Below are 104236 nucleotides of genomic sequence, written 5' to 3' on the forward strand. Positions count from 1 at the left end.
TCTTTTGTTGTGGCGTTCAGGCTTAGTTGCCACATGGTATGTGAGATCTTAGTTCCCTGACCAGGCATCAAACCCATGTCCCCTGTTTTGGAAGGCAGAGTCTTAACTACTGGACCACAAGGGAGGCTGCCTTTATTGATTTTAGCTTATGTGGATTTGAAATAGTTTTGCTTTTTCTATTGCTCTCCTTTTATTTTTTAAAATCATTTTCGATTTCCGAACCAGTTCAGATTCTAGATGCTGGTCCTGAGCCTTCTAACGATATCACTCCCGTCTCCACCAAGGTCTGACAATTGATGCTGTTTCCCTCCCAGATCTGGCTTTTACTATCCAACTACCTCCTTTCTCTGTTACTTCTTTAGGTCTCTCATGCTTCAATCAACTCGAATTCCCGCCTTGCTCCTCTTGTATATGTCATTCTTTCTTTCTGTGGAATATGATTACTTCATGGCATTCCCACAACATTTACATCCATTAGGGTTTCCCAGGTAGCACAGTGGTAAAGAATCTACCTGCCAAGAGACACAGGTTTGATCCCTGAGTTGGGAAGAATCTACCTGCAGGAGACACAGGTTTGATCCCTGAGTTGGGAAGATCCTCTAGAGAAGGAAATGGCAACCTTCTCCAGTATTCTTGCCTTGAAAATCTCATGGACAGAGGAGCTGGGTGGGCTACAGTCCATAGTGTTGCAAAGTGTTGGACACGACTGAGTGACTGAGCACTATCAAATCTATAGAACTTAAGGACGGTGGTGGTAATGATGATGACGATAATTGCAGACACTTGGTGAGCACTTACTGTGTGTCAGACATTGTACTAAAGTGTTTACAGGCATCATATCATTTTATCCTCACAACATACAAGGGAGACACTTTTACTGTCCCTATTGTACCAACAAGGTATACTCTGTCGAGATCCCCTCAGCCCTCTTTCCAGCTCGTGTGCTTACCTTCCAGCTTCTGCAGGCTTTGAACTAATGCTTGCCCTGATGCCTTCTGAAGATTGCCCTTCACCATCCCATAGAGTCCAAAGGCTCTGAGAGTTTAATGGCTCCTTTGCCCCATAACCAAAGACAAAGGGAATACCAGCACGCAGATCCTTAGCCTCCAGGTGGGAGAAACTCAGAAGTACGATCCATGCTCCAGGGCACTTCAAGGGACCCAGCTGAGTTGGCTTTTTCTTCCCCATCTTGCTTCCCTACCTCCCTTACCTTTTATCCTGGGAAATAACTGCTATACAGAAAGTACTTATAATGTAAGTGTTCCTTAGTTATTACTGAGTATCTGGACCTTGTACATTAGTGTTTTCAAAGTATCAATAATAGGTTGAGGATCACTGGCAATAGGATTACTTGGGACAACTGATAAAAGGCAGATTCCTAGACCTATCCACAGCTGGTTTGTATGCAAATGAAATTTAAGGACTGCAGTGCTTGTGCATGCCATTCATTGTGAGAGATTTAGGACTAATAACTGCATTAAACTACATTTAATTCCTATGAAGTGAAAAGTATTATTACTTCCCTTCTTACAAATTAGAAAAGTGGGACACAAAAATGCTAAAAGTGCTAACTTACCACATTGCCCGCTTCTCCTCCTGCCCTCAATCTTTCCCAGCATCGGGGTCTTTTCCAATGAGTCACCTCTTCATATCAGGTGGCCAAAGTTTTGGAGCTTCAGTTGCAGCATCAGTCCTTCCAATGAATATTTAGGACTGATTTCCTTTAGGATCGACTGGTTTGAACTTCTTGCTGTCCAAAGGACTCTCAAGAGTCTTCTCCAGCACCACAATTTGAAAGCATCAATTCTTCAGTGATCAGCCTTTATTATGGTCTAACACTTCTATCCATACATTACTACAGGAAAATCCATAGCTTTGACTATATAGACCTTTGTCGGCAGAGTAATCTCTCTGCTTTTTAATATGCTATCTAGGTTGGTCATAGCTTTTCTTCCAAGGAGCAAGTGTCTTTTAATTTCATGACTGCAGTCACTGCCCGCTGTGTAGCCCAAGAAAATAAAATCTGCCATTGTTTCCACTTTTCTCCCATCTATTTGCCATGAAGTGATGGGACTAGATGCTATGGTCTTAGTTTTTGAATGCTGAATTTTAAGCAAGCTTTTTCACTCTCTTCTTTCACCCTCATAAAGAGGCTCTTTAGTTCCTCTTTGCTTTCTGCCATAGGGTGGTGTCATCTGCATATCTGAGGTTATTGATATTTCTCCTGGCAATCTTGATTCCAGCTTGTGCTTCGTCCAGGCTGGCATTTTGCATAATGTACTCTGCATAGAAGTTAAATAAGCAGGGTGACAATATACAGCCTTGACGTACTCCTTTCCCAATTTTGAACCAGTCTGTTATTCCATGTCTGGTTCTAACTGTTGCTTCTAGACCTGCATACAGGTTTCTCAGGAGGCAGGTAAGGTCTTCTGGTATTCCCATCTCTTTAAGAATTTTCCATAGTTTGTTGTGATCTACACAGTCAAAGGATTTAGCGTAGTCAATGAAGCAGAAGTAGATGTTTTTCTGGGATTCTCTTGCTTTTTCTATGATCCTATGGATGTTGGTAATTTGATCTCTGGTTCCTCTGCCTTTTCTAAATCCTGCTTGTATATCTAGAATTTCTCAGTTCACGTGCTGCTGAAGTCTAGCTTGAAGGATTTTGAGCATTACCTTGTTAGCATGTGAAATGAATGCAATTGTATGGTAGTTTGAACATTCTTGGCGTTGCCTTTCTTTGGGATTGGAATGAAAATTGATCTTCTCCAGTCCTGCATATTGAGTGCAGCACTTAAATAGCACCATCTTTTAGGATTTGAAATGGCTCAGCTGGAATTCCATTATCTCCACTAGCTTTGTTCGTAGAAATGCTTCCTAGGGCCCCCTTGACTTCACACACCAGGATGTAAGTGTTTGGACCCAGACATTCTTTCCAGACCCTGTCCTCTTAACTGCTAGCTATGCTTTCTGTTGATACGTGTAAGAAAAGTCACATTATTCCTAGCTTTTATTTTGCTGAGTCCACCCAAAGAGTCTGAAAGGAAAAGAAGGCTACGTAACTGCAGGAAACACACAGGAAATATTTTATTAGCTTCCAGATAGAGAAAAAGGTAGAATAAAAATATTTCAATAGAAATCCACAGCCCTCCTCAAGGAGCCCACTCGGGCATCCACGGCCCCCCATTCGTGGTAGCGCCTGTAATCCCCCGGCCGTAGCAGGTACTGCCGCCCCCGGTAGTTGGGCATCTCATAGAGGACCCACCAGCCCTCCAGCACATTGAAGGAGTGGATCTCACTGAAGTGGAAGCGCTCATGGAGCGAGGAGCAGTCCTCTGTGATCTCCACCATCTGGCCTCGGTAGTCCTCTCGCTCGTAGATCCTCAGCCGGTGGGAGCTGGTCTGTGGGTTCAGCAATCAGTAGATGGGAAAAGTCAGAAAGCCTAGTCTTTAGCCACCAATCACTCACACCCCTGGGGGAATGGGCATTTAAAAAAATTTTCTATATCAAAGATGACAAAAAGACAGCCAACACCAGGGTCAACTGTATACAGTTGGGTAGACGGCACACTGTAAAATTGAAGAGAGTACCATTCATATAGATCAAGATATGCAGGACTTCCCTGGTGGTCCAGTGGTTAAGACTCCGCCCTTCCAATGAAGTGGGTGTGGGTTTGGTCCCTGCTTGGGGAATTAATATCCCACATGCTGAGGGGTGTGGCCAAAATAAAAAGGATATGCATGGTGCTCCCTAGAGTTTTCTAGGACCACAACCTACATGAACCATATTTAGCACCTACTTAGTACCATTCTTAAGTAGCAATTTTATATATAATTTTTGTTCTCTCCTTTACAAAGACCATTGACTTACAGTGGTCTGGAGCTCTCCTTGGACGATACAAAAATAATTAGATTTTAAAATTAAAATGCAAATATATCCCTGGCAAAAGGCATTAGTTTGGATCTCAGTAGCTTTAGAAGAGGCTGGGGAGAGAGGAAGCAGAATTGCTTTTTCCAGAGTAAGGCACAGATTGGTAGCAGTTCAGACCAGACATCTCCTAATCCCTTCCTTTCTGCTTTGACTCCTGCTATTCTGAAGTCCTAAAAAGCAAGAGCCATCGTAATGGTTAGGTTTCAGTCCTCAGCTCTAACATATGATCTGGGAAAACACTTTAAGGTTATTAATAAAAACAGAAGCTCAAAATCATGTGGGAGGCCTGTCTAGATCAACAGATTATAAGACATTTAGGAAAACGGAAGGGAGGCTGTTAGTCTTGGGTGAATCCTGTCTGTCTCTTCTGAGCACTTGGCTTTTATCTGCTTGTTTCTTCCCGGAAGGTACATATTCAGTCTTCCTTCTTCCACCATCAAACCCTCCTTAGCAAAAGTTCTCAAAAGCAATTCATTCTGAGGCATAAAAAAACTGCTAATAAGGCATCTTCCATGGCTTGCAAAGGGTTCACATGTCCGTTATCTAATTTTGATCTTCACAACAGCCTGACACACGTGGAACAACCATTTTGTCTTCTTTAATGAGAAACTAATGACTAGAGCTCTCAGGCTGTAATCGGAAGAGTCAGGGCTGGAAGGCGGAAGCTGAGATTTTCAGGCTCCTAATGCCAGTCAGGGTTCAATCAAGGCATTAAATCCTCTGAGGGGCTTTCAAACTTACCCAAAGTGGTACATTTTCCACAGGACTAGGTCACAGTCAAATTACAGCATCCCTAACCGTGGAATTCCCAGCTGCTCAGGCTTTATTTGGATAGCAGTGGCTTTGCAGGGGCTACTGGGGTCACATTGCTGGTTAGCTGTTTTGCTGAATCAAAAAGCAGGATTTAAGAGACCCTGGATGTTCAAAGTAGTCAATATATGGCGGGGAAGGGTGGCTTGCCAGGTACCAGGCAATCTCCTTCCCACCTCATCACAGCTCTATGAATTAGCCGCCCTAGTAGCCCCATTTTACAGGTGAGGAAAGAGACAAATAGCCCAGGGACTAGCCTAAGCCCACCGGAGTGTGAGGAGTTCATGGCCTGTGGCATAGACACTCTGAACAAATACCATGCCACTTTCCCCAGTAGAGGTGAGTTTAATTTTAGCAAAGGAAAATACAATCTCAATTAAGAGATATTTGAAAGGAAAAGAGAACCTGGTTACAACCAACAAAGGAAGGCCACCATCCTACAGTCTGAACAGCTCTGGGGCATCGGTGTGACCGGAGGCCACGGCAGGCCCAGGGGGACCGGACTCACGTGGGGGATGAGGCGGCAGGAGCGGACCGAGTCGCTGAGGCCCATCCACTGCTGGTAGTCGGGGTAGTCGCCGCGCCGCAGGAAGTACTGGGGGCCCTGGAAGTTGGGCTGCTCATAGATCATCCAGCAGCCACTGTCCACGCGGATGGAGTTGCAGCGGCCCAGGTAAGGCTGCAGGTTGGAGTGGTCGCTGCTGCACTCATAGTGGCGGCCCTGGAAGCCCCGGTCCTCATAGAAGGTGATCTGCAAGGAAGGGAAGGAGAGCCTCAGAGGCCTGGCCTCCAGCCGGGCTGCGGGCCCCTCCCGGCGGCGCGGGGCTCACCTTCCCCATGGCTGCTGGACGCGGGGATGGAGTTCAGTGTGGTGGGGCCGGGCGCGGTCTATATAGCGGGAGGGCTGCTGCGTTGGCAGGAACAACACAAAAGGGGCCCCCGGGTGAGGAGGATTTCCTTTCTGTCTCTTTTCTATATAATGACGGCGGGGGTGGGGTGGGGGACTTACTGTATGTTTTCTCTTAGACTCTCCAGAGCTTTCGAACTGATGACCCGCGTAAAACTGTCACTTGGTGCCTCTGGGGCCTTTAAATGAAGCCTATTCAGGAGACGGGAAGCGAGCAAAAGCGCTTAACCGGGTCAACACTTGTAGTGAAATATTTTATTTATCTTTTAAATATTCTAAGTGATCTCTTTTTGAGGAACAACACGGGGTGGTGACCGGGTCAGAGGTCAGGATGGGCCCCAGCGGGAGGCGTCTAGATGAGAGAGCTTTTCCTTGGTGTGAGGATGTGGGACACGGAGGCACCTGCCTTCTCCACAGGACGGTTGAAGGAGGATGGGGTTTTCCCGAGAGAACCTTCTCCCATCCTCCCAGCTCAGGAGCGGATGCAGTAGTCATTACACCGGAGGAAGAAAGGTGGTGGGCACTGGACCCCAGGAAGCCCTGTTCATGCACCTGGCTCGGCTCTGCTCCCTGGAGACTGAGTGGGCCAGGGTCACCTCCAGATGCAGCCGGCGTCTCCCAGGAAGCCCCCAACTCTGGAGCTCATGAGGCAACTCATGGTGGTTATTAGTCACACACTAACTTTTTATTTAAACAATAAGTTTGCAATTAGGGACTAAGCCTAATTAGTTCTGCTGTTGTTGTTCAGTCCCCAAGTCATGTCTGACTCTTTGCCACCCCATTAACTGCAGCATGCCAGGCTTCCCTGTCCCTCCTCATCTCCCAGAGTTTGCCCAAGTTTGTGTCCATTAAATCAGTGATGCCATCCAACCATCCAACCTTCTCCTCCTGCCCTCAATCTTTCCCAGCATCAGGATTTTTCTAATGAGTGGGCTCTTTGCATCAGGTGGCCAAAGTATTGGAGCTTCAGCTTCAACATCAGTCCTTCTGATGAGTATTCAGGATTGATTTTCTTTAGGATTGACTGGTTTGATCTCCTTGCTGTCCAAGGGACTCAAGAGTCTTCTCCAGCACCACAGTTCAAAAGCATCTATTCTTCAGTGCTCTGACTTCTTTATGGTCCAACTCTCACATCTGTACAAGACTACTGGAAAGACCATAGCCTTGACTAATTAGTTCTAGCTGCATGCAAATTCTAGGTTATATGCAAATATAACAGATTTATAATCCTACAATCTTGCAAAGATTCTCCCTTTTCTACCTCCCCCGGCTCCTGTTCAAGCCTGGTTGCTCTCTGGTTAATACTCTGGTTCCACAGGCTGGAGTCTTCTTTCCTTCCCTTAAACCCCTCCCACCCCATCTCCACCAGCTTCTTCTGGTGCTCCACTCTTTAGAACAGATTTTCTCAACCTCATACTATTGTGACAGTTTGGGTCAAAAAAATCTCAATTGTTCAGGTCTATCGGCTGTATTTGAGGATGTTGAACAGCATCCCTGGTCTCAATCCTCTAGATGCTATTAGCATTACCCTCATGGTTATGGCAACCAAAAAATGCCTCCAGATATTGTCATATGTCCCCTGGGGAAGCAAAATCAACCCTGGATGCAAACCACTGCTTTAGACGGATCTTGTCCTCAACTATATGCAACTGTGATACATCCTGTTTCATTCTTCAGTTTGGATTCTTGTTACCTAAACCTAAGGCCAAAAAATTGTTTGCCTTGAAAAATTTTATTTGAAACACATAAGTTTATTGAGACTTTTTCACATTGTTTCTTTCAAAAATTCTAATTTTATCGAAATGTAAAACTATAGAGAAAAAGAAAGGAGGAAAAAATTAAAATCATAGGACCATATTTTAAAAATCACTGTCAGGACTTCCCTGGAGGTCCAGTGGTCAAGACTCAGTACGTCCAATGCAGGGTTCAATCCCTGGTTGGAGAACTAAGATCCCACATGCCTCATGTTGTGACCAAAATCAAAAAACAAAATCACCATGGACAAGTATTTTAAAATCTCCTATCTGTTCGACAAAATGAAAAAGTTCTAGAGATCTTTGCACAACAACATCCAAATAGTTAGCAACAGTTGCTCCCTGGGTTGGGAAGATCCCCTGGAGAAGGGAAAGGCTACTCACTCCAGTATTCTGGCCTGAAGAATTCCATGGACTGTATAATCCATGGAGTTGCAAAGAGTTGGGTTTCCCTGATGGCTCAGTTGATAAAGAATCTGCTTTCAATGCAGGAGACTCTGGTTTGATTCCTGTGTTGGGAAGATCCACTGGAGAAGGGATAGGCTACCCACTCCAGTATTCTTGGACTTCCCTTGTGGTTCAGTTGGTAAAGAATCTGCCTGCAATGCGGGAGACCTGGGTTCAATTCCTGGATTGGGAATATGCCCTGGAGAAGGGAAATACTACCCACTCCAGTATTCTGGCCTGGAGAATTCTACAGACTGTATAGTCCCTGGGGTCGCAAAGAATTGGACACTACTGAGCGACTTTCACTTTCACTGTACTATGTGTTTAAAAAATGGTTAAAATGGGAAATTTCATGTTATGTGGGGTTTTTTTTACAAAAATAAAAAAGACCCCCCCATTCCTCCCCCACAAAAAAAGCTCTCTTAATTTTCACTTCTTTGATCTAATACTTTCATCTGTAAGAACTTGTCTAAAGGAAATAGCTAAAGGTACATGAAAATGTTATGCACAGTGGCATTTTATCAGAACATTCTTTATAATGTGAAAAATTAGATTCAAATGAAATATCCAAAATAGTGCATTAACTAGGTAAATTATAAAGCATCTCTCTAATGAGATGCTACACAGCTACCAAAAATCATATTCACAAAGAATTTATTTAAGGATATGGAAAATACTCAACATATGTTAAAATTTTAACATGAGTATATTATACACTGAAAACTACAAAACATTGCTGAAGAAAAGAAGATATAAATAAATGGAAGAATGTCTTATGTTCATGGATTGGAAGACTTAATATTGTTCAGATATGAATATTTCCCAAAGTGGTCTACAGATACAATGTAATCCTGTAAAATTCTAATTCTTTTTTGTGGCAGTAGAAAAACCCATCCTAAAATTTAGTTAGAATCTCAAGGGATCCCAAATACGCAAAACTTTGTGTGTGTGTGTGAAGCAATTTTTAATTTTTATTTATTTGTTTAATTTTGGCCTTACCACATAGTTTGCAGGATCTCAGTTCCCTGGTGGCTCAGACAGTAAAGAATCTGCCTGCAATGCGGGAGACCTGGGTTCAATCCCTGGGTTGGGAAGATCCCCTGAAGGAGGGCATGGCAACACACTCCAATATTCTTACCTGGAGAACCCCCACGGACAGAGGAGCCTTTCGGGCTACAGTCCATGGGTCGCAAAGAGTCAGACATGACTGAATGACTAAGCACACACAGTTCCCAGAACCTGGAGCACTGCAAGAGAAAGTGCCAAATCCTAACCACCATACACCCGGGAACTCCCCAGAAACAATCTTGAAGAAGAAGGACAAAGCTGACATTCTCACACTTTCTGATTTCAAAATTACTACAAAATTACACTAATCAAAACAGTGTGGTACTGGCATAAAAATAGACATAGGCAAATGGAAGAGTAGAGAACACAGACGCAAACCCTTACACATATGGTCAAGTGAATTTTGACAGGGTTCCCAAGGCCATTCAATGAAGAAAAGACAGTCTTTTCAACAATGGTACTGGGAAAACTAGATATCCACATGCAAAAGAATGTAGTTGGACCCTTACCTTACAATATGTATTATACAAAAACTAACTCAAAGTGAATTATAGACCTAAATATAAGAACTAAAACTGAAGAAGGAAAGGAGCAGGTTGCCCTGACTGGACTGACTCCATTTTTAAAAGAAAAGGAGCTCCATCTTACACTTTGGCGAACTTTGGACTGCATACCAGGGAGGCCATAGAGATAAAATACTAACAGCCAAACAGTCTTCCCAGACAGATAAAAACCAAAACAGGCAGACCCTGTACCTAGATCTCCCAGAGCCAGAAGGAAAGCAATGTCCACTATGTAATCTTAACAATGCTTATTGATGTAGACTAAACTGTACGTCAAGATAGCTTTAGAATGTAAATCTATGGCTGTAACCTGATTGTATCTCTTACTAACATTGCCCCAGGTGGACTTTAGAGAATTTGGGGATGTGGGCTTGGGCACGTATACTTTGGGTATAAAAAGTCATCACAAAAATCGGTCGGGGTCCCTGGCTAAAGAGGAAACTCTGCCTCGGACCCGCTGGTGTAATAAACAGCACTCCACTATTCACGCTGTCCTTCTAAGTGAGTTTGCTTCACAAAACTACAAAACTCTTAGGTGAAAACATAGAGAAAAATCTTCATGAGATTAGGCTGGGCAATGATTTCTTGGATATAACACTAAAGGATAGGCAATAGATATATTGGAGTCCGTCAAAATAAAAACTTTTGTGCATCAGAGGAAACTATCAACAGAGTGAAGAGGCCACCCAGGGAATGTGAGAAGCTATTTGTGAATCATGTATGATAAAGGACTGATATTCAAAATGTATAGAGAACAGACACAACTCAGCAAAAACAATAGCAATGCCCCCCTGAAAAAAAACAATTTAAAAAAAGGCTTGCCCTTTCTCTTCAATGAGGTGGCCAAGCAGCAGACTCAGAGATGCAGATCTTTGTGAAGATCCTGATGGGCAAGACCATTACCCTTGAGGTCGAGCCCAGTGACACCACTGAGAATGTCAAAGCCAAAATCCAAGACAAGGAGGGCATTCCGCCTGACCGACAGCGTCTGATTTTCACAGGCATGCAGCTGGAGAATGGCTGCACTCCGTCAGACTACAATATCCAGAAAGAGTCCACCCTGCACACCGTGCTTCGTCTGCGAGGTGGCATCATTGAGCCTTCCCTCCGCCAGCTCGCTCAGAAATACAACTGCGACAAGACGATCTGCCGCAAGTGTTATGCTCGCCTGCACCCCCTGTGCTGTCAACTGCTGCAAGAAGAAGTGAGGCCAAACCAACAACCTGCACCCCAAGAAGAAGGTTAAATAAAGCCCCTCCACCGGCTTCTCCTTTGACTACAGGGTGGCCTCGTGCCCAAGCCCCAAGGCCCTGGGGCCTCAATAAAGTTTCCTTTTCATTGACTGGAGCAGTTAAAAAAAAAGTCTTGATTAGAAGCTTCTCCAAATAAGATAATACAATGGCCAATAAGCACATGAAAAGATGCTCAACATTGCTAATCATTAGGGATATGCAATTAAACCTACAATGAGATACTTCATACACATTAGAATGACTATTATAAAAAACAGAACAGAAAATAAGTGTTAGTGAGGATGTCAGAGAAATCGGAAAACTTGTGCATTGTTGATGGGACTGTAAAATGGTAGAGCCACTGTGGAAGATTGTATGGTAGTTCCTCAAAAATTAAACACCTAATTACCACACGATTCAGCATTTCGATTTCTAGGCATACTCAAAAGAATTGAAAGCAGTGACTTAAACAGCTATTTGTATTCCAATGATCATCGCAGCATTCTTTGTTATAACAAAAAGGAAGAAACAACACAGGTGCCCTTTTAGGAAGGGATGTATGGATACACAAAATGTGGTATATGTAAAGACTGGAATATTATTCAGCATTAAAAAGGAATAAAATTTTGATAAATTTCACAACTTGGACAAACCTTGAAAACACTATCCTAATTGAAATAAGTGAGACACAGGACAAACATTGTATGATTCAATGCATTTGAGATACCTGGAAAAGATTTATAAAGAAAGAAAGTAAAATGGTGGTTACCAGGGGCTGGGGGAAGGTGGGAATGGGGAGTTATTGTGTAATGAGTACAGCAGCTTGGGATGATGATAAAGTTCTTAAGGTGAATAGTGTTGATGGTTGCACAATGATGTGAATGTGCTTTATGCCACTGAATTGTACACTTAAAAATGGCTATAATGGTAAATTTTATGTATATTTTACTATGATTTAAAAAGTCTTCCATTAGCAACAAGGAAAAAAGGGAATCAATATTAATTTTTCAAAATTAATTTCTTGATTTCGATAATTCTACTGTGGGTTAGAACTCCATGCTCTCACTGCCAAGGGCTCTCTCCTTGGCTGGGGAACTAAGATCCCACAAGCTGCATGATGTGGCAAAAAAAAAATTTTTTACAGTAGTTATAAGAAAACATTAAAATGGGATAAATCCTAGTGACTTAAATGGAATTAAAAAGCATTTGAAACAGTTTATTTTAATTTACAGTCCTCTTACTTTATAATAAGAGAATAATTAATACAATTAATATCTTAAGATTTGTTTTTATTAGTACCTTTCCCTCCTTGGTTTTTCCTCCTCTTTCCCCATTTACTCATTTCATTCTATCTTACACCTCCAAATCTTACATTTAAGAACTGGTCATATTTCAAGGTCTTTTTTAATGCTGGGAATTAGTGCTCTGGACACAATTGTGCTGTAGGCAAAACTTGTTAGGTTCTTTCCTTCACTCAACCTTCCTTGTATATTTCCCCATTTGCAGCTAGCAGCTATGGTTACCAGGGACACCAGCTTCAGGATGATACACATGCTAAATATTGCGGGAGATGGACAAAACTTCGCACCCTGACGATAGTGTTGAGCTGCTGAATCAACCATCCCTAAATCCTGGGCTACCCTAGGACTTCCTATCATGTGAGTAGATTTCCATATTGCTTACCCATTTGGTGTGGTGTTTTGGCTACTTTCAGTCTAATGTATATAACTGATTCAGATCCATTTTTGGCCAAGGGAATAGGGTACATTCTAATTTGAGGAAACTCTAGGAGATGGTGAAGGATAGGGAAGCCTGGTGTGCTATAGTCCATCGGGTCACAAAGAGTTGGACACAACTGAGTGACTGAACAACAACAACAACTAATCAAGCTTTGGAGGATGAGTAGTTCACCAGGAAGAAGGTGGGGAAGAGTAATCTGGGTGAGGAAAAGATGTGAGCAAACTCAAAGAGATGTGAAAATGCTTCATGTGCTTGGAAAAGATGGAGTAAAGGCTGACTGGAGTCTGGTAATTGGAGAGGAAGTGGATAGGCTGTAGCCAGATTCTTGAAAAGGTAGAATTTTTCTCTGTGGGCAGTGGAACAATATCAGAAGTTTTTAATCAGGGAAATGACTTGATCAGATCAGTCTTTGAGTACAAACATTATCATCGCTCCTCCTTTGTACGATTCTAGCGATGAAATGCAAGTAAGACAATAAGCAGCAGGAGAATGTAAATGATAACAATGTTATACTTCCCTATAACCTTATACAGGCACTATAGTAATACATATATATACATATGGAGAATATACATATACAGCTATAAATGTATATAACTGTGTGGATATTATATTTGCATATATGTAGACAGAATACTGGGCTTCCCCAACGGCTCAAGTGGTAAAGAATCTGCCTCCAATGCAGGAGGCACAGGAGATGCCGTTAGATCCCTGGGTTAGGAAGATCCCCTGGAGGAGGAAATGGCCACCCACTGCAGTATTTTTGCCTGGAAAATCCCATGGACAGAGGAGCCTGGCGGGCTACAGTCCATGAGGTCCCAAAAAGTCGGATGTGACTGAGCACGCACATGCATGCATGCAGGGGACGCAGCTGTGGATTATCCTACATATCTAATTCAATTCCTGGTTAGCTGCTTGCAATGACTTAATGCTAAGAATCTGTATGCTAGTGCTGTCATTATTTTGACAAGAATCTTCCTGATTCCATAATAGAAAATCTCTGATTTTCTGAGCTGGGAGTTCTGAATTCTAATGTACTTCTATTATTAACTGTTTGAAATTAAAACCGGACCTTAGTTTACTTTACATAAAATGAGTGGTCTAGGTTAGATAATCTCCAAGTCTGAAATACATTAAATATCACATGAGCTCATTGCTTTATAATGACTTGCCTTCTACCCCCCTACTCCCTCCTTTGCTTTCTCCCTCTCTTCTTCTTTTTGAGGTGGGGGGAGGGTAGAGATTTTCCATTAGGAATTTCCTTGAGTCTCTGAATAAAGTTCTAAGCAGTTACCTTGGAAAAAGGTACATATGCTCTGTGTCAACCAGAAATGTCTCTTGAACTACAAATAACAGAACACCCATGACAGTGGCATAAAAAAAAATGTGGGTTTATTTTACTCCCATTAGAAGAAGTTTCAGAGTAAAGGATTGCTGGCCTCGTGTGATGGCTCATTTTATGTCAACTTAACTGGAATAAGGGATGCCTGGATAGCTGGCAAAACATTATTTTTGGGTGTGTCTGTGAGGATATTTCTGGGAGAGATTAGGATTTGAATTGGCAGTCTGAGTAGAAAAAGGATCACCTCTACCCATGCCTTATCCAGTCTGTTGAGGGCCTGCATAGATCAAAAAGGTGGTGGAGAGAGTAACTCTCTCTACCTGCAGGAGCTGAAACATCAGTCTTCTGTTCTCAGACATCAGCACTCCTTGTTCTCAGGCCTTTGGACTCAAGACTGAATTATTCCACCAGCTTTCCTGATTCTGCAGCTTGCAGACCACGGGACTTCTCAGCCTCTATAATCACATGAGCCAATTCCTAGAATAAATCTCCTCATCTGAGCTTCCCTGGTGGCTCAGATGGTAAAGAATCTGCCTGCAATGCAGGAGACTAGGGTTTGATTCCTGGGTTGGGAAGATCCCCTGGAGAAGGGAATGGCTACCCACTCCAGTACTCCTGCCTGGAGAATCCCTTGGACAGTGGAGCCTGGTGAACTACAGTCCATGGACTTGCAAGGAGTCAGACACGACTAAGAGGCTAACACTTCCACTTTCTTTCATATCTATAGAGATCCTGTTGGTTCTGTTACTCTTGAGGGCCCTGACTAACAGCTAGCATTGGTTCAGGGGCTTGTCCACATGCAGGCCAGCATTTCTGAAACTGTGGCTTCTCCCTCATGCTTGTCACCTCTTGAATGTAAAATGCCTGAAATAAGAGGGAACCTGGGGCAGCTATTCCCTTTCATCAGGAAGATAAAAATTTTTCCAGAACCATCTCCTCTCTCTTCTCATCAGCATTTGTCCACTTATGTTTCAATGTCCAGAAAGTGTCATGAGATCAGCTCAGAATCAATATCAAGCACTTAAAAAAAAAAGCAAACTAATGAAAGGAGAAAAATAGAGAGAGTCTGCCAGAGATGTGTGAACTCAACTTTTGCATACAACTTAGGGAATTTAAAAATCTTCTGAAGCCCATTGTGGTAACTAGCTTCAGAATCCTTGATTTGAAAAGTGGGTCACACCATCTCTGAACCTCAATTTTCAGATCTTCACACTTCAAAGAAAAACTGGAGAGATTTCTAGCAAACTCGTCTGAAGCAGCAACATGTTTAAAGGCCAGAGAATCAAATAAGATATGTATTATGAAAGTGTTTCGCAAGCTGTAAAGTTCTGCTTCATATGAAAGCATAGTTCTAGTGAGAGAATTTTGTTATCTGAAGATCATACACCTTGATTTCCACTTGTGTCTTGTGTGTGTGTGTGAGTGTATAAATAAAATAATAAATAAAAGTAAGACAAAAGGGAAAGCACAAGCAAACCAGTGCCAGGAAAGCAGAAAATACTTTATTAGTTTCCAGATTGAGAAATGATGCATTTATTTCAATAGATATCTATGACTCTTCTCAAGGAGCCCACTCTGGCATTCATGGCCCCCCAGTCACGGTAGCACCTGTATTCCCCTGGCCTCAGCAGATACTGCCGCCCCTGGTAGTTGGGCAACTCATAGAGGACCCAGGAGCCCTCCAGCACATTGAGAGAGTGGATCTCACTGAAGTGGAAGCGGTCTTGAAGAGAGGAGCAGTCCTCAGTGATCTCTCTCATCTGGCCTCTGTAATCTTCCCTCTCATAAAGTCTGAGCCTATGAGAGCCAGCCTGGCCCATCCAGAGGTGGAAAGAGGAGAAAAGCAAACCATGAAATGATTCTAACACATTCATGCCATTCAGTTTGGTGAGGACTAGCTCAAGCCATTTTCAAATATAAGGTAAAAATGAATTACTTCTAAATCTTTATATACTCCTCACTTTCGAAGGTGAAAATTCAGTACCTTTTCAAGACCGTAAAGTGTGACTAAAAATTAAGAAGGAACTCTTGTACTTTAATATATTCATATGTTTCCCAGGACACTGTACCATAGAGAAACCAAACCTTTAACAGCTTATTACTATTTTTGACATTTTGAAGATTTTTTTTAGTTTTTCAGGCATGTGTGTTTGAACAGGAAAATCAGTTTATGAAATGAATGACCCTACATTGAGTTTAAAATAAATCTTGGAAAAATCACCAAGGACTTAGATGCTTCTGAAGTCTCTCAGTTAAATGCTTGATTTTCATTTACTAATTTATGAGTGGGGAAAAATGAGAAAGAAAAATCAGTCAGCCCAAGGACTAACTTTTCAAAAACCTTAGTGTTTTAACACACATGTGAACTCTGTGTAGCCCACATGTAAAATCTCTGTGTCACTCTCCCTTGACAAAAAGCACTTTTATTTGTACAGGTAGGAAAAACTAAACCATACAAGTGGGGAGCAAAAACGTGAAAGGGTGTTACAAAAACTAACCCTTGTAAAAGTATCCTTTTCCACTCCTATCTGCTCAGAAAGTAGCACCTAATTATTTTTCTTTGAAATATTAGTGATATTAGTGGTTTTTCTACAACTCCATTGTAAATAATTCCAGATCAGGACCTCTATCTTATAGATGCTCAGGGCTGCAAATGCATTCTTACTCAATACATATTTGTTGATTAACTGGTACCTGGGCAACAATTTGCTTTTGTTCCAGGCAAATTATATTGAACTAATATACAACAATATATAATAGCTTACTTTCTCTCTCAAATTCTCAGTTATTCTGAATGATCACTAGAGCAAATGTTGAACCTTTGCCTGAAACTATCCCTTCTGAGTCCACAGGGCCCGGATCTGCTACGGAAGTGGACTCACTTGGGGGATGAGGCGGCAGGAGCGGACCGAGTCGCTGAGGCCCATCCACTGCTGGTAGTCAGGGTAGTCGCCGCGCCGCAGGAAGTACTGAGGGCCCAGGTAGTTGGGCTGCTCGTAGATCATCCAGCAGCCACTGTCCACACGCACCGAATTGCAGCGGCCCAGGTAAGGCTGCAGGTTGGAGTGGTCGCTGCTGCACTCATAGTGGCGGCCCTGGAAGCCCCGGTCCTCATAGAAGGTGATCTGCAAGGAAGGGAAGGAGAGCCTCAGAGGCCTGGCCTCCAGCCGGGCTGCGGGCCCCTCCCGGCGGCGCGGGGCTCACCTTCCCCATGGCTGCTGGATGCGGGGATGGAGTTCAGTGCGGTGGGGCCGGCGCGCGGTCTATATAGCGGGAGGGCTGCTGCGTTGGCAGGAACAACACAAAAGGGGCGCCGGGGTGAGGAGGGGATGTTTGTGTTCTCTTTTTACTCTTTGCTGTCAGAGTCCATGGGGCTCATCGTGGGGTTCGGTCCCATTCTGGAGTTTCTATCACTGGCTGATGCTAGATGAGACAATTTGAAAAAAAAAAAAAAAAAAGGCCATCTGGGACGTTGTCTATTTAATAATAGAAGTAGAGCTTCAGCCATTTCATATATATTCCAATCGTTTATTTCTATGAGTTGGGGGAAAACAAGAAAATGTAATTGGCCGAACAAAAAAAGCAGAGTCTTAATATGGCAAATAGAAATTAAGCTCTAAGAAATATGTGCCATAATATTGAATGCTAATTGTTAATCAGACAGAAATGACATTTACTGAATATTGAAAATTTCAAATTAGTCCTTTAAGAGAGCTTCTTCATTAAAAGGTGTAAGAAGTTATAATGTTTCACCAAGAGGATTCCCAAAATTTCAAACTTTCTGTATGGTAAAAAACCAAAAACAACACATACAGATCTTTAGCATTTGGTCTAGTTTTGTTGCCATCATGCATGGAAGTCGACTGTAAGATTAGGTGTTTCATCTTGGCTACTTATAATTCAAAAGAGAGAATAGCTTTAAGATGCTTAATCTCAGAAAGAAGAAATTAAAGGAAACTTTCTATGATACAAATGAAGTTATTTATAAAACAAAACAGACTCACAGACTTAAAGAGCAAACTTATGGTTACCAGGCGGGGAAAGGGGGAGAGATGGGATAGTTAGGGAGTTTGGGATGGACATGTACACACTGCTATATTTAAAATGGATAACGGACAGGGACGTAATGCACAGGGATCTCTGCTCAATGTTATGTGGCAACCTGGATGGGAGAGGAGTTTGGGGGAGAATGGATACATGTGTATGTGTGGCTGAGTCCCTTTGCCTTCCATCTGAAACTGTCACAATGTTGTTAATTGGCTATACTCCAATATGAAATAAAAAGTTAAATACAATAAAAGGGAAAAGTCTGAAAGTTCAAGGAAATAAGAAAAAGTAATGCATTTAAAACACAAAACCAGATTACCCCTTAGGTTATTGTAAAAGAAAATCAAATTCCTAAGAAGCCTGTTTCTGGTGGGCTCTAGATACACCTTTGTTCGATGGGGAACAAGATTATACAAAGCTTTTGACTTAGAGGAAATTAATTGCATGAACACAAAGAGGAAATATCGCTGGAATGGTGTGGGTAGAATGAGGAATAAATATCTAGAAGCTGGGACTCTAACAAGTCTTTAGAGCATTTATCAGTCTGGAAGAGGATAATCTGATGAACTGGAAAGAGCACTGGAATGGAAGATGACCTGTGCCTGTAGCCTCTTCCATGTTCAAAGAATTAGTCACAGTTCTATGTTGACTCACTGAAATATTTGTCTTTACTTTGGGTCTTAAATCTTTGTAAGTTGATATTTATGGATTAGACACCAGTTATGCACAATATGATGTTTCAGTTCTTGTTATCCAGTATGAAAGTCATGTGTTTGCAGAGTTACTTCTGTTAGCCTAGTGCAGTATACTCAGCCAGAATCTAAAGAATGAAAATCATCATGATAATTAAAATTTTTAAAAATAAGAATGAAAAATAAAAATCCATTTAAAAAAATCATCATTTTGCTCGGAGTTGTTTCTGTGGGGAGAGTGTAGATAGGTGAAAACAGTAAAATACGAGAAACAACCAGAATGCAGAGTTCCAGAGATTACCTAGAGAAGCAGTAAGGGGATGTCAGTGGGGACCATTGACTCAGCTGACATGCAGCTACAGCTGAAATTTAGGATACAACTGAAGGCCCAAGGGGCTTCCCTGGTGGCTCAGACAGTAAAGAATCTGCCTACAATGCTGGAGACCTGGGAGGTCCATGGGGTCACAAAGAGTCAGACACGACTGAGCAACTAACACTTCCACTTCCAGTTGAAGGACCAAAATGAGGACATTTTGGGTTTGGTTTTTTTCATTAACTGGGAAGAGGAAAGGCTTTATTTCAGCCTGGGGGAAGAAATAGGGAAACCCCCCTACACTTCTCATACAATTGAAATGTAAATGTCTTGTGCCAAAATGTGGCTTAATTTCAATGCTCTACAGAAAATTCTGGGGCTTCCATGGTGGCTCAGATAGTAAAGAATCTGCCTGCAATGCAGGAGATCCAGGTACTGTCCCTGGGTCGGGAAGATCACTTGGAAAAGGGAACGACTACCCCCTCCAGTATTCTTGCCTGGAAAATCCATGGACAGAGGAGCCTGGAGGGGCTACAGTCCATGGGGTCGCAAAGAGATGGACATGACTAAGCAACTATCACTTTCACAGAAAATTGTAGGAGTGACAAATGTACATAATACGGTAGTGAGCTAAGTGAACATAGGTTAAGACCTGACACTCCTTGCACCTGTCGCCTGAAGCAGAGCTCTGCACCAGTTGCCTGGGAATTGTCTTTGGAGGGAGAGCAAGAAAGAAGAAACATCCTGTTATCCTGAGCTCTGGTCCAGGAAGTAACCCTTAGTGACTCTATAAGTATTCACATGGTTTCAAACAAAAGTGAAGAAAAAAGGGACTAGTTCAGGTTCGGATTTTGTTGCACTCAGGGTTAATGATTTGTATAGCTAGTGTAAGTGTAAGTGAGGAAGGCACGTTGAAAGCTGAGATAGAAAGCTAAGCCTCTTGCTCCAAACAGTTAGCCAAAGTGTGGTTGTAGAGGGAAAGTTTTTGACAGAAATTAAAAGTGCTACTCCGTGAACAGTCTTCCCAGGTGGCTCAGTGTAGGAGACATGGATTTGATCCCTGAGTGGGGATGATCCCCTGAAGGAGGAAATGGCCCCAGCATTATTCTTGCCTGGAAAATTCCATGCACAGAGGAGCCTGGCAGGCTACAGTCCACAGGATCTCAAAGAGTTGGACATGACTGAGCAACTGAGCATGCATGCACACACTCATTCCAGTGAACACTCTAATAAAGAAAGTGAAACAGCCTTATTGCCCATATGTATAAAGCTTGAGTAGTCTGGATAGACAGTCAAACCAGCCACTACATTCTCTTAAGCTAAAACCTAAACGAGAGTATAAGAGAACCTAACTCTTTTCAATTCTATGAAGATTGAGAGAGGCGAAGAAACTGCAGAAATAAAGTTTGAACTTGGCAAAAGTTGTTCTTGAGGTTTAAGGAAAGAAGCCATCTCTATAACATAAAAGTTCAAAGTGACAGAATAAGAGACACAGATGCATAGAACAGTCTTATGGACTCTGAGGGAGAAGGTGAGGATGGGACATTCTGAGAGAATAGCATTGAAACATGTATATTATCATATGTGAAACAGAACACCATTCCATGTTTGATGCATGAGACAAATGCTCAGGGCTGGGGCAATGGGATGACCCAGAGGGATGGGATGGGGAGGGAGGTGGGAGGGGGGCTCAGGATGGGGAACACATGTAAACCCATGGCTGTTTCATGTCAATGTATGGCAAAAACCACTACAATATTGTAAAGTAATTAGCCCCCAACTAAAATAAATAAATTTTATTTAAAAAAAATAACTTCAAAGTGAGGCAGCAAGTGCTGATGTAGAAATTGCAGCAAGTCATCCAGATCTAGTTCAGATAATTAATGAAGGTGTCTACAATAAATAACAGATTTTCAGTTTAAATGAAACAGCCTTATGTTGGAAGAAGTTACCACATAGCACTTTCACAGCTAAAGAGGAGAAGTCAGTGTCTGGCTAAAAACCTTCAAAGGACAGACTCTTTTTAGGAGCTAATTCAGCTAGTGATCTTAAATGAAGCCAGTTCTCATTTACCATTTCAGAAATCTGAGTCATTCAGAATTATGCAGAATCTACTCTGCCTGTGATCTATAAATGGAACAACAACACAGCCTGAATGATAGAACATCTGTTAATGATATGGTTTACTGTATATTTTAAGCTCACTGTTGAGACTTACTGCTCCAAAAAAAGATTCTTTTCAAAATAGTACTGTCAGTGACAAGGCATCTGATAGGCATCTATCAGTAGCTCTGATAGAGATGTACAATGAGATTGTTATTTTCATTCCTGTTTACACAACATCCCTTCTGCAGCCCTTGAATCAAGGAGTGATTTTGACTTTCAAATCAGATAACTTAGGAAATACATTTCATAAGCCTTTAGCTACCATAAATAGTGATTCCGATGATGAATTTGGGCAAGGTCAGTTAAAAACCTTCTGGAAAGATTTGTCATTCCAGATGCCATGAAGAGCATTCACGATTCATGGGAAATAATAAAAATATCAGTGATAACAGGAGTTTGGAAGAAGTTGATTCCAGTCCTCCTGGATGACTTTGAGGGGTTCAAGACTTCAGTGGAGGAAGTGAATGCAGATATGGTGGAAATAGCAAGAGAACTAGAATTAGAAGTGGATCATGAGGATGTAAATGAATTGTTGCCATCGCATGATAAAACTTTAATGGATGAAGAGCTGCTTCCTATGGATGAGCAAAGAAAGTGATTTCTTGAGATAAAATCTACTCCTGGGAAAATTTTGTGAAGGCTCTTGAAATGACAACAATGAATTTAGACTATTACATGAAAGTGATGCCATAAATTCAATAAAGCAGTGGTAGGATTTGAAAGAAGTTCTACTGTGGGTATTAAAGAGCATTACATGCTACAGAGATTGCTTGTAAAAGAAAGAGTCGATCTATGTAGCAAATTTTGTTATTGTCTTATTTTACGAAATTGCCACAACCACTATGACCTTCAGCAACCACCAGCCTGTTCAGTTAGCAGTCATCAGCATGAGGCAAGATCCTCCATCAGCAAAAAGAATATGATTTGCTGAAGGCTCAGATGATGACTAGCCTTTATTAGCAATAAAGTATTTTAAATTAAGATATGTATATTGTTTTAATTAATTTTTATTGGAGTATAGTAAATTTATTGATTTACAATGTTGTATTAGTTTCAGATGTATAGCAAAAGGAATCAACTATACATCTACATATATCCACTGTTTTTTGCATTGTTTTTATACATAATGCCATTGCACTTATTAACGGACTATAGTATAGTATAAATATAACTTTTATATGCACTGGAAAACCAAAAAATTCCTGTGACTCATTTCATTGTGATATTTGCTTTACTGTCATGGTCTGGAACTGAACCTGCAATGTCTTTGAGGTATGCCTGTATTTATATCATCTCCCTGGCCCTTGAAGGCACTGAATTGTAACCTCAAACAAGAGTTTTCAAACTCTGCCCAGTTTCTACCAGTTTTTTGCCAAATTAAAAACAAAAACAAAAATACCTATAAATAGAAGCAATATTCCTATGCATATTTTCTTGATCTGAACCACACTTTATTAGAAACTTGTGTATTTTAGGGGCTTAAAATATTCTTTTTAAAATGTGTTTTTTAAAATATAAAATGATTCAATAATTAATGGTGCTTAGTTTTGATTGGCTGCCATTTATGGGGTCGTACAGAGTCAGACACGACTGAAGCTACCTAGCAGCAGCAGCAGTTTTGATTTACTGTTGTTTTGTTTTTAATTCAAATATTCTTACTCAGCAAAATAAAAATTGGTAAACCTGTGTTAATTCCTATTTAAAGAAAATTGGTCTGAGAAATCTAAAATATTGAGAACCACTTGTTTTCAAGAACGTGAAAAATATGGCAAGCAATTGCTGGTGAGAGAGTCTGTTATAATACTTTCAAAACCTATTCTAGAGTTATTTCAGAATTTATCCCTCCAAGGGAGGAAGGGTAAATTAGGGGTATGGGATTAAGAAATACAAACTAGTGGGATTTTCCTGGTGGCCCAGTGGTTAAGAGTTCAAGCTTTCACTGCAGGGGGCACAGGTTTGATCCCTGGTCAGGAACTAAGATCCTGTATGCTGGGCAGCATGGCTCTAAAGAAAAGAAAAGAAAGAATATAAACTACAATATATAAAATAGAGAAGAAATAAGTATATATTGTACAGCATAGGGAATTATAGTCATTATCTTGTAATAACTTTTCATGCAGTATAACCTGTAAAAATATTGGATCACTGTGCTATACACCTAAAACTAATTAACTATAGTGAGTTTTTACTATTCTCATAATCCTTTAATAAAGATCTATGATTCCTGAGTAAAGACAAAACCAACTGTAAAAGTGGTTAAAACCTGGTTCCTCAACATTTCTCTTTTGGACTTATAAGGGAGAAAAAGTCCACTTCATGTTGGATTGTAAGCTCCCTGTGATTTTGTGTGAAAAAAAAAAAGAAAGAAAATAAGTCATTTGTAAAATGTTTGGATTATTATTAGAATTGCTGTATGTGCATCTCAAGCATGTTTATTTTTAGCACAAGAAATGGGCAGTTCTGGATTGTTAAAATTTCTCCTTAGGACAGGAGGATTTCAGTGGCAGTTTGTACCTCAAGACTAGTGGGCTAGGGACTTCTCTGGTGGTCCAGTGGTTAAGACTTTGCCTTCCAATGCAAGGAGTGCCTGTTCGATCCCTGGTCAGGGAACTAAGAGCCCGCATGCCTCATGGCCAAAAACCCCAAACATAAAACAGAAACGATAGTGTATCAATTCAATAAACACTTTAAAAAATGGTCCACATCAAAAAAAAAATCTTTATAAAAAAGAGACTAGTGGGCTAGAAAAAGGGGCAGAAAGGTAGGAGTGGAATGGGGGTAGAATTAGCCAAAGGGCCAAAGGCTGGAATTAGCTACTCCTGCCATGCAATCTTCTGTCTGTTGTGTCAAAACTAATTTTTTTTCCTATTCACTGAAAACTGTTTTCACTGGACTTGTTGTTCCATAAAAGAGAAAAAAAGTGTCACAGAAAGGTAAGGTACATAAAGTGAAAGTCGCTCAGTTGTGTCCAACTCTTTGGGACCCCATGGACTATACAGCCCATGGAATTCTCCAGACCAGAATACTGCAGTGGTAGCCTTTCCCTTCTCCAGGGGATCTTCCCAAGCCAGGATCGAACCCAGGTCCCCCACATTGCAGGCAGATTCTTTACCAGCTGAGCCACAAAGAAGCCCAAGAATACTGGAGCAGGTAGCCTATCCCTTCTCCAGAGTATCTTCCCGACCCAGGAATGGAACCGGGGTCTCCTGCATTGCAGGCAGATTCTTTATCAACTGAGCTATCAGGGAAGCCCAAGGTATGTAAGGAAGTTCTAAATGTGTGTATCATACCAGGAAAATATTTTCCCTCCCCAAATGTTAAGGAATAAAAACAGGTATCACAAAAAATATAGAAATAAACATTGCTCCATTTTTTCCCCTAGAAATGTGTCATGGGATGCCTTAAAACTGTGCAGTAACAGTACTTATTAAACAAGTGATTACATGTGTATGTGTATTATTTAGTACTTGGGAAGCACTGGACCAAAAAAAGTTATCATGTATTAATTGTTTATTGTTAGTGTTTAGTATTTTTGTGTAGAGTTCTATTGCAGGAGGGACAATGCCTTCTGTTGGCTTTCTTTTTTCATTTCCAGTGCTGCACACAGCAGGCCTATGGTAGGTGCTCAGTAAATAGTGACACTCCTAACTCAAAAAAGTTAGGCTTCCTGGTGGCTAATAATTGAGCAGTCCATTGAAAGAAAAAATAACTTGTGCTGTGAGTGACAGTGTCACTCCTAGGTCTCTGTCCTCCAGAAACTATAGCATGTATAGATAAAGATGGGGCTTCCCAGGTGGCATTAGTGGTAAAGAACCCATTTGCCAATGCAGGAGACATAAAGAGATGCAGGTTTGATCCCTGGGTCGGGAAGATTCCCTGGAGAAGGAAATGGCAACCCACTCCAGTATTCCTGCCTGGAGAACCCCTTGGACAGAGAAGCCTGGTGGGCTACCATCACTGGGGTTGCAAGTGTCAGACACCACTGAAGCAACTTAGCATGCAGCATGCATGCATAGAGAAAGATATATATCCAATGATATTCCTTGTAGCCTTATTTGTAAAAGCAAAATTGGGAAAGCCTAGTTACCAATGAATCAGTTCAGTTCAGTTCAGTCGCTCAGTCGTGTCCGACTCTTTGCGACCCCATGAATTGCAGCACGCCAGGCCTCTCTGTCCATCACCAACTCCCGGAGTCTACCCAAACCCATGTCCATCGAGTCGGTGATGCCATCCAACCATCTCATCCTCTGTCGACCCCTTCTCCTCCCGCCCACAGTCCTACCCAGCATTAGGGTCTTTTCCAATGAGTCAACCCTTCGCATGAGGTGCCCAAAGTATTGGAGTTTCAGCTTCAACATCAGACCTTCCAAAGAACACCCAGGATTGAATCTTTTAGGATGGATTGATGGGATCTCCTTGCAGTCCAAGGGACTCTCAAGAGTCTTCTCCAACACCACAGTTCAAAAGCATCAATTCTGCGGCGCTCAGCTTTCTTCACCGTCCAACTCTCACATCCATACATGACCACTGGAAAAACCATAGCCTTGAGTAGACGGACTTTTGTTGGCAAAGTAATGTCTCTGCTTTTAAATATGCCATCTAAGTTGGCCATAACCTTCCTTCCAAGGAGTAAGCGTCTTTTAATTTCATGGCTGCAATCACCATAAGCAGTGATTTAGGAGCCCCAAAAAATAAAGTCTGACACTGTTTCCACTGTTTCCCCATCTATTTCCCATGAAGTGATGGGACCAGATGCCATGATCTTAGTTTTCTGAACGTTGAGCTTTCAGCCAACTTTTTCACTCTCCTCTTTCACCTTAATCAAGAGGCTCTTTAGTTCTTCTTCACTTTCTGCCATAAGGGTGGTGTCATCCGCATATCTGAGGTTATTGATATTTCTCCTGGCAATCTTGATTCCAGCTTGTGTTTCTTCCAGCCCAGCATTTCTCATGATGTACTCTGCATATAAGTTAAATAAGCAGGGTGACAATAGACAGCCTTGACGTACTCCTTTTCCTATTTGGAACCAGTCTGTTGTTCCATGTCCAGTTCTAACTGTTGCTTCCTGACCTGCATACAGGTTTCTCAAGAGACAGGTCAGATGGTCTGGTATTCCCATCTCTTTCAGAATTTTCCACAGTTTATTGTGATCCACACAGTCAAAGGCTTTGGCATCGTCAATAAAGCAGAAATTGATGTTTTTTTGGAACTCTCTTGCTTTTTTGATGATCCAGCGGATATTGGCAATTTGATCTCTTGTTCCTCTGCCTTTTCTAAAACCAGTTTAAACATCTGGAAGTTCACAGTTCACGTATTGCTGAAGCCTGGCTTGGAGAATTTTGAGCATTACTTTACTAGCATGTGAGATGAGTGCAATTGTGCGGTAGTTTGAGCATTCTTTGGCATTGCCTTTCTTTGGGATTGGAACGAAGACTGACCTCTTCCAGTCCTGTGGCCACTGCTGAGTTTTCCAAATTTGCTGGCATATCGAGTGCAGCACTTTCACAGCATCACGTTTGAAGATTTGAAATAGCTCAACTGGAATTCCATCACCTCCACTAGCTTTGTTCGTAGTGATGCTTTCTAAGGCCCACTTGACTTCACATTCCAGGATGTCTGGCTCTAGGTGAGTGATCACACCATCGTGATTATCTGGGTCGTGAAGATCTTTTTTGTACAGTTCTTCTGTGTATTCTTGCCACCTCTTCTTAATATCTCCTGCTTCTGTTAGGTCCATACCATTTCTGTCCTTTATCGAGCCCATCTTTGCATGAAATGTTCCTTTGGTATCTCTAATTTTCTTGAAGATATCTCTAGTCTTTCCCAATCTGTTGTTTTCCTCTATTTCTTTGCACTGATCGCTGAGGAAGGCTTTCTTATCTCTCCTTGCTATTCTCTGGAACTCTGCATTCAGATGAGAATATCTTTCCTTTTCTCCTTTGCTTTTCGCTTCTCTTCTCTTCCAAGCTATCTGTAAGGCCTCCTCAGACAGCCGTTTTGCTTTTTTGCATTTTTTTTCCATGGGGATTTTCTTGATCCCTGTCTCCCGTACAATGTCATGAACCTCTGTCCATAGTTCATCAGGCACTCTGTCTATCAGGTCTAGACCCTTAAATCTATTTGTCACTTCCACGGTATACTCATAAGGGATTTGATTTAGGTCATACCTGAGTGGTCTAGTGGTTTTCCCTACTTTCTTCAATTTAAGTCTGAATTTGGCAATAAGCAGTTCATGATCCGAGCCACAGTCTGCTCCTGGTCTTGTTTTTGCTGATTGTATAGAGCTTCTCCATCTTTGGCTGCAAAGAATATAATCAATCTGATTTCGGTGTTGACCATCTGGTGATGTCCACGTGTAGAGTCTTCTCTTGTGTTGTTGGAATAGGGTGTTTGCTATTGCCAGTGCGTTCTCGTGGCAAAACTCTATTAGCCTTTGCCCTGCTTCATTCTGTACTCCAAGGCCAAACTTGCCTGTTACGCCAGGTGTTTCTTGACTTCCTACTTTTGCATTCCAGTCCCCTATAATGAAAAGGACATCTTTTTTGGGTGTTAGTTCTAAAAGGTCTCATAGGTCTTCATAGAATCGTTCAACTTCAGCTTCTTCAGCATTACTGGTTGGGGCATAGTCTTGGATTACCGTGATATTGAATGGTTTGCCTTGGAAACGAACAGAGATCATTCTATCGTTTTTGAGATTGCATCCAAGTACCGCATTTCAGACTCTTTTGTTGACCATGATGGCTACTCCATTTCTTCTAAGGGATTCTTGCCCACAGTAGTAGATATAATGGTCATCTGAGTTAAATTCACCCATTCCAGTCCATCTTAGTTCGCTGCTTCCTAGAATGTCGACGTTCACTCTTGCCATCTCCTGTTTGACCACTTCCAATTTGCCTTGATTCATGGACCTAACATTCCAGGTTCCTATGCAATATTGCTCTTTACAGCATCAGACTTTGCGTCTGTCACCAGTCACATCCACAGTTGGGTATCGTTTTTGCTTTGGCTCCATCCCATCATTTTTTCTGGAGTTATTTCTCCACTGATCTCCATTAGTATATTGGGCACCTACTGACCTGGGGAGTTCATCTTTCAGTGTCCTATATTTTTGCCTTTTCATACTGTTCATGGGGTTCTCAAGGCAAGAATACTGAAGTGGTTTGCCATGCCCTTCTCCAGTGGGCCACAATCTGTCAGACCTCTCCACCATGACCCATCCGTCTTGGGTGGCCCCACACGGCATGGCTTAGTTTCATTGAGATAGACAAGGCTGTGGTCCGTGTGATCAGATTAGCTAGTTTTCCCTGTCGGCTGCCACCCCCGGGCCCCGGCCCAGCCTAGGCCCTGTAGGCCGCCGCCCCCGGCCCCCCGGCCCCCGGCCCGGCCTAGCCCCTGTCTGCCGCCGCCCCCGGCCCCCAGCCCCGGGCCCGGCCTAGCCCCTCTCAGCCGCCGCCCCCGGCCCCTGGCCCCCGGCCCGGCCTAGGCCCTCTCGGTCGCCGCCCCCGGCCCCCCAGCCCCAATGAATAGATAATTAAATAATCCCCAATGAATAGATAATTAAATAATCCAGCAGATCTCCAACAAGGGAGCACAATGTAGCCATTAACAAAACAAGGTGCTTACGTAGATAGATATCCATATCACATTACACTTTAAAAGCCACCTGCAGACTAATATGTACAGCATAATTTCATTCTTGTAGAGAAGAAAAGCATGTGCTTCATGAGATAGCTATGTAAATGAGAGAACATTTTGAGAAGCGTACCCACAGAAGTGTAAAACAGGGCTAGAAATGAAAAGTGGGACTCAGAAGGACTCCTCCACTTTCTTTATAGGATGCATAAGGTAGTAAGTTTATGAGAGACTTTCACTTTGGAGGCAAAATTTCAAATTAAATATATTAACAATTTTCTCTGATGAAAGAATTTTCAATTAAAAACTATGCAGGGCTTTGCTGCATATTTACTATGGGTAAAAATATGCAGAGCAAGCAGATGTTACTTGAAAACACTCTAGAAATTATGACTTTCTTTAATGTGCCTTTAAATTTGAGCCTTTTTTTTGGTAAAGAACTTCTTATTGTTTGAGGCACACTGTATTATGCAAGTCTATTTAGAATGTTAATGTCTATCTCATTAATTTACTTGCATTAGCTGGGCACTGTGTACAGCTGTGCAGTTTCTGAAATTCACACAGTGTTTTATCTAGCAGCTGAACAGGCCAAGAGGTGCACCCTAATCAGGAGTTATTTTGGAATAAGAAGGAGGGTCTTCAACTGAGTCCAAAAGTATGCCAATGACTGATGGCAGCCCTAGCATTAGTTATGTAATACTCAGCTTGAAAGTGAAACAAAGCTACAGTTCCTTATGTGGTCTAATCAGGCTTTTTGCAGATGGGCTGCCCTTCACCACTCATCTGTGACTCTCTGTGGCTCACGACTACTTCTTGGGTCAGAAGGAAACTGCTGGAATATAGTTCCTTAGGCCCTCAGTTGAATGCTGCTTTTCCCCAGTCACCCCCTCCCATTTCTCTTGTTTGAATATTTATTGACTTCTTTAGCTGCACAGAGTCTTAGTTGAGGCACTCAGGTTCTTCCTTGAAATCATGTGGGCTCTTTCCTCGAGGTGGTAGAGGGGCTCTGTAGTTGCCCCATGAGGGCTTAGTTGATCTGCTGCATGTGTGATCTTAGTTCCTTGACCAAGGATGAACCCATTTCCTTGCATTGTGAGGCAGATTCTTAAGCACTGGACCACCAGGGAAATCCCCCATTTCTCTCCTTCAATCTGCCTTTATTTCTCAGACAGGCTCCCTTCTTTCTCCACCTCCACTCCTGACCCTTGTTCAAAACTCATTCTACCTTGATTCTTTTCTGGAAGAGACCTCCCTGCCCCGCACCTTATCCACTTCTCGCCTTTAACAGGGAGCATTTGCAGGTGGATTAACTGGCACACAACGAAAGAAAAACAGAAGTCAGCGACTGCCAACAATACAGACTAAATACTTTATTAGATTCCCAAATGAGAACATGGTAGTGTGAACCTATTTTAGTATAAATCCACCACCCTCCGCAGAGAGCCCACCTTGGCATCCGTGGCCCCCCAGTCTTGGAAGCGCCTGTACTCTTGGGGCCGCAGCAGGTACTGCCGGCCGCAGTAGTTGGGCATCTCATAGAGGACCCAGCAGCCCTCCAGCACGTGCAGGGAGCGGACCTCGCTCAGGCGGAAGCGGTCCTGGATGCAGGGGCAGTCCTCGCTCAGCTCCACCATGAGGCCTTTGTGGTCCTCCCTCTCATACAGCCGCAGCCTATGGGAGCTTGTCTGCTCGGTCCACACAGAGAAGGAGCAGAAAAAGCAACCAAACAGAAGATGAACTTGGCAGGTTGGGACATGAAATGGGCAATGTCAGAACTGAGACTCTGAAATTGCTGTGATCTGTATTCTACTAGCAAATATTAACAAATATTTGCATGTTCATTTTCCATTTTTTTAATGGGGGAGGTGGAATTTTTAAGAGGTTCAAGGTCTGGTTTAGACTCCATCAAGAAATCAAATATCTTGATTCCTAATACTTAATTCCCTAATTTCTTGATTCTTATGTGATAACTCAAACTTATATTCGGGAGGAAAATGTTAAGTATTTTGTTAATGTTTTAATATGAGTATTATTTCCCAAATGTATATGTGAGTGTGTGAAAGTCGCTCAGTCATGTTAAACTCTTTGGGACCCTATAGACTATACAGTCCATAGAATTCTCCAGGCCAGAATACTGAAGTAGTTAGCCCGTTCCCTTCTCCAGGGGATATTCCCAAGCCGGGGATAGAACCCAGGTTTCCCACATTGCAGGCAGATTCTTTACCAGCTGAGCCACCAGGAAAGAAAGCCTAAGAACACTGGAGTGGGTAGCCTATCCATTCTCCAGCGGATCTTCCTGACCTAGGAATTGAACAGGGGTCTCCTGCATTGCAGGTGGATTCTTTACCAGCTGGGCTACCAGGGAAGCCCAAATGTATATACATATACACATAAAATTACCACTAAAATAAGATTTTTAAAAACCACACCTTTGTTGGAAATTTTGTTTAAATAGTCTGAAACCAGAATTCAATTGATTTTCCAAATTAAGATAAATTACTTTTCCCAGAATTGGACAATATCTTTGAACAGCTTAATTAACAATAGACTTGTCCATATTTATTAGTCTGCACTGAAAACTATCAAATATGTTCATTATCAATTCCTTTACTATAGGTTAAAAACTAATTTGTTAGAAATACTGCCTTCTTATGCCCAACTGGCTCCCCACTTGTGTTACATCCCGCTGTGATATTAACATTTGTTACAGACAAGCTCTGATTGACCTAATGGCAGTAAAAATTAAAAACAAAACTGACTCTTTCCCTAAGTGAATTCGTTCTTACATTCTCTGCTGTTTTTTTCATATGTGTGCCTAGATCTAACTGGGCTTTGTCAGCTTCCGAAAGGCCACTTAACTCTTAGGTGTATTTAAAGGAAAACCTCCATGCCTTAACACCCATCGGTAATAGACTGCAGGACACTCAGGCAGCAGGATTGGAATCAAGCGGCACTCACGTCGGGGATGAGACAGCAGGAGCGGATGGAGTCATTGAAGCCCATCCACTGGTGGTAGTCGGAGTAGTCGCCGCGCCGCAGGAAGTACTGGTGGCCCTGGTAGTTGGGGCGCTCATACAGCATCCAGCAGCCGCTGTCCACACGGATGGAGTTACAGCGGCTTAAGTAGGGCTGTAGGTTGGGGCAGTCGCTGCTGCACTCGTAGCAGTGGCCCTGGAAGCCCCGGTCCTCGTAGAATGTGATCTGCAAAGGAAGAATAATTCAAAATTAAATCATTAGCTCCCCGTAATAAATTCTGTATAAAGGCATTTCCCCCCTCCATTTTATTTCCCTTGTGTTCCGTTTACTTTCCCCATGGCTGATTGACAACGGATGATGGGAGTTCAGTGCAATGAGGCCCCAGCCACGCGCCGGGTCTATATAGCAGGTCGGCTGCTGCTGCGTTGGCAAGAACAACACAAAAGAGGCCCCCAGGGGGTGAGTAAGGGGATTTTTTGGATCCCTTTTACGTGCTGCATTCAGTGGAAATGCCTGTCGAGCCTGCCCTCATTCTCTGGTGTATTCTAACGCTGTCATGTACGGGTTCTGGGTGAGTCCCTAGAGTTGCTTTTATTTGGATTCTTGGTGTTTTATAAATTTATCAGCACATCAGGCTGAACTTTTGACCCGAGACTCACATCTGTATACATATGATTCAGTTATGCCCTGTGTATTTTCTGGGAAAATAGATTTTCTGGGAAAAATCTATGCCCAGAATTCCAGGGAGGCTGTGAGTGAAGCAGAATGCCACAAGTGCTAACTTTCCTGGACAACAGAGACCACTCTATCCTAAGATTTCTTTCTTCACAGCACTTGTCAAGCCAGTGCAGGACACAAATCTGGATTCTAATTTTTGCTAGTTTTGACTGGGCTGACCTGTTAAGACATAGCTATTAAACTTCCTCTTTAGTGAGTACACTTCATATAACTGGAGACCCTGGCAGCCCCTGGCAGCCAAGTTGTGATACAGACCAAAAGAAAGGTTTTTATGGCCATTGGGTTCAAGACTGAGAAGTATATTGCTTTATAGATTGCTTTCCCTTTGCCAGGAGAAGGTGGTAAAATTTCGTGGACTCGGCATGTCTGCTTAGTAGCCACGTGAACTTGGCCAAGCCTTATGACTTCTCAAAGCAGGAGTTATTTCATAATACTTACCTCATGGGATATACTATGTGGAATGAGAAAGGAAGCAAGGGTAGCTTCTAATATTTGAGAGCTGGCCTGGCCCTCAGAGCTAGGCCATATTTCCCTGCTAGACAAAAAGAATCTCACAAAATACCAACTTCAGGAAAGGTTACCCTGAGACCGTGATGAAATGAGACAAAATAAGGTCGCTTCATAATTTTGGCTCAGCATAGGCAGAAACAAAGCCAATGTGCCACCCACAAAATACCAGACACTCCCTCTCTCAGCCAAAACGATTAACTGCTACTTCTTTATCAATTGCAGCTTTATCTTTGCTCTTTGCTCCCTTTCCCATGAGTAGACTTATTAAGATATTCAATCATAAAATTACCCTTGCTGTCCCATCTAATCAAGTCAACTCTTGTTTTTTAGACACTTTCCCAGTTCACCGAACCAAAGTACAAATCCTTTCATAGTTCTTTCTAAGCCTCCCAAGACGGTCCATGCTTCTCCATGGTGTATGTTCTCTGCTGCTATTACCAGTAACAAACCCTCTTGTTTCATGCAGGTGTTGCTGGTGGTCTTTGGCTGAAGGACATTGACATGCGTAAATGGGATTATGTATTTAATGTGTTGGGCATGTACATGGCGCAAATGAGCACTGAATAACTGTTTGGTATTATAGTGAGATATTATTAAGGATGACTTCAACCCATTTATCTCTCTCAAAGACGTTCAATCCTTTCAAAGATGCCTAAAAAATGTCCCCACCACAAAGAAAGTATAGATTTGGAAGGAACTTTAGAAATCACCTAAGGCTATGGAACTCTGTTCAGTGTTATGTGGCAGCCTGGATAGGAGGTGGGCTTGGGGGAGAATGGATGGTGGTGGTGGTGGTGGTTTAGTTGCTAAGTCATGTCTGACTATTGCGACCCCATGGACTGTATAGCACGCCAGACCCTGCTATCATGGGATTCTTCAGGCAAGAATACTGGAGTGGGTTGCCATTTCCTTCTCCAGGAGAATGGATACATTTGTATGTATATGGCTGAGTCCATTTGCTGTTCTCCTGAAACTATCACAATATTGTTAATTGGCTATAACCCCATTCAAATTAAAAGTGCAGAAAAAAAAAATGAAATCACCTAGTGTTCTTTAAACTCCAGTGTGCATATGAATCACCTGTGCTTATTAAAAATGCTAAGGCTCTACTTTTGTCCAAGATTCTGCATCATTAGATGTGGAAAAAACTCTAGGAGTCTATATTTCTAACTGGCGGCACCAGATTGTTCTCGGACCAAACTTTGAAAAACACTGTTCTGATTTATTCCTTCTTTTTTTCTTTTTCTTCTTTCCTTCCTTTCTTTCTTTCCTTCTTTCTTTCTGTGTGTGTATAGTTGATTTATAATGTCATGTTAGTTTTAAGAATAGTGATTCAGTTATATGTGTATTTATATCTGTTCTTTTTCAGATGCTTTCCCTTATGGGTTATTGAGTATAGTTCCCTGTGCTATATATTAGGCACTTGCTTACTATTTTATATATGCTAATCTGTATATGTTATCCCAAACTCCTAATTTATCTCCCCCTTCCCTATCCATCTTTACTTTTGTATTCTTACTAACTGGCAGAAAGAACTGGCTTATAAAGTTTGCTCAATAAATGTCTGGGGGATATGAATGTTATTCCCTCATCTGAAATTCATCATTGTAGTAGTCCACAGGACCTATTTCAAATGCTCAGTGTATCAGGCCTACACACTCACACCAAAGTTCAGCATTTGCAACTTTCAACTTTCAAAGGCACCCTACATTTGATCTATTTAATGGGACTTTATAATAGGCAAGATGAGGAAGAAAAGAGAGGAAACAGAAAAGTTGTGTTGTCCCCTAAGGCCTCTGCTCCTTCACAATCCTAATGGTTATGTCTCCTGAGATGCTGCATCAGTGTTACAACAGCAGTGGCCAACTCCAAGGTTTTGCTAGTGTCTTAAGTCCAGTCAACAATTGGACTTATCACGCACCTGCTTTCTTCCTAGTAATTAACGTAGCATTTGTATCGTAGACATGCTTGGTTAAATGAGAAGATGTCATTTGGTTGGTGGCCATGAAGACCAAGCACTCTCAAAGAAGGAGACTGGGTAAGAACCCACAGATTATCATTGCAGCACCAGCCTCAGAAAACTTATATAAACAGTATCTTGACTTCTAACAGGCTGAACTGTTCTCAGAACTCCCTGAGATGCTCTTCCCAGGTTATCAGTTCAGTTTAGTAGCTCAGTCGTGTCCGACTCTTTGCAACCCCATGAACTGCAGCACGCCAGGCCTCTCTGTCCATCACCAACTCCCGGAGTCTACCCAAACCCATGTCCATCGAGTTGGTTATGCCATCCAACCATCCCAGGTTATAATTTGACTCAAATAAAAATTTTCCAATTCCTTTTTAGGTAGTCTGTTGTTCCATGTCCAGTTCTAACTGCTGCTTCCTGACCTGCATACAGGTTTCTCAAGAGGCAGGTTAGGTGGTCTGGTATTCCCATCTCTTTCAGAATTTTCCACAGTTTATTGTGATACACACAGTCAAAGGCTTTGGCATAGTCAATAAAGCAGAAATAGATGTTTTTCTGGAACTCTTTTGCTTTTTCGATGATCCAACGGATGTTGGCCATTTGATCTCTGGTTCCTCTGCCTTTTCTAAAACCAGCTTGAACATCTAGAAGTTCACGGTTCACGTATTGCTGAAGCCTGGCTTGGAGAATTTTGAGCATTACTTTACTAGTGTGTGAGATGAGTGCGATTGTGCAGTAGTTTAAGCATTCTTTGGCATTTCCTTTCTTTGAGATTGGAATGAAAACTGACCTTTTCCAGTCCTGTGGCCACTGCTGAGTTTTCCAAATTTGCTGGCATTTTGAGTGCAGCACTTTCACAGCATCATTTTTTAGGATTTGAAATAGCTCAACTGGAATTCCATCACCTCCACTAGCTTTGTTCATAGTGATGCTTCCTAAGGCCCACTTGACTTTGCATTCCAGGATGTCTGGTTCTAGGTGAGTGATCACACCATCGTGATTATCTGGGTCGTGAAGATCTTTTTTGTACAGTTCTTCTGTGTATTCTTGCCACCTCTTAATATCTTCTGCTTCTGTTAGGTCCATACCATTTCTGTCCTTTATCAAGCCCATCTTTGCATGAAATGTTCCCTTGGTATCTCTAATTTTTTTGAAGAGATCTCTAGTCTTTCCCATTCTGTTGTTTTCCTCTATTTCTTTGCATTGATCACTGAGGAAGGCTTTCTTATCTCTCCTTGCTATTCTTTGGAACTCTGCATTCAAATGGGTATATCTTTTCTTTTCTCCTTTTCTTTTTGCTTCTCTTCTTTTCACAGCTGTTTGTAAGGCTTCCTCAGACAGCCATTTTGCTTTTTTGCATTTCTTTTTCTTGGGGATGGTCTTGCTCCCTGAATCCTGTGCAATGTCACAAACCTTGGTCCATAATTCATCAGGCACTCTGTCTATCAGATCTAGTTCCTTATATCTATTTCTCACTTCCACTGGATAATCATAGGGGATTTGATTTAGGTCATACCTGAATGGTCTAGTGGTTTTCCCTACTTTCTTCAATTTAAGTCTGAATTTGTCAATAAGGAGTTCATGATCTGAGCCACAGTCAGCTCCCTAACTGGGGAAACCATAAACAACTCATTCCCTCTTCAGAATGACAAGATATGTTGGGTATATATGTGTTGGAAGAAGTGGTATATATCTCCTACCCCCTGTGAGATGAGATTTGAGCCGTTTATTGGAATCTCAAAGGATGAGATACTTCAGATGAATTTTGACCTGAAGCCAACAGTTTCGTTGAGGAACTTTATTTATTTTTACTATTTACTTATTTGACTGCATCAGGTCTTAGTTGTGGTGTACAGATTTAGCTGTTTCACAGCATGTGGGATCCTAGTTCCCTGACCAGGGATCAAACCCACATCCCCTGCATTGCAGGGTGGATTCTTAACCACTGGACCACTAGGGAAGTCCTGAGGAACTTTAGAAGAGTCCTAAGACCTGTGTTTAATTATCATAGGATGTTGTTTACTCAATATTCTCTTTACTAGGACCCACAAGAAAATCTTCTTTTAGGTTTCATTATTGGGCATGGTTAGGCTAGTTTTGAATAATTAATTTATTTGCTTTATAGACTCAGTCAGTCATGGAGGTGATCTTACTTCCTTCTGTATCTTGGTTGCTGGGTCCAAATCTGGTTCTATCTTCAGCCACCAAAGTGCCTTATCATACCCAGTTTAGGCTTAAGCTTCACTCTTAGAGCTCCATCTCTCTTTCTCTCTCTTATTTTTCTTATGACCCAATTTCCTCATTCATCTATTTTTACTTTCTTTAATGTATTATGTTTTAATTTTTTATTAGTGACCTTAATTCATTTTTTAGTAAATTTATTTATTTTTTAATCAAAAGATAATTGCTTTACAGAATTTTGTTGTTTTTTGTCAAACATAAACATGAATCAGTACATATATGTACATATATGTCCCCTCCAATTAATCAGACTTCTCCACAAAATGTCAATTTTCTATTTTTTTCATTTATTCTTTCTTTCTTTCTTTCTTTTTGGCTTTACTGAGTGGCATGTGAGATCTTAGTTCCCCCACCAGAGATCGAACCCATGACCCCGGCAGTGGCTGCATAGAGTCCCAACCACTGGACTGTCAGGGAAGTTCCCAGTGCTTTATTTTTGATTTAGTATTGTTTTTCATATGTCATAATACTTTACTCGTATTAAAGTGATAGGAGGCACAATTTTCCTATGTGTTGGTGTTTTTGGTAAAAATCCTGAAAAATTTCTGCAAAACACATACTACAAAGAGACAGTGAGTTCTAGTTCCATGAAAATCTCATGGAGGTATGAGATATTGGACATGGAATTGGGAGAAATGGTTGGAGGCTGTTAGAAAGATAAGGAGGGCAGTAGGTGAAATGACCAGTTTGTGTTTGTTTATGGAGCTAAAGTAACAGTTAAGATACTAAGGATGACTTTCTTGATTAGGTAAAACTTGGATTAAATAGGGAAGATGGTGGGATAACCTGGAGGGATAACTTGAGGTGTTTCAACAAGTACTTATTAATATTATTATAACTGTAAATATATCCTTGTAAGATTAACCACAAGTGGGTTGACCCAGTTGAGTTGAACTTTGAGCCTACATGGTCTAGATATAGGGCTTCCCTGGTGGCTCAGATGGTAAAGAATCTGCCTGCAATGCGGAAGGCCCTGATTCAATCCCTGGGTCAGGAAGATCCCCTGGAGAAGGGAATGGCAACCCACTCCAGTATTTCTTGTCTGAAAAATCCCATGGACAGAGGAGCCTGGCGGGCTACAGTTCATGGGGTTACAAAGAGTCAGACATGACTGAGCAACTACACTTCTACATGGTCTAGACTTTAAAAGAATGCTGGCAGTAATGTCCTCTACCTAATTCCCCTTACGAGATGTTGTTCCCCATCTTGAAAACATGTCATCATGTCTGGCCATATGCCATTATTGCCTATGAAGACCCCATACATGAAAGGAAAGGCAGGACTCTATTTGTGCCAGAAACACAAGCTAAACCTTTTATTAGATTCTAAAGGAGCAAAGTGGAGAATTTAAAACTTCAATAAAAATCCATCACCCGTTTTAAAGAACCAACTTTGGCATTCATTGCCCCCCAGTCAAGATATCTCCTGTACTCCCCTGGCCTCAGGAGGTACTGCCTTCCCCTGTAGCTTGGCATCTCGTAGAGGACCCAGGAGCCCTCCAGCACGTTGAGGGAGTGAGCCTCACTGAGGTGGAAGCGATCTTGAAGAGACGGACAGTCGTCTGTGATCTCTGACATCTGTCCTCTGAAGTCCTCTCTCTCATAGATTCTCATTCTGAAAGTGCCGGTGTGCTGGGTGACAGACAGAAAAGAAAAAGTAAATGGATACAAATAGAGAGAAATTAAAGTTCTAGCCCCTGCAACTCCCTGGTCACACCTGCCCCAAAGCTCTCTTAGTCCACGTCTGCAACAATCAGGTTTGCATGGGTGAGATGCCTTCCCTGCCCCCATCACCCACCTGTGAATCTAACAACTTCTGGGCTAAGCTAGAAACAGAACACAGCAGCCCTTCAGTTGCTGTGTACCACCCTCTCTCCTTGAGAATTAAGGTTGGTCTAAAATAAGATTGATTATTTTAGGACTTCTTATCAGAGAAAGTTCCTCTCAAAGTAGAAAAGTGAGCATCACTGGAAAGTGCATCCTCATTTGATCTATTACTCTTGTTAAAAAGGAACCAAAATTTAGCTATTTTCTGTAAGACCAATGTTTTGGTTTTCATGTTTACTTTGGAACAAAGAATTATGAAGCTCTTGTAAAAAAAAAAAAAAAAAAAGATGGCACATTTTCTCTACCTCTGTCTTTGTAACCTCATTTTCAGTTCAAATTTCAACCTATGTGACAATCAAGCTTCCTTTCTGACCTCTTACCCTCCCCTTCCTCACTCCCCCAGCAGCAGGAATCATCTCCACGAAACTTGAAACTTGGATGTTTCCAGAAGTTTGGATGACACTTATCCCATCCCCCACCTCCCAACTCCCACACATTCTTCTAAGAACTCTGCAATCACTCTCGAGGAAATACTGGATCTCAAACTTTAGTTTTGATGAGGCCTTTCCTCTGATTCTTACCCCTAAGCAAGCTAAGAGGTACAAACTACAAAATTAGAATAGAAACCAGGGGGCTGTCTTCTCTAGGAGGATAATCAAATAGAAAAGTAAGTCAAAGCAAGCAAAAGTATTTTTATCAAATAAACAGACCCAGATTGTATTTATAAGTTTGGATATACTGGGTTTCTGAGTTGACACGGCTTGGAATGACCACTTTAAAAAAAAATTATATCTTGGAGTAGGAGTTTGGGGTTAGCAGATGCAAATTATTGTATATGGAATGGATAAACAACAAGGCCCTACTATACAGCACAGGGAACTATATTCAATATCCTGTGATAAACCAAAATGGCAAAGAATATAAAAATGTATATATAACTGAACCTCTTTGCTGTACAGCAGAAATTAACACAACATTTTAAATTACCTATACTTAAATTAAAAAAAAGAAATGATATATTCAGCAGACGATAACTTCAATCTCTTCTATGACATGCTTTCTCTTAATGCGGCTTTTTATCTTTGACTACATTTAAAACATAAAACACTGGGAATCTGTGAGTTGAAAAAAACCAAAACACACAGAGTTCATGAAGAATGGCTTCCCATCTGAGACAACCCTCTAGAATGGACTGCATGCCCTGGGCTCACTCCCACTTCCTACTGTCTAGTTAGAACGATTTGGTTGAAGAATGCTATTTTTTAATGGCTTTGATTTCCAAAGAGACGGAAGACAAAGAACCAGGCTCACTTGCGGGATGAGGCGGCAGGAGCGGATGGAGTCGTTGAGGCCCATCCACTGCTGGTAGTCGGAGTAGTCGCCGCGCCGCAGGAAGTACTGGTGGCCCTGGTAGTTGGGGCGCTCATACAGCATCCAGCAGCCGCTGTCCACACGGATGGAGTTACAGCGGCTTAAGTAGGGCTGTAGGTTGGGGCAGTCGCTGCTGCACTCGTAGCAGTGGCCCTGGAAGCCCCGGTCCTCGTAGAAAGTGATCTGCAAAATGGAAGATGTGGGAGCATGAAGCGATTTGCTGCCCCGCTGAAGATGCCGCGACGGGGCAAAGGTGGAGCATCAGGTACCCCGCACTTACCTTTCCCATGTTGGCGAAAGGGAGCAGGAGGTGTTCGCTGGGTGCTGTGTGGGACTAGGGGGAGGGCCGCTGTATATATAGCAGCCCTGACTGCTGCCTCCGCAGGAAATCACACAAAAGGGGCCTATTTCGGTGAGTAAGGGGATTTGCAAGCTCTCCGCTCCTCCTCCCTCTGGTCATTGGGGTTAGCTGAATGTTTACTCTCATTCTTTCTGGTAGGTTCGGGTTTTTCTAATTCACAAAAGCTGTTGTTGCCACCAAAAGGCAGTCTTTCCTCTTTAGAAGAACGAGCAAAATTCTATCTCCATGCTTTTAGTTTATAGTCTACTCTGCTTAACTGACTCCTCAGAGGTAATTAAACAATGTGTTCTGCTTAGGGACTGGCATTTAAAAAAAAATTCTTGAAAATGAGAACTTTAATATCTTAAGGAAGAGGGGATCAAATGAAGTAATTTGTGAAAATGTTTGAAAAGCATAAAGTTAGTTCAAATTCAAGATTCTGTGATTATCAATGTTGTTGCTTGGGGGCCTATCTTGAGTGAAATTGACATTTGGATGAAAATTTGTGGGCTCCCTGAGGCTGGGAATGATCCTTGTTCTTTTCTGTCCCTGAGCCCTAGTACAGGGGATGGGCACAGAGTAGGCCCTCAGTCCTTGGTTTTGACCTGAATGAAAGCAGATGGTTGTGGCCCTCTTCTCTTCACAACTCCCTGGGAGCCTGCGCCCTTCCTTCTGCTGGTGCTGCCCAGAGATTGCTCGCTTTTTTGGGGGGTCCTTGGCCTCCTTCAAATGTCCTAAGATCTGTCTTTCCTCTTCACCTTGATAAATTCCTGCTCCCTTGATAAGGGTGATTTGAAATGCTAGTAAAGTAATGCTCAAAATTCTCCAAGCCAGGCTTCAGCAATACATGAACCGTGAACTTCCAGATGTTCAAGCTGGTTTTAGAAAAGGCAGAGGAACCAGAGATCAAATTGCCAATATCCGCTGGATCATCGAAAAAGCAAGAGAGTTCCAGAAAAACATCAATTTCTGCTTTATTGACTATGCCAAAGCCTTTGACTGTGTGGATCACAATAAACTGTGGAAAATTCTGAAAGAGATGGGAATACCAGACCATCTGACCTGCCTCTTGAGAAACCTGTATGCAGGTCAGGCAGCAACAGTTAGAACTGGACATGGAACAACAGACTGGTTCCAAATAGGAAAAGGAGTACGTCAAGGCTGTCTATTGTCACCCTGCTTATTTAACTTATATTCAGAGTACATCATGAGAAACGCTGGGCTGGAAGAAACACAAGCTGGAATCAAGATTGCCGGGAGAAATATCAATAACCTCAGATATGCAGATGACACCACCCTTATGGCAGAAAGTGAAGAAGAACTAAAGAGCCTCTTGATGAAAGTGAAAGAGGAGAGTGAAAAAGTTGGCTTAAAGCTCAACATTCAGAAAACTAAGATCATGGCATCTGGTCCCATCACTCCATGGCAAATAGATGGGGAAACAGTGGAAACAGTGTTGGACTTTATTTTTTGGGGCTCCAAAATCACTGCTGATGGTGATTGCAGCCATGAAATTAAAAGACGCTTCCTCCTTGGAAGGAAGGTTATGGCCAACCTAGATAGCATATTTAAAAGCAGAGACATTACTTTGCCAACAAAAGTCCGTCTATTCAAGGCTATGGTTTTTCCAGTGGTCATGTATGGATGTGAGAGTTGGACGGTGAAGAAAGCTGAGCGCCGCAGAATTGATGCTTTTGAACTGTGGTGTTGGAGAAGACTCTTGAGAGTCCCTTGGACTGCAAGGAGATCCAATCAATCCATCCTAAAGGAGATGAATCCTGGGTGTTCTTTGGAAGGTCTGATGTTGAAGCTGAAACTCCAATACTTTGGCCACCTCATGCGAAGAGTTGACTCATTGGAAAAAACCCTAATGCTGGATAGGATTGGGGGCAGGAGGAGAAGGGGATGACAGAGGATGAGATGGTTGGATGGCATCACCGACTCGATGGGCATGGGTTTGGATAGACTCCGGGAGTTGGTGATGGACAGAGAGGCCTGGCGTGCTGCAATTCATGGGGTTGCCAAGAGTCAGACATGACTGAGCGACTGAACTGAACTGAACTGAAGGAGTAATGTAGGGGCTTCCCTGGTGGTTCAGTGGTGAAGAATCTGCCTGCAGTGCAGGAAGTGTGAGTTTGATCCCTGGGTCAAGAAGATCCCCTGGAGAAGGAAATGGCAACCTGCTCCAGTATTCTTGCCTTGGAAATCACATGGACAGAAAAGCCTGGTGGGCTACAGCCCCTGGAGTCGCAAAAAAGTCAGACATAACTTTTTGACTGGACAACAGCAAGGAGTAATGTAGAAACCCTCAAGGTGCCACATCCCCTACTTTCTCAGACTTTTGAAATGCTAGACAGCACCCAGGCTAGACAACAGGGCATCTTCATAGTATGGACTTTACAGTGTGGTACGGGGACCCCTAAAGTCCCCAAGACACTTCCAAGGGGTTCATATGGTCAGAACAGTTTTCATAACAATGTGTGTATGTGTGCTCAGTCGCTTCAGTCATGTCAGACTCTTTGCAACTCTAGGGACTGTAGTCCACCAGGCTCCTTTTTCTGTGGGATTTTCCAGGTGAGAAACCTGGAGTGGATTAATCTTCCAGGGGATCTTCCTGGCCCAGGGACTGAACCCGTGTCTCCTGCAGCTCCTGCATTGAAGGTGGATTTTTTTTTTTTTTTTTTTTTTTACTGCTGAGACATTGGGGAAGCTCCCAAGATATTATTTGCCCTTTTCACTCTTCTTCCTTCACAAGTATGCAGTGGAGTTTTTCCAGAGGTTGTATGACATGAAAGAGATTTGGAAAAATGTAAAGCAATTTCAGCCTTTTCATTACTTGTTTTTTGCTTTGGAAAACATGGTTATTATTCATAAAACATGTTATTTACGTTAACATGTAATAGATTTACTACCTAAGGCTCTTCCTATAAAAAGAGAAACCCACCATGGGTAGGGGGTCCCTCTGTTGGAATAGAACCAACACAGTATCCAGCAGATACTGGCCCTGGCATGACCCTCTATAGAATGACAGAGATTAGGTGGTTACTATTTCCCCAGTGGCTCAGCTGGTAAAGAATCTGGCTGCAATGCAGCAGACATAGGAGACCTGGGTTCTATCCCTGGGTCAGAAAGATCCCCCAGAGAAGGAAATGGCAACCCACTTCAGTACTTCTTGTCTGAAAAATCCCATGGACAGAGGAGCCTGGTGGGCTCCAGTCCACCCCAAAGGGTCAGAGACGACTCAGCATGCACACATGCACTGCAGTCTTAGAAGCTATACACACATCAGTGACTCAGGGATTAAGGAACACTTTACAGTCAGCTAATGCTGAGATCCTAGAGCCAGGTTGAAGAAATCAGCCTGGCAACAATGTCAATTGAAAAAGAGTGACTCAGTGCTGAAGAATTTGCCTGCCAATGCAGGAGACATGGGTTCGATCCCTGGGTCTGGAAGATCTCCTGGAGAAGGAAATGGCAGCCCACTCCAGTATTCTTGCCTGGGAAATCCCATGGGTGGAGGGGTCTGGTGGGAAGTACATGGGGTTGCAAAGAGTCAGGCACAACTTAGCAACTAGAACAACTATAACTTACCAGAATCCCTGTTAAAGCCAAAGATTCTCAAGGTTGATAGAGACAGAGCTTTACAAATTAAAAAAAAAAAAGATGACATTGAACCTACTATGTCAAGTGTATAAGATATGTATATCTAGAAAGATAACTTCTAAAACGAGCCATGTTTTATGCAAAAACAATTAGTTTATAGGCCTTCAAGGCTGACAAGCTTGAGCTCAGTTCCCAGTTTCTCTTCTTCCTAGCTGTGTGTACTTTTTTGTTTTTTGCTTTTTTAAAAAAAATTAATTTACTTATTTTAATTGGAGGCTAATTGCTTTACAATATTGTAGTGGTTTTTGCCATACACTCACATGAATCAGCCATGGGTATACATCTGTTCCCCATCCTGACTCTCATTCCCACCTCCCTCCCCATCCCATCCCTCAGGGTCATCCCAGTGCACCAGCTCTGAGCTCCCTGTTTCATGCATCGAACCTGGACTGGCAATCTGTTTCACCTATGATAATATACATGTTTCAATGCTATTCTCTCAAGTCATCCCACCCTCGCCTTCTCCCACCAAGTCCAAAAGACTCTTCTTTACATCTGTGTCTCTTTTGCTGTATCGCATATAGGGTCATCATTACCATCTTTCTAAATTCCATATATATGCATTAGTATACTGTATTGATGTTTTTCTTTCTGACTTACTTCACTCTGTATAATAGGCTCCAGTTTCATCCACCTCATTAGAACTGATTCAAATGCATTCTTTTTCATAGCTGAGTAATAGTCCATTGTGTATATGAACCACAGCTTTCTTATCCATTTGTCTGCTGATGGACATCTAAGTTGCTTCCATGTCCTGGCTATTGTAAACAGTGCTGTGATAAACATTGGGATTGTGTGTACCTTTTTAGATTTGGTTCTCACAGTGATCAGCATGTGATTAGACTTGGTCATTCGGGAACCTTGGCCTGGACTGGGTGTTCAGAGAGCCTCCTCTGGCCCCCTCTAGCTGCTGTCTTCCCCACAGGACAGGAATGTGTGGTGGCAATGGGGACATCCCCACACTTCTTAGAGACCACACTCCTTGTACCTGGAGCTCCAGAATTTCCTCCATTTACATCCTTGCTTCCAAAACTTAGAAGAGAATCTTCACTCACCCACCCAAGGACACTATTCATAAAAGGGAGCCTGTTTGGGGTACGTGATCGGGGGTGAGGGGAAGTGGAACATGTGGATGGAGCTTGGGCATGTGAAGGAGTGAGAAGGGAGGAGGGTGGGCTGTGGAGTGGTGATGGGGCTCTATTTATGCTCTTGTCCCAGATCCCCCCTCTTGATAATAATTGTGCTATGTTAGCTACATGATGTACTCTAAGATTTCTGGTATGATGTCTGGAACACATACACACACAACCCAACACAACACACAACACTCTTCATAAGGTAGGCTTTCATTATTAACTAGTACTATTTCATCATCATGAGCCAAATAAGTGATGTAAAGTTTGCTGGAAGATCAGTCGTACCCACTCAAATGGGAGCAGACATGGCTTCCTTCAGCAGGGTCATGTCAATGATGTGCTAATGAGCTCAAGAGGTTTCATCTGGGAGACATGCAAGAGGCTACCAGAGAAAGGAGTCTGCAGATGCTTCAAGAAAACCCAGCTGACAAACTAAAACATTTGTATGAGACTGGGTGGCAGGGAGGGTAATGCACTATTTCCACTAAGACTTCTAACAGGCCTCAGGTAACTTTTGTTGTGGTTACTTAGTTGCTCAGTCGTGTCCAACTCTCTTGCAACCCCACGGACTGCAGCCCACCAGACTCCTCTGTCCATGGGATTTCCCAAGCAAGAATACTGAAATGGGTTGCCATTTCATTCTCCAGGGGATCTTCTCCACCCAGGGATTGAACCTGAGTCTCCTGCTTGGCAGGTGGATTCTTTACCACTGAGCCACCTGGGAAGCCTCCAGGTAACTTTGCATTGTGCTTACTTGCTTAGTCATGTCCAACTCTCCGTGACACCATGGACTATAGCCCGGCAGGCTCCTCTGTCCAGGAGGATTCTCCAGGCCAGAATACTGGAGTGGGTTGCCATGCTCTCCTCCAGGGGATCTTCCCAACCCAGGGACTGAACCCAGGTCTCTCACATTGCAGGCAGATTCTTTACCATCTGAGCCACCAGGAAAGCCCAAGAATTCTGGAGTGGGTAGCGTATCCTTTCTCCAGGGGATATTCTCAATCCAGGAATCAAACTGGGGTCTGCCGCATTGAGCGTGGATTCTTTACCAGCTGAGCTACCAGGAAAGCCCAAGACATCCTGTTGTGTTAGTCTCTCAGTCGTGTCCAACTCTTTGTGACCCTATGGACTGTAGCCGGCCAGGCTCCTTTGTCCATTTAATTCTCCAGGCAAGAATACTGGAGTGGGTAGCCATTCCCTTCTCCAGGAGATCTTCCCAACCCAGGAATTGAACTCAGGTCTCCTGCATTGCAGGTAGATTGTTTACCTTTAGAACCACCAGGGAAGCACCAGGGAAGGTAACTTCAATGGCTCTTAAATGAACAATTTCATTTTTGGAAAAAAAAACACGGTTATGTTAGATCCATTCATGTGTTTTGACATTTGAGTCTATATATTTTGATATACAAGTTTGTTCAACTATGATATCCTAAAGAACTTTAAAGGGTTTTATAATTTTTTTTCTGATTTAAATGAGACCTGTGTTTTTAAAAATGAGCTTTGCAGTTCTTTTTAAAGAAAAAAACAAAACAAAACCTTGTATATAACTGTGAACTTGGTATTCAAATATTTGTGCTACAAGGCTCTTTGGCTCAGACCCTCCCTTAATCTCCCATATATTTTAGACTGGGGTGTTGGCTGATCCTACAAAGAGGTGTAACAAAGCATGTCTTGCTGCGTCCAGGACCAAATGTCTCATTCCATTGACCCATCCATCTTCTAAAATGCAAGGAAGTGGCAGGGAATCTCATTACTTTTCTTCACAAAAAAATGTTGCTCTTCACCTTTCCTTTCATTTTTGTTCTCTTTCTCAGGTCATTTCCCCCGTCTCTTTCCTTTAGCTGTTAGAGGTAAGCTCTGAGACCTTCGTAGGGTGGTGCTCTAACTCTGCCCCTCCCCTCACGAAGGTCTCCCTGCTGCCAGCCTACACCAGCCTGCCGATCTCTGGGCCAGTTTTTACCTCCCTGCAAGTTTTCCCAGGTCACCAAGAACCAGACAGGACTGGAGGCTATCAGAACCAGGTAGAGGACTGAGTGTGAGAGACTGCTCTCTGTGTCTCTGAACATCTGCATTGGTGACCTTGTGTGGGAAAGTCTTTGCTTTCCAAAATAAACTGGAATCATTTGCAATAAAGTCAGAATCCCTTGCTGTTTCTTACGTTTCCAGGACTCTATTTATCCATATCAGCTCAATTCAGTCTCTCAGTCGTGTCCGACTCTCTGCATCCCCATGGACTGCAGCATGCCAGGTCTCCCTGTCCATCACCTACTCCTGGAGCTTCCTCAAACTAATGTCCATCAAGCTGGTGATGCCATCCAACCATCTCATCTTCTGTCATCCTCTTCTCCTCCTGCCTTCAATCTTTCCCAACATCAGAGTCTTTTCCAATGAGTCAGCTCTGTGCATCAGGTAGCCAAAGTATTGAAGCTTCAGCTTCAGCATCAGTCCTTCCAATGAATGTTCAGGACTGATTTCCTTTAGGATTAACTGGTTGGATCTCCTTGCAGTCCAAGGGACTCTCAAGAGTCTTCTCCAACACCGCAGTTCAAAAGCATCAATTCTTCAGCTCTCAGCTTTCTTTATAGTCCAGCTTTCACATCCATACATGACTACTATTTATCCATATAATTAATTAGTAATTAATAAGCATGACATGGCCCTTATCCTTATGCCTTGTTGAAGACACTAAACCAAGACAAGAAGACATTATGTGGGAAAGGCAGTGCTTCAGTGCTAAGTTGGGTGGTCACAAAGTGGATGTAGATGTTCAGAGAAGGAAGAGACAAGTAAAAGCTGGTTGTATGAGGAGCCATCCTGGGAAGAGGGACCTACACTGCCTTGAAGATTAGGTGGGATTTGGTAAGCTTCCAAGAAGGGTAGGCATTCCAGTATTGGGAACAGATTCCTTCCATTGGCCCAGATCATCAGACATCTTGAATCTGGATGAAAAGATAGGGGGGAAAATCTCCCTTCTGCACTTGAGTGCACAAGTTTTAAAATGAATTTCAGTGTGAATTGTGTGTATTCCTACTATTTCTCTACTTAGCCCAAAAAGAGTTCAATAAAATAATGAGAGTGAGGATACTTCTTTTGATTTGTTCTTTGCATATCAACTTTCCTTTTCCATACTGCTTCAAAGACCTCCAGAGCACTTTAAGAGAAAGGATACAGTTATAATGTAGTGAACACTAAAAAGTTAAACAAAAAAACTTCATTGGTGATACAGAAATGAGAAAAGGAGAAAAATTCTACTGTTAGCCAAATCAGGCCTAAATCACCTGCTAGATCTGAAATGCACACGCATACCAGCACATACACCCTTAAGTCTTGTCACAGGTGATGACACCCTTGGCTTCTGTAGTCTACCAACCGCACTGAGATGGGTTTAGAACAGGGGCCAGTCAAGGAACTCATAGTAACGTGTTCTTGGGAGGATTTCCCTGACTGTTGGCCTGTTCCATTGCAGATTCCCTCCTGTGAGTGCAGATACGACCATGCACTCATACCTGCGGTCTTGCTTCAGTATTAAGTATTGGAGCTGCAGTTTCAGCATTATTCCTTCCAATGACCATTCAGGGTTGATTTCCTTTAGGATTGATTGGTTTGATCTCCTTGCTGTTCCAAAGATTACACAAGCAATAAGTGCAGGAGTATGAATGGATGGATGAAGCCACTGCTTCCTGAATGTGTTCTTCAGAAACAGTGCCTATTCAAGAATTTCATGTGTTTGTGAGTACTGTGAAAGAAAAAAAAAAATGCTTTAGAAGAAGCAATGTGAAAGCAAGACGTGGGCTAGGCAGGGAGGTGGTCACTGGTAGTTTCATTTGCAAGGGCTTGCTCCTCTACCAACCAATGGTGCAGGCCCTGAAAGAGCCACTCACCCCCTACCCGACTCAGTCCAGGTTCCTGATGCTCTAAAATCAGAAGCTGACTATACAAGTAAAAGGGCTTGTGTGCAATCTCTGACTCAATCTTTCCTATGACGTTGGAGTCAGCAGGTAAGGCTGAGTTTCTCACCAATCTCCTGAACCTATTTTGTTGGTTCCCTGTATCCGCAAATTCTACATCCATGAATTCAAGCAACCACAGAAAGTAACCGGAAAAAAAAAATTCCAGAAAGTTTCAAAAACCAAAACTTGAATTTGCCACACTGGCAACTATTTACGTATCATTTACATACTAATAATGTGTAAATACAATGTAAATGATATGTAAATTTTCAAACTTCCCTGATGGCCTGGCAGGTAAAGAGTCTGCCTGCAATGCAGGAGACACAGATGTGGGTTCGATTCCTGGGTTGGAAATATTCCCTGGAGAAGAAAATGGCAACCAACTCCAGTATTCTTGCCTGGGAAATCCCATGGACAGAGGAGCCTTGTGGGCTACAGTCCAAAGGGTTGCAGAGTCAGATATGACTGACAACTAAGCACAGCACACAACATTTACATTGTAATAAACTGTGGAAAATTCTGAAAGAGATGAGAATACCAGACCACCTGACCTGCCTCTTGAGAAATCTGTATGCAGGTCAGGAAGCAACAGTTAGAACTGGACATGAAACAGACTGGTTCCAAATAGGAAAAGGAGTACATCAAGGCTATATAGTGTCACCCTGCTTATTTAACTTATATGCAGAGTACATCATGAGAAATGCTGGGCTGGAGGAAGCACAAGCTGGAATCAAGATTGCCAGGAGAAATATCAATAACCTCAGATATGCAGATGACACCACTCTTATGGCAGAAAGCAAAGAAGAACTAAAGAGCCTCTTGATGAAAGTGAAAGAGGAGAGTGAAAAAGTTGGCTTAAAGCTCAACATTTAGAAAACTAAGATCATGGCATTTGGTCCCATCACTTCATGGCAGATAGATGTGGAAACAGTGGCTGACTTTATTTTTCTGGGCTCCAAAATCACTGCAGATGGTGACTGCAGCAATGAAATTAAAAGACGCTTACTCTTTGGAAGGAAAGTTATGACCAACCTAGATAGCATATTAAAAAGCAGAGAGATTCCTTTGCCAACAAAGGTCCATCTAATCAAGGCTATAGTTTTTCCAGTGGTCATGTATGGATGTGAGAATTGAATGTGAGAGGAAGCTGAACACCAAAGAATTGATGCTTTTGAACTGTGGTGTTGGAGAAGACTCTTGAGAGTCCCTTGGACTGCAAGGAGATCCAACCAGTCTATCCTAAAAGAGATCAATCCTGGGTGTTCATTGGAAGGACTGATGTTGAAGCTGAAACTCCAATACTTTGGCCACCTCATGCGAAGAGCTGACTCATTGGAAAAGACCCTGATGCTGGGAAAGATTGAGGGCAGGAGAAGGGGACGTCAGAGGATGAGATGGTTGGATGGCATCATCGACTCGATGGACATGGGTTTGGGTGGACTCAGGGAGTTGGTGATGGACAGGGAGGCCTGGCATGCTGCGGGTCATGGGGTTGCAAAGAGTCAGACACAACTGAGCGAGTGAACTGAACTGAACTGAGGTATTACTAGTAACCTAGAGATGATTTAAAGTATATGGGAGGATTGCATAGTTATATGCAAATACTGCACCATTTTATATAAGGGACTTGAGCATCCACAGATTTTTATATCCATGGGGATTCTGGAACCAATCCCCCTTGGATACCAAACGACGGCTGAACTTTATTTCTAGGCGTTTTATTTGATCCCTAAAGTGTCTTAATATAATTGTTTGCCTCAGGATTCTGTTAGAGATGCCTGCCACCAATTTTGCAAGAGGTCAGGATGAATTTTACAGTATCACCTGACACAGGCTGGAAGTTGTGTCAAAGTTGATTGGAGCCAGCCTATAACCACCTATGTATGTGTATGTGCTTAGTCACTCAGTCATGTCTGACTCTTTTTGACCCCATGGACTGTAGCCCTCCAGGCTCCTCTGTCCATGGGATTTTGCAGGCAAGGATCTGGAGAGGGTTACCATTTCCTCCTTCAGGGGATATTTCCAACCCGGGGATCAAACCTGCATTTCCTGCATTTGCAGGGATATTCTTTACCACTGAGCCATCCGGGAAGCAAGACGACAGCAATGAATGACTATGAAGAAGACATCGAGGATGTTCACATTTTCTTGAATGAATGAATTTTTTTTTTTAGAAAATAACTAATTTACTTCACCCTCCTCCATTTTTTATGACATATATATATATATATATATAGCACAATGAGGTAAAACTGATGGAGTGATGACTACTATTTATTGAACTTCTTTTTAAGAAGCATCCCATTTATTGCTCACAAGAACATATAAGTGGAAAAACTAAGGCTTATGAGGATAAATAACTCGCTCAAGGTCACACAGCCACTAGTTGGTCAAGCCAGAAACCAAGTCCACAGACTCAAGGCTTACATTGGTAACCATTAAGATATTCCACCTAGAAACTAATAGTTTCTTAAAGAATCAGAACTGAAGGAAGCAGGGAACTCCTCTTGACCAATACCCCTAATTTTATAGAGAAAGAAGCTTGTGGCATTTGAAGGTTTGTTAGATAAAATGCTAGTTTCTAAACCCTTAAATTCACCAGGTTAAAACAAAACCAAACCTCCAGGTTAAAATTATCTTCAGTGAGACATGTCACCTGGGTTTTCCTTTAAAAACAAAACAAAACAAAACCAGAGCTCATAATTCACTGGTCACTCAACAGAGGACAACACACTAAGTTTAAGTGTGGTTTAACTAAGCCAGCAGCAAAACCACAAATCTCCCGCATATTTGGTATTGGTAAGAGCCACAGCAGTTTAATAATATGTGTATTTTCATACTTATAATTCATAGCATATGTTCCTTCAGCAAGAGGGAATCTTATTTTAAAAGATTTATTACTTAAGGTTCTGTTCAGGGCTTTATTATTTTTAAACAGCTTCATTGAGATATAATTCACATTAATATTTGCCCATTTAAAGTGCATAATTCAGTGGTTTTAGTATATTCACAGTTATGTGCAACTGTCACCACAGTCAATTTTAGAAAATGCTCGTTCCACAGTGAAAAGTTCTAAACCCTTTAGTTATCATTCCTTTATTGACCTATCCCCCAGTTCTAAACAACCATGAATATACTTACTGTCTCTAGATTTGCCTATTCTGGGTGTTTCATATAAATGAATCCTATAATATATGGCCTTATGTGACCAGCTTCTTTCACTCGACATGTTTTCAAGGTTCATCCATGATGTGATATGTATCAGGACTTCATTCCTTTTTACAGCTGTTAGGTAGTTAGAATAGGAAACAGGAGTCCAAAATGGCGGTGGCTAAAAGACAAGGAAGGGAAAAGCCCGCGAAAATAGAACAAAGAAAAGTCAAAGGAAGGTCCGAGGACCCAGAGTGAGGACCACAGGTAGAATAAACAGCACTCCTGGCTAGCCCAATTTACATAGGGCAGGCCCAGGGGGAGGAAAAAAACATATAAAAAGAGGAGCCAAAGGGCTCTCTAGCTCTCGTTCTTGATCTCGCTCGCTCTCTCTCTCCCGTGTGCTGGCACGCTCCCCCACTCTCTTCTCTTCTCATCTTTGGGTCGGTATGCCCTCACACCTCGAGGATGGATTCTCCTGCTATTTTCTAAATAAAATAGAGTTGTAACATGGAGCTGTAACACTGATTTGTCTAAGAGCTATAACACAGTCTGTTCGAGACATGAGAGCTATAACCCAGTCTGTCCAAGACCCGAGAGCTGTGATGCGCTGAGGGCTTTAATGTGTGTCACTCCAAATCTTTGTTGTGACAAGATAGAACCGAGGAGCATACACTCGCCTGACATCTATGGTGTTGTGACTCGGATTTAACCTGGCTGAAACAACCTCGGCTCGGCCCCTGCAAGGAGGAGGCCAAGCACAGCAGGAGCCCAACTCAGCGAAAGCTCCCGGGGTAGAAGCAGAACGCGAAGAAAACCCAGTGCAAGGGGAGTGACAAGAGGCCTATCGTGGTGGAAACTGGGACACCGAAAAACAAACTGAGCAGAAAGCTCACGCGGCTCAGTCTCAGATTCCAGAAGACCTCTGGTTAAGGTAGGAGGTCCTCGCTCCTGTGGCTGGCGGGACATATGCCTAACGAAATCTTATTCCTTTGCAATCTCTTGTTTCTTGTTTCCTTGAACCCCCCCATGAACAGGTGGGCAGCAGTGGGCACAACTGAGGGACTCTGGAGAGGTTACTGTTTGGTATGTCCCAAAGGCACTATCTGCTGAGCCCCAGTAGCTGTTACCCAAGCTGGTGGGGGTGCTTCTGTCCTTAATCTTCTCTGTGCCAAGGATCAGGCCAATGAAAACTGTGAGCACAGGTCAGGTATTTAGCAGATTTTCTGGCAGGCTCTGAAAGGGATCCCTTGGCACGTTTTTCCCACTGCTTTTTCCTCCTGTCCTTCAACTCTCTCCCAGGACTCAAGCCTGGCCAAAACCTATGAAGCTCAGGCTCTGATGTCTCATTGCAAAAGTTCAGTGAGAGACAAAGCGATAGGTAAGAGGTAGGATTTGTAAGGATTCAGAGAGAAGCACACTCTGCAGGGTGTGGGCTATTGCAGAGGGCCTTGGGCATGGAATGCAGCCTGGCTAGGTTTTGCTAGCGGAGTGAGTTCACATGCTGATGAGGGGAAGGATCATCCCAACCATTGGGGAACCACCCACTCCTCCATCTTTTGACAGTGCCTTAGAGCTGTCCTGCAACCTCTGGGTGTGTCTTTTGGCTTACAGATTGGGAATTAAGGTTTACTTGAATTTGACTTGTCATCTTTGACCTAATTGATTTTAATCGGTTTACATTATGCCCTCGTGCTCTGTCATTCTTTCAAAGGTTGTGCCCTGCTCCCTTCCCTCCTGTTTCATGCTCCTTTCCTAAGCCCTGTCCAGGCCCACAGTGTTGCCTCTACAATCTTCTGGAGGGACAACCAGAAAATAGCTGGCCCTTGGGAGGGAAATACTATCTGCTAGGGCGGGCGACAAGCACACAATGCCTGCCAGAAGTCCATCAGTTGGCATCCCTTCAAAGGCAATTGGACTTCCAGGGATAATGTTTGCCACTTTGGGAGTTAGCCCTGCAGGCCATTTGGGCCCAAACCCTTACCACCCTTCTCCTAAAGTTACAAACATACCCCTGGATCAAATCTCCACTCCACTTTTATGGAACATTTGGTCTGTTGCCTCTAAACAAATTTGTTCTTAAGCCAGTTGCTAACTCCTACAATCAGGACCCTGCCCCCTTGTAGGCAATGTTGCTCCACCCAGCCTATTATTAAAACACCTTAATGTCCCTAACAGGGCCAGATAACCCACTCCTTTGTCACTACTTCTGTTATTATCTAAAGTGGGTCTATGACAACGAAATGCTTACCAGGGGAGATACCCTAATCTCCTCTTAAGGAGGACTAGGGGAAGAAATCATTGACTTACAATCCCTTAGAGTAAAGGACAGGGCCTATGACTGTTTCACTGTTTCCCAGTCTCAGGGCACAGGCTTGGATTGCTTTACATCATGATATCGATTCCCATCTGTGGTAAACAAACTGGCAATGAGTTAAAATTACAACCCCTTAATCCTACCCAGCACTGGTCACGCTGGAGACCTTAGGGACGCCCAACTCCAGTCCAGGGGTCCCAGGAGGTCAACCTGCCTTGATCTGTCAAGGGATCTGGTCCTTGAAAGGTTGTCACGCCTCAATCTGCTTGGGGATCCGCCAGTCCAGGGGTCACAGGAAGTCGTCACGCCTTGACCTGCCCAGGAACCCAATTCTCGGGAGGCTGTCACGCCTCGACCTGCCCAGGGATTCAATCTCGAGGAGGCTGTCACGCCTCAGCCTGCCTGGGGATCTGCACCCTGACCCGGGGACGCCTGGCTCTCAGGTTGCAACAGTACTGGGTAGGATAAGCTTCAGAAAGACTCAACCCCAAGGAAGTCCACCCATGGAAATAGAAGGAAGCCTATTACTTTTGGGACTGTGCCCAGTCTCAGCAATAACTCAGGAGCCCAATGAGAACCCCATTGCCTTTCTGGAAAGGCTAAAAGAGGCCCTCCAAAAGTTTACCAATCTGGACTTAGACTCTTACAAGGGACAGGTGATTTTAAAGGACAAATTCCTGTCCCATTGTGCATCAGATATCAGAATTAAGTTACAACAGCTACAGCAGCAGGACCTTGCTTCCTCTTTAGATGAGATGGTCCAGACAGCCACCAATACCTTTTATAACAGAGAACAGGAGAAGGAGGCCAAGGCCCAGGAGAGGGAGAGAAGGAAAGAGACAATGCATGCCCAGAAGTTGGCTGCCCTACAGGGAAGCCCTGTGGCAAACCCCGAGTCCCTAAAGGACAAGGCACAAGGCAAATGCCTAATCTGTAGGCAGGAAGGACATTGGGCCAGAGTGTCCAAACCGTGGCAAGTCCCCTAAAATGACTTGCTACAAATGCCATCAACTGGGACATTGGGCGGCACTCTGCCCTTGGGACGCAAGAGCCTCAAGGTCAAGCGCCAAGCCTTCCCTCACGATGGTTCAACAGGACTGGAGCGGCCTTATCCAGCCAGCAAGCCTGTCACAGATAACCATCAAGGGGCTGGAGCCAAAGGTGCAACTGGATGTGGCAGGTAGGTCCGAGAATTTCTTGGTTGACACGGGGGATATCTACTCTGTCTTGATCTCCTGCTCTGGAGCCTTCTCCCAAACCTGTACCATTTTGGGTGGTACAGGAAAAACAACCACTAGAAGATTCACCCAAGCACTTCTTTGTTGCTGGGATGGACAAATATTTTTCCACCAGTTTCTGGTGGTCCCTGAGTGTCCTACTCCCTTATTGGGAAGAGATATACTCACTAAACTGGGGACCACCTTTGTGATGGGAAGCTTTTCAGTCCCTAGAGCCCTACAGCTTCTGGTTACTACTGAAGAACCCATTACACCTTCTCCAATAGAGAGGGACCAGAAACTATGGGAGGACAAAATTAACCCCCAGGTGTGGGACCAGGAGATTCCTGGATGAGCCCACCAAGCCGAACTGGTCATCACTGTCCGAGATCCCACTTGGTTTCCTAACCAGAAACAATATCCCCTCAAAAGAGAGGCTCGGGAGGGACTACAGCCTTTAATAAATAAATTCCTTGCTTGTGGGCTATTGGTCCCCACCAATTCACCATGTAACACCCCAATCCTCTCAATAAAGAGAAAGGACAGAACCTGGCAAATGGTTCAAGATCTCCAGATCATAAATGAAGATGTAGTCCCCCTCCATCCCACAGTACCGAATCCCTATGTAATCTTGGGAGAAATCCCACCCAGTGCCAAGTGGTTTACAGTCTTAGATCTCAAAGATGCATTTTTTTTTTTTTTTTGCATACTCCTGGCTAAAGAATCCCAATATCTTTTTGCCTTTGAGTGGGAGGTCCCAGGAGAAAAACACCAACAGATGACTTGGACAGTATTACCTCAGGGGTTCAGAGATAGCCCCCACCTGTTTGGACAGGCCCTTAGCCGGGATCTCCTAGATCTGGACCTGGGACCTAATGGGAAAATATTACAATACGTAGATGACCTACTAATCTGCTCTCCAGACGAGAAAAATGCCCAACAACATACAATTCAGGTTCTAAACTTTTTGGCAGAAAGGGGTTATAAAGTCTCCAGTGCTAAGGCACAGATGGTCGAGACTAAAGTCACTTACCTGGGAGTTAAGATTACACACGGGTCTAGGAGGTGGTCCTCTGATTGGGTACAAGGAATCCTCCAGTTGCCCTCCCCTATGACTCGAAAACAATTGCAAGCTTTCCTGGGGCTAACTGGGTATTGTAGAATCTGGATACCCAACTATGGTCTAATTGCCCAGCCCTTATATGAAAGCTTAAAGGGATGGGATGATTCAATCTCACTGATGTGGGGAACTCCTCAAAAGAAGGCAGAGGCTACACTAAAACAAACCTTAACTCAGGCACCTGCCTTGAGGTTGCCAGGCCCAGAAAAAGCATTACAACTTTATGTCCATGAAAGAGAGGGAATAGCCTTGGGAGTGTTATCTCAAACGTTGGAATCTGAGCCCCAGCCTGTAGCTTACTTATCCAAGAGGCTTGACCCCCAACGCCCGAGGCTGGCCCCACTGCCTTTGAAATCTTGCAGCTATTGCAATCATGATAGAAGATGCTTTAAAACTCTCCTTTGGGAGCAAACTAACTATTTTTACCAGCCACCAGGTGAAACAACTCCTAAATGGGAGAGGCCATTTATGGATGTCTGATCAAAAAATCCTCAGATATCAAGTAGTACTGATGGAAAATCCAGGCCTCACTATATCCCCTTGTGAGGTTCTTAACCCAGCCACCCTCCTGCCTACCCTCGAGAGCTCTCTCCCCATTAATTCTTGCCTAGAAACCTTGGACCACTGGACAAAATCCCGAGAGGGATTGTCAAAAGATCCTCTGACCAATCCTTAGAAAATCTGGTACACTGATGGAAGCAGCTTTGTCTTGGATGGAAAAAGAAGAGCTGGGTATGCATTAGTCTCCAATTCTGAGACCATAGAGGCTAAGCCTCTGCCACCAGGTCAACAAGCTACAACATGCAGTGCCAGTTCAACAACGATATAAAACTACAGCCGACCATGGAAAATATCACTCACCCTTAGATGGACACCGCTATAAGGACTCTGAGGCCTGAGACTAGCAAGAGGGGGAGGCCCAATACCCCTCGCCATCCCAGTTCAGCAGGAAGTAGCCAGAAAGACCTCGATGCCTCTATTCCTAAAGAATTGGGCCTCCCATCTCTTGAGGGGGAAATGTTAGGTAGTTAGGAAACAGGAGTCCAAAATGGCAGTGGCTAAAAGACAAGGAAGGGAAAAACTCTTGAAAATAGAACAAAGGAAGGTTTGAGGACTGGAGTGAGGACCTCAGGTAGAACAAACAGCACTCCTGGCTAGCTCAGTTTACATAGGGCAGGCCCAGGGGGAGAAAAAAAACATAAAAAGAGGGGCCAGAGGGCTCTCTCTCTCTCTCCCACGCACTGGCACACTCCCCCACTCTCTTCTCTTCGTGTCTTTGGGGAGGGATGCCCTCACACCTCGAGGATGGATTCTCCTACTATTTTCTAAATAAAATAGAGCTGTAACACGGAGCTGTAACATTGATTTATCTAAGAGCTATAACACCGTCTGTTTGAGACCTGAGAGCTATAACAGGGTCTGTCCAAGATCCGAGCACTGTGACGTGCTGAGGGCTTTAATGTCCGTCACTCCAAATCTTTGTTGTGACGACGAGACAGAACTGAGGAGCATACACTCGCCTGACACAGCCAAAGAATATCCCATTGTTTGGATATATCACATTTCATTTATGCAATCATCTACTGATAAACATTTGGGTTGTTTTCACCTCTGGCTATTGTGAATAGTGCTGCTGTGCACATTCATGAATACATTTTTGTTGGAATATTTCTTTTCAATTCTTTTGAGTATATATGTCAGAGTGGAATTGCTGAGTCATATGATAACTCTAACTATTTGAGGAACTACTAAACTGTTTTCCCATAGTGGCTGCATCTTTTTACGTTACTTTACATTACATTAGAACTTTACATTACTTTACATTACTTACAAGTATTTACATTAATTTACATTACAGAGATTTATGAAAGTTCTAATCTCTCCACATCCTTGCTAGCACTTGTTATTTTCTGTTTTATTTTTCTCTAAAATTAATATAACCACCTTAGTGGGTTGTTGTCATTGTTGTTCAGTCACCCAGTCGAGTCCAACTCTTTGTGACCCCATGGACTGCAGCTACCCAGGCCTCCCTGTCCATCACCATTTCCCAGAATTTGCTCAAGTTCATGTTCATTGCATCGGCAATGCTGTCCAGCCATCCGAGTGGGTATTAAGTGCTATCTCATTGTGGTTTTTATTTGAATTTCCCTAATGACTAATAATGGGCTTCTATGGTGGCTCAGTGGTATAGAACTCCCTGCCAACTCAAGAGATTCGAGTTTGATCCCTGGGTTGGGAAGATCCCCTGGAGAAGGAAATGGCAACCCACTCCAGTATTCTTGCCTGGGAAATCCCCTGGATAGAGGAGCCCAAAGGGCTATAGTCCATGGGGTAACAAAAGAGTTGGACACGACTTAGAGAGTAAACAACAACCACCAACAACAACAACTAATAATGCTGAGCATCTTTTAAGTAGCTTCTTAACCATTTATATATCTTCTTCATAAAAATATAATGTTCAAATACTTTGCCCATTTTTAATTGTCTTGTCTTTTGTTTATCTTTTGTTGTTGTTTTAAGGTTTTTTTTTTAATATTCTGAATACTAGACTCTTACCAGATATAAAGTTTGTAAATATTTTGTAAATATTTTCCCTCATTCAAGAGTCTGTCTTTTCACTTTCTTTTCAAAAAAAATTTAAAATTTGGAGGATAATTGCTTTACAGTGTTGTGTTGACTTCTGCCATACATCAACATGAATCAGCCATAGGTATACACGTATTTTTCACTTTCTTGATGGCATTCTTTGATTCACACGTGCATGCTAAGTCACTGCAGTTGTGTCTGACTCTTGGTGACCCCATGGACTGTAGCCCACCAGGCTCCTCTATCCATGGGATTCTCCAGGCATGATTGCTGGAGTGGGTTCCCATGCCCTCCTCCAGGGGATCTTCCTGATCCGGGGGCTGAAACTGTGTCTCTTATGTCTCCTTTATTGGCAGGTGGTTCATTACCACTAGCACCACCTGGGAAGTGTAAAACGTTTTAATTTTGATGATGTCCCATTTATTATTTTTATTGTTGTTGCTTGTGCTTTTGGTGTCATCTTTAAGATGTCATTGCCTAATAAAAGATCATGAAGATGTATGTTTCTATTTTCTTCCAAAGGTTTTATAGTTTGAATTCTTTGATTTATTTTGAATTAATTTTTATATGTGGTATGAAATGGGGGTCTAACTTGATTATTTTGCATTTGGATATCCAGTAGTCCTAGCACTATTTGTTGAAAAGCCATTCTTTCCCCATTGAGTGGTCTTAGCACCCCCCTTATCAAAAATCAGTTGAACATAAACATATGGGATTATTTCTGGACTCTCAAGTCTATTCCTGTCATCAGTATGTCTACTTTATGCCAGTACGCCACTATGTTGTTTACTGTTGCTGTGTGGTAAGCTTTAAAATTGCAAAGTGTGAGTCCTCTTCTTTTTTCAAGATTGTTTTGGCTATTCTGGGTCCCTTGCAAACTCCGTATGAATTTTAAATGAGCTTTTCAATTTCTATGAAGAATTTAACTGAGACAGAGCACTATTTTTGCTCATGTAAATTTGTAAAAAGAATTAGCATTCTGGATGAGCAACTCTAGTGGAAAGAAATCCCAGAGGTGTGTAAGATAACACATTGTCTTAGTTCACACTGCATAGCTGAGTATATTCCATAATTGAATTTTGATAAAAGTTCCTATTGTAGTCCAGAATAATGTAGTCTTCTCCAGCAGTCCTTTTGTGTCCCAGCCACAACTGGTTCCATATCTTCTGGGTATGGATTTAATAGTTTTCATTATGTTTCTTTTCTCTCTCCTTCACACTGTAGGTTGTAGAGGCAGAGACAGTGTTTCTGCCTCCTTCCCATGATGTGAATGGGGACTTCATAAATACTGCTGCCATTAGGAAGTAAGTAGATGTTCAAAACACTTGATTTCAGGGCCAGGTAAGTTGCCAAGGGTCACCATTTATTAAAATTCAGTTATTCTTTAAGATGAACAAGAATTACTTATGTGCCAGTAACACAACTTGTATATATAGTGCATTTCTATGTGGATCATAAGAAAATCACAGCCTAGTACAAATCGATGGCCCATCTCAGAGAGCCCACTCGGGCATCCATGGCCCCCCAGTCGTGGTAGTGCCTGTAATCCCCTGGCTGCAGCAGGTACTGCCGCCCCCGGTAGTTGGGCATCTCGTAGAGGACCCAGCAACCCTCCAGTATGTGGAGGGAGTGGAGCTCATTGAGCTGGAAGCGGTCGTGGATGCAGGAGCAGTCTTCCGTGAGCTCGGACACCAGGCCTCCGTAGTCATCTCTCTCGTACAGCCTTATCCTGTGAGAGCTGGTCTGTTATGACAATAAACCAAACATGAAAAATAAGTTGTGGGCATCCTTGATGTCAGTAAAAGTGACTCAGTCATCCTGCAGCTTCATGAAACATGGTTTTCAAACCATCCTGTCACATATGTATCCTCTCCTTCCATTGTTGGTTTAACAAATTGTTGTTGTTTAGTCGCTAAGTCATGTCTGACTCTTTGCAACTCCATGGACTGTAGCCTTCCAGGCTCCTCTGTCCATGGGATTTTCCAGGCCAGAATACTGGAGTGGGTTGCCATTTCCTTCTTCAGGGAGGGTATTAAAATAAAACTTACCTGACCAGTGATCTATCTTATGGAAGAAATAAACATTGAAATAAAGTCAACAAAAGGGATTCCTTGAAAGCAAAACAAAAAACAACTATTGTAACTATATTTAGCTGAGTCTGCAGGTAAGATTTAACTCCCTTTTCCATTATGACTGTGTATCCCTGAATCCTATCAAGCATGTTTTTAACTCACTTTTGTACTCACCATTGACAACAATTCACATTTACTCTTAGTCCACATGTCTGACATTTTGCCAAGTCACTTGTACCATTTGAGTTTCTGGCCTCAAAGAAGTACCTATCTTGTACCTCTTTTTGCATCTGCAAATTTCCCTAGCCAAATTTTGCTTTCACTTCCTGAATCCACTTGCCACAACACATAATTTGGTGATTCAGAAAGTCCAAATACAAGCTACACATGATTAATAGACATTAAGCAGGACTTTGGTGAGGACTACATCCCATGAAATCTTAATGAACGATTTTTCTGACCCTTGTAAGAAACTAGTTGATAATATCTGCTAAATACAGGGAGCCACTTGCAAGCAGACACATATTGTTCCAGTTTCTAGATCTGTATGTCACAGAGAAGGTATTGAAAATAATCGCCAATACAGTCAGAATAAGTTATACCTATGTTGTTCTCCCATAGTCTGTCAGTATTTTTATTGTTAAGAAATAATGATATACTGATAGATTTTTTCTTTACATAAACATATGATTTTTATTTAGAAATTAGGGATCAGCTAGATGCTACCAAATTCAGTTTTAGAAGCTATATCGTTGTGATTTCTTATGCCTAAAAACAATTTACCCATTTTTAATGCTAAATGAGTTTAAATGTTTCCGTATAAGAGCATAGTAAGAAGGCAATTTTTTTTCCAGTGCTTGAAAGTGGGGCTTTGTTATTTTACTGTCAACACGAGTTCTGAGTTGAAACAAACTGACTTTTATAAACAGGAATATATGGCCCTGGATCAGTGATGCTGTCACACCAGTCGGGTGGAAGCAAGACTCACGTAAGGAATAGCGTGGCAGGAGCGGATGGAGTCGTTGAGGCCGATCCACTGGTGGTAGTTGGAGTAGTCGCCGCGCCGCAGGAAGTACTGGTGGCCCTGGTAGTTGGGGCGCTCATACAGCATCCAGCAGCCACTGTCCACACGGATGGAGTTACAGCGGCTCAAGTAGGGCCGCAGGTTGGAGTGGTCACTGCTGCACTCATAGCGGCGGCCCTGGAAGCCCTGGTCCTCGTAGAAGGTGATCTGCATGCAGGTGGAACATAAGGTGACAGCAGGAAGTCAGCCGGGAGATACATCCCCCCTCCACAAACACACACAGTCAACACTCAGCAGGCATGGTGTGGCACCTCAGTTGGCTCACCTTCCCCATGGTTGTTGATGGCAGATGATCAGCGTCCAGTCTGATGGGGACAAACGTGGCAGCTGGTATATATAGCAGGACGGCTGCTGCTTTGGCAAGAACAACACAAAAGGGGCCTGGGGGTAGCATGTGAGGGAATTTCCGTGTCCTCTCTCTCCCTTTTTTTTTCATTTGGGATCATGGAGCAGGGGGCTCTCATTCTCTCTGGCCTATTCAGGTTGTCCTCACTCGTGCCAGTGAAAGGAATTGAAGTCAGCAGAGCTGTTATGACCTTGGAGAAAAAGGATGCACTTCTCTGCCTATGCAGGGCTCTAAAAATACATTACGTGCCCAGTATTTTGTACAGTTTGCCTATGGAAACTGCTGAGATGAGGTTGGTGGTTCCCCCTGGGGTGACGTGTGACAATCCTATGAGTTCCAGAAGGACTTAATGTGCTAAGGGTAACCAAAAAAAAAAAAAAAATCCTCTAACTGAAAAGCAATTACATTTCCCAACTTGTGTGCTAAGTTGCTTCAGTCGTGTCCGACTCCTAGTGACCCCGTGGACTGTAATCCGCCAGGTTCCTCTGTCCATGGGGTTCTCCAGGCAAGAACATTGGAGTGTGCTGCCATGCTCTCTTCCAGTGTATTTTCCAGACCCAGAGACTGAACCCTTGCCTCTACTGCTAATGCAACCTGGGAAGCCCACATTTCCTAAATCACCTTGTCAGTATTATGTGGTTTCGATAAAAATATTTTGCATATGTTTATGTAGGGAAGAAACAATTAGTGCATGTAGAAGCCTACATGTCAATCATAGTTATCAATGAATGGCAAGGTTATAGGTCTTAATTTTATGTTTTTATTTCTCCTTTTTGTTGTTTTCGGTTACTTTAATTTTCTATTATGTACATATATATGACTTTAATGAGGTGGAAAAATAAAATCAACCTGTAAATGTTTAACTTTGAGCTGCTAGTGAAAGGCAGCAAATTTTGTCAATACCCACATTTTGTCTTGAGTTTTAACATCTCCCTTTGGGCTTAAATGACAGAGGTCTCCCGAGACTTTCTGAGACACTCCAACAGCAGGAACATATACAGGATCCTCTCATTCTCCTCTCCCCTCAACCCATCTTCTAGGGTTGCTCTTTGTTTTCAAAACTAGTATGATTTGCCTGAGTTTCCCCTCCCTGAAGCATCACTGTTTCATAAGAAGGACCCAGGGGACTATTTGAGACCCTTTTTCCCTTGCTGCCAACCTATTGCTTTAGAAATACTCTTCAGATATGCAGGGGCAGAATATGACTCAATCCCCCACGCTTTGTCATCCCATACATATGCAGAAAGATGAAATCAAACATGGGTCCTGGTTCTCAACCTGTGAGGGAATCTAACAGGACATCCAGCTACAGTTGGCAATATGTCCACAATGCCATTTGTGAAAGTCTTCAGGCAGCATGTAAAGCAAAGGTGCAGATGCTAAGAGGAGAGGCATCAATAGCTACAAAGAAAAACATGCCCTTACAAGTGGCAGAGCTAGACTCCCCCTCTCCCAAAAAAAGCTGGGCAGAGTCCTGTGAAGTTCAACAGTATACATGAGGACCAGAGGACAGACCTAATGCAGCAGGTGTACTGGTCAACCTTAATTACAGCCATAATCGAACCAGTGTGGAAAAGGCTGCCTTGGTCTTTCCAGCCACAATGCCACATTGAAATACACCACCACTTTGAACAAAAGTCAACAACCCACATGCCAGTTTTGACAGTATGTTAAAGAAAACTATTCTGTGTTAACAAAACCTTAAGATGGTATAACTTATACTCACATTCATTTGGTCAAATTGTTACTACATGTATTTATAAACTCAATTTATAATCAGCATTTTGAAAAGGTTTTAAAAGACTAGAACATTTTCTTTTTCTAGTAGTCCTTGTGTTCTATTGAAAGAAAGCCTGTACTCATTTTTCTTTTAAGGCTTTATTGAAATGAGTTTAAATGTTTCCATGTGAGAACATAGTAAAGGCAATTAATGAAGATTAATTTTATTTTGGATTGAAACTTTGGAAAACTGCCTCCTACTCCACTATTCTGCAATGTTCAGTGCTAAACATTTGTAAAATGTGCTACAAAGTCAGCCTACTCTAACACAGAAATAATATATATTCTCAAAATTCTCCAGCCAACCATCTTCCACTCACAACGAAGTAGCATAAGATACATACTTGCTATTAACCACAATATGGCCAAACAACATGATTCTAAGAGAAGAAAGCTCATCATCCAAAATAACAGTTCAATGCACTTTGCATCAAAAGCTAATTGCAAAGAAAAATATGCCGGCAAGAATTGCAATTTTAAGATGATGGTTCCCTTCTTCCAGAGACTTTATTATGAACTCCCCTGGTGCAATTCCAAGTTTCTAAGTGACCTGCAGAATAAAAAGATGATTATGGTATCAAACACATCAGTTTAAAATGGACACAAACATTAGCTTTCAATCCATAGGGAGTTAAGGTCAAATATCAGATACCAAGTTACCGACAAAGATGAGCTAAAATAAAAGTGGGTGCAAAAGAATTTCATGGAATTCTTCTCAGACATTTGGAAATTGAGTTATATTTCTCAGTTAAATATAATACATGATCCCACACAGGGGAAATTATTGGGTTAATTGACAAAATTTGTATATAGAGGGTAGATTGGAGTATCCAAGTTAGATTTTCTGAAGTTGATAACCATCCTGTGGCTATTTAAGAGAATAATTTTATTCTTAGGAAATACACTATAAAGTATATAGGGGTAAAGTGATATAGTATAACTTCAAATGGCTCAGAAAAAAAGTATTTACCTATATAAAAAGAGAGAAAGAGAAACAGAGACAAAAGAAGAGAATGAGAGAGTGAAACAGAGACAAAGGAAAAAATAGAGCAGAATATTATGTTAACAATTGTTGAATCTGAGTAAAAGGTATATGAGGGCTCTTTGTATTATTTTTGCAACTTCTCTCTAAGCTCGAAATTATTTCCAAATAAAAAATGGATAGTAAAAGTAATACTTCTTTTCACTAATCATGCTTAAAGCAAATAATTTCTTTGTCCCTTAGCAGTTGTATATTGTGCTTGCACTATATTATTTGAAATTTCTTATATATTGCATTGAATTTAAATTTACATTGTCCTCTCTCTATTTCTGATAGAAAAGTGTTAGTCTCCAACTATGACAATGGAGTTATTGATTTCTCTCTGCTACTCTAATCATTTTCACCTCCCGTAGTTTGATGTTATGTTTTCTGGTGCACAAATGTTAAGAATTGTTATGTCTCCTTGGGAAATTGACCCCTTTATCATTATGTAAGGTCTTTCTTCAAAACTGATAACAGGGTTATCAGGCACCGTATAATTGGGTCTGATTATTTGATCCACTCTGACAATTTGTCTTTTTTTCTTCTTCATAATTTTATTATGAAAATTTTCATACAGAAACTTGAAAGAATTGTACAATGAAGATACATATGCCCACCACCTCTGCAGTTAAGAGTTTGCTATATATATATGTACAACTGAGTTGCTTTGCTGTACTTCTCAAACTAACACAACATTGTAAATCAACTACACTTCAATTAAAAAAAAAGAGTTTGCTATATTTGTTATATTTTCTTTAAACTGCATCTTTAACACATCTGCAATGATGGGAATGATCTGTGCTGTCCAGATACAGTGGTGGTAGTTTAGTCGCTAAGTAGTGTCGGACTCTCAAAACCCCATGGACTGTGGCCCACCAGTCTCCTCTGTCCATGGGATTCTCCAGGCAAGAATACTGGAGTGGGTTGCCATTTCCTTCTCTAGGGGATCTTTCTGACCCAGGGATCAAACCCAGCTCTCCTGCATTGCAGGCGGGTTCTTTACTGACTGAACCACCAGGGAAGACCTAGATACAGTAGCCAATGGCTACTGAGTTCTGTTTTTTAATTGGTGCATTTAGACTATTGATGTTCAAAATGATTATTAATGCAATTGATTTATGAATGTTATTTGTGAATGTTTTCTATTTTTTTGCCCTTGTTCTTTGTTCTTATTTGTTTTGCACTCTTTTTCTACCTTTCCTAGGATGTGGTGTTGCTCATACCCATTTTAACTAATAAATGAGCTATTAGTACCAAGCAGTACAAAAGGAATTTTGGAAACTGTTTTCCAGAATATCTGGATTTAAAAAAAATAATTCTTCTTTTCCCCTTATTTATTAAAGAAATTCAGTGACTGGAAATAAATAGAAAATTCTGAGTAAGGCATTAATATCTTGCAGTTTAAAAATGTTCATCAGCTAAAAGACATGATACAGTATCCATAAGGCATAAAAGAAAAGACTTAGAAGCTTAAACACATATATGAAAAATCTCTTCAAACAATAAACTAAAAAGCATTTTTAATACATTTGAAAACATTTTTAAATTTTATTTATTATTTTGGCTGTGCTGGGTCTTCATTACTGTGTGAGGGTTTTCTCTAGTGCCAGTGAGAGGACTCTACCCTGCAGTTGTGGTATTCAGGCTTCTCACTGCAGTGGCGTCTCTTATTTTTGAGCACAGACTCTAGGCACGTGGGCTCAGTAGTTGTAGCTCTTGGGCTCTAGAGCACTGGGTCAGTATTTGTGGTGCATGGGCTTAGTTGCCCAGAAGCATGTGGCATCTTCCTGGACTAGGGATTGAACTCGTGTACCCTGCATTGGCAAGTGGATTCTTAACCACTGCACCACCAGGGAAGTCCTTTCATACACTTAATAAACTATTTGTTTTATTTACTTGTTGTTTCTAATCAGTTAGGTGTGCATGTATTAATATGTATATTGATGTGTACAGGTATGGCAAATATTTGAATTGAAAATTATTAACAGTTGTTACTTCTGAGGAGTAGGATGGGTGTGGGAAAAAGGGGATTCTTTTACTTTTCACTATGTAAATTGAAACTTTTACTGTAAGTACTACTATTTTAATTGAAAAATTAATTTGGAGAGTACATTACCCGAGAGTTGGAAAAGATGCCTGAAGTACACAAATATCAACAATAAAGCATGAAAAGCCCTCACAAATGTGATTTCTGCTGCTTGGTTATCAAGAAGGGGCCGTGTAGGAGGGATTCATCTCAGGATCTGGCCTTACTGCAAGATGGACACTTATTCTGTTGACATACCTGGGTTTATAAGCACCAGTTAACCTATAGGAAAAGCGGGTCCCCAGAAACGAGCCTCTCAATCAGTGTGGACAGGGCACAGTGATTTGAGCACACTCACCTAAGGACCATTCATTTACTGCTGATTCACTGCTGCTGCTGCTGCTAAGTCGCTTCAGTCGTGTCTGACTCTGTGCGACCCCATAGACGGCAGCCCGCCAGGCTCCGCTGTCCCTGGGATTCTCCAGGCAAGAACACTGGAGTGGGTTGCCATTGCCTTCTCCAGTGCATGAAAGTGAAAAGTGAAAGTGAAGACGCTCAGTCGTGTCCGACTCTTAGCGACCCCATGGACTGCAGCCTACCAGGCTCCTCTGTCCATGGGATTTTCCAGGCAAGAGTACTGGAGTGGGTTGCCATTGCCTTCTCCTAGCTGATTCACTAATCAACAATAACTACTGAATATCTACTGCCTGGATAGCACTTTACATCCATGTGGGAAATAATAAGGGAATAAAAGATCTGCTTCCATCAAGAAGCCAACAGGCTTCAATGGTTATGAAAGAAAACATACAGGGAATGAAATTATATTTTCAAAATAACATACCAACGAGTAATCTTGAGAGCTAGATTTTCAGGACATAGGGTGCATAGATGAGCCTCAGAAGGCAATGAACCACTGTTTCAGAGATCTGTTTTTTCATGATTAAGCTTAAAGTCTCAATTACCATTGTGGGGTGTGTGTGTGTGTGTGTGTATGTGTGTGTGTGTGTGTGTGTATGTTATTTCTGGAGTTGTTACTGTTTTCTTATTTTCTGTGTTCTGTTTTACTTCCTAATGTTTGCTGGGGCTTCCCTTGTGGCTCAGACAGTAAAGAATTCACCTGAAATGCCGGAGACCCAGGTTCAATCCCTGGGTCGGGAAGATCCCCTGGAGGAGGGCATGGCAACCCACTCCAGTATTCTTGTCTGGAGAATCCCCTTGGAGAGAGGAGCCTGGCAGTCTACAGTCCATGGGGTCGCAAAGAGCTGGACACAACTGAGCGACTAAACACGCAAAGTTTGCTATTCCCAAACTCATATTTTTAAAATTATTACCTACTTCAAAAAGTAGATCTAATTCAAAAAGATCTTCAGTAACAAAGATATGGTTTTAGAAAAGCTATACCTTCAAGTCTTATTATTGTTATTTGTTGTTTAGTCGCTAAGTCATGTCCAGCTCTTTCACAAACCAATGGACTGTAGCCTGCCATGCTCCTCTGTCCATGGGATTTTCCAGGCAAGAATAAAGCCATTTCCTCCTCCAGGGGATTTCCTGACCCAGGGATTGAACCTGCACTGCAGGCAGATTCTTTACCTCGAGCCACCGGGGAAGCCCAAATCTCATTATTACAAATGTCTTTAAAGGAAAACTCAATATTTTGTAAATATTTCCTAATAACATGGTTGTTCTGCTACTAGAATAACTCATATTAGAGGCCTGATATGACCAAAGATTTCAGGCAGTTCTTAAAGCTGTGATTTGCTATGATAAGATTACATTTCTAATCAGTCAATAGTTGGCCTCAGAAAACCTGAAAAAATCCTGAGGCCTGTGTGACTCAGCCTACTGAGAGATTCACATTTAAAAATGCATAGTATAGCAACCGAGCTACATAAAAAGGAATTTCAACTTTCACTTGTGTTTCTTGAATGCTTAGTCACTCAGTCATGTCTGACTCTTTGCAACCCTTTGGACTGCAGCCCACCAGGCTCCTCTATCCATGGGATTTTTCAGGCAAGAACACTGGAGCGGGTAGTCACTTCCTCCTCCAGGGGATCATTCCCAACACAGGGAGTGAACCCATATTTCCTGTGTCTCTTGGGTTGCAGGCAGATTCTTTACCTGCTGAGCTATTAGGGAAGCCCCTGTATTTCCTGAAGCAAGCTCAATTCAGAACCCAGTGATTCTGTTTTCAAAATTCCTCTTTCCCTTTCCTACCTTACAACCCTCCAGCTGACCCAGATTCTCTCATTCAACAAAATCCTAAAATATCCCAGCCATCCCCTCCCTCAAGCCTAAAATACTTTTCTGATTCTCTCCCTGCTTTTATTATATTGACCACCTTGGTCTCTCTGAAGTTAAAATTTTCTTTTTCACTTTGTACATTATAATTGAGAACACAATGTTGGAATGTCAAAGAACCCTCCTTGCTTTCTCCTTGCCTTCTAGCCTTGTCCATCTCTGACCATTATCTGAAGTCTGCAACATAAATGTCCAAGGAATCAGATAGGCAGGGCAGAAACAGCAGAGATACAAAGCAGGCAAAGATAAAATTCTTATTAGTAAGAAAGGGACCAAGAATAGGAACATTTGACACAGAAATGAAAACAGATTCTCTCCTCAACACATTGACTTGAATCAACAGAATACTAGTTGGTTAACTGTGGTTAGTATTTCTTAAATGATGAAAAGATAATAATGGTCAATATTTAGGAGTTACTCTGTTTTAATCCCTTAAGACCCATAATATCAGTTAATTATTCAGCGATCTTAAGAGGTAAGTACCATTGTTCTTCCCATTTTGCAGAGAAGGACACTTAAGGCCCAAACAAGTTAAGTAACTTGCCTGGAGTCACACAGCTGTTAAATAATGGGCTTTAGTTTCAAAGCCAGAACATCTAACACCCAAAGGCTAGACTTTTAACCATAAGTACTCCCCAAACACTTGGTATCAGTTTGGTGCAATTTGCATGTTTAGACCTACTTTGTCCTTTGGCTGTGTGTCCAAAGATATATTTTTTGATGATTTCCATTCCATGGCATTTGCTTTCCTTGTAGAACTGCTGGTGGCATTTTTGTTCATTGCTGCCCTTCTTAGCTTGACACCTAGGGATGCATGTAGTAGTCATATCTGTATTAAACTATTTTTTAAAATAAGTCCACCCTCAGTTTTAGATTCTTCCCTGCTAGAGTCCTCTGCTTCCACCAACAAAAGGTCTGAGAAATGACTTCCCTGATTTCAATGATGGAGGGAAATCAAGTCATAAACATTCCTGATTCTTTTAAATTCCCCCAGACAGAAAGATGTTATTACCGTAACAACTTTGAAGTCACTTTGTACACGCATCCCTGAGTTTTACTTAAATTTCTCTAAGAGACAGAAGTAAACAGGCTTACTCTGTTTGCAGGCATATTCTGCAGCTTTGGGTGCTGTCAACATGGCAAAAGGGTGCAAGGAGAGGCGGAAGGGTGGAGCTCCGGGAACCTGAAAGGAAAACAGATCTACTTTTAAAAGCTGCACCCACTTCGTGCTGTAAGCAGCTGCTGGTTATAGCACTTGTCTCAAGACTTGGCCTGTCTCCCCAACTCATCTTCCTGACACATGACTAGCAGTTGAGGATCATCTTTTGTGGGTCATGTGCCTTCCCATGCTGCCTTTGGTGGCCATTCTTTGCCTAGAATGGTCTTTCATACAACTGTGCTCTTCAGGTGGCTTCCTTTACCTGGAATAGCCTTTTCCTCCTCTTCTGCCTCAAGGCACCTACTTTTCCTTTAAGATGTGGCTCGAATATTACCTTTTCTGAGAAACTGGTCCAGTTGTTTCCCCAGCTTCCTGCTTCCTTGCTGGCACCCTCCCTACCCATCCTAAGGCCAAATTACGGACTCACTCATCTGTGAATGCAAAGCACATTAACACATAGAACCACTTACTGAGAAAAGAACAATAAACTATTAGATAACCAGGATCATCATACATTGTGACAAATTTAATCAACTAAACAAGAGGTTGTTCATGACACAGACAAAAACCTCAAGAAGCAGGTAATCTATTCCGAAAGATGACCGAGAACAAAGAAAGTAATTAAAAGGAGGCTTTGTATCTGTGTGGAGCAAGCGTAGGTGTGATAACTGCCCTGCAGGATGATACATGCCTTGTGTGAGAAAGAAAGCTGTCTTGCACAGCGTCTTGATGCATTTCTGCACAGAGAAAAGTCAAGAGAACATAGAACCATCACCACTCCAGTGGTGATCGTTAATAACCCGCTGTCTGTCACACCACATTGGAGACTTCCTCAAGGTTAGGACTGTCTCTTCAGTCTTTCATTCATGCAACAAGTTTCTAGTGAGCACTACTGTAGGCCAGGCCCTGTTTTAGGAAGCTATGGTTGGTAAGACAGACAAGGTTCCTGCATTTCCAGGGCTGAGTGAGGAGAAAAGAACGATAAACTATTAGATAACCAGGATCATCATACATTATGACAAATTTAATCAACTAAACAAGAGGTTGTGCTAACAAGTCACTGGGCAACCATCACTTCAGACAGAAAGGACAGAAAACATGGATTATACAATAAATGTTCCCTTTATAGACGGAACGGTTTATCGTCTCCTCAGCTGGGCACTTCTAGACTTGATTTCAGTCTTTTTTTTTTTTTTTAATATGGACCATTTTTGAAGCCCTTATTGAATTTTTTATAATATTGTTTCTGTTTTATGTTTTGGTTTCTTGGACACGAGGCTTGGGGATCTTAGCCTCCCAACCAAGGCTAGAACCCAAACCCCCTGCATTGGAAGGGGAAGACTACTAGGGAAGTTTCTGACCCCACGCTTTTATTGAAATGGTAAACGTATTTATTGAGAGTTTGTGTCATATCCAGGCTTGTAAATAATTAAATATAAGCATGAATGATGGCATCTAACCTCAAGAAGCAAGCATACTGGAGTGGGTTGCCCTGTTGTCCTCCAGGGGATCTTCCCAACCCAGGGATTGAACCTAGGTCTCCTTCATTGCAGGCAGATCCTTTACCATCTGAGCCACCAGGGAAGTCCATGAATACAGTAGTGGGTAGCCTATCCCTTCTCCAGGGGATCTTCCCCACTGGGGAAGATCAAATCAAACGGAGGTCTCCTGTATTACAGACAGATTCTTTACCAGCTGAGTTGGGTCAGATGGTAAAGAAGCTGCCTGCAATGTGGGAGACCTGGGTTCTATCCCTGGTTCAAGAAGATCCCCTGGAGAAGGAAAAAGCAACCCACTCCAGTATTCTTGCCTGGATAATCCCATGGATAGTGGAGTCTGGCAGGCTGCAGTCCATGGGGTCATGAAGAGTCAGACACGACTGATCAAGCAAACCATGCACGACACAACCTCAAGAAGCAGGTAATCTATTCCGAAAGATGACCGAGAACAAAGAAAGTAATTAAAAGAAGGCTTTGTATCTGTGTGGAGCAAGTGTAGGTGTGATAACAGCCCTGCAGGATGATACATGCCTTGTGTGAGAAAGAAAACTGGCTTGTACAGCGTTTTGATGCATTTCTGCACAGAAAAAAGTCAAGACAGACTCTTCCAGGGAATTCCTTGTTGTCCAATGGTTAGAACTTGGCACTTTCATGCTATGGCCTACATTCCAGAGACCTAAGAGCCCACAAGCCCAGTGATGCAGCCAAAAAATAAAAAGATAGGCCTTTCATGCTTTAGTTTCCCTGTCCACTGGGGAAGAGGTCACTTCTAGTTCACATGTTCTATGACTCCTGATAACTGATGACTCATGCAAGCAGTTAATGTAGCTCCCTCTGTGGTTTATAAGAAAAATTACAAGTAGGATGACATTGAAGTCCTAAACCCAGAGTTAACCATATGCTCTTTTTTTTTTTCCCTTCAAAGTTACTGATTGATACCTTCATTGTACTACTCAGCTAGGGAGTAACCGAGTTGGGACTGGACATCAGTCTGTTGGTCTCTGAAGAGCTTGCTTTGAATTTTGGATGCAAGTTTGAACGGAGAGGAGTAATGGGTGCTCAGACACTGGTGTGTGGCTTCATGAAGAGAGGAGGAAAGAAGAGATTCTGACATTCTCTAGTGACCTGTCTTTTTCCTCTTTTTGTCCAGTGTTTCACTCTCTTTACCTCCTTTTCCTTTTCCCCTCTTTTTCTGCCAAATGGAACTGAAGAATATTTTTACTGCTTGCTTTATTTGTCAAAGGAAGGTTTATGCTCCTTTTCCTTCAGTTTGAAAATGCGTAGAATCTCTTACATTTATCTGAAGCTAACTGCAAATCACTCCAGTAATCTTCATCCATGGAGAATACCATGGATGGAGGAGCCTGGTGGGCTACGGTCCATGGGGTCGCAAAGAGCAGTCACAACTGAGCGACTAACACCTTCACCACCTTCACTTTCAACTGCAAATAATCCTCATATGTGAAGTTCTTAATTTTTTTTTCCTGTGGGTCCAAGTTTCTCAGCAGAAAAACGGCTCCCTGTTAGCAAAAAAAAAAAAAAAATCCCTTTCAGGAGTAGAACTCAAAGCTTGTATTGTATTAACAAAATTGAACAATTCCGGGTCCTTGATGGCTTTCTGTCACCAGGTGGCAGCAGATAGTCCTGAAAAAAAGCTACCAAGCCCACACAGTACCCATGTGGTGCATGCTAAGTTGGAGAAGGCAATGGCAACCCACTCCAATACTCTTGCCTGGAAAATCCTATGGATGGAGGAGCCTGGTAGGCTGCAGTACATGGGGTTGCTAAGAGTCGGACACGACTGAGCAACTTCACTTTCACTTTTCACTTTCAAGCATTGGAGAAGGAAATGGCAACCCACTCCAGTGTTCTTGCCTGGAGAATCCCAGGGACGGCGGAGCCTGGTGGGCTGCCGTCTATGGGGTCGCACAGAGTCGGACACAACTGAAGCGACTTAGCAGCAGCAGCAGCCGCAGCATGCTAAGTCACTTCAGTCCTGTCCCACTCTCTGTGACCCCATGGACGGCAGCCAGCCAGGCTCCTCTCTCCATGAGATTCTCCAGGCAAGAACACTGGAGTGAGTTGCCATGCCCTCCCCCAGGGGATCTTCCCAGCCCAGGGTTTGAATCCGTGTTTCTTATGTCTCCTGCATTGGCAGGAGGGTTCGTTACCACTAGCGTGACCTGGGAAGCCCCAAGTGGCCAGTTCTAGCGGCCAAAAATGCTACATAATCTGATTAGTATTCAACAGGGCTTTAAGCTTTTGCTTGGGAAGGATTTTAGCTGTTGCTTAGGAGACATTGTATCTGGAGGAATCAAAGTTTATTAATACACATGCAGCCATTAAAGAACAACTTTTATCAACTATTTTTTTTTTAACTACCCCACCTTGTAGTTAAATCTAGTTTTTAAAAATTATGTTAAACTCTTAAGGACTGTTTTAAAGTCGCTCTCACAATTTAATCTTTGAAATTCTGTGTTCTCATTAAGAGGGCCTGCTAACTCCTTGTTTAAGATGTAGAGGAGGTGCCTGCATAGAGCCGATGTGCAGCCACAAGGGAAAGGCCTGAGCTGGCATCCTTGAGGCAGGGAGGACCTTGTGAGGTCCACAGGGGTAGAGGACCCTCAGACGCTTGTATCTGTAGCTGAAATCATATCATACTCTTTGTGATAATTTATCTAAAGTAGGCAAAATTTATGTCTTAATAAGGGACTTCCCTGGTGGCTCAGTGGTAAAGAATTCGCCTGCCAGTGTAGGAAATGAGGGTTTGATCCCTGGGTCAGGAAGATCCCCTAGAAAAGGAAATGGCAACGCACTCCAATCATCGTGCCTGGGAAATCCCATGGACAGAGGAGCCTGGAGGGCTACAGTCCATGGAGTCGCAGAGAGTCAGACATACCACTAAACAACAACAACATGTCTTAATAATACAGTAGATGCCTGATGAGCTCTTTGATTTTTGAATGTTTAGAGAAGTGGTCCTTAACTAGCTGTGATTTTGCCTCTTAGGGGACACATGGCAACACTGAAAGACATTTTTAGATGTCACATCAAGGGGCAGGGATGGGAAGCTATTGACATCTAATGGGTATGAAACTGGAGGGAAGGGGGTAGGGCACAACTTTTGAAAGAATGACATAACCTGTGGACACAGCATAAACTGATTAGAATCAAATGGGTCCAAGATGGCAGACAAGTCAACTTCGACTAGATCTTGATCCTCAAACAGCAAGCTAAATAAAACACCCAGGGGTGCCACACAGTTCCAGTTCAGTTCAGTTCAGTCGCTCAGTCATGTCCGACCCTTTGTGACCTCATGGATTGCAGCACACCAGGCCTCCCTGTCCATCACCAACTCCTGGAGTTTACTCAAACTCATGTCCATTGAGTCAGTGATGCCATCCAACCATCTCATCCTCTGTTGTCCCCTTCTCCTCCTGCCTTCAATCATTCCCAGCATCAGGGTTTTTTCAAATGAGTCAGTTCTGGAGTTAGCCAAAGTACTGGAGTTTCAGCTTCAGCATCAGTCCTTCCAATGAGTATTCAGGACTGATTTCCTTTTGGATGGACTGGTAGGATCTCCTTGCAGTCCAAGGGATTGTCAAGAGTCTTCTCCAAAACCACAGTTCAAAAGCATCAATTCTTCGGTGCTCACCTTTCTTTACAGTTCAACTCTCACATGACCACTGGAAAAACCAAAGTTTTGACTAAACAGACCTTTGTTGGCAAAGTAATGTCTCTGCTTTTTAATATGCTAAGTTGGTCATGACTTTTCTTTCAAGGAGCAAGCGCCTTTTAGTTTCATGGCTGCAGTTACCATCTGCAGTGATTTTGGAGCCACAAAAAATAAAGTCACTCACTGTTTCCATTGTTTCCCCATCTATTTGCTATGAAATGATGGGACCAGATGCCATGATCTTAGTTTTCTGAATGTTGAGCTTTAAGCCAACTTTTTCACTTTCCTCTTTCACTTTCATCAAGAGGCTTGTTAGTTATTCTTCACTTTCTGCCATAAGGGCGGTGTCATTTGCATATCTGAAGTTATTGATATTTCTCCCAGCAATCTTGATTCCAGCTTGTGCTTCATCCAATCCAGCATTTCTCATGATGTATTCTGTCAACAAAGGCCCATCTAGTCAAGACTATGGAGAAAGCAATGGCACCCCACTCCAGTATTCTTGCCTGGAGAATCCCAGGGACGGGGGAGCCTGCTGGGCTTCTGTCTATGGGGTCGCACAGAGTTGGACATGACTGAAGCGACTTAGCAGCAGCAGCAGCAGTCAAAACTGTGGTTTTTCCAGTAGTCATGTATGGATGTGAGAGTTGGACTATAAAGAAAGTTGAGTGCAGAAGAATTGATGCTTTTGAACTAGGTGTTGGAGAAGACTCTTGAGAGTCCCTTGGACTGCAAGGAGATCCAACCGGTCCATCCTAAAGGAATTCAGTCCTGGGTGTTCATTGGAAGGACTGATGTTGAAGCTGAAACTCCAATACTTTGGCCACCAGATGTGAAGAGCTGACTCATTGGAAAAGACCCTGATGCTGGGAAAGATTGAGGGCAGGAGGAGAAGGGGACGGCAGAGGGTGAGATGGCTAGATGGCATCATCGACTCAATGGACATGGGTTTGGGTAGACTCCGGCAGTTTGTGATGGACAGGGAGGCCTGGCGTGCTGCAATTCATGGGGTCGCAAAGAGTCGGACACGACTGAGCGACTGAACTGAACTGAACTCTGCATATAAGTTAAATAAACAGGGTGACAATATACAGCCTTGACATACTCCTTTTCTGATTTGGAACCAGTCTGTTGTTCCATGTCCAGCTGTAACTGTTGCTTCTTGACCTGCATACAGATTTCTCAAGAGGCAGGTCAGGTGGTCTGGTATTCCCATCCCTTGAAGAATTTTCCACAGTTTGTTGTGATCCACACAGTCAAAGGCTTTGGCATAGTCAATAAAGCAGAAGTAGATGTTTTTGTAGAACTCTCTTGCTTTTTTGGTGATCCAACGGATGTTGGCAATTTGATCTCTGGTTCCTCTGCCTTTTCTAAATCCAGCTTGAACATTTGGAAGTTCACAGTTCACATACTGTTGAAGCCCGGCTTGGAGAATTTTGAGCATTACTTTACTAGCATGTGAGATGAGTGCAATTGTGCAGTAGTTTGAGCATTCTTTGGCATTGCCTTTCTTTGGGATTGGAATGAAAACTGACTTTTTTCAGTCCTGTGGCCACTGTAGAGTTTTCGAAATTTGCTGGCATTTTGAGTGCAGCACTTTCACAGCATCATCTTTTAGGATTTGAAATAGCTCAACTGGAATTCCATCACCTCCACTAGCTTTGTTCGTAGTGATGCTTCCTAAGGCCCACTTGACTTCACATTTCAGGATGTCTGGCTCTAGGTGAGTGATCAGATCATTGTGATTATATACAGTTCCAAGGAACCATCAAAAGACCAAAAGGTAGGCGGTGGCCCAATTCCTGAAACTCTTCACCCCTTCCCCAAAATAGTTGGAGTAATCCTCCCACTCATTAGCTTATGAAATTACCAACCCATAAAAACTAACCATGCCACATTACAAGGCAGCTGTACTTACCCTCTGCAATGGCCCACATTCTGTCTGTGGAGTGTGTTTCTCTCTAAATAAATCTACTTCTTACCTATCACTTCATCTCTCACTGGATTCTTTCTGAAATGAGACATCAAAAACCTGAGCTTCATTAGGTCCTGAAACCAGGTACTGTGGGTTTTGACTGGGTTCAAGTTCTAGCCATATGGGTTAGAGTCCCAAGCAGGGTTTTGGCTGGGTTCAAGTCCCAGCACATGGGTTCAAGTCCCAATATGAGGTAAACAGTTTCAGGTGGAAGTCAGGAATTCTGCTAATCAGCTCAAAATGCACTAAACAGCCCCAACTCCACCCCCTACAGACAAATTATCTGGTTCAAAATGTTGAGAAACCCTGATTTAGAGGAATATAGAGGGAATCAGATACAACCCCAATCCCTTGAGTACCAGAACCTTAACCATAGCTGTTGTTTGAGGTTACCAGGTGCCAACCACTAAGGGCTTTACTGATGTAACTCACCTCATTTCCCATAGCAATCCTGGCTTCTGGCTCCTGCTTCTACAAATGAAATTGAGGCTGATAGAGTTTAGAGAACTTGCCCAGGATTATTCTGTGTGGACTAGTAGAGCTGGGATTTGATCCCAGGCTACCTGACTTTAGAATCCTCATGCTTAACTCTTACACAAAACAGCCTTTCATGTACAGGACATTCATATCCTGTAACAATAAACAAACTCAGGTCTTTGAAGGAAAGCCCTTGAAATTCAGTACCCCTAAAACTAAGTTCCTCTGCTGAGTTTATGATTAACCAATCTATCTAAAACATTATTCCCCAGCTTGTCCAACACCTGTTCCACTCAAGGTTGAGGAGTATCAAAAAAAAGGGGGGGAGAGCGGTTGACACCAAGCAGGATCCTATGGAGCTTGAGGCCAGGCACAAAACCCTTTCCATGTTCTTCATTTCTTGTTTGTAGAAAAAAAGCATCCGCCTCCTAGACATTCCTCAAGTTCCGAAGAGCAGATTCAAACAATTACTAATTAGGGGAGTGACTTAGACAGAAAGAAACAGTAGGGCAGCAATGATGACTGGGCCTGGTTTCTCCTCAGGGGACCTGCATAACCATCTGATACAAATCTCTGAGTTCTTCTGCAGAAATTAAGACCACCACCCTGGTGGAAGATAGTAATTGTAGGCTGAACACAAGCACAGGGACCCCAGACTGACTGGAGCCAGAAGGCTGATGACTGAAATTCCCAGAACAACATCAGTTACCTCACCATCAACCAATCAGAGGAGGGTTACACACCCTGGAGACTGATCCTCCAACTTTTGCCTATAAAAGCTTCTTCCCTGAAACCCATGGGGAGTTTGGGTCTTTAAGCATAAACTGCCCTGTTCTTGCTCAGCCCTGTAATAAACCTATCTCTGCTCCAAACTCTGATGTTTTGGTTGTTTGACCTCACTTGGTATTGGGCACGTGAACTTGAGTTTGACAAAACCCCCTTTCTGAGGATATGATTTATTTTCCTTCAGAGCTGGTTATTATGTAGTCTATGTTGTCAACTACAAATTGGCACTTGCCAAGGGCATTTGCCATCTGCCTCTGCGGAGATTGAACCCTGTGTTGCTGCAGCTGTTGAACTTCAACACACCCTGAAGGGAGTTCAAGAGTGGAGAGTGAAGCACTCTGTGCTTCAGAGAAACTGGTGGTACAAGGTCTTTAGATAAATATTTTCAGGAACTGATTTCATGATCCCAATCCTGACATCTCTTCATATCTAGAAAAGCACTAAATTTTTTTGATGGAGACATCAGCTCCTCTTGACTAGCAGAAACCTTTTGTAAAGTAAACATATGATTGCATTGAACTCCCCCTTCACCAAAATCTTATATATTGACCTTCCCCCACTACCTCTTTGGAGCAGTCTCTCAGAGCTATCTGAGGTGCTGTCTCCTGGGCTGCAATCCTCATTTGCCCCCAATGAAACTTAACTCACAATTCTTACATTGTGCATCTTTTTAGTGGACAAACAGAACTGACATGGAACAACTGACTGGTTCAAAATTGGGAAAGGAGTATGTCAAGCTTATACTGTCACCCTGTTTATTTAACATATACGCAGAGTTGTTGTTGTTGTTATTCAGTCACCCAGTCATGTCTGACTCTTTGCAACCCCATAGACTGCAACATTCAAGGCCTCCCTGTCCCTCACCATCTCCTGGAGTTTGCCCAAGTTCATGTCCATTGCACTGGTGATGCCATCCAGCCATTTCATCCTCTGATGCCCTCTTCTTCTGCTCTCAATCTTTCCCAGCATCAGGGTCTTTTCCAATGAGTCAGCTGTTTGCATCAAGTAACTAAAATACTGGAGCTTCAGTTTCACCATCAGTCCTTCCAGTGAGAATTCAGGGTTGATTTCCTTTAGGATTGACTGGTTTGATCTCCTTGCTGTCCAAGGGACTCTCAGGAGTCTTCTCTAGCGCCACAGTTTGAAGGAATCAATTCTTTGGTGCTCTGCCTTCTTTACCATCCAGCTCTCACAACCATACGTGACCACTGGTAAGACCATAGCCTTGATTTTACAGACTTTTGTCAACAGAGTGATGTCTCTGCCTTTCAGCACACTGTCTAGGTTTGTCATAGCTTTCCTGCCAGGAAGCAATTGTCTTCTGATTTCATGGCTGCAGTCACCATCCGCAGTGATCTTAGAGCCCAAGAAGAGGAAATCTGTCACTGCTTCCACCTTTTCTCCTTCTATTTGCCATGCAGTAATGGGGCTGGATGCCATGATCTTAGTTTTTTTAATATTTAGTTTTAAACTGGCTTTTTCACTTTTCTCCTTCACTCTCATCAAGAGGTTCTTTAGTTCCTCTTAATTTTCTTCCATTAGAGTGGTATCATCCACATATCTGAGGTTGTTGATGTTTCTCCCACTTATCTTGATTCCAGCTTGTAATTCATCCAGCTTGACATGTTTGCAGAGTACATCATGCGAAATGCCCAGCTGGATGAATCACAAGCTGGAATCAAGATTGCTGGGAGAAATCAACAACCTCAGATATGCAGAGAGTACTACTTCGGCTTCCCTATACATATATATGTGTGTGTGTGTGTGTGTATGTATATATATATATATACGTATATATATATATTATATTATATTATATATTATATATATATGTATATATATTATATTATATATTATATTATATATACGTATATATATATATACATACACACACACATATATTTATATTCTTTTTAGGTTCTTTTCTGTTATAGGTTACTATAAGATATTGAATATAGTTCCCTGTGCTATATAGTAGGTATTTGTTAGTTATCTATTTTATATATATTATATATATAATATTTTATATATTTTATATATATTAATGTATATATTTTAATCCCAAACTCCTAATTTATCCTTCCCCATTCCCTTCTATTTTGGCCCCTTTAATGAATCTGGTTTATCCAAGCTACTTGAACATCCATGTTTTCAAACCTGCTTGATGGAAAACCCTGCTAAGACTGGAGGGCTTCACGGTGCCATTCCTTCCAGGATGTGATTTTCCATTTTTGTCCTCTGGCCACTTGAGTTGAGACCAAGCAACTAGATCTGCCTAGTGCCTGCCTTTGTCCTCTGTCCTCTGCCTTTGTCCTGCCTTTGTCCTCTGTTCTCAGCAAAGAAGATGAAGGGAAGAAAACAATGTCTGAAACAGAGGGACTAGGGCTCAGATATTTATGTGTATGTGTTGAGGGGGGTGGTTTGAAGGGAAAGCCTAAAAGTGGGAAATCCTAGAAGGGAGAAATCTGCAGGAGAAAATCAAACAGGACTAAGGCAGCGTGGTTTGCTTGACTCTCTAAGAAAACAAAAAAAGTAGTCTTTCTTCAAAAGCCAAGAAGAACCTGGTGTCTGAGGAACATTAGTCCTGGGGTGGCTTATATCTCAACCAAGGAAGCATGTCAGCTCCAATATGAGATATGAGATCTATGAGAAAGTGATTTTTTTCAGACTCGCCCACCCTTGTATCCCTGCACCTACAATTATAATGAGTGAATGAATGAATGGAAGAGTTGAAACCAGAGAGATCAGAGAGGAGGTGATGATTTCCTCCATAATCCAGGGAATTTGAGTCTCAAGACCAGGCCAGTTTACATATGGACTAAGGTGAGAGGACCACTGGATTCAGTTATGACACTTCTGAGTAAATGCTGGAGTCCTAAGGTGGCCCTGGTAGACTCCTGACTTTATATGACCCCACCGTTTGCAGTATGGTCTACAGGTAAGACAGCAAGGCAGGCGGTGCTCCTGTGGCCATAGCCCTGCTCCTGCCCTGGCCTCCAAACCCTGGTGGGGACAAGGGAAGTGACAGTGGGAGCAGAAGGCCTTTTGTGGGTTCTCCTGGCTTCCCTCCCTGACTTCCTCCCACCCTACCCAACCCTGCCCACCCCGTCTACCCTTTCTTCTTCTTCTCTTTTCTAGAGGTTATCCAAAGGCAAAGGGATCAGCAGTTCACCTCTAAATAGAAGCCCATATTTCAAATGTTTAATAAATGTTTATATATTCATAAATAGCAAAACCTGAACTAATAATAAAGATAATACAGAATACTCTGGGCTATTTGTTTTCTCTTTTTCAAGATTAGTATATGAAACCCAAAGAGGGGAAGGGACACAGTCAGAACTCAACCTGGACTCCCTGATCTTTAGTACTTCAACTGGACTGAATTCCAAGCAGTCTTGTGGAAAGGAGAAATGTGGCAGCAGTAAACTAGATAATTTCTCATGAGAATGAACATTGCAGATCTTGTCCTAGTTCTAGAAGTTATGGTACACTATTCAAGAGGAGCACTTGGATTTCCCAGACCCATATTATGAAAAGTGTAAGTGAGAACTTTTGTTAATGCAGAACAGAGACAGCATCTAGACTTAACGGTGCTCAAGTGGCTGCCTCTATTTATGAATTAATAAAATGCATTTGCTATTATGAGTATAGTTCACTATGTAGTAAAAGCATCTTAGATTTATTACTCAAGTAAGGTATAACTACATCTGGTTTTATATATTTTGATATGAAGCTGTTATTTCATGCCTGAAAATACAATATTATCAACTTACAAAACAAAGAAATTCTCTCTAAAATTCCATTATGTTGGTAGTCTCAGGTCATCCTTACCTTGGCAGCACCAGAATTGGAAGAAGAACCAGCCCCATAAATTTTAAAGACTTCCTCAATTGGGATACTGTTCTGTTAAACAACAAAATAATAACGAAAGTGTGTTATTATATCATGACTTTTCTTTTATTATAAAACAAAACTATTACAGTTCCTGCACATTCAGTACCATGCCTGGAGAGCATGGGCACCAGATAAATAACTTCAAAATAAATGGATAACTTAGAGTATCCTAACATCAATTATGTATGTGTTATTTTTTCCCTTAAATACATATTTTTTTACAATACAATATAGAAGTCAGTCTTTTTATTAACTTTTAAAAATGAAAAATTTAGTTTCAATAAATTTTAAATATTTAGAAACATTGGTTGAAAAATAAAATAAGTATTCTTTAATATAAAATGCACATTGTAGATACAAAATCTTCATAGATGCAAATAACATTCTTTTCCTTACCATTAAGATTCCAGCATAAGACGATAAAATCATTGCTTCTCGTTCTCTGTGGTTTGGATATATGGGTCTACCCCGAAATGACATTTTCCTAAGGGGGAATATGAATAAGAATGGAGGGTTTATTCTTGTTCTTTTTAACAAGAATTTTTGACAAGGTTGTGACGATAATCATAAGTAATAAATAATAGCCAATGGCTGCTTGCTATGAATTTATTCACAAAACTGATATGATTAATCCATCATTGGCAAAGTATACACTTTGAATCTTCCAACAGTGGTGATGAATTTACCCTCATCTATCCATGTTTCCACAGGTATCAAACCCCAAAGGACTGGCCACTATGGTGGGCAATTGTGGTTTTACCAACCCATATCCTTTTCTCTTCTTGTGGCAATTTGCTTTGGGGTAACTGCCTTCCCCCTGTGTAAGCCTATAAGCTTCGAGGGGAGTGATGATGCCCCTAGATTCCAAGGATAGAAGCCACACTGTGGTCTAATTTAGCCAGCATGTTCTCTCCCTCATTCCACCCCCAGATAAGTCAGAGCAAACAGTGCCACTGAGACACAGTTCTGTGCTTTTTAAAAATCCATTCTCCCCTGGCCTGACTGTTGTGATAAAGTAGGCTAAAACTAGAAATAGTGTCCACTCAGAGGAAATAGCCAAGAGGTAAATCCTGATGACCTGGTTTGAGTTTTGAATTAAGCCATGCCTGATGCCACTCTACCCATGGACTTTGCAGATACAAAGGCAATAAATCTCTCCTCCCTTTCTTCTTCTTTTTTTTCCCGCTTAAGTCCATTCAAACTGGATTTTCTGCTTGTTGCAACTAAATACTAACTGATCCAACCATACAGCACCAGGTGTGTGTTCTAAAGCAACAGAGCAGGAAAAAACAACTGGCCTCTTGAACAAGGGATTCAATCCTGGCGTCATTGGTTTCATGTTCTTTCTAGCTGAATGAGTCTGCCTGGCACATATAGGTGTGCTTAGTTGCTCAGTCGTCTCCAACTCTCTACAACCCCATGGACCGTAGCCTGTCAGGCTCCTCTGTCCAGGCTTTTCCAAGCAAGAATAATGGAGTGGGTGTCATTTCCACCTCCAAGGGATCTTCCTGACCTAGGGATCGAACCCACATCTCTTATGCCTCCTGTATTGGCAGGCTGGTTCTTTACCACTATCACCACCTGGAAAGCCCCACATATGGGAGAAAATGCCAATAATCCTGGCAAGCATTCAAACTACTTAGCTCAGGTACACATCTGGTTAAATGCTTAACAAGTTATGTTTGATGGTCCTTGGGAAAAGATTGCAGCTTTACCCACAAAGCTGATCATTTAAAAAAAAAAAATCAAGGCATGTACACAATAAAGCACAGTTGTATTTCTAAGACAAAACATCTTATGCAAGAAAGATCTGTATCTGACAAAAACCAATTCACAGGGATGCAAAATATGTAAGCATGGATAAGACTTCCTCAAACTGACGACTGTGAGATTTTTTTCAGGTTTCTAGCTAGGGACGAATACTCCATAATATTTTCAAATCAGAGTGCCTTGTGATAAACTTCCACTGTCATTACTCATTGTTTAAAAAAAAAAAACAACAGGAACAAGGACTATTCAACTTACACTTTCTCCCACTCCAGCCAACTTAAGTCTTCTGAGTGATCCAGCCATTGCAAAGCGACATTGATGGCCAAGTCATAGTGTGCCTGGAAGCAGGGGGCACAGAGAACAAAGGAACAGGCTGAGACACTGACTGAAGCTCACCCTGGCAATGACAGTGGCACTGCTGAGCCTGTTCTACTCTTTTGTCATGTCTGCAACAGTGCGGATCACCAGCTGTGTCCAGTAACCTGTTGCTCAGATAGAAATAACTAGTGTTCTTCCAGCATTACATTTAACCCCCTGCTAGACCAATGTGTGTGTGTTGGGTGGGTGAGTGGGGGTGCCAGAAATGATAGATTCATGAAATACTAAATTGGGAACCAGGGAATCTGGGTTCAAATCTAGGTTCCTGCTAACAACTCATGGTACTATATCTTTGGGTGAGCAATTGCTGTTCTCTGGGCCTCAACTTCCTTGAATTTTAAAATAGGAAAAGGGGAAGGTAGAGGAAGAGGGACATAGAGAACAATTTCTAATTTGGTGTAACATCAGAAATGTGCTCCCAGGGTCACAGAGGAGGTGGTGTGTCCACCAGATGAGTTGGGGGAATCCCTGGAGACTCAGAGAAGAGGCTTCAGCAGAGCTGGGCTTGAAGGATGAGGAGAATTTCCATAGGTGAAGACCTCCCAGGCAGAGGGTCCAGTGGAAGCAGGGAACTGGAGGTAGACTTGGGTAAGTGACTTGTCTTCTACATGGTAAAAAGCTAAGGACCAATTCAGTGTTCATTCTTATCATATTGACCACATTTTCCTGGTCATTTCTAAGCGTATTGACCATTTATCTGTCAAATCATTCCTTCTCAGTTTGAAGAGGGAAGGTCAGTTTTGTTTCTGTGTTTGGAGATGGATTCCAAGGTTCTTCTTAATCTTAACATTCTCTAAAAGATCTAACAATGTAATTATTTCTGTCAGGGACTGAACCAAACTGAAAAGAGAAAGAAAGAAAAAGAGAGAAAAGGAAGGAAGGAGGGAGGAAGGGAAGGAAGGGAGAAAGAAAAGAAAGGCAGTAATCACTTGTTGAAACCTAATCGGAAGATTGATGCCTGGATAGGTATCACCTGCCATCACCTGTTTGCTCATTAGAAATGCACATCTCCGGCCTCACCCCAGACCTCCTGAATCAAAACAGTCTTGTAATAAGACCTCATTAAAGTTTGACCAGCACTTATCTAATCGATTTAATTTCTCTATTTAATACATGCATAGAGAAGTAGTTTAGAACATGAAAGAAAAGAAAGAAAGTGAAGTCGCTCGTGTCGGACTCTTTGTGACCCCATGGACTGTAGCCTGCCAGGCTCCTCCATCCACGAGATTTCCCAGGCAAGAATACTGGAGTGGGTTGCCATTTCCTTCTCCAGGGGATCTTCCTGACCTAGGGATCGAACCCCGGTCTCCTGCACTGCAGGCAGACTCTTTACCATCTGAGCACCAGGAAGCCTAGAACATGAAGCCTTCCTTAACTGCTCATTCAGCACCAGGGAAATCAGACAGGGGTGGGCGGGAGGAGGGGGAGACACGTGGTCCTGTCTTCCTTATTAGTTCAAGAACAGTAAATGGGTAGCATAAAAAGGCTGAGGGCTTACTAATCTCTTTTGAATTAGATCTCTTCACAGCTTCTTTAATTTATGTGAAATAATTTTGATTACATAGCATGAATTTGAGTTTCAACAGGTATAATAACAGAAATTTAGGATTATTCAATTACTTGGTTTTCTCCATGAATGGTAAAAAATTATTACATTTGAAAACTATACAATAGTAGTTTAATCTCATCAAAAGGTGTTTAACATCATGGCTGTCATACTTTTAATGGTGTACTCATTTTGCTTTTTTTGTCTTTTCTCTCCTAAAAGTAAATAACACAAGTCTCCTGACTTTATACTTTCTCATTCTTCTTGCTTTCAGTTTAATGAGTTGAAAAGACCACATGGACAATCCTAGGATGACAGATGAGAAAGAGGACATTCTGGGGGAAGGGGGTGAAGATTAGCCTCATTTATGACAGACATTAGATCCTGTTCCTCCCTGTAACACACATATGACACAGATGTGATTTGCGGCAGCATGCCTTTCTTTACCATATCATCTAGAAAGGTGAGTTGCCTTCTTCCTTTTGGGTCAAATTCATTTTCCCGAAGTCTGATGCCAATATAATCTCCCCTTAAAAGCAAGAGAGCAGGATTGAACTATCAGGAATGACACAGAAGCACGGTCTGCCAAAGATTCCTCCCCAATTCCTCCCTCCTCCACCAGATACAAGAGAAGTCACCAATGGCTCTAGTAGCTGAATCAATATTCATTTTGATTTAAACAGCCATTCTGCAACCCTGCAGATTTAAAGTGTCCAACCATAATCAACAAATAAAACTCACATTGAACTGAATTTCTAGGAAAGCAGGGAGTATGATAAATCCCCAATAGGCAGAACAGATGTTACAAAACCGAAAGGATTGAGACCCCCTCTTTGAAGATTCCCCTGCTGCCCTTGACTCCCCCTTTGAAGATTCCCCTGCTGCCCTTGCTAAATTCAGGCAGAATGTCTAAAGTTGATAACTTCCAGATATATGATATGCCGTACAGATGTGTTAGTTACCTTGAAGGCTTTTTTCCTCCGTTAGAATACAAATACCATTAGGAGGGTTAGACATAAAAATGTATTAGTGATTACACTTTAGTGTATACTTAGCAGGTCCTTTTGGACCTGATGGACTTTTAATAAGGGGAGAGTAGAATAAGGGCCCTGGGAGGTAAATAGAAAGGGGTACTACCCTAGGAAAGTTGGGAGGAGAGACCGGATGTAGGAAAAAAGACTCTGGGGTCTCCAAGATCAATCTCACAGTGTTATATAAGGAGAGTTCTGTTGGTCAAGGTCTTTACCAAACACTTTGGGCAAGTTCCTATGCTGGAGATAAATTTGCTTTCGGATTCTAAAGCTCTTTTGTGTCATTAAGCTATTCTAGATTGATAAAAATTATTGAAGTCTTGCTTTTTAATTTCAAGACACTTTATTTAAAGTAGCCTAAATAGATTCTTTGGATAAAATTAAACTATATATATATGTATATATATACATATATAAATGTATATGTATATATATAAGTTTATATTTATATTAGTTCTGAAATTCCAGTTCTTTGGATGAGATATGTGGAGGAATTGGCATTCCTAATTATAGTTTGTTCTTTATTAATGTTAATCTCCAAATACATACATGTAAAATGTGTGAATTCATATTGCAGCATTTCTTAAGCACTTGTTAAAAGATAATTATCTTAGTAGGCAGAGAAAAGATATTTAATGGGGACTATAATGAGGTTTTTAATAAGTGTATTATTGTTATGCCTATAATCATGAAATAGAACCATAATAACCTTTTTTCCCCTTTTTATATGGTCTTTGATTTTCACCAACCTCTTAACAAAGCATCAAGTCAACGAAAAGCTACCACAGGAGAAAAAAATTTTCCATGGGAAAACTTAAATTTTCTTTATGTGTTTAAAACGAAGTTTGGATGGCAAAAAATAGAGATAAATTATTTAACCGATAAGATTCAGAATAGAAGAAGCAGAGGCTGCAATGTAAATGCTGCACCCTTGGGTACATTTTTTCAGGAATCTCACTCAAATCTTTAACTAGTCGAACGCTTTCAAAGGCATACCCTGCCCAGCGTCAACTGGAGCTCTCAGCTCAGATCCTAGGCTCTAGAGTAGGGATGTCCCAGTTGTACATGCTGCTGGCAGAAACATCCTCTCTAGAGATTTAGCATCCTGCTTTGCACCACATGTGAGGCCTTTGGGACAGGAGACAGAGGCCAGATCTTCTGGCTGTCTCCTACACCACGGGAACAAATTCTTCCTTAGGCTTTTAACCCCTCTGCCAATATCCAGACCATTTATGACATACAACCCGCCAAATGCTCAGTGCAATAAATGTAAGCTATTTTCCATCAGACTTACAGGAGCTTTTCCATTTCCTTCTTTAGGAGCCTTCTTTCCATGATTAAAGGCTTATCCAGCTGAGCAGGTAACTGCAGCTACACTGCACCTTTATCCTTTGGAAAGACCCAGCCTCTCTGAGCCTTGAAGCTACAGCAGCAAATCAGAGAGAATTTGAGTAAAGGATGCTATCACTCCTAATACCAGTCATGGAGTCCTAGGCTCTGGAAGGGATCTGAGAGTAGGCCTCTTATCCAGCAGGTTCCAGGTCAGAAAGCTGCCTGCCAGCCAGTGCACTGTGCCTTGAGTTTATCTGACACTTATTCCTTCCAAATTTTTGTCAGTATTCATCATTTGCTTATTCTTGCAATAAACTCACAAGTAAAACAGACACGGCTCATATAATCATGGATGAGACTATATAGACAGAAGCATCCAAACACAGATGGTTTGTGATCTGAATGTGTTTGAGTTTTGTGTGCATTCAACATAATAACTCTCTGTGAATCCACCTGGTTCATGGCTCATGATGGTGTCTTCTACAGAACCTGTGTACAACTTCCTATGGCCAGCAGGTCCTTGTAGAAACACGTGTTGATGACAAAGGTGAGGCCATATCTTCAATTCTCACCCCCGCTTTGAACCAGAAATTGAAACCCAGGTGATGGAGTCAAATGGGGCCTGAAGTCACAAAAAGGAGTTAGTTTTTTACAAATTATCACCATTGAATGAGGTGCCCAGAGATAGGTATATAAATGGGATATCAACTTTATCTGCAGTTGTTTATTTATTTCTTCAAAAAAATTTAAAGCAAATTGTGATGGTTAATTTTATGTGTCAACTTAGCTGGCCCACTCTGCCCATATATGTGGTCAAACATTATTCTGATTTTTTTCTTTTTCTTTTTTGCACAGGTGATTTCTGAAGGAGATTAATGTTTAAATTAGTGGACTTTGAGTAAAGCAGATGACTCTCCATTATGTGGGTGGGCCTCATCCAAAGAGCTGAAGGCCTTAAAAGAACAAAGCCCGATCTTTCTGAGCAAGAAGGTATTCTGCCAGCAGACCACTTTCAGACTTGAACTGCAGCTCTTCTTTGAGTCTCCAACCTGCCTGCTGACCCCACAAGACTTTTGGACTGGTCAAGCCACCATGATCACTTGAGCCAGTTTGATAAACTAATTATCTCCCTATATTGTTTCTGTTTCTCTGGAGAACCCTGGCTAATACATATATAAGAAAATTGTTAACATTTGTTGACTCTGGAATTACAGGCCTATGGATATTCATTATATTACCTTCTCTACTTTTGAAATTATGCACATGTTTTTAAATCACCACTCCAAAATGGTTTGGAAAAAAAAAACGCTTTAAAAACTTCTAAAATTGTAGCATATAAACATTAAGCTTTATTCGATTAAGCTCTCCAACAATAATTGGATGCCACTGATTCAAATAAATCTTTCACCTGTGCTTAGTCACTCAGTTGTGTCCGACTCTTTGCCAACCCATGGACTATAGCCCGCCAGGCTCCTTCCCCTGTCCATGGGGATTCTGCAGGCAAGAATACTGGAGTGGGTTGCCATGCCCTCCTCCAGGGGATCTTCCCAACCCAGGGATCAAACCCAGGTCTCCCACATTGCAGGCGGATTCTTTACCACCTGAGCCAGCTGGGAAGCCCAAATTCTTCACCAAATCAATTAAATTATTTTGGACCATATTTGCTGTGGCTTCATCTGCCAAAGCTTTGGATGGGATGTAGAAAAGGGAATAATGCTGGAGCATTCCGTAGGAATTGAAGTAAAGATAAAGACAGGACTGTTGTGCCCTACAGGAGAGTCAACTGGGAGAGGACACTGCAGGCCAGAAAGCTTTTCTGGTGGCTTAGACAAGGAAAAGCACTGCGCCTGGAGAGACCAGTTGCCAGAATGTGAAGACTGCTCCACCAATGACTACTGTGGCCATGGCCAAGCCTCTTGGCTCTGCTGCACCCCAGTCTCAGGTGTTGTCTAAAATGTGATGGTTAACATCATCCAGAGCACCTTTCACCCTAACATTCCACAACTCCATAAAGGCTAGCATTTATGGAAGACTGTGTTATCATCCTTCCAATTCAATAACTAGAAAAACAGTTGTTGATAAACATTTGTCCTACCTCAATTCCTTGACTGGAGTGGAGCTTGCATAGATGCCTTTTTAAAAAGCAAAAGATTTAGCCTTTGCTTCAACCTATTCTTGTTTTGTAATTCTGAGCTAGTCCTTTGAATTTCAGATGCACCAATTATAAAATGTGAGTCTTGATTGTTGAGACAACTTTCTCTTAGACCCATTTTCCTTCCCCCTTATCATTCAGTGTGGCATAATAGGCAGATTTTTTTTTTTTTCCTTTTTTTTGGCCACTCTGTTTGGCTTGTGAGATCTTGGTTTGGTAACCAGGGAATGAACCTGTTCTCTCACCAGTGAAATTGTGATGTCTTAACACTGGACCTCCAGAAAATTCCTGTAAAAGATTTTTAAAATATGAGGAACTTCCATTCCACAAGGCCAGAGGTTGGCAGACCCTGTGAAGCTACCTTGGACGAGTGAATTTGCTTCTCTGTGTTTTCATGTTTCCTCCTCTGTAAAACAAGCATTGAATGATTGGAAGGTTTCTGCCAGCTGTCCAGTTCATGACGACATGCACTGTGCCTGGTTGAAAGAGGACCATTTGCACAGACTCTGTTCAGCTTAAATTTGAATTCAGCCAGTCACCCCTCTTTTCGGTCTATAGAGTTTTAATGAAACAAGATTCTGGCTGGAAATACACAAAAAAGAGCTGCTGAAAAGGTGTCAGCCATCTCGTGTATTAGCTGTTTCATAGAAACCACCTTCCCCCAGAAATCACAGCCCCCATTTTCCATAGGAATATCACACCCTTTAAGAATATCTGCACACTCGCAGCAGGTCCCCACTCTGTACCCCGCATCTATGGTACAGGTCTTTCAGACTGAGTTCTATTAACAATTCCCTTTTCAGAATCTCTCACAAGCCAGGGTGATCCCAGTGCTTTTGTTCTCTCTGTGCTTCTGGAGGCGTGCTTAGCATCCACTGGGCTGGTGTTCACAGACATTCAGAAAAATAGATGCTTTTGGAGGGAGGGGGTGTTGCTAGGAAACGGTGACTGAATGAAAATAGTTTGTTTTTTAAATACACCTACACACCCTGAAGGGAAAAAAGAAATCTTACGTTTGGGACAGGAATATGATCCTAACCCGGAGTTCACGGATCTTTTTACCTAAGCAGGCTTTGGTTTCCCTTCTAAATGATTCATGAAAATGTGAGAGAGCCTGCAAGCCTTCTACCTCCTCCAGGAGTTTTTGTATAGCTCATTGGGAGACCCTGGAGTCAACTAACCAAGCAAGGATTTCTAGGGAGCCAGTGAACCTCTGGCTCCCTACACACGCAGGCTGATTCTAGTTGGTGACCATAGACACGGGACAGGGAAATCCTGAAGTATCACCATTTCTCTCCTTCTAAGTGGTCTCCCTGCTCACACATTTGCTCCTCATCTCGAACACTTCCTCCCTTGCTTAAAGCTTGCTGACAATCTCCCATTGCTCTTAGAAGATCTAAACTCCTAACCATGACCTGTGAGTGAGTGTCCTCATGACCTTGAACAGGTGCTGACTTTGTCACTCTGGCCCATCTAGGTCTGGGTGTCTCTGTTAACATTACCACTTAGCTCTCACTTCCTCTCCTCTTCACCATGCAAGTCTCTTACTTACCTGGGATCTCAGGTGTTCTATGAGTGACACTAACACTCAAGATTTGGATTTTTATAGATTAGTCGTTCTCTCCATATTGAATTTTTTTCAATTTTTATTGGAGTATAGTTGATTTACAATGCTGTGTTAGTTTCAGGTGTACAGCAAAGTGAATCAGACACATAAAAATACCTCTTTTAGATTCTTTCCCCATATAGGTCATTACAGAGTATTGAATAGCATTCCCCGTGCTATATAGTATGTCCTTATTAGTTATCTATTTTATATACAGTACTGTGTACACTCCATATTGAATTTATATTTATATTGTACTCAGAGCATTCCAGATTTTGTGAACTTGAAGTTTATACAAATTGGGGACCATCTTGAAGACAAAGAATGCAAAGATATGAATACAAGATTGAATGTTTGTTTAGAACTATTAATCACCCAAAGTTACACATTTTAAAGAACTAATACTGCAAACATTAAAAATAAAGAAAAAATCTCAACATTAATATTATCTATACTAACTCTTGACATACCTAAACTCTTTTTTTTCTTACATACTCTTTGATTACCTCTTGATGTAACAAAGATATTTTTAATAATTATTTTCTATAGAGAGTTTGGAAATAAAATTGTCTTTCCTCTAGTAGGGCCATTTACAATTTATTTTAAATTATCAATAAAATTTTAGAATAAGCTAAGAATTGTTTTCCAGCTTATTGACAATATTGAGGTATCATCTCTTTTATTAGGTTTTTCCACAATTGCCTGATCAAAAGATACTCCTTTCCCAGGACAACTCTTAGAAAACTTTAGCCTTGACCTCCCTAAGCTTCTTCATCCCTGCCCTCCCCCTCCCCTCAATCCCATCTCTGCATCCACCCCCTCCTCATCCCCACACAAGCTGAGGTTGCTGAAGCTGGTCCAACTCAACCAAGGACTCATTGGCCCCAGTGCTCCCTTCCCCAGCTTTGGTCTTTGGAGACAGAGAGAAGGTTCAGGTGCTTAACGATCCGTCATGGGCTGCTTGTTGCCAAGACCAGACATTGATGGAGGCACTGCTGGTAGTTTGCCTGTCCTTCTGCAATGCCAGGACCACTCCCAGGACATGGAGAGTGACCTCTGGCTGGGGCCATGCACCTCCTCCTTGCATCCTCTGTGGAAGACACATTCAGCCTTGGAAGAACCCAGGAAAGTGACAGACCCTCCACCTTGACTGGCTTTGGGAGAAAACCCACCTCTTCTTAAACTTCTTATTCTCAAGACATTAAAATCAAAACAAAACCACTTTTATACCTCAGTGAGGAAATTCTCTGTTCTCACAGCGTATCCTTGAGGCAGGTATAAAAATAATATCCATGTTTTATACATAAGGAAACCAAGTGATGGAAAGGGGGGTAATTTGCTGGGGAAAATAATTTTATCAGGTCTGACTCCCCAAGCACTGCATCTTCACCAAACATTTTAATGTGTTCGTTAAACTTTAAAATTCTTGAAATAGTCATAATAGCTGCAAATGATATATTGACTTGATACTGTGGAAGTGAAATTACATTTTCACAGAATGTTGATATGAATTTTTATCTTCATCAAAATTTATATTTAAATTGCTGAATAATAATACTACATCGTATGATAATGGAATAATAACTATGTGATTTGGGGCAAGTTAACTTCCACACTTCATTTCTTCTTTCAAGTGCAGTGAAGGACTCTATAATTTCTATATATAAAATGTACATATATAAACATATATATATATTGATATGGGACATTAAAGGTCTTTCACAGATGGTGCTTATTAATACCATAGTGTTTTGAGTCTTAATTGTATCTATTCATCCTTTGCTCTTTAAAAATACTCTTGGTGGGTTTGTGTTGAATTTCATTATTTCAATGGTAAGCTCCATAAGTGTAAACATTGTGCTTTCTTTCTGCTTCTCAAGTAAGATGCATAATAATGCTTTGTGTTTGTCATGCATTCACTAAATATTATCTGGCGTGGGAAATTTTTTATGTTCTGAAGCTAATGAGAATTCTGAACACATTTAGAGATAAAATCTCTGCTCTCATTTGTAGGACTGCTCTTGCCCTTATTGGTTGAACAATTAAGGATCAGCAGGGGTTGACCTGATGGTAGGGTTTTTCACATTTGCATTTTGTAGGGGAGAAAAACCTTGTGTACGTGTGGACAGTGTATGATAAGCCAGTATATGTAAGTATAGCTCTCAAGTTTTACATGAAAAAAAGAAAAAAGAGTTTTAGTAATCCTCTCTGTGAACACAGACTAGACATTGAAGGGTAACAAAGCTATAACTGTGCTGCCCCTAGGATTTTGACAAGTCTGGGCATATCTGGGCAAGTCTGGAGAACCAGGGATTTCGGAGTTAGACCAAGTTTCTATTTGCATCAGTGGTTCTCAACATTGGCTGTGCTTTAGAATCACCTGAGGTTCTTCTAAAATTCCCCAAAATGTTTAACTCAGAATCTCTGAAAGTAGAACTCACTTATCCATATTCTTTACATATCTCCAGCGTTCCAATATGCAGATGAGATTAGGAATCACTGACATGTGAAAGACCTGGGGACATCCTAGGTAATAATCCATTATTGTAGTTACACTAAACTTTAATGTGAGGGAAAGTTTACTTTCCAAAAAAAGCATGAGGAAGAGATGGACCACTTTTTCCCTTTGGTCTTTGCATCTTTGATATGATGCCCAGCACCTTATTAGTCAAATTATTAATAACCTGAAGATGAAGCTACTATAAGGATACGTGAAAGTGAGAGTCGCTCAGTCGTGTCTGACTTTTTGTGACCCCATGGACTATACAGTTCATGGAATTCTCCAGGCCAGAATACTGCAATGGGTAGCCTTTCCCATCTCCAGGGGATCTTCCTAACCCAGGGATTGAACCCAGGTCTCCTGCATTGCAGGATTCTTTACCAGCTGAGCCACAAGGGAAGCCTAAGAATACTGAAGTGGGTAGCCTATTCCTTCTCCAGCGGATTTTCACTACCCAGGAATCGAATTGGGGTCTCCTGCATTGCAGGCAGATTCTTTAACAACTGAGCTATCAGGGAAAAGGGCAGAGTTTAAAAAAAACAAAACAAAAACTTTTGATGTGTATTTTTATATTTTAAAGTTCTTATTTTTTAATAATATTAAATTTTTTTAATTTATTATTTTCAATTGTTCTGGGTCTTTGTTGCTGCTCGAGGGCTTTCTTTAGCTGTGGAGAGCTGGGGCTACTCTTTGTTGCTGTGTGCAGGCTTCTCATTGTGGTCACTTCTCTTGTTGCAGAGCACAGGCTCTAGAGTGTGCAGACTTCAGTAGTTGTGGCGCACAAGCTTAGTTGCCCCTCAGACCAGGGATTGACCCCATGTCTCCTACGTTGGCAGGTGGATTCTTAACCACTGGACCACCAGGGAAGTCCCTGAAGTTCTTATTTTGAAGATAATTCTTGTTTTCAAAGTCAGTTTTAGTTGGAGGTTCAAAGTAATTTTATCCAAAGATATCGTAAATCTAGCCTCAAACTCATGCCAGGATCCTCAGTAGAAAGGACTGCAAGAGAAGAGTGAATAAAGGACTGTCTTGGTGGTCCAGTGGTTAAGAATCCACCTGCCAATACAGGGAACACGGGTTCAATCCCTGGTCTGGGATGATGCCACATGCTGTGGAGCAAATAAGTGCATGTGCCGCAACTCATGAGCCGCATGCTGCAACTACTGAAGCCTGCAGCACATAGAGCCCATGCTCTGCAACAAGAGAAGCCACTGCAATGAGAAGCCCATGCACTGCAACAAAGAGTAGCCCCTGCTCATCATAACTGGAGAAAGCCCATGTGCAGCATCAAAGACCCAGTGGAACCAAAAACAAAGTACTAAAAAAATTTTTTAAAACAGTGAACAAAAATAAAAAGCATATTTCCCCTCTGTTCACCATGGGACTTTGGGAGCACAAGTTGGCAGGAGCAATGGTATCACAGCTTCTGCCATGATGAGAGACAGTAGCATCAGCCACGGCAGCAAAACAGGAAGATATCCTTAATGTCAGATATTAACAACTTAAGCATTAGGCGTCAACAACTTTGATGTAGATGTTTATAGGGAAGGAAAAAAATTTCCTCTATCCTCTTAAGTTATGCACTTGAATCCTGCAATTTAAACTGATGAAAGATTAACAGGAGAAAAGGCACATCAATTTTTCTTGCTGTTGATATTTTTATGTGCACAGTGATTCCCAGAAAAGAAGTAATAACCCAAGGGATTGATTAGGCTTGGAGACTTTTTTAAAAAACATTTTAACAAAGGGTAATAAATTATGGACAAAGAAAAGGGGTTTGGAGTTCTCAGGGATGATAAATTGTTGGAAAGTGATTTAAAAATATGAGGATAGATAACAGTTGTTTAGTAAGGTTTGTTTATGCAGATGCCTCTTGGGCATCCTTTCCATCTTGAGTAATAACAGTTGTTCTCCTTTTCCTGTTATAAGAGGAGGATACCTTTCAGGAGAGAGGGGAGACATTGTCACTGAGAAATTTATGCCCCACTTTTAGGCATAAAAGTGGCTCAGACCACTGGCTCAGACTTTTAGGCATAAAAGTGGCTCCCTGGTGGCTCAGACTGTAAAGCGTCTGCCTACAACGCCGGAGACCGGAGTTCAATCCCTGGATTGGGAAGATCTCCTGGAGAAGGAAATGGAAACCCACTCCAGTATTCTTGCCTGGAAAATCCCATGGACACAGGAGCCTACAGTTCATGGGGTTGCAAAGAGTTGGACACGACTGAGCGACTTCACTTCTTTTAGGCAACAGGGGGAGGGCAGAGAACTCTTCCTGTGTCTGATTTTTCTTAGCAGCCTTCAAGTCAAAGTAATCCGTATGCCAAGGGATTGGGATGGTAACATTCTGATCCCCTACACCTTGACAGGCACTATGAGAATAGCAGTGATATTCCCTTTGGTGGTACCTGCTGTCATCTTCCCTAGGAGTAGAGTCACCATTTTAGGCTTAGACAGCAAGAAGAGACATTATTATAGGAAATGTGGCTGCACTTAACAGAAATGTAACCTGAGCTAACTTATACAAAAAGACAATTTATTGAAAGGTGGCTAAAAAATTCTCACAGAATCCAGTGGCAAAGACAGAGCTGGATAGGTGAAGCTGGGTATGAAATTTTGATAAGGAAGTGTTTTCTCATCCATCCTTCCCACTCTTCTCTGGCTGTCTGCTACATTCATTTTTCTGTGTGTGTGTATCCACACTTGCTTTCTCTTTCCCAACCCCCAAGGCAGAAAATAGCTGCCTCTGGCATATTTCAAGTTTACAGGCTTCATCCAGCAACACAGAGAAATGTTGCTCTCTCTTTCACTCTCCTTGGCTCTATTTCAATTCTAAAAGCTCTCAGGAAGAAATTGCTTGGTGGGTTCACTTGGGTCTGCCACTGGCCCCATCAATTGCAACAACGATCAGGTTTCATGTTAGCAACACTGGGGCCCTCTGCAGCCATACAAGCACAAAGGGGAAGGTCAACCCCTAAACAGGGGCGACTCCTGAGAATTAATGCTCACCACCACCCCAACTTCCAAGGAGCAGCTACAGCTACAATGATTTTTTTAAAAATAAATTTATTTATTTTAGTTGGGTGCTAATTACTTTACAATATTGTAGTGGTTTTTGCCATACATTGACATGAATCAGCCATGGGTTTACATGTGTTCCCCATCCTGAACCCCCCTCCCATCTCCCTCCCCAGCTACAATGATTTTTAACCTAGAGACTGGATTTCCCTAGTGGCTCAGATGGTAAAGCATCTGCCTACAATGCGGGAGACCTAGGTTCAATCCCTGGGTTGGGAAGATCTCCTGGAGAAGGAAATGGAAACCCATTCTAGTATTTTTGCCTGGACAATCCCATGGATGGAGGAACCTGGATGGAGAAGCGAGGCGGCTGCGACGGCTCGGCGCAGAAGCGAGGCGGCTGCGACGGCTCGGCGCAGAAGCGAGGCGGCTGCGACGGCTCGGCGCAGAAGCGAGGCGGCTGCGACGGCTCGGCGCAGAAGCGAGGCGGCTGCGACGGCTCGGCGCAGAAGCGAGGCGGCTGCGACGGCTCGGCGCAGAAGCGAGGCGGCTGCGACGGCTCGGCGCAGAAGCGAGGCGGCTGCGACGGCTCGGCGCAGAAGCGAGGCGGCTGCGACGGCTCGGCGCAGAAGCGAGGCGGCTGCGACGGCTCGGCGCAGAAGCGTGGCCGAGAGGAGCTAGGCCGGGCCGGGCCGGGGGCCGGGGGCCGGGGGCCGGGGGCCGGGAGCCGGGGGCGGCAACCGAGAGGGGCTAGGCCGGGCCGGGGGCCGGGGCGGCGGCCGAGAGGGGCTAGGCCGGGCTGGGGGCCGGGGGCCGGGGGCGGCAACCGAGAGGGGCTAGGCCGGGCCGGGGCCCGGGGGCTGGGGGCGGCGGCCGAGAGGGGATAGGCCGGGCCGGGGGCCGGGAGCTGGGAGCTGGGGGCGGCGGCCGAGAGGGGATAGGCCGGGCCGGGGGCCGGGAGCTGGGGGCGGTGACCGAGAGGGCCTAGGCCGGGCCGGGGGCTGGGGGCCGAGCCGAGAGGGGATAGGCCGGGCCGGGAGCTGGGGGCGGTGACCGAGAGGGCCTAGGCCGGGCCGGGGGCTGGGGGCCGAGGGCCGGGGGCGGCAGTCGAGAGGGGCTAGGCCAGGCCGGGGGCTGGGGCCGGCGGCAGCGGTGGCGGCGGCAAGAGGAATTACCCAAGGCCCAAGGTAAGAGAAATCCAAGTAAGACGGTCAGTGTTGCGAGAGGGCATCAGAGGGCAGACACACTAAAACTAAAACAACAGAAAACTAGCTAATCTGATCACACGGACCACAGCCTTGTCTATCTCAATGAAACTAAGCCATGCCGTGTGGGGCCACCCAAGACGGATGGGTCATGGTGGAGAGGTCTGACAGATTGTGGTCCACTGGAGAAGGGCATGGCAAACCACTTCAGTATTCTTGCCTTGAGAACCCCATGAACAGTATGAAAAGGCAAAAGGATAGGACACTGAAAGATGAACTCCCCAGGTCAGTAGGTGCCCAATATACTAATGGAGATCAGTGGAGAAATAACTCCAGAAAGAATGATGGGATGGAGCCAAAGCAAAAACGATACCCAACTGTGGATGTGATTGGTGATAGACGCAAAGTCCGATGCTGTAAAGAGCAATATGGCATAGGAACCTGGAATGTTAGGTCCATGAATCCAGGCAAACTGGAAGTGGTCAAACAGGAGATGTCAAGAGTGAACGTTGACATTCTAGGAATCAGCGAACTAAGATGGACTGGAATGGGTGAATTTAACTCAGATGACCATTATATCTACTACTGTGGGCAAGAATCCCTTAGAAGAAATGGAGTAGCCATCATGGTCAACAGAAGAGTCTGAAATGCAGTACTTGGATGCAATCTCAAAAACGACAGAATGATCTCTGTTCACTTTCAAGGCAAACCGTTCAATATCACGGTAATCCAAATCTATGCCCCGACCAGTAACGCCGAAGAAGCTGAAGTTGAACGATTCTATGAAGACCTACAAGACCTTCTAGAACTAACACCCAAAAAAGATGTCCTTTTCATTATAGGGGACTGGAATGCAAAAGTAGGAAGTCAAGAAACACCTGGCGTAACAGGCAGGTTTGGCCTTGGAGTACAGAATGAAGCAGGGCAAAGGCTAATAGAGTTTTGCCACGAGAACGCACTGGTAATAGCAAACACCCTATTCCAACAACACAAGAGAAGACTCTACACGTGGACATCACCAGATGGTCAACACCGAAATCAGATTGATTATATTCTTTGCAGCCAAAGATGGAGAAGCTCTATACAGTCAGCAAAAACAAGACCGGGAGCAGACTGTGGCTCGGATCATGAACTGCTTATTGCCAAATTCAGACTTAAATTGAAGAAAGTAGGGAAAACCACTAGACCATTCAGGTATGACCTAGATCAAATCCCTTATGAGTATACAGTGGAAGTGAAAAATAGATTTAAGGGACTAGACCTGATAGACAGAATGCCTGATGAACTATGGACAGAGGTTCGTGACATTGTACAGGAGACAGGGATCAAGAAAATCCCCATGGAAAAGAAATGCAAAAAAGCAAAATGGCTGTCTGAGGAGGCCTTACAGATAGCTGGGAAGAGAAGAGAAGCGAAAAGCAAAGGAGAAAAGGAAAGATATTCTCATCTGAATGCAGAGTTCCAAAGAATAGCAAGGAGAGATAAGAAAGCCTTCCTGAGCGATCAGTGCAAACAAATAGAGGAAAACAACAGATTGGAAAAGACTAGAGACCTCTTCAAGAAAATTAGAGATACCAAGGGAACATTTCACGCAAAGATAGGCTCGATAAAGGACAGAAATGGTATGGACCTAACAGAAGCAGAAGATATTAAGAAGAGGTGGCAAGAATACACAGAAGAACTGTACAAAAAAGATCTTCACGACCCAGATAATCACGATGGTGTGATCACTCACCTAGAGCCAGACATCTTGGAATGTGAAGTCAAGTGGGCCTTAGAAAGCATCACTACGAACAAAGCTAGTGGAGGTGATGGAATTCCAGTTGAGCTATTTCAAAGCCTCAAAGGTGATGCTGTGAAAGTGCTGCACTCGATATGCCAGCAAATTTGGAAAACTCAGCAGTGGCCACAGGACTGGAAGAGGTCAGTCTACGTTCCAATCCCAAAGAAAGGCAATGCCAAAGAATGCTCAAACTACTGCACAATTGCACTCATCTCACATGCTAGTAAAGTAATGCTCAAAATTCTCCAAGCCAGGCTTCAGCAATACGTGAACCGTGAACTTCCAGATGTTCAAGCTGGTTTTAGAAAAGGCAGAGGAACCAGAGATCAAATTGCCAATATCCGCTGGATCATCGAAAAAGCAAGCGAGTTCCAGAAAAACATCTATTTCTGCTTTATTGACTATGCCAAAGCCTTTGACTGTGTGGATCACAATAAACTGTGGAAAATTCTGAAAGAGATGGGAATACCAGACCATCTGACCTGTCTCTTGAGAAACCTGTATGCAGGTCAGGAAGCAACAGTTAGAACTGGACATGGAACAACAGACTGGTTCCAAATAGGAAAAGGAGTACGTCAAGGCTGTATATTGTCACCCTGCTTATTTAACTTATATGCAGAGTACATCATGAGAAACGCTGGGCTGGAAGAAACACAAGCTGGAATCAAGATTTCCGGGAGAAATATCAATAACCTCAGATATGTGGATGACACCACCCTTATGGCAGAAAGTGAAGAAGAACTAAAGAGCCTCTTGATGAAGGTGAAGGAGGAGAGTGAAAAAGTTGGCTTAAAGCTCAACGTTCAGAAAACTAAGATCATGGCATCTGGTCCCATCACTCCATGGCAAATAGATGGGGAAACAGTGGAAACAGTGTCAGACTTTACTTTTTTGGGCTCCAGAATCACTGCTGATGGTGACTGCAGCCATGAAATTAAAAGACGCTTACTACTTGGAAGGAAGGTTATGGCCAACCTAGATAGCATGTTTAAAAGCAGAGACATTACTTTGCCAACAAAAGTCCGTCTAGTCAAGACTATGGTTTTTCCATTGGTCATGTATGGATGTGAGAGTTGGACGGTGAAGAAAGCTGAGCGCCGCAGAATTGATGCTTTTGAACTGTGGTGTTGGAGAAGACTCTTGAGAGTTTCTTGGACTGCAAGGAGATCCAATCAATCCATCCTAAAAGAGATCAATCCTGGGTGTTCATTGGAAGGTCTGATGTTGAAGCTGAAGCTCCAATACTTTGGCCACCTCATGCGAAGGGTTGACTCATTGGAAAAGACCCTAATGCTGGCTAGGATTGGAGGCAGGAGGAGAAGGGGACGACAGAGGATGAGATGGTTGGATGGCATCACCGACTCGATGAACATGGGTTTGGGTGGACTCTGGGAGTTGGTGATGGACAGAGAGGCCTGGCGTGCTGCAATTCATGGGGTCGCAGAGAGTCGGACACGACTGAGTGACTCAACTGAACTGAACTGAACTCTCACTGTCTAGAGTATGCTGGTGGGTGTTAGAAAACAGGCTGACACTGAAATATCTTAATTAATGATGACTTTTTTCAAAGCTTATACCAAGTTCTTGAACATGGGATTCTCCTTTTATTTTTAAAGTAAAACTTCTTGGACAGGAGAGCAGTGGTAACTTTTGAAGGATGATTTTTTTAGTCCTGATTGGATTACTGGATTATTTTTTTAAATTGTTGCTTTTACTGTTGTTTCAAGGAAGATATTTGCAAGGTAATCATTTAAAGATAATTTATCTCCTAAGATTTGTTGAGAAATAAGAGGTCTGGATTAGCCCAACCCCTATTGTACTTCCAAAGCTTGGCTTGGAAAAAAGTTAAGGCGGAAGTAGTAGCTGTTGTTTCTTCACTGTTTGCTTCTTAAAGGCAAAGCCTTCATCCTATCAGCTTTTGTGTCATTTGTGAGGACAATCATAGAGTAGAACAGATCAGTTCAGTTCAGTCGCTCAGTCATGTCCGACTCTTTGCTACCCCATGAATTGCAGCACTCCAGGCCTCTCTGTCCATCACCAACTCCCAGAGTCCACCCAAACCCATGTCCATCGAG

General features: G+C 42.4%; 6 protein-coding genes, 2 long non-coding RNA genes and 1 pseudogene across 9 annotated transcripts; 2 read left to right on the forward strand and 7 right to left on the reverse strand.

Moving 5' to 3' along the window:
- Nucleotides 1–3126: 3126 nt before the first annotated feature.
- Nucleotides 3127–5577, reverse strand: LOC145542423 (gamma-crystallin F-like). The gene is made up of 3 exons (XM_081581217.1): nt 5569–5577; nt 5247–5489; nt 3127–3399 (listed from the first exon to the last, which is right to left on the reverse strand). Exons 1-3 carry the CDS (start codon nt 5575–5577, stop codon nt 3127–3129), a joined length of 525 nt encoding a protein of 174 aa, XP_081437343.1.
- Nucleotides 5578–10307: 4730 nt separating this feature from the next.
- Nucleotides 10308–10723, forward strand: LOC145543378 (ubiquitin-ribosomal protein eL40 fusion protein pseudogene; annotated as a pseudogene).
- A 4606-nt stretch (nt 10724–15329) lies between these two features.
- Nucleotides 15330–17004, reverse strand: LOC145542426 (gamma-crystallin D). Its single transcript, XM_081581218.1, has 3 exons — nt 16996–17004; nt 16674–16916; nt 15330–15602 (listed from the first exon to the last, which is right to left on the reverse strand). Exons 1-3 carry the CDS (start codon nt 17002–17004, stop codon nt 15330–15332), a joined length of 525 nt encoding a protein of 174 aa, XP_081437344.1.
- A 13049-nt stretch (nt 17005–30053) lies between these two features.
- LOC145542429 (gamma-crystallin C) lies at nt 30054–31955 on the reverse strand. Of its 2 annotated transcripts, none has more exons than XM_081581221.1 (3): nt 31947–31955; nt 31600–31842; nt 30054–30326 (listed from the first exon to the last, which is right to left on the reverse strand). In XM_081581221.1, the coding sequence occupies exons 1-3, from the start codon at nt 31953–31955 to the stop codon at nt 30054–30056; spliced, it is 525 nt and encodes a 174-aa protein (XP_081437347.1). The 2 variants fall into 2 exon arrangements, with proteins under 2 accessions (XP_081437347.1, XP_081437346.1); XM_081581220.1 differs by having other exon boundaries at nt 30054–30329.
- A 6404-nt stretch (nt 31956–38359) lies between these two features.
- On the reverse strand, nt 38360–42482 carry LOC145543707 (gamma-crystallin B). Its single transcript, XM_081586136.1, has 3 exons — nt 40550–42482; nt 40210–40452; nt 38360–38703 (listed from the first exon to the last, which is right to left on the reverse strand). The coding sequence occupies exons 1-3, from the start codon at nt 40556–40558 to the stop codon at nt 38428–38430; spliced, it is 528 nt and encodes a 175-aa protein (XP_081442262.1). The 5' UTR covers nt 40559–42482; the 3' UTR covers nt 38360–38427.
- Nucleotides 42483–46945: 4463 nt separating this feature from the next.
- Nucleotides 46946–58583, reverse strand: LOC145543711 (uncharacterized). The gene is made up of 3 exons (XR_014080979.1): nt 57076–58583; nt 52500–52689; nt 46946–49144 (listed from the first exon to the last, which is right to left on the reverse strand). It is a non-coding gene; the product is annotated as an uncharacterized LOC145543711 (long non-coding RNA).
- On the forward strand, nt 51591–63633 carry LOC145543710 (uncharacterized). Its single transcript, XR_014080978.1, has 4 exons — nt 51591–53442; nt 55921–56005; nt 60973–61052; nt 62750–63633. It is a non-coding gene; the product is annotated as an uncharacterized LOC145543710 (long non-coding RNA).
- LOC145543709 (gamma-crystallin A-like) lies at nt 61219–63178 on the reverse strand. The gene is made up of 3 exons (XM_081586137.1): nt 63170–63178; nt 62809–63051; nt 61219–61491 (listed from the first exon to the last, which is right to left on the reverse strand). Exons 1-3 carry the CDS (start codon nt 63176–63178, stop codon nt 61219–61221), a joined length of 525 nt encoding a protein of 174 aa, XP_081442263.1.
- A 7393-nt stretch (nt 63634–71026) lies between the features above and the next one.
- On the reverse strand, nt 71027–89903 carry C3H2orf80 (chromosome 3 C2orf80 homolog). The gene is made up of 7 exons (XM_081574990.1): nt 89863–89903; nt 87985–88066; nt 85869–85951; nt 84240–84327; nt 83781–83852; nt 71473–71560; nt 71027–71181 (listed from the first exon to the last, which is right to left on the reverse strand). The coding sequence occupies exons 1-7, from the start codon at nt 89901–89903 to the stop codon at nt 71027–71029; spliced, it is 609 nt and encodes a 202-aa protein (XP_081431116.1).
- Between the last annotated feature and the right edge of the window lie 14333 nt (nt 89904–104236).

This window comes from Giraffa tippelskirchi, chromosome 3 (genome assembly GCF_054371585.1).
Source record: "Giraffa tippelskirchi isolate mGirTip1 chromosome 3, T2T-mGirTip1v1.2.pri, whole genome shotgun sequence".
Lineage (NCBI taxonomy): Eukaryota > Metazoa > Chordata > Mammalia > Artiodactyla > Giraffidae > Giraffa > Giraffa tippelskirchi.

Excerpts from the sequence above, each read along its gene's own strand:
- LOC145542429 (XM_081581220.1), bottom strand. Across the intron at positions 30,330-31,599 it reads CCTGCTGTCTCATCCCCGAC|CAGACAAGCTCCCATAGGCT; the intron begins GTGAGTGCCGCT and ends GTGTGGACCGAG.
- LOC145543709 (XM_081586137.1), bottom strand. Across the intron at positions 61,492-62,808 it reads CCTGCCACGCTATTCCTTAC|ACCAGCTCTCACAGGATAAG; the intron begins GTGAGTCTTGCT and ends TTGTCATAACAG.
- LOC145543707 (XM_081586136.1), bottom strand. Across the intron at positions 38,704-40,209 it reads CCTGCCGCCTCATCCCGCAA|CACACCGGCACTTTCAGAAT; the intron begins GTGAGCCTGGTT and ends TCTGTCACCCAG.
- LOC145542423 (XM_081581217.1), bottom strand. Across the intron at positions 3,400-5,246 it reads CCTGCCGCCTCATCCCCCAC|ACCAGCTCCCACCGGCTGAG; the intron begins GTGAGTCCGGTC and ends CTGAACCCACAG.
- LOC145542426 (XM_081581218.1), bottom strand. Across the intron at positions 15,603-16,673 it reads CCTGCCGCCTCATCCCCCAA|GCTGGCTCTCATAGGCTCAG; the intron begins GTGAGTCCACTT and ends TGGATGGGCCAG.
- C3H2orf80 (XM_081574990.1), bottom strand. The coding sequence starts at position 89,903 with ATGGAAAGAAGGCTCCTAAAGAAGGAAATGGAAAAGCTCCT. Across the intron at positions 88,067-89,862 it reads AAGGAAATGGAAAAGCTCCT|GGGAGATTATATTGGCATCA; the intron begins GTAAGTCTGATG and ends CTTGCTTTTAAG. Across the intron at positions 71,561-83,780 it reads CCAATTCTGGTGCTGCCAAG|GTTCCCGGAGCTCCACCCTT; the intron begins GTAAGGATGACC and ends TTTTCCTTTCAG.